Genomic DNA, 101,685 nt, shown 5'->3' on the forward strand with positions numbered 1-101,685 from the left:
ACTTCATTTCATTTTGTCATTTGTTTCTTCGTCAGTTTCATTAGGTGACTTTAATAACACTTAAAAATCAAATATCCCCTACTTTTTTTGAATAGTATATGTGAACGATTTTGAAAATAAGATAAAAATTGCTACCTCTAGAGGATCCACAAGTTAAAAACGTGATTTTTCGTACAATCACGTCAATAATCCAGAAATTTACGACCCGATAAACGCAAATCGTAAATAAATTGTGACCTCCCAGCCACACCATGCGATAGAGCGCGTTCGGGATAGTTCAAGGATGGCTGAAAAGGCTAATGCATGTGTAGATTTGTCTGAATAATATAAAATTGCCGATTGCGCCAATGAGTTATTTACACCATAGACCGTATTTCAGGGTGCAATGTAACACCCGGAAGTTAGAGAATGAGGGTTAGGGTATGGTTTATTAACAACTTTGATTTTTATTCGAGTTTTCTTGGTGAATTTGCGTTCGGGTGCTGGTTTAGACTGTGGTCGCGACCACAGTTTACATCCGATGGTCGCCCTAAGTATTATATTCTTTTACATTATTTGCGTAAAGGGGAGCGACCATTTGAACTTTGAATTTGTACTCGTAATGGTGTAACTGTGATATATTTGAACGGTTTTTACAATCAATAAAAATTGTGAACTCTAGGGTGCCTACAAGCTATGAATTATGATGTGAGTTTTCGTACAATCAGGGCCATAATCAAAGAAGTTACGGTTATAAACATACATTGTAAGTTTCATCAAAATCGGATGAAAACTGTGACATCTAGAGTGTCCACAACCATGGTAATAATATTATGTATAATATATTTGCCCGGTTCAACATCACAGGAAATCACCATGGGCTGCAGTGCTTTCGTGGTAAGGGATTAAAAAAACCCATAAAAACTTCATTGCTGAGTAATTTTACAATCTCCGACGGTAGCCCCCCCCCCCCCCCCCGCCAATCAAGAATTGCTTCCGCCGACCCTCAGAATAGTCCTTAGTTACGAGAGCACATTCATATTTCACAACGTAGCCGTCCATCTTGTATCGCGTCGATCTTAGCACCGACCCGTCAGATAGTTGCATATAATATTTCTATAATAATAATTGTTTATTGATTATGCTTATTGTAAAGACTAGTAATTCATCTTGATTGTTATATTAAATATGTCGGTTTTTATACGCCCATATTGAAATGTGGTCGTATATTGTCGTCGGCCCCGTCCGTCCGTCGGTCCGGCGTCCACAATTGCCTGTGGACGGACGCTCTAGAGACTAAAGTTAATTTCCGATTATGGTCATGAGACCGATTTCCGATAATTAATGCCAGAGTTATGGCCCTTGATCACTTTTAAAAATCTTCTTTTGGACGTTCTAGAGGCTAAAGTTAATATCCGATTGACTTTAAATATATACAGAGTGTTTAAGGTTAACAGGTCATGATTTTATATTTATACACCGTGTTTACGTGTATATATATAATTTTTTCGATTGACTTAAGGACTTGAGACGAACAAATATATTCATTGTCAATGTTTTTTGATAACTTGAACAGCTAAATATTTTGTATACTAAACGTTAGCATTGGCCAAATCCAATGATTTTCTGATAATTACTTAATGAGTTGTTACTCTTTACAGATTTTAATGTATTATAAATGTTTCATTACCGACAAAAGTAAAAATATGCGAAAACTCTTGTTGAGTGCCCGGACGATTTAGTATGTTTCGTTGCCTGGCAACGTATCTTTAATATGTTTTATGGCCGAGGGGGGAAATAGTTCAACTGGATTATATTGTTACCTATTACGTATTGAATAGTTACGCGTGGTATGGTCACATTTAATAGAATTACGCTGTTCAATAGTTATTGACCATTTTGTCTGTTTATAATCAATATTTTTGTTGTACATCTCAAATTATTCCTGGCCAAATTTAAGTAATCTGAAACGATAAGATCCCGACCGCAGTTGCCTTTCTCACGACACACAGTTGGCCACTACCCGGGCCCTATCACATTCCGAAATCTGCCCCCCCCCCCTCTATTATTAGTTGCCTGGGGCTCTGTCTGCTTCAATTCCAGCACAGACAAACATAATTCTGTTCATTGTTTAGATACTTGATGTTTGAAGGTTTAAAGATACATTATTCAAGGGCTAAATTTGCCTATTGCAGGTCTTTCTTTAGGCCTTAAATGTTGTATAAATTATTATTTAGACATGTATGACAAGACCATAACCGAGATTTTAATTAGATTAGAACGGTTCGGCCATTTAATGACTTAATTTAAAAATGGAGAAGCAAGACTAAGCCTCGAATGTACCAGTACCGTGGTTATGATAATGCACACATCTTGTCAAAACTACAAACAGTGATAACTTGGCTCAGAATAAAGTAATTTGAATGAAATTTTCGATATATTCATTTTGCATTATCTATTTTTGAACTGCAGTATTAAAATAAGAACGGCTAGCTCTTTATCTAAATCTTACATAATGTATCTTTAAATTAAGCTCCACGGGATACTGTATGTAATTGCACTATTATTCTGGGTCAAAAAATAACATAACTTATAGTTTTACATAAATCAAAACGAAATACATGGATTTTTTTTTTTCTTTTAATGGCGAAAACGTTAAAGTAATTTAATTAACAGGTCATTTACAGAAGGTGCTTTTCGTGCAATAAATTTTAACTTTGTTCAAATTGCTGTAGTTATCGGGAATTTAGACAGTCAACAAGAAGTCTAGAACATAAATAATTTAAAGAAACGCACCACAGATGAATTTCCCCAGCAGACATAAAAAAGTGAACTGACAGAATGAGAAAGTTGAAAATCGCATCAATGCTACGGCTAGACAACCAAGGTTCACACCTGAACACCAAGAAGTATGGTGGCTGTTAGCGGCCATTCAAATGAATCTAAATCGTCGCCGACGAAATGAAGGCGACGATCGTCGGGTTATTTTGTCGTGTTTGCGGGTTGATTTTGTCTACTTGTCGCCTTCTTCATAAGGCGACGATTTAGATGACATTTGAATGGCCGCTAACAGCCACCATAGCTAACAGCCACAATAAAGAAGGGGTGCGTCTTCTTGCGCGTACCTCCTTGGTGGGTTTTGATTGCGTCTAAGTATATTTACCGTCGTTATATAAAATAAGTTGGAAGGGGGATAACTGGATATGCGACCACAAATATTCATGAATTAAATTTAAACCGACACACGGGACATTTTACCCCGTCAGCAGCGTTACGGCCTACTTTTATTTCTATTTCCAACTGTCAAGAGACCTTTAACGTGATGCCAATGGGACCTCGGGTTTTGCTCCAGCCGAACGACTAGACGTTTTTTCTGCCCAGACTAAACAATCCCCCAAGGTAAATTACTCGGCCAAACCGACCTACCGTGGCTTCCTCAAAAATACTATACATTCACGTAAATATTCCATGCGTTCCTATTGGCCTCGATGATCTCTGTGACCACACAGCTTGATCTGTAGGAGAAATTAGACAAGAGGTTTGTTAGAAATTCGGAAACTATGTGTTCAGGGATGAATCATCATTAATTTCCTATTGAATAAAATAGACGCACAACACCCCCTGTGGCGTTAACCCTCTTTACTTTAAACATGTTGAACCACACCATAATCTACAGACACTATCTCCTTACAATTTTCCTTTCAAATGCTATTTTTTTAAATGATTTTTCCCTTTCAGTTAAATTGATGATTCATGCATGAAGATTTGTGTTTAGTCTGTGATAGAATTTTAACGGTACCAGCCTAATTAGTGACAAACCAGCGCCATATTATATTCAATGCAGGTTGTTATGATGGCGGTAGTTCAAAGAAACTATAATTTAGAAAACAAGTCCTAATGCGTGCCAGTAATTAGGTGTATTAAATGCTGGAAGTCTCGACAGGTTGTTTTAATTTTGGGAGATATTTGTGATAAAAGGAAGTTTACTTTTTCTTAAACCCCTAATAAATACTAGCAGACGCGAACAAGCACCCAATAACCAATGATATAAAGGGTAAATCTAACAAATAAAATTTCGTTTGTTATTGTTTGCTGCTTTGAGAAATTAAAATATCAAAATATAAACCTAAGTTGGTGACTTACTGTAAAAGTTTGAATACTAATATCTATATATGAAAACAAACATTCCAGTTTCAAACGTTTTTCTCCTTTGTAGCATACTGGGTAATTGGGTGGTCCTTGTGCCATGGGTGTATATGGCAAGATTGTTATACAGTAATAATAGTTCGATTGATCCACCCTTTCCACACCGCCATCGGATTAAATCCTTCTTTTGTTCAGACTTGTTCTAAATTCCCATCGATTTCACACTACGAGAAAGGGGTGTGCCGTAAATTTGTCCTTCAGACCAGGATGGACAGCGAGCTTTATCTGCATGTGCGCCTCCAGAAAGTCGATGTCATCCGATCTGTTACTTATTTACCTGTACTCGATTTAAAAAAAAAAGTTTGTCTACGATATCACCCTAGGTGGAAGTGGACGTAAAACTCTAGAAACGAACGAATGAATTTAAAAAAGTTGATGTAAAATATGTTATAATTGTGAAATACCGCATAGGATAAACCGACGTTGTGATGGCTAAGGAGTTATCCGTTGCGTATATAAGTTAATTGGAAAATGACACCACGACCTCATCAGCATGTATCACTCTTAAGTATATTGGTAGCAGATAAAACAGCATTATCAGGGTCGATCCATGATCATTTTATCATGATCAGCCTCAACTGAAAGATATGTCAGATTTAGAATGTTTATAATAATTCACACCTGTTAGATTTACGTCATCTTGATTGTAAAAAGTTGCAAACTTAATTCATAGAAAAACCTGATGGCACGGGGCTATACTTTGGCCATTATAGGTATCATCATGGGGCTTAGTAGAATCATTAGCGATGATAAATAACAAAGATGTCGTTAATTGTTATGGCATCTAGATAAAAAAAAAATCATAATTCTACGGTGGTTGATTTAGGACATGCACGAAAAAAAAATAATATCTCGAGCGCTCGCGATACTATGTCGAGCGCTTGATATACTAAGTCGGGCGCTCAAGATATTACAATCGAACACGTCTCAGTCGATGTTTTAAGCTGTATAATTTTGTGCATTATTTAATGGCAAACTTGCAGATTAAAGATATTCATTTGTTCGTTTTTATACCCATCCAAAGCTGAAGTGACGGAGCGGATACCCACTCCATCCCATGCTCATCACCACCACTAAATATTTCCCATTATATCTACCCCCTTAGTATCTCGAACGCTCGAGATATTATTATTATTTTTGCATGTCATAAATCAGCCACCGTATAATTTACACGATGATCGTGCATGTTGCCTTGGGAAATCCAGTTTAAAGAAAATATGTATTAAATGTAACTTTTTTTCCATGACGCATAAAAACACCCGGGAAAAGGCTTGATTATGTCATGGCCTTTGAGGCTGCTCCACAGGACCCCAAGAGATTAAGTGAAGTTGATGAAGGTCTAATGATTGGTTTTACACCCTTGCTTCAGAATAAACAAATTGTCCACTAAATGTAACCTCTTTTCCCTTGAAGCAAACTTCTGGGATAATGTGAGTTATAACATGGACTTTGAGAGCTGCTTCCCAGGATCTCCAGAGATTAAGTGAAAGGTTGTTTTATTTGTGAATGCTGAATCAAAGTTTACCAGTAAAAATGGGGCGGTCGCAAGATGTAGTTGTAGGACGGTCGCAGCAAGGGGCAAGATTTTGTAACGATTTTTCAGTGTTGACTACTGTAACTCCCATCTGCAGCACCAATCCAAGGGACCGTTGGTCGGAAGGATGCGAGTAAACCAGTTGGTGAAAGGGTGGGGGGCGTTTGAAAGCGGATCAGATCGGGGTTCTGGACATATAAATCAAATCAGATATAACGTCCTACTTTTCTGCTCCAACAGTGCCAGTGAAGACGGGCATACCAATAAAAAAATGATCCCAGACATCGGCATTTCTGCCTATACTCTCCATGGAATTCAACTGTCAAGTATTCTGTTACGTACCCGACACCAATGTCCAAGGAGAAACACGGCTAGAAAAACACCAGGATCAATTTTCTAGGGGTCCCAGTCGATAAATAAAAGCTAACAGGCGCCATGTGACACCACCACTCTGGTTATCACGCCAATGATATGTAATTCAAAGAAAGGGTTCAATTAATATATGTAGCAATATCGTCGTTGCGACATTGTTTGAAATTTATAGACAAGGAATAGAGGAATAAGATGGTTTAAACAACATGTTTATCTTTACAAATTATTCTCTATTGTCAGTATATTAGCTATGGTATGAGTTTATTTAAAACGCAAATTAATTGTTTATGTAATTGTGTGAGAATAATAGGTAAGAGGGTCTGATTTCAAGGATAGATTGTGTCGAAAAACATGTGACGGAAAATTACGATTGCATCATTAATTGGCTTGTTTGACCAATCTCTATACTTATTTACATGATATTTGACCAATTAGATACTTGAACGTCCAAACCCCACAGCTACAAAACTATCATACTTGTGAGAATTCGTTAGACAGCAGCTTGGTTCTAGAAAGGAAAAGATGTAGAAGTTTCTATTCAGCGGACTCGCCCAAATCGAGTCTGGCTGGCTAGGGTTTCAAAATGACTTTATTCTATTATGCTTGTATCCATGTAAGCAGCTATATATCTAAAACGTAAAAGCGAACTGTTGCATTGTTATTCCTGGTAAGACAAACGTCTTCAGAAAACAGTAAGAAGTAAATACACAACGTGAAGCTGAAACAAAGACAGCTAGAGACTAATTCTAGACGATCACAAGGCTACTAAGATATGTAGTAAGAAAAGATGCATGGGTCATACGTAGGATGTGGCGATCGGTTTTTGGTATCCCCGCTTTCAATGTCAGACAGAAAGGCCCGTGGTGCTACATCCATGACACACTAGCGCGCAAATCTCCATTAAAGATAGGTTCCCAGAAAAGTGGTTATTTCCAATAAAAGTATGTCAATTTTGGTATATATGGAAAGTAGAAATGTCCAATCTTACTAGAAAAATAGTGGATGCCCTGAGAACACTCATGGAGCGCATACAGGACAAAACTGTAAGGGTTTCCCTAATCGAAAACCCGACGATTAGGAGTGTCTGCACGTGTGACGTCAAAGGTCGCACGAGGAGATTGAGCGCTTGATGTAGCCTACATATTGATAAACTTTATGAAGAGTTAGGCGTACAACAGTTTCTGAGTTGAAAACCACGGAAAAAAACTTGGGCAGTGGATAATCCGAGAATTTAATTAGGCTTCGATATTGAATAGTCAGCGATTAAAGATAACATCGTCTTGTGTATGCAATGAATTCTCCTCCGACTTCGCCCCCGTTGCTAGGTACCGAGAGAGGTAAGTCACGTGACATAAACATGACCTCTTTTGATCGATTTTTTTATGGTAAGGGTATTTCTTGGAAATTGCAATATTTTAAGAAGGATTTGAAGCAAAGTTATGATAAATTAATTAGTTTGAATATGTTTTTAGTCCAAATATATCATCAATTCACCCAGTTTGTACGCGGGAATGTATCTTTAAAGCATGGCCTTGGAAAGACAATTGTAAGGTCATTATACGAAAAGGTACCAGTTTCTGTGTTGATGTAGAGGACAAATCTTGTAATAAGCCTAATTTGTCATCATATAAGTAAACAGGAGACAGCATGTATTAAGCATGATTTGTCATCATTAAAATAAGTCTACTATGTGTCTTCCTATCTACGTTATCATCAGAGCACAGCGTGATAACAATATGAAGCATCACTTTGTTAAAATCGTAGATGGAAAATTCCATTAAGCTGGTGCTAAGTATTTGGAATATTATTTATCGTATTGCGTTCATATTCATCAGTCAGATAATCAAATTTAGGGACAAATTACTCATTTGGGAAAGCCCACCCAACCACTCTTGCAGCACAGATAGGAGGAAAAGCTTTCAATTGACGGTAAAGGCATAAACCGGGAACCGGGCATGGAGCCGTTACAGCCAGTTTATCAAAGAATCCAAGTCCGTTCATCGGTGCGTGATTGTCCAAGGAACGAACATGCTAATTTTTATGTCGATAGTACTTGAATCGGCGGAGCGTTATTGCCTCGAAGTTGAACAAGAAGATGTGTGCCTGATAGTAGTAAGTGCGGGGGACTGCACCACACATATATACACAAAACAAATCTACGGACAAGACACAATACGCAGAAATCACAAACAAACGTACATATCAAAATACATGTAAGTGAATGGATCCGGGGGCTAGTCGTAACGTCCACTGCGATGTACAATCCCGGGCCTGTATCTCATGAGAATCAGTTCCTGGCCCTGGCCCAAAAATCACATTGTCAGGTATGTTCACTCTATTCAATTCATGGACATATTTGAGCAAACCATTATATAAATCATACGTGATGTAAACAGGGCTAACCGTAACCCTGGATCTAGGCCTAATTTTAACCCTAACTTACAATCTCGCCAACAATTACGTGCCCAAACCTTATTTACATCTCAGTGACCTTGAAGAAAATTGAGCTGGCCTTAACAAATAGATTTAGCCGTGTCATTCCTGCGCAACTCTTATCCGGAGAGTACTTTGATTGGCTGTTGTACACGACGACCCGCCTTCATGACGTCAAAGATGCCAAATTTAAAATGCCGGAGAGCATTGTCTACTCTTATACGTATAGTATACAGTTGAGTAAAAATCTTACCAACAGCAACAATTCGAAAAAATGAACTTGAATATTATATTTGTATAGCTCGTAAGTGACGAATTTGTGCTCGTATTAGCTTACTGTATATAAACACTCAGATAACCCTATAACAATGTTAAATGAAAAAGTCTGAAATAACGAAATTAGAGTATATTCTTATCTCTGTCATAAAACTATTTAAGTTTATTTTTAAAATCTATTATGTTGATGAAGTGTCGTTAATTAACCTTCATGCTTAGACCGAAATATACATTAGGACTTTTTTTTCTTAATTATTATTCTTAGTTATTAATCAGTCTATTACATGTCTGTAGGCCCCTATAACTGATGATATATATAATAATTAGAACGGATCATTAACGAATCCATTACCAGTAATATGATGGAAGGGAAATGTGGTTTATTTCAGCCGAACGACACATTGCCGGTAAACCAATCGGCAGTTCTTCATTTTATTTGTGCGCTTCACAACAGGCTGTTGATCTGATGTTGGACGATCAACATCGATCGATTTTTTGCCAAAATAAATTTCTTCTTCGCCAAAACTTATATTAAAATTATGTTCATAATTTCATATTTATAGATGCATGAGTCGGGGTCAAATTACAGTCGCATCTGTAACGTCGGTAGTGTCTCGCCAAATGCTTCGCCATTATTTTGGAATCCACAGTATTTATACAAGTCTTAGCATTGCAAGGTTTATTTGACGAAATTAAAACGAAACGAAATACTTATGATATCTCTAAGAACTGCACACAGTATAATAGCTGCCAGGCCCACATTAAAAGTTGAGATTTCAAGGTCGTTGTCTTGCTTATCAAATAGGACGGAGTCTAAAAAACCCAATTATTAACACGTCAATAGTGTTCAAAGAAACCTAATTATTAAGACGACCCGTGTTCAATAAAAAAACCCAACTTAATTAAAACGGCCGATGTTAAAAAATCAAGACGACCAGTATTAAAAAAAAAAAAAAAAAAAATTAAGTCAGTAAGTGCTTATCAAATGGGACGGAGTCTAAAAACCCTAATTATTAACACGGCACTAGTATTCAAAGAAACCTATAATTATTAAGACGACCCGTGTTCATAAAAGCCTAAATAAGACGGCATGTGTTAAAATAAAAACCTAATTAAGACGACCGATGTTAAAACAAAAACTCCTTCAGACGGCGAGTATTAAAAAAAATAAATAAATAAATTAAGACGACTTCACATATAAACATACATTATGCAAGAGCTAAATCTGTCTATTGCAGGTCTTTCTTTAGGCCTGAAATATTATCTAAATTATTAATTAGACATTAATTAACTTATCCAGACCATAATCAACTCTAGATGGCATCGCTAGCCTGCGATCTTAAGTGGATTGTGAACCGATTTACTGCATAACTTTCCTTCTCGGTTAGTGTTTCGAACGTAGCACTAGTATAATAGGGGCTAAAGGACAATGTCGTTGTCAACAAGTATGACGTGATAGAATTGGTTAAACACATTCCAAATATAGTTTTGTCACAGAGATCATTGCTACGGTAGATGGGTATCGAAGGTTTGAAGAAACGGCAAGTAACGCAAATAATAGAAATCACGAGTTATCTTTATTTTTTATATACTCTTCAAAAAAAGGTAGGGGATATTGAAATGCAATTACCTATGCAGGTTGCGATATGATAAATAGTCATGGACATTTGACTTGCTTTGAGAGTATGTTCACAGATAAAGAACTTGTCGCCCCAACTGAACCACTGAGCTGCACATGCGACACGCAATAGCGCCATACGCGTTGGAGGGGTTCATTGTCAAATTTGACACTTCAAGGAAGGGTTGATGAAAACCGCCGCGTGCTGGTTTATCTATCCATGTTTGCTTTCTTATCGGTTCTTGCATAAGATTTACTGTTTAGCGTATCTTTGCTTAAGTGTGTTCCGTTTAATTTGATCTGGAGACGTGTTCGTCGACGTCAACGTCAACCGACAACACTGCAAGAATTGGCCATGACACTGCAAGAGGAGTGGGTCAGATTGCACCAAATCGTGATTATACGATTGATTAGGAGCATGCCACGACGAATTGCTGGATGTCTGAATATTGGTGGAGCAATTACTCATTATTAAGACAAAAAAAAAACGTCCATTTTCACCTTTGACGGTGTATCTCTTTGCGTGTGAAATGGGGCCGTCAGATAAGCCTCCCATATGAACTGTTTATGTTCATGTGTAGGCAATTGGCCTGTTATTAACATACACTGGTTACCTCTAATAAAAACAGCAGTGCATTTCTGCAGTTTTGTATTGTTTCTGAATATCCCCTACTTTTTTTGAAGAGTATATAACTGACTGAAGGAACGAGCGATAACAGATACACAATCGAATTTCAGCTCACTAATAATTACGTTGAAGACGAAAAGTTGTTATATGGGACCAGTTCTATCACATATGTGATATCGGTGGACAGCAACATTGTCCTTTAACCTCAGCTTGCACATACATGGCGCGAAGTCGAGGGTAAAAGTATGGTGCTTCTAAAGTTATCATTCATCCCCAATTTTTTGTAACTTGGTGGGTTTTCTCCGGGTCCCCTTGTTTCCTCCCACTGCTAAAGACCCCTACGCGCAAGCGAATTGAAATAAAATTGAACCATATGTTAGTCCCGAAATGACCTAGTTGTGTCGAGTGGACGTTACCCCCCCCCCCCCTATTATTTTTAATAAATGAGCTGTGTGGGAATAAAATTCTTTTGATTGTGTTACAGTATTTCCTCCACTTCAAAATATGCTTATTTACCGTTATGTTGGCATATTTTTTTTTCGCCTCACCGGATGCCAGATGCGACGGTGCTTGAAACGTAGGCCTGTACAACCTATGCCTGCCTAACATACCCCTAGCTAAGCGTATGTCAGCAGGTGATATGTTTTAACGCTAGCATACGCTAGTACGATACGCCATGGGATCATAGAACTGTAGGCTACGATCTATGATGGGATTATCCGATGAGAAGCTTTGCGTAGCTAGTAATTATTAACAATCGTATGTACATATAAAGGGAAGTAAGTCAGAGAAATACTAATGGGGTGTAGACCACAACTAATTTCTCCATTGACGGCCAACATAACCGTGTTCGAAATATCTTACCCTCGCGGGCCCCGACAAGTTCTTCGACATGACTACCATCCGTTGCGCGAGTTTTCGCCAATTTTGAGACAAGACAGGCCGTCTACTACACTTATTTAAAATTTAAATTGTCATTTTGTATTTACTAGCCTGTGGACTGTTTGATTTCCCAAGGTTTGGCCTGAAACGGACAAACTTACAAAAAAATGAATGCACAAAAAAATTGAAGAACTGTTTTGACGTTTACAATAACTAATTAACAATGACATATCAGGTGTCATGGTGAATGAAATAATTAACATTTTAACTGTTAATTAACTAGACGTGTTGATAAGGTTATATTGGGGTAAATAAACAATTTTCTTCTTTTTAAAAATATGATATAAATGTTGATTTATCCGATATAAAAAAATTGTTTGGAAAATGAATTGGCAATTTCCTTGTTCATTAAAGCGTATATATGCTATACTGCAGAAGGGAATTAGATATTTCTTCGTTTATTGTACAAGCAACAGATCAATAGGCCTACTCTTACAGGTGTCTTTATCAAGGCATTATTGATAAAGATACATAAGTGTACTGAAACATTGCATGTATTAAACTAAGAATTAGCCTATTAAATCTATAAAGTAACAGCTTTGTTATTAATTATTAATGCTTACAACACCATGCTATTTATAATTGCAGGGCCGGCGGAAGCTCTGTTTAGCTTTAATGGGATATACTAATCATTGAATTCAGTCAAGACATTCGCCTAATGAACATCTATACCTTAATTAAAAGCAGAGTTGTTATGTTTCAGTCTTGACCAATCCAATTGCTTATCGCTACTTAGCCTAAGCAAAGCAGTTAATTCTCATCATCGAACTTAGTCAATGTATTGATGTAATGAATCTATACTTAGCCTTAGTGGAAAATGCGCATGAACGAACTATGTCAAGGCATTCACCTACCGGCAATAGATACCTACACCAATTTTTAACATTCTACCTCACTTAGAAGGAGCGTTATTGTGTTCCAAAGTCTCGATGAATCAGATTGAAGTCTCTACTTTGCCTAAGCAGAAAATGCTCAGCATCGAACCTTGCTACGGTATTTATTTAAAAACACTATAAACACAGAATCAAAGTTATCAGCCAATCAAATTGCTTATCTTCGAATTCCATCATCGCATTCACCTATAATCAACGCCTACATCGATTTTGATCATCATATTGTGTTCCAAAGTCTCGACCAATCAAAATGCTTATGCTGCTTACCCTGAGCAGAAAATGCTCATTATCGAATTTAGTCAAGGTATTGATGTAATGAAACTACTGTATACACTACATTTCACCACTTTCACTTATTAATTGCAACTAAAGTTATCGTGTCCCAAAGTATCAACCAATCAAATTGAATAGTCCCCCTATATCTCTGCTTACCTAAACAGAAAATGCTCACCTTCGAATTCCCAAAAAGTGTGACGGGCAGGCGGACGGACGGACAGACAGACGGACGAACCCATTTTAAAGGAGCTAAATCGCTAACATTTGGGACCTAGAAATTCACAAAAGTGGGTCGCAACGCATATAATACTGTAATATGAATGTATATAAACTGATTTACATTTAATGGTTTCCGTTTTTACTCCAATTTCAAATCAGTTATGTTCGGCGAAATAAGTCAGCAATCTCAATCGAGTGCAAATTTCTAGCGTCTAGTTATTCTAGTCTACATAACTCCATTTGATTTGGTGCAATGTGTCTAGCCTCGTCCCTCGAGTCTCTCAATACAACTGGGACTGAAGCGCATTATGGTACACGATTCGTGTACCAATGTTAAAAAAAATATTTTATCTTAAATATCGGATATCAGAAGCTCATCTTTTCCCGGTAAGTTTACATCATCAATGTTGATTTAAATTGACCAATACCTCGTGTTTTCGATGTCGAAGATTTTGGAGGATTTTGAGTTACGGACATAGGTCCTTTAATAGTCCCCTGCTTTATTTGAAAGGCGTGGGACAAAAATAGCAATAGGCCTATATATTATTATTATTGTAGGTAGTAGGACTATATATACTGAGTAAATTTTATGCCAACTTAATAATTAGGCAACTAGCAGAAATATAAATAAATTTAATCTGACAAAAACCGGTAACTTTCGCAAAGTTATCTCCCTTAATCTTGGTTTATAGAGTTATATCCCTTCCGCAATATGGTCGAATGATATTGATAAAAAGCAGTGTGAAAGTATTGTGTCTATTTTTGAAGAAAAATACCCTATAATGGCAGATAAAATGGAGGTTGACAATCCTGGTCCTTCTGGGGGCGTAATGGCTTCAGCTGGTGCTTCAGGAAGTGTTTCTGTTGCTCTACATCCTCTTGTCATCATGAATATTTCGGAACATTGGACAAGAGTCAAAGCGCAGGAAGGACAGCCAGTTCAAGGTAGGTCTGGCGTTAATTCAGCTCTGAAGTCTAAACGTATTCACGTATTGGCTCGTTGTCGTAAGTTTTATACTTCCTTTAAAATTTTACTGGAAACTTTTTACTGCTAAAAAAAGGTCACGTGTCACTGTCAGTGTCAGTCCAAGTGAACATTGTACAATGTCAATGGACAGGAATGCCAGTTAACTTGTCCATAATAAACAAACTCAAACTCGTCAGTCGTCCACACAAAAATTCTAGTCAAGTCGTCCACAAATATCAAAACTTGTTGATCAAGTCGTCCACACGGTAAATTTGCTTTATGTCAGTTGGCAGATTATCACCAAGCTAGAGTGGATTCATTTTAACAACCACTTACATTGTAATTGTAGGCCTTGTATTTACTATGAGTTTTGTTTTTATTTTATAGTTCTTGGTGCATTGATTGGTAAACAGAAAGGTCGTAATATTGAGGTTATGAACTCTTTTGAACTGGTTATTGATCATGTTGATGGTGGTATTGTTATAAACATGGAATATTATAATACAAAAGAAGAACAGTGTAAGTTATTATAAATAAAACTTTGAAATATATGCATTTTATTCTTTAAACATGCATTTATTATGTAAGATTTAGATACAGAGCTGGCCGTTCTTGCCATAATCGTTCAAATATAGATAATGCAAAATGAATGTATTGAAAATTTCATTCAAATTAATTTATTCTGGGTGAAGTTATCACTGTTCAGAGGTTTGGTAATATGTGGCATTGATTGTTTATTATCGTAACAACGGTAGGGCCTTGTTGTTATTCGAGACTTAGCCTTGCTTCTCCACTTTTAAATTAAATCATTAAATGGTTGATGCATTCTAATCAACTTAAAATCAGAGCCATCCAGTGTCCTAGAAAGTTAATTATGGGCTTGTCATGTGAATAAATGTATAATCAATAATTTATATAACATTAGAAGCCAAAATAAAGACCTGCAATAGGCATATTTAGCTCTTACATAATGCATCTTGAAACAGTGTAAATTTTCTGTTATAGCTGTTATAATTATTTATTAATCATGGTAGTTTATTACATAATATAAATTTAGTAGTTTGTGTCAATGAATACAATATTTAAATTTCTTTTATCCCTTTTAATTAGTTAAACAAGTGTTTAGTGATATGGATTTTCTGGGTTGGTATACGACTGGTGATACTGTCAATGAGGCAGATATTAAAGTTCACAAACAGGTAAATCAAATCAATCCTTCATTCTGCGTTTCACAACTACATGTATATGTACAACTGTATATGAAGCCTTTTTTATACGCCCACATTTTCATGTGGAGGTATTATGCTGTTGCCCCTGTCCGTCCGGACGTACGTCCATCTACAATTTATTTGTGGACATTCCACCGGTCACAATTTTTTTCCGATTTTGACGAAAATTGAAATATAGGTCTATCTCCCAAAGATCTAGGTTCCTTTTGATATTGGCATGTATCAGACCATAACTTCATGGATTATGGCCCCTGAGTAGGAAGAATCACGTTTTTGGCTTGTGGACACTCTAGTGGGCACAGTTTTCATCTGATTAACCCAAAGATTTTGGTTCCTTTCGATATTCGCACATATCCCATCGTAACTTCCTGAATTATGTCCTCTGATTGTACAAAAAATTGTGTTTTTAGCTTGTGGTCCCTCTAGAGGTCAAAATTATTATCTGATTTAAAAAAAACGTTCGAATATATCACCATTGCACCGTAAAGTCTGTTTGGTTCAAATGTCGTGAAAATCAGACCAAAACTACTAGACCAAATAGCTGCCCCTCTTATGCAAATAGTGAAAAAATGTGGACCATCTAGAAGTCACAATTTTGATCGGATTTTGGTGAAACTTTAAATGCATGTTTATAACCCAAAGATCTTGGTTCCTGTCGATATTCACACATATCGGATCATAACTTCTTGAATTATGACCCCTGAATGTACGAAAAATCATGTTTTTAGCTTGTGGTCCCACTGCAGTCACAATTTTTATCCGATTTAAAAAAACTTTCGAATGTATCACCGTTACACCATAATGTCAGTTGAGTTTGAATTTCGTGAAAATCGGGCCGAAACTGCTGGCCAAAATTTGCCACTCCTTGTACACAAATAGTGTAAAAGTATGTAATATGAAGGTTGCAGACCCTCTAGAGATCACAGTTTATATCTAATTTTGATGAAACTTAAAATATATCTTTTTATCCAAAAGATCTCAGTCACTTTCCATATTTGCACATTTCAGACCATAACTTTCTGAATTATAACCCCTGATTGTATGAAAAATCACTTTTGTTTTTAGATTGTTTTCTATCCATTTCTTGCAAAATGTGGGTGTATCTTGCCTGGCAACCTCTGGTCTATATAATAAATCTTATAATTTTAATCAAATAAATACACTTTATATAGGCCTATTGATCTGTGTTGTAGACCATTTTTACTGCGATCTGTGTATTGTGATCTATGTTGCCTTTAATTGTTGGGGGTTGGATGGCTGAATGGTTGGCATGTGTGCGATGTATCTTGAGGTCTGTCATTGAGTCAACTGGTGTGCTTTCGATTCACTGGTTGTACGTGACATGAGTAGGGTCGCCTGTCCAACCTCGTGGGTTTTCTCCAGGTCCTCTGGTCTCCTCCCACTGCTAAAGACCTATGCTCAAGCAAATAATTGAAATAAAATTGAACCATATGTTAGTTCCGAAATGACCTAGTTTGTGTGAGTTAAACCCCATTCTCTCTCCCTCTCCCTTTAATTGTTATCCAACCTCGTGGGTTTTCTCTGCGTCCTCCAGTTTCCTCCCCCTGCTAAAGATCCCTACTCACAAGTGAAATATTAAAATAAAATTGAACCATGTGTTAGTACCGAAATGACATAGTTTGTGTCAAGTTGACATTAAACCCTCTCTCTCTCTTTAATTGTTATCTCCCTTTAATTTTTCCTGTCAATTTTAATAATCTGAAAGTCTGTTGTTGCGGTGACTTCAAATTAGGAACTGAACCAAGGGGAAAATTTTTAGTCAAAATCTCCACTTTTGTTAATGAGCTGATAAAGCTTGTAAACAATGCTTCAGACATATAAGATTTTATTGTGTGAATTCAAACTAATTACAAATCTTAAATGTACTGGTATACATAATTCATTGCTGTCCATTATTGTACTTCTTCTTGACTTGTTACAATGATTTCGTTGATGCATACATTATGGAAGAGCAAAATTGGCCTATTGTAGGTCTTTCTTTAGGCCTAAAAACTATTAATTAGACATTAATTACATGTAACTTATCCAGACCATAATCAGCTCTCGATGTCAAGGCTTGCCTGCGATATTTGTTGGATTACAGTCCGATTTGCTGCAAAACTTTCCTTCTTGATTAACGATTAAATGGATAATCAAGACTACTAGTTTTGTCTTATCGACTTCAGTAATGATGATCGAGGCTAAGCGGAACTTTCATCCGCTTAGTTCTCGGTTCATAGTGGATCAATTTGACTGAAATTTTCAGCAAGTTGCCTTTACATTATGTAGTTTTTAACTATTATAGTGAGAACTGCCAACTCGTTATCTAATCTCCCATGATGTTTCTTTAAATTATCACAACTTTCTAGGTTTGTAAGTTCAATTTACCAATACTTTATGTCTATTAATGTTTCTTTCAGGTGTGTCAGATAAATGAAAGTCCACTATTTCTAAAGATGAACCCAATAACAAGACATTCAGAATCAGTACCAGTAAGTATATGAAGCATGTGCAGGCTATTGTCAGTGGATAGTCAGAAATAAATATTTGTGATCCTATCCAATTTAAACCTGGCTAGATTTTTGTGACTTCGTCAAATAACCAATTATAATAATAATAATAAAAACTTTATTTAATGAGGCAACTTATTTAGTTTGCAAAAAACTAATCTTCCATAATCAGTTTTCATAGGCATATGTCAATGGCAGATGTTTATTACTAATACATCTCAATTATCTATGTGTTAGGTGGCTAATACATTATGGTTTTTTTATTTTAGTTACCTATATCTATATATGAATCAGTTATTGATTTAGTTAATGGAGAGGTAAGATTCTTTGTATAACATTACATTTATTTGTGCCAGAAGTTAGCGAAAAATTGAAAATGACCTGTTCATATAAATATTCTGATGTATTCAGCTTTGTGTAGCCCATTTACCTGAAAATGTATGTTATGTTACATTCAGCAGTACTTTGGTTATTGCACATTAAATAAACCTATCTTCAGATACAATAAGAGAATGCAATAAAGGCTTTCATATAAACTACTTGTAATTTCATGAAGGATAGGATTTGTTTCATTTGTATGAAAAGTTTTCTAAAGTAAAATGACATAATTACTTTTGTCAGTTTGTGTAGTTATTTGTTTTTAAGGTTTTAATCTTATTAATATTAATGCTACATATTTTTATTGAATTGTTTTTATCAGGCCACTATCTTATTTGTTGAATTGACATATACAGTGGCAACAGAAGAAGCTGAAAGAATAGGTGTAAATCATGTAGCTAGAATGTCTACTAATGAAACTGGTGATAGTTCTTCAGGTATGTGTATGGAAATATTGAGTGCATATTTTGGATGAAATACTCACTGCTCATGCAGTAATTAGCTTTCATTAAATTATATGGCTCACATAAATACAACTAATGATAGGATAGGATATATATTAATATATTGATTCAATGAAATTAACATATATTTCCCAAAAGATTAAACATAAATAATATATGGAGAATATGTTGCTTTAAAAATGTTCACAATTTCTAGAAATCTGAAAATGCTCCCCAAAGAATTTGAACAAAAAACAAAACGGATCAGATTCCTGTAATTGATTATTTGAGAGGCATTTGAATAAAGACGTACAATATTTAAATAGCAAAATCGTCAATCGGTGTGACTGCAGTTTTATTTCATTTCGTCTGGTAGTGGTAGGCTTAAAACTAAGTCTGTAATGGGCGTTCTCGCTGAAGGAATTCCCACCAGGTGTCGCTAGTAAAAACTCGGTTCCATGTGACCTTATTGATGGTAAGAGAACCGTATCGGTATTAAATTCCATATTAACGACAAAAACTAATGTTTGTCAACACACGAGTTCGTAATGAATGTACTGCGGTATAAGTTAAGGTAAACAATGAGGTCACGTGGGACCGCCTCGCCTATAAATTATGTCCCTTTATCTCTAGCGAGGACCCCCTTTGACATCTTTTTACTTTAAAACAAGGATGGAATGCAGTTGGACTTCTTGTCTATACAATTCTGGACTATTTTTATTTGAAGTGGGGTGGGGGTGATGGCTGAATGGTTAGCTTGTGCGCGCTGTATCATAAGGTCTGTCATTGAGTCAACTGACTTGGTTTTAATTCCCCGGTTGTACGTGACAAGGTGTAGAGTTGACTGTCCACCCTTGTGGGTTTTCTCTAAGTCCTCCAGTTTCCTCTCACTGCTAAAGATCCATATACGCAAGCGAATTATTGAAATAAAATTGAACCATATGTTAGTCCCAAAATGACATAGTTTGTGTTGAGTGGAAGTTAAACCCCATTTCACTCTCTCTTTTTTGAAGGGTTACATGTGCAGTGTGAGGGACAAAGAATCTAGCCATATAATTCTTAATGGTTCTTTTATGCTTGTGTGTACGCAGGTGGTCCATCGTTTATTCATCAGATGATTAGGCAGATCTTCCCTGTGACTCCACCCCTGACAAGTAGGAACAAGTAGGAAGGTTTTTTGCTATTGGACAATCAAACTACTTGACTACCACACTACTACAGACCTTGTGAAACACCAACTTTTTGTATCATAATTTTATTGCAGATTGTTATATGTGCTGGACAAAAATATTCCATCAAATTATTTTTGGTGTTGTATTTTATATGATTTATTTGTTTTTTCTTTGTAGTGGCCCAACATTTAATAGCCCAACACAGTTCTATAAAGATGTTACATAGTCGAGTTAAAATTATATTGGAATATATCAAAGCTGTACAAGCCGGTTAGTACTATCTTATATTTATTAATTTATACATACATAACCATAGATAGAAAACTCAGATCGGACCTTACCAAGATAACATCAGCGCTCGAAATAAACCACGGCAAACGGCAAAACCGGGGTAAAAGCCAACGCAACCCCCGTCAGCCACGGCATAATTCATATTTTTTTGCCGTGGTAGATCTTATGATCCTAATAATGACTAAATGTACCGGTTATAGTACAGTACCAGGAGGATGTCGTCTGACCGTGCAATAATGTCATATATTTGTTTATCATTTTGACGAACGTCTGACAAATATATTGTAATTATCGAATACCGGTACACTTTTAACCCATGTGCTGTAGGCATATCCATGCTTTACCGTTACAGTGGTGTTATTTTCAACGATTATAAACTAAAATATACATAGAGTGCACGGACTGTTGCCTAGTTACTCTGGCTAATGCATGGACAATGTTACCATTCTCGTCATTTGTATTTTTAACTGTATATCGTTTGTCACATACGAAGGACCTGGATCGATTCACACCCTTTGTTTATAATTACTACGCCCTATGTAACGGATCGTATAAATTCAAAATATTTATTTTCTTGCTATTCTTTCAAACCAAAATTACATAAAATAGATCTGTTTTAGCGTTGTAACAACAATATGCCAAACAAACAATAAATTTTAAATTCATTTCACGAACTTTTTGCGCGTATGGATACACATAGCTTACTTCCTCCACTCTTTTTGACACTCGTCTGGCATTGATGCCGTCTCACTCTTAATTCTCATCAGTTTTTATTCCATAAATAATGGGGATTAGAAAAAAAAATCGTCGATAACTGGAAACTAGATAGCATTGGTTGTGAGTTAGAATCCAACAACAGTAATGTTGTTAAACGTATTTACTGTAAGGTATGCTGTGAAGTATATGGCAGTCCGGAATCCGTTATGAATGCCAGTGCCACAGATGGGCCTGTACCGGCGTATTTTCCACATCAACGTATTCGTGGAAATGTAATGAGAAGAATCGATAAATGGGTTACAGGTACTACTGTAATAAAGAAATGTAATGCCAAAGACCATGTTAATATATTAAAGTACACCAGGATGCATTACTTAGACACTGTAGTGAAAACCCCCCTGCGTCAAGTTGGCTCTAGTACTAGTACCGGTAGCTGCGATTTGACAGTTGAAGAAAATAATATGTTGAAGTCAAGCCAGATTACTATTACCGAATCACGTAGAAAACTGTATGTTTCACACAAAAAACAATTGGTTAAAAAATTCCAACTTGCCCATTTTGTTGCTGCAAATACCCGGCTATTTACCGACTAGCAAATTTTGAAAAAAATATTCATGGTGTTGATTTGGGAGGTGGGTATCTCTCAGACAAATCTGGGCGTGAAATGGTCTCAGTATTAGCACACTGCATAAGAAAACAGGAAGTTACAGAACCCTTAAATGATAAACAAAGAATTTATTATTCACTTTTCTATGATGGGTCTAGTAGTGCCAAAACAATGGATGAAAAAGAATTGTATGTAAACAAAACTTGCAAAGATGGAAGCCCAAGTTCCAAATACTGTTATTAGAAGAACCAGAAAACTCAGATGCAGAGGGCCTTAAGGTGGCTTTGACAACTTGCATGAACAAACAAGGATTTGTCTTCAATAGAAGTGAACGACAGATAGGCAATGGTAGCGATGGAGCTGCTGTGAACAATAAACTTTTTGAAATGGAAAAAAATGATATAGGTGATCATCTTATACAAGGATGGTGTGCGAATCATAAAAATGAACTAGGAATAAAGGACAGTTTAAGGGATTGCAACTTAATTCTGAATGTCAGGAACTGCTAGACAGCGTTTTTTATTTCTTCAAACGTGCTAATTTGAAGTTCAGGTTACTGAAAAGACAGGCATTGTTCATAAATCAAAAACTATATAAATATAAAAGACCTAATGGAACTAGGTGGGTGTCTCATTAAGTGGATTCCTCCGACAGTTTTATCAAAAACCTTCCTATTTTTTTGCCTTTTGTAATCAACAAATCCATTCGCCACACAAAAAAACTATGAAAGATTCTCGTCTAAAGCTTCAGGGGTTGTTAAAAAATTCATCAAAACTACCTACTTTGATTTTTCTTTGTGCTCGGAAAGATATTCTTTCATATATGACACCGTTTTCAAATATTTTACAAAAGCACGAATTGCTTGTGCCTGAAGGAGTTACATCGATGAAAGCACTCATTCAAACACTAGAAAAGTTAAAGGACTTGGTCCATGAAAAAGGTTCAGATGCATTGTACATGGAAGAGTACTTCCCCACATTAGCCAAGTTATGCTGGCCTTTCTTAAAGGAAGACATTCCAGATCAACTTTTAACTGCACGCAACTCGTGGGAATCCCGGTTTTGCTGTGCACTCAGTTGGGGATTCTAACAAAAAGTCATTCCATGGGTATGCTATGACAACTACCTTGGAGGAAGCTCTGTCGTTGGTCATAAGAAATTTAGAAGCTATTCTTGAAAATTTATGTGTTAACATAAAACAGAGATTTTCCAATTTTACTGATAACCCTATTTATTTGGCTGTAGCCAATCTTTTGGACACGAAGGGGTACCAATTTAAGAATAAAGCAGATATTAAGCAATCGATACAACTATTAACTGAACATTTTTCACCAGTGTTAGCGGCAAATGGCTGTGACACTTTGAAAATACAACAATAATTTGATACGGTGCATCTCAATGTTAAAACATTTAAAAAAAATTCATCAAGTCACAATGTTTGGCCGCAACGTTTTCAGTCAAGACTTGATTTAGTTATTGATAATTTTTTGCATTTAGCAGAAATCGCAATAGTTGTACCGATAAGTAGTGCTGAGGTTGAGAGAGTATTCAGCAAATTTGTAAAAAAATTTAACAAAAGACAGACAATCTTTAAAAAATCAGACAAATGAAGATTTGTTAATAATTAGCAGTTATAGTGTCAGTTTCAATAATTGTGAAGAGCTGTACAATAAAGCCGTTGAACACTTTCTCCAAACAAATCCTGATGGCGGTGTCGCCAAAAGAAAGAAATAGACGTCCCTGGGGGTATAAACTAAAACGTAAATTGACAGTATCTTCAGATAGTGCTACATGTAGAAAGAGGAATTGTTTATTTTTGCCATCAGACTCCAATGACACTGATCCCCCACTGACTGATAGTGAAAGTGGCAATGATTATGCAGATATAAATAATGTGGATGTAGCCGAAATATCTGTTATTTCTACATCAGATTCAGAATCTGATTCATTTTAAGTTTAATCTTGAATGGATGCATCAGTTACGTGTAGGACTATGATAAAAAGACTATGAAAGGCTTTTTGAACAGTTGTTTTCGTTTTTAGTAAATTAATTAGCAGAATTTTCATTATTGTAAAACTACAGTAAATAACTACAATGGTATATGTAATACCACTTATATTAGTTTTGTTATCATGTGTATAATAAATAAATTTTATCCATCTTGAAAAGTTAAGAAAAGTAGTGATTTTGATATACAAAAAATGCTGTGGTGCCGTAGCAGTACCATTCTGCCACGGCATTTTTCATTTTTTTGTGCCGTGGTAGAAAATTCTTAATTTCGAGGACTGTAACATTGTTACTTTGTTTTGCTTTTCAACTTTTGATGGATTTTTGGTTCACTGAAAAAATTCTCACTTCATTGGTTAGAGAAATTGTGTTTTCTTTCAGGAAAAATACCTAAAAATCATGATGTTCTTCGAGAAGCTTACAGTCTGTGTTACCGGTTACCAGTTTTAAATACTCACACATTTAAAGAAGATTTTTATAATGTAAGTTAAAGATGCTGATCGTCATTTGAAGAATTTCGAATCCCTTGTAAACTACAATATTGTAAAAATTGAATCTCTAATATCCAAATTATTCAATTCCATTCAACATTTATAATGATATGATGAATTGAACATAAATATTAGTGAATTAGCAGTATGGGATTTTATTTAGATGTTTGTCATGGTAGAAGGACACCTGACTCTCAACCAGAATCAACCCTGTATAAATCCTAGCATAAATTGTGAAGAACAATAATTATACTGACATCTCCAGGACACTTTTCTGCAACATATTTATCATATGTCAGTCCCAACATGACCTAGTTGTGTAGAGTGAAATTTAAATTAATATGTTTAATAGTTGATATTTAAACATTATGCAAGAGCTAAATCTGCAGGTCTTTCTTTAGGTCTGAAATGTTATCTAAATTATTAATTCGACATTAATTAACTTATCCAGACCATAATCAACTCTCAATGTCTTCGCTAGCCTGCGATGTTTATTGGATTAGGTTCCAATTTGCTGTTAGACTTCCATTCATTATTTAATCATGAAATGGATAATCAAGACTTATGTTTTTTATCGTACTGACTTTAGTAATGATGATCGAGGCTAGTCCGAAAATTCAATCGCTAAAATCTTGGTTCAGAGTAGAACAATTTAACTGAAATTTTCAGCAAATTCCCTTTACATTATCTAATTTTTAACTGTTATTATGAGAACTGCCAGCTATTTATCTAATCTCCCATAATGTATCTTTAATATATTTTTAGCAATGTAATGATGTTGGGTTAATGGCATATCTTGGAGCAATGACAAAAGGATGTAATACAATGAACCAGGTAGGTGAATTTATATTAAACATGACAAATACGTATTTTGAACTGCTGACATATGCTTTTTGCAACGTGAACATTGAAATAATATTGGCAACATGATCCTTCCATAAGCAACCCCGCCTAACTCGTTGGAGGTAGCTCGACCTGTCTATTGCTAGGGACGGTAGAGATTGATTCTTGAATTCAAAATTATTCAGTGGTTTTGAATTATGAAACTTACTGAAACTTGCTGAAAAATTGTCAAGATTTGTAAAAGTATGAATTTGAATGATTGCTTTCTTATCTTTACAGATACATTATAAATGTCATATTAACTACGTTAAACTTTGGATAAGTCGGATTCATAAAAGTCGGATTTTCACTCAACTCAGATAAAATCGTTTGGACCCTTTGATCCTGCACATTTTTCTTATTAAATTTCTAGGTGTAAGTCAGATTTTCTAAGTCGGCTCTTTGCTCAACTCGGATTGAAATGTTCGATCCATTTGATCTAATTCCGGCTTTTTTCCTTCACCTAAGTCGGATCGCCAGTATCTTCAGAATTTGACTTAGTCAGTTTCGTCTCGATGGTCTAAAACACGGTTAGGTATTCCACGAACAGAGCCCCAAAATATTTTCCCCAATCAAATCAGCCTATTTGTCGCAACGCAATAACGGGAAAATTCGAAACTTGCTGTTTGCTGTATGAGACACTTTCCTGGAAAATTTAGGACATTTTTCAAAGATGGCGACAAAACGAAAGTTATCTACTTGCACCAAAATGGAAGTTATCTACTCGCACTTACAAACAAAACCTTTAAATGTGCCTTTGAATCAACTATTTTTCGGCTCTTGCAGTTTATTTCTAATCGAGCTAAGATTGAATTTCGGTCTTCGGCTAACTCGGATCTTCGCTTAACACAGGGGGGTTGGATGGCTGAATGGTTAGCGTGCGCGCGCTGTATCATAAAGTCTGTCATTGAGTCGACTGGCGTGGTTTCGAATCCCCGGTTGTACATGACAAGGAGCAGGGTCGCCTGTCTAACCTCGTGGGTTTTCTCCAGGTCCTCCGGTTTCCTCCCACTGCTAAAGACCCCTATGCGCAAGCGAATTCTTGAAATAAAATTAAACCATATGTTAGTCCCGAAATGACCTAGTTTGTGTCGAGTGGAGTTAAACCCTATTTCTCTCTCTCTCTCTCTCTCTCTCTCTCTCTCTCTCTCGCTTAACACAGATAAAATTGGTTAGTCCACTTAGATTCGACTTATGCAAAGTTTACTGTACAATTAAATGCTGATCTGTGCTATCGAATTATATAGAAATTAATGTGTTCATTTCAATTTCAGTTTATTACCAAATTTAATGTTTTATATGACAGACAAGGTATGGGAAGAAGAATGAGAGGGTTATTCTTTTAGTTTATAAAACCTAAAGACTGTTTTTTGAATGTGATGTATTTTGTTTTGTATGTTCTGTTTCTGATTAATGTGGCCCATAGCATAAAACAAGACCATAGTTAAAGAGACCTGTACAGTGAATCTTACTGAAATAATCTGTAGGTTTACTAACTTCATTCTGCTTTATGCATGGACCTGTCATTTTATAAACAGTCCTAAGTGACAAAGAATATTTCTTTGTTATGTGAAAAGAAAGATGGAAAAATAATAAGATTGTATATTTGTATTATTATTATAAGAGAAATAAAATGAATGTCCACCATATGATGGTCATATGATTGAACACAGAACCTATTTGGTTTCCCAATTTAATATTTAAAGTTTCCTTCTCCATATGGTTGTGAAATACCCAGAAAAGTGAAATACTCTGTTGAATCGAGCTTCACATAAATGCTACAATAACGCTGGGAAATACTGGGAGGAGTAGAGTCAGTTTACTGGATAGCCGATGTCTCCGGAGAATGAATTTAAGTTGACTGTGCTATGATGGAAATATTTGCTCGGACAGTGACATCAGGCCTTCTCTTATTGTCCCCCGCCTTTCAAAGAAAGCAGGAGTCTGTCTGTCCGTCACACTTTTTGGGGGACATAACTATCCTAATTGAAGTAGAATGTTCAAACTTTGTGTAGGTGTTTATTAGGTCAATGCCTTGATAGAGTTCGAAGATGAGCATTTTCTGCTTAGGGTAAGCAGAGATAAGCAGTTTGATTGGTTGATGCTTTGGGACACGATAACTTTAGTTCTAATTAAGTGCCTGTGATGAAACTTGGTGTATAGTTTCATTACATCAATACCTTGACTAAGTTCCATAATGAGCATTTTCTGCTGAGGATTGGGGGACTGGATGGCCAAATGGTTAGCGCGTGCATGTCGTATTATAAGGTCTGTTATGAGTCAACTGGCGTGGTTTCAATTCCCGGGTTGTAGGTGATAAAGAGTAGGGTTGCCTGTCCAACCTCATGGGTTTTCTCCGAGTCCTCTGAGTTCCTCCCACTGCTAAAGACCCCTATGCGCAAGCGAATTATTGAAATAAAATTGAACCATATGTTAGTCCTGAAATGACCTGGTTTGTGTTGAGTTAAACCCCATTTTTCACCTCCCTCCCTCCCTCTCTCTCTCTCTCTCTCTCTGTCTCTGCTGAGGGTAAGCATTCTGATTGGTGAGACTTTGGAACAAAATAACAGAATGTTCACACCTGGTGTAGGTGTTTATTAGTTAAATGCCTTGATGGAGTTAAAAGATGAGAATTTTTTGCTAAAGGTAAGCAGATATATAAGCCATTAGATTGGTTAATGCTTTGGGACGCGATAACTTTAGTTCTGATTAAAGGAGCATTATAGGATATTAGATAAAGAGTTAAAAGTTCTCACTATAATAGTTTTAAAAAACAGATAACGTAAATAGAATATGCTGAAAATTGCAGCACTCTGAACCGAGATATTAGCTTTTGAATTTTAGGATAGTCGACCATCAATAAACAAAGTCTTGATTATCCATTTTTATGTTAAATTTTATTTTACAAAAAATGTATTCCAATCTGCTAAATATCGCAGGTCAGAGATGGCATCGAGAGTTGATTATGGTTTGGATAATTAATGTCTAATTAATGATTTAGATAACATTTCATGCCTAAAGAAAGACCTGCAATAGGCAGATTTAGCTCTTGCATAATGTATGTTTAAGTGAGAGTGATGTAGTTTCATAACATAATACCTTGACTAAGTTCAATAATGAACATTTTCTGCACAGGGCAAGCAGAGCGATAAGCAATTTGATTGGCTGAGACTTTGGAAGGAACACAATAACTCTCCTAATTGAGGTAGAATGTTCAAACTTGGCCCAGATTTAAGTTCATCCACGACCTTTTGTCATTATTGCTGCCCCCGTTGTTGTTCCATATATATTTGCTAGCTGTATATTCGGATATTAGGTCCTCGCGCATTTCGAACTGAAGATGTTACAACAGTTTTCTCGTCCAGGCAAACAGAAAAGGCTTGACATAACTTGCTATAGGTAGATCTTTTATTCGCTGGAGAATTTTGTCATTTTTATACGCCAACATGTTTAACTTTGTTGAATCTTGTGAACGCTTGAATGACAAAAGTTATCACCGAATCTGTATGAAATTATATGCATCATTTAAATTAGTGAAATGAAGAATCCTATTGAATGTTAGCAATTTCCGTCAATTACTTCTAGAGTTATGGCACTTGTTTTACTTTGTTGAACCTTGTGAACGTTCAAACGACAAAAGTTATCATCCGATCTGTATGAAATTTATATGCATTATTTGAATTAGTAAAACGAAAGAGCCTGTCGATCTATTTATTTTGGGATTTCGGCGGGGGACATCAGTCTCACTGTTGGCTTGTTTTAATTTCAAACTGTCATTAGATTTTTAACAAGCTAGCAATGTTATACATTGAACCTCAGTGTTTCGTTCGTACCATCCAAAATGTTAGACGCTTTGCCTTGACATGACCGCGTCCTGGGTCACTAACAAAGAGAATCCAGGCTGGGAGGCAAATCCCAGAGACTTTCTTGGCCAACACCTGGGTTTCCTAGTTAGCGAGCCAGCATCATTCTTATGAAGGCTATCTCTTAATGTAGAACTAATAAGACGTTGGTCGCCAACCTGGTTGTCCTGTGTTCGATCCCCGTGTTGGTCGAGAAAGTTCATCGGATTTATTTTTGCGTCCTTCCCTATTGTTAGTGGTGCATGAAGGAGGGTCTGTCATGGAACAATGTAGGCTATAGTTGTTCAGATGGTACATAAAACTGAGGTCCATTGTGCACATTGGCGTGCAGGTAACCCTTGACAGTTGGAATTGGAAATAACAGTAGGCCGCAGCAGTGTATGCCCGTCTTGACTATGCCCCAGTCGTTGCAGAAAAGTGGGACTTTAAACCCCATTTAATTCCCTTGCTAAATACTTTGTTCCTTATCCTAGGAAATAGTGTTGAATTAATCAATTTGTGTCAGATATGGCGAGAGATGTTCATTTTGACGAACAAAGAAGAATCACGGTGAAAAATAGACAGTGCCAAAGGTAAATCCGCACTGGAAGCGAGAAGTTGGTATATGAATATGTATGTGATTAACCCAACAGATTTGATAATAAATCGGGGGGGGGGGGATGGCCGAATGGTTAGCACATGCGCGCTGCGCTGTATCATACGGTCTGTCATTTAGTCAACTGGCGGGGTTTCGATTCCCCGGTTGTACGTGACAAGGAGTAGGGTCGCCTGTCCAGCCTCGTGGGTTTTCTCCGGGTCCTCCGGTTTCCTCCCACTGCTAAAGAACCCTACGCGCAAGCGAATTATTGAAATAAAATTGAACCATGTGTTAGTCCCGAAATGACCTAATTTGTGTCGAGTGGACGTTAAACCCCGTTTCTCTCTCTCTCGATAATAAATCGGGCTGTCAGCCCAAAATAGCTTTTATGCTATCTCTGAATTACTGACCCCATCCCCCACTTACCGCACCAAGACCACCTTTAATTTATCAACCAGCGGTTTTTGATCAATCGTGAACCACAATCCACTCTATGTAATTAACTAGATAATTAACACTGCAGTATTTAAATCTAGATTTAGATGACCTTTAGTGAACCCGAGGCAGGATCTACTTTAGGATTTAATAGGCCTATAATCAAAGACAGGCTTATTATAGTTATTAATGGACAGAGAAAGCGTCACATTATGACGAAAACAACAGCAAAAGTCAAAATATTGCGAAATGAATTACCTGTCATTATCTACCGAATTCTTAGTTGTAAAATGTTAATGAATACTTTAGAAGTATATTTTAACCAACTTGGTTTCTATGTTCGGTACCTAACGTCAATTATATATCACAAAGATAGACAAACACGTTGTTGTTACAGATTTTTACACTTATTTCAATTTAAGTTGTATTCAGCTTGGCTAGGTGGTTAAGACGCTGGCTCGCTAGCCTGGAGGTCGGGTGTTCGATCCCTGCATTGGTCGAGAAAGTTCATCCAGATTTTCCGGCGTGGTTCCCCCTTGTCAGTGATGCAGGACGGAGGGCCTGACAAGAACAGTTGTCTAGTCCTTCGGATGAGACGAAAAATCGAGGTCCCGTGTATACATTGGAATGCACGTCAAAGATCCCTTGGCAGTTGGTATTCGATATAAGAGTAGGTGATAGTGCCGCTGCCTGGGCAAAATTTCCCTCATAGCACACTGTATGGCGTATGTCCGTCTTCATTAGCCCAGTATAGGAGCAGAACAGTAGGACGTTAAACCCCATTTCATTTCATGTCTTAATATAGCATACTATATATAGCGGTTTTATCTGTTAAGAGTCGTATAAACATTCAGTAGTGGACCGAGAAGTTTGGTTTTCACTTGTATGGGGATGCAAGGAGTTGTATGTACTAAGTTGGCAATGCACATGAAAGATCCATTGGATCAGTTCCTGGACAAGTGTTTAGGAAAGATTAAATTCTTGTAATACATGGCGTAACACGTTCAGGCTGTTGTCCATAGGTCCATCCACTAATAACATTACCCTAACAACAAAATAGAAAAACAAACAAAATTTTTATTTGACCAACGAATATTGTGAGTAATCAGACAGATATTACCAACTTAATTAATCTTGACATCTGTGTTGAATATTGCTGCAAAAACAAGGCGGTAGGGAGTTTTCAGTCCTTGTTGATTTGTTTTGGCGAATGCATTTCTATTGATGCACTTAGCGGACGGTTTACTCCTCGCTTGAATTGTTCCCGACACTCGCTGCTGTATCACGTTTGTAGAAAGATTTCACATTTCCTTTTTGCTGATGGTCAGTAGCCCGTTTGTAGAAACTGTTTAATTTTTCGCCATTTCGTTTGTAAAAACTTTGTTGGTTACCGTCTGACCTTTTATAGAAACTAGCAAGACCATTATTAGTTGATCGTTTGTAAAAGTTGTTCAAGTCATGTTCGCCTACAGTTCTTTTATAGAACGAACTCATGTTCTCGCCAGATCTTTTATAGAAGTTAGATATGTGGTCATTCATTGATCTTTTGTAGAAATTCGATATTCTTCTCTTGTAAAAATTGGAAAGTTCTGAACTTGGGGATCGTTTATAAAAATGAGCCATGTCGTCGTTCCTAGCTTTTTTGTAGAATCTGTGAGGATCACGTTTGTAGAAATTCAATAACTCACCGGAGCCAGGTGTGCGTTTGTAAAAGTTGGATAGATCGTCAGAACGTTTGTAAAAGTTGGATAGATTGTCGGAACGTTTGTAGAAGTTGGATAGATCGTCGGAGCGTTTGTAGAAGTTAGATGAATCGCCCGAACGTTTATAGAAGTTGGACAAATCGTTAGAACGTTTATAGAAACCGGACAGATCACCCGAATGTTTATAGAAGTTTGACAGATCGTCTGAACGTTTGTAGAAGCTAGACAGATCAGCTGAGTTAAGTGCTCGTTTATAAAAGCTAGACTGAGCTCCAGAGCGTTTATAAAAGCTGGACTTGTCACCAGAGCGTTTATAGAAACTGGACAGATCATCGGTGTCGGGTGTACGTTTATAGAAACTAGACAGATCATTGGCGTCGGGTGTACGTTTATAGAAACTGGACAGATCATTGGCATCGGGTGTACGTTTATAGAAACTGGACAGATCATTGGCGTCGGGTGTACGTTTATAGAAACTGGACAGATCCTCCGTGTCGGGTGTACGTTTATAGAAACTGGACATATCATCAGTATCGGGTGTACGTTTATAGAAGTTGGATAAATCATTAGCGCGTTTATAAAAGCTGGACAGATCGCCAGAATTTGGAGCGCGTTTATAAAAACTGGATAGATCGCCAGAGCGTTTATAGAAGCTGGACATATCGTCAGTATCAGGTGTACGTTTATAGAAGTTGGATAAATCATTAGCGCGTTTATAAAAGCTGGACAGATCGCCAGAATTTGGAGCGCGTTTATAAAAACTGGATAGATCGCCAGATCGTTTATAGAAGCTGGACATATCATCAGAAACCGGTGCACGTTTATAGAAGTTGGATAAATCATTAGCGCGTTTATAAAAGTTTGACTGACCTTCAGAGTCTGGTGCGCGTTTATAAAATCTGGATAGATCGCCAGAGCGCTTGTAAAAGCTAGATACCGGTGAACGTTTATAAAAACCGGAGATGGCTGAACCGGGTACTCGTTTATAGAAACTTTCAACTTCAGTATTTAACGGCGATCGTTTGTAAAAGCTTGATGCTGGACCAGCTCGCTTATAGAACGAACTCTGTCCATTGTTTCCAGCTCTTTTGTAAAATCCACTAACACCATTGCTAGATCGCTTATAGAAACTTTGCACTCTTCCCAAATCACGCTTATAGAATGAACTCGTATGCTCGTTTGGCGACCTTTTATAAAATGAATTTACTGGGAATCGCTTGTAAAAAGACATTTTGTTATTGTCCCCTCTTTTATAGAAGGCATCCATTATACCGAAACGGTCTCTCTTATAAAAATGACTCAATCCATTGTCTCTTTTATCCATTATATCTCCAGTACCTGAAATGATAAACAAACTTTCATAAAAGATACAAATTAGTAAGCTACCGGTATCATAAAAACATTTCTAATATTCGAACGGATATGTAGGAGCCTGCACTCTGTAATTATGATTTCTTACATTCAAGAAATTTAAGGGTCACATAATATGTCTGTGAATGTTTCATGGTAATTCACTCGGTCTATTTATATGTTTTTTTATAATTCTGGCGGGTGCCACACACAGAGTAAGCACATGATACTACTTGCACAATTGGATACTACTGTTTCACATTTAGAAAGTAGATACTATTTACAACATTTTTGTCTTTCGTTTTATGGACTCTTTGTCTTTAATTACCCCTCAAGATTGATCACGGACGGTATTATTTCTATTAAACTGGCATTTAAAAAGGTGGAAAATATGTTGTTGGACATACGCACACCCACAACCAGGTTATGTCGTGCGACATTTTATAAAGTAATGAAATAAACTAAAGTTCAGTTTAGAAGTAGATAATGAATTTAATAACATCTAGGAAAGAAAAATTCGTGTATGGTTGAAATCCGGAAATGAATTCGTGATTTTTTAAGGATCTTTATGCAATTTAAAGCGTTGTCAAAGATAATATCAAATATTAGATTTCGTGCTTGATTGTAATTTACTTGTCAAACAATGACGTATGGTGGACATTTAATACAGGACTAGACAATGGGTATTTTTGTTTAACCATTCGATAACATTGGTTTCTTTCTGATCGAGGGGTAGAGGCACGTAAATCTGTACTGGTTGTGCCATGTCAAATTTACAATCTAAAATTGTTTCAAACTGTTTTACAGTCGTAATATGAAAGCCTTATTTAGCTGATCAGTTTGGAGTGGTTTATTGAATCACGAGTAAATCTAATGCCAGGTTCCCACTGGCACGATTCGTGCTACGATTGAAATCGTGATTATAATCGTATCAGGTCTTATTATATTACGATGTCAGTCGTAGCAATCGTGTTGATTGTATCGAAACCACAGGCACTTGAAGGGATTAAAATGAAACTTCTTACTACTGTTTGATTATGGGGGTTGGATGGCCGAATGGTTAGCATGTGCGCGCTGTATCATAAGGCATGTCATTGAGTCAACTGGCGCGGTACGTGACAAGGAGTAGGGTCGCCTGTCCAACCTCGTGGGTTTTCTCCGGGTCCTCCGGTTTCCTCCCACTGCTAAAGACCCCTACGCGCAAGCGAATTATTGAAATAAAATTAAACCATATGTCAGTCCCGAAATGGCCTAGTTTGTGTCGAGTGGACGTTAAACCCCATCTCTCTCTCTCTCTCTCTCTCTCTCTCTCTCTCTCTCAGCTCTGAATGCTAATTTTAGTTTTAGTAACACGTCTCGACCAATCAAAAATAAGGACTTTCCCAACGCGACGTCATTGACCTCATTTCGTGTCCAACGAAGTTGATAATCGCCAAGTGATAGCGCTTTGGGTTTGATTTGTAATTAATAACGCTGCAAAACGACCAATATAATTACATTGTAAGCTGCGTAATAATCAAATAAAGCCATTGGCAATTAAACCAACGGGAAGTGGTAAAACTAGTGAGTATTGTGAGATGATAGCAGACGAAATGTCATCAACAAGTCAAAACAATATGGCGGAAGATATAACTTGTTAATACTGTAATACATAGTCAAGCAGTAGCAAGAAGTTTTATTTTAAAACCTGTGATCGAAACGTATCCGAACGTATTTGCACGTACCAGATCGTCGACTCAATAGAGACTTTTGGCAAGCGGAATTTTCCCATCCGTGTCACGTATCTGTATCGTATACGTGATACGTTGCGTCAATGTAGTTTTAGAGTTTTGGCAAATTTTCGCGCCGCGTACGTGTGCGTCGATCAGCTGAACTTAGTTCTATTACAGCATGATGGCAGATATCTACCAAGATCACCATCAGTACAGTCAAGTGCCTATTAGAGCCGACAATTTCCCGGAGGAAATGAAGTCGCCCGACAGTCGCTGAGCTATTAAAAAAAAATAATGTCGAATCTTATTAAAAATCTTCGACTTCGACTCGACTGCAATTTTTGGTTCACTAATGTATCATTTCAGAAAGTTTATACCCCTTTACCACAGAATAAAATCATTTACAGAATTGCAATTTAGCACGTAGATCAACCATCATGGTTAACATCGCGTCAAATATACACCTTCGTGTTCTAGAATATACAAAGATTCATAAAAACGCTACGATACAACAATTCCGCGTCTAAAAGTAGTAAAAAAGACGGTAAAAGGACACGACAATGTAATACGGACCTTTTCCGTTTGAAAGCTGTTCGATACGTGCTGCCGTATCCGTGTGACGTATCTCGTATGAGAAATGCACACACATTGATGACGTCACACGCAAAATCCATACGGATACGCGATACGGGCCAGAAATTTACGCTTGCCAAAAGTCTCTAATATCTATCGTAATGTAACGCATCGCACGACAGTGTAACCTGACCTAGCATTAGTTACGGTCCATCGTACAGTTATAAATGATATTCTTTCCAAAATTAATATTAAATGTCCCGTCCATGCTCGCTCGACAACGCGTCACAGGCAGGGTTGGTTTATTTTATGCAAATCTACACTTGACCGCGTGCACTTTAAAACCTACAACTAGTTTTGAATGAAAATGAAGTATTATGCGTTGTTATATTCTACCTATAATCTTATAATCTAAAACAAAAACATGTTTCGCTCCGCTCCACTGCAATCGTTAAAAGAGCAAACTTTCACCTGCACATTTTCTGTCTTCTCCTGGTCCCTTAGGATGAGATTTTGGTCTTAGTTCAAATTTCCATGATACCATCGTTTTCTCATCATCTTGAGCTCCACATTTACAGTTAACCTTGAAAATAAGAAAAAAGGAGTAATGTGATAATGTATGCAAAAGTCCCCTTGTAAATACAAGTCAACTCACAACCAAGCGTCGTGAGAGAGAGAGAGAGATAGATAGTGTGTGTGTGTGTGTGTGTTTGTGTCTGTGGGTTGCCTACGGGGCGAAATTCTTAATGGATGGTCTTGAAACTTTGCATACTTATTCCTTATACCCTATGGATGACACCTATTGATTTTGGTGCATGCCCAACCTCCAGGGACAGAGCCACGACAATTTTTTTTGTATTTGTCACCTACAGCACGCATTTCTTAACGGATCATCTTGCTATTTTGGATACTTATTCCTTATACCCTAAGGATCACCCCTATTTTTTGGTGCATGCCCAACCCCCTGGGGCAGAACCATGTCCATTTTCTCTTTGCGTGTCTGTGTGTCGCCTACAGGCCATAATTCTTAATGGATCGTCTTGCAATCTGATTAAAACACAGATCCGATTTCGTTTCGCTTGTTATAGTTTAAAATTTCGTTTTATTTGTCTGTACTACACTAGGATCTGGAAGAGTTGTTAAATAACATGCGTTCTGGATGGCGGGAGGTATTAGCCGATGAAACCATCTGTTACGGCGACTTCTTGGCGTGCCATGCACGGAACTGTGGGTAAGCCACTAGAAACGTCAACGCGGATTGATTAATCAATGTCTGACGTCATAGGGTCAAAAGCCGCCCGTACGACCCCTGACGCGACCTTTCAGTAAAACTAGTCAGATCTTCATGTAGTGTAGGCCATCGAAAGTATAAAAAAACGAAACGAAATATAGATCTGTATTTTAATCAGATTTATCGTCTTCAAAACTTTTCATACTTAATCCTTATAACCTAAGGATGACCTCTATTATTTTTGGTGCGTTTCCCACCCCAGGGGCAGAGCCAGGCCCAAATTTGTGTGTGTCTTTGTGTCATCTATAGGCCACAATTCTTAACAGATCCTTTTGAAACTTTGCATACCTATTCCTTATACCCTAAGGATGATCCTTATTGTTTTTGGTATACTTATTCCTTTTACCCTAAGGTCGGCAACTATTGATTTGGGTCCATTGGGATCTTTCAGCATGGTTTACCCTTGTCATTGATTGTCTGGCAAGGAACAGTGTCAAGTTGTACGGATGGGACAGAACACCGGTATAAACGTTAGTGTGCATGTACATGAACCCTTGACAGTTGGATTTGTAATAAGAGTAGGCCGTAGCACCCATGTCCGGGCATAGACCCGTCTTTATTATCCCGAATGGAGCAGAAAAGTAGGACGTTAAACCCCGTTTCATTTCATTTCTATGAACATACACTGTATTTACTACACTTACCTCAGAGTAATCATAGTCGTGAAAATTGTTTGAGTTGAAGAAAGTTTGCGAAGCTATCGCATTCTTTGAACATTTTGTTAGTTCTGATACAGGTTTGCATAAACCATACCTGGAAAAAAGTAATGTATGAAAAACTAAAATCGGACATCTCTAAAAAAAAATGTACGTAATACTGTAAATCCTTGTTGAAATGCAGCGACAATGATCATAATCAGTTTCAAGATTAAGGATATTTCGTGTGACATTTCTAAAACAACTGCGAAATTTCAACAAGAGTTTAAAAAATGTGGACGATAGTCAATCGCCTAACTAACCATAAAAGAGTAATGGAGGGTGTGGGTGAGGGTGAAGAGGTGAGGGTCATATACTAATGAAATTACCCCAGTGGCATACCTCTAGAGGTCTGTACCCACCGGTGCACAATTCAATACACATCAAACATATACTGTAAAACAAAAAGCTGCATGTCCAAGGGTAAATATAATAGTGTGATCAGGCATCTTGTATCCTTCTAATATTTCAATGCAATAGATCTAAAGTGCTGCCCGCCCCACTCCGTCTTACGTTACTGTTTTCGCGGCACTACCAACAAACTTCACGTATACATAACTAAATTTAGGATCTTTACACCTTCCGGAAAACCAAAAATGATTGCTATTTACTCACAGCAAAAACAGCATTCAAAACATTTATTTATCAGTGTATTTATATTTTAAAGTTGTTAATGACTCTATTATCCATTAACTGCTATATTTCTGGACATAATGGGTTTTTAATATGGTGATTAAATTTTCTGACAAAGAACGGGCATATTACAAGTGACACGCATCAATAACATCCTTTAACAGCATAATATGTTGACTTCAGGTAAAAATCTAGTGTGTCATGTTTACAACATTGACCGGGAAATTAACTGTTCAATTATTAATTTGATTTCTGACTTCTAATAGAGGAAAGAAAGCATAAAAATATTACACTTTGATAGTTAATTACATTTTCATTACTAAAGAGTTGCTCCCATGACGTAGCAAGGTAGTGGTAATCAATAATCAATTTTCCAGATTTATATTTCTGCTAAAAGAAAAGTGACAACATTATACTTGTTAAATTCGGTACAAAATATTGATTGTTTTTTTGTTTTGTTTTTTACATAGCCACACAAAGGGTGGAAATACGCCCACATTAATTAATCATTATTTAGGAACAGAGGCGGTGTCACGGTACTAATATAATTCTGTTCATTGAGGACGTGTTTATGTTATCAATGATAGGTGTTATGTCATTAATATATCGCATGGTACTCTGTATTTAATTTTCAGGATCATGATTTCATGAGGTTTAACGTTCTTCGTTTCTGTACAAATCCGGTCTAATAGACAGTAAGACGTGTATTATGGCGTCGAGATGGTAGAATTAGATTATTATTAGATACATCTGTAATTCTCATTATTGAAGGTGTTTGACCTGGTTCTATATTCTATAATTGTATACTCGACAACGACTCATCAACACAATTAACCACGACACAAACACAACTTAAACAGCTTTTGCAAGTCACCCAGAGGTATCTCCAAACTCCATATTAACATACATGTTATCACTAATTTCAGCGCTTAGCTTTTGATTGAACGTAAATGCCGGAAATACCTCGGTACCATTAAGTTTAATTACAGCCTTTATGCGCCATGCGACGTCTATGTGCACATACCCCCCGCGGCTCATACGATACACGATACGCGTGACAGTTATTTGACCCCTTCTTGAGTAGAAAACAAGCGCCTAGTTGTATGGATAGCCATATATACTTGATATTCTGGGCAGTGGCGGCGCCAAGGGGGGGGGGGCAAGAGGGCATTTGCCCCTCCCCATAAATCTGGTCTGCCCTCTGATTGCCCCCCCCCCCAAAAAAAAATTTTTTAGAAAATAAAAAAAAGTATTTGTGATACCTACTACAGTGATTAAATCCCACATACCCACTCAGTCATAGACTTGCATGTTGTAGAGCCCGCTGAGTGATTTCCTGCTGTAAACATTAGTTGGCGATTTGGCGACGAACAGTATCTCGACGATCAGTATCTGAAATACTGCCAGGCTCACTCACTCCGTCCGTTTGACACTTTCCTCTCGGAAAAACTAGTGATTTGGCGACAGGCAGTATCTGGTAAGCTCTATTTATCTCGACTATCAGTGCCTGAAATACTGCCAGATGGCATTTCGGGCAGTCTACTTTCGAAATTTTCTGGGGCTTTTTTGAGGTTCGCAAGTCCATTCATTTGACACTTTCCTCTCTGCGGTCGGATAGACTAGTGATCGGACAACAGGTGGTATCAGATCAGCTCTATTTATCTCGATAATCGGTTCCAGAATACTGCCAGACCGCATTTCCGACAGTCTATTTTTCAAACTTTTCTTGGGGAGGTCCCCAATACCCCCCACAAGGGCTCGCTACTTTGACGCTCCCAAGAGGACTTCGTTGAGATTCGTTTGACACTTTGTTCTCTGGTCGGATAAACTAGTGATGAGGCGACGGACAGTATCTGATCAGATCTATTTATCTCGACCATCAGTGCCTGAAATACTGCCAGATGGCATTTCAGGCACTCTGTTTTTCAAAATTTTCTGGGGGAGGTCACCCATACCCCCCGTAAGCACTCCCTACTATGACGCTCGTGAGTGGGCTTCGTGGATGTTCGCAAGTCCGTTCGTTTGACACTGTCTTTACCTCAACGATCAGTGCCTGAAATACTGCCAGGCTGCATTTCCGACAGCCTGTTTTTAAAAAATTTCTGAGGGATAATATTAGATTGATTTTAGTGCTTAGCCAATCAAAACCGAAGTATCTACTAAAATTTGGATTTTATCTTTAGTTAAGATTTCGTGAAACAGGGCCCAGATATTCTTATACAACAGAATAAATTGCCGGATATATCACCCCATAATTCCTCAATACACCTAATACTACTTACTCTCACAGCACACCAGAGGTCACAGGCAGAATTAATGGGAGGGCCGAAAATAGTTTTATATCTAGTTCAATCGAATCACGACGTATTCAAAATAATTACCAGTTTATTTAATTCGAACGATTATATATACAACACACATTTCACGCGAAAATTAGACAATTTCTTTTGTGGTGTTGCTGTAAAAATTGGCTGGGGTTTTTGAATACATTGGGATTCAATGGAACTATAATAAAATTATTTACGGTGGTCCCCCCATTGTACCAATACAAATCCAGCAGAAAGGTTGAGTTGGTGTTAGATCAAAGCAGTGTTAACTGATGTTTATGACTCGGGTATATTGGGATAAACCAGTCTGAAGGTGATCCCACACTAGGGTTTTAATCATAATTCAGAATATAAAGTCTTATTCTAGATTTAGGCGTCACACTCAATTCGCTAAAATCCGATCTTAATCTGAAATAACGAGTCCGTATATTTTTCCGAATTCAATCTGGAACAACTATTACGAATCGGGTTATTCGCAGTCAAAATTTGAGTGTGGTGTGTTTGATTCGGATCAACGGGTTTACCGGAACCGAATAACTTTGCGCGCATGTTCACTTCTACTTCCGTTTTGTCGCTTGGAGAGAAACGTGTGTATTCTCCGAGCCAATATTCTCCAAATAAATAAAAATAAATATTGCAAATACAAATCAGATCAGGTATAGCGTACATAGCCGTAGCCCTACCTCAATGAACCATATACTGCGGTAACATAACCAGTTAAAAATCCAAATACAAAGATATGGTGTGTTCAGATCACGAATGATCATTTAAGACCTAGACCCTAGGGGCAGGGCAAGCCAGCTCCAGACGGCTTGACTGTGGTAGAGTTCTAGAATGTAATGTATGTAGTTGGATGAAAATGAAAACTTTGCATTATGCATTTTTTGTGCTAAAAGGATTTTAATCATGAAATGTACCTTCGCTAGTCCAGAGTCGATAGTGAAGTGCATGTACATACGTGTTGATGCCTAGGAAAAGCGACCAGAAGAGTAATCATCCTCGTTCAACTTTGATTCTGGTTCAGACGAAATCGTGCCCGACGCTCAATGGCAAGATACCGAAGATACAAGACCTGGCGTCACTGATGTAGCCTTGATCGCCTCAAAGAAATTAAACATTAGCAACATAAGATCACGATTACGAATGACGGGCGCATACATCTTTGATTTGAATGACCTTTTTTTCTGCTGATTATGCGCATTCACACACCCGTAGCCAGCTGAAAAAAATGATTCCCCCACCCCCACCGTCGAAGAAAAAAGTTGCCGACGACAGTTCTAAAATACCTACTGTTTTAAATAAACAGTTAGGGGTCATCCTGTGGCGTATTGATTTGGGGACGTGGCACCTAGCACCCAGTCTCACCCAGGGACAGGTGTCAGTTGGGGCCTCTTCTAAATTGTTTTTGAAATTTACCATTTTAGGTGATGTAAAAAAAATGCTACTACAGGGAACAGGCCTTCAGCCACACAGTCCATCCGTACCCAGCTCTGAGCTTCTCGTACCTAACGCGTATAGATTGTCCGACCTGGGGATCAATGACGCATCGCCAATGAAACGGTCTGTTGCAGCGAGTTCTCGGCGATGCACGGAACTGTGGGTATCCTACTGATTGGTTAATCAAATGTCTGAAGTCATAGGTCAAAAGCCGCTCGAATAACTCATACTACAATTGGTCAGATCTTCATGTAGTAGAGGCCATCGAAAGTATAAAAAACGAAAAGAAATACAGATCTATATTTTAATCAGATTGTGAAGCGCCGTACGAAATTTCTGGACCTGGAACTTTTTTGACCTTGTTTGGTGGGCAGCACACCTTAAGCTTATATATGGCGATACTGTTTGAGTTATATACAACTTTGTAGGGCTTTATGAAAGTTGTTTCTTTATTATAAAAAAAACAACATAATAAAGATGATATATAAATTACATATTATTGGTTATGTTCTGATATCTATCTGTCCTATACTTTGTACTGACTTGCCCAATGGCATTACAATGGCCCACGACACTTGTCAGTATGATTATTGATCAGTGTTCGTTGGAGAACTATTTTCTGGGCTGGAAAACGCGTTTGCGGCCGTCCAATTTTCAAAATTTTCATGGGGACGCCCCCACCCCCCGCCGAACCCCTCGGTCAGGATGGCGAGACCGCCACCCCCAATAAAAACCAGCGGCTGCCAGGCAGGATACGCCCACATTTTCGAGAGATTGATAGAGAACAAGCTAAAAAGAAAGTGATTTTTCCTACAATCAAGGGCCATAATTCAGGAAATCACAATTCGATATGCCAAATATCGAAATGAACCAAGATCTTTGTGTTATAAACTTACATTTCAAGTTTCAACAAAATCGGATAAAAATTGGGACCTCTATAGGGTCTACAACCTTGATATACCATATTTTTTTACGCTATTTGAGAACGAACTGCAGCCATTTTGTCTGTCAATTTTGGGCCTATTTTCCCGAAATTCGAACTCGGCCATCCTTAGGGTGTAACGGTGATATAATAATACGTTTTTTTTAAATTGGATAAAAATTACGACCTCTATAGGGTCCACAAGCTAAAAACGTGATTTTTCGTACAATCAGGGGCCATAATTCAGTAAGTTATGGTTCGATATGTGCGAATATCGTAAGGAACTGAGATCTTTGGGTTATAAACTTATATTTCAATTCAAAGAACTGTTTTATTATAGAGAATATAAGCTCAAATTAAAGTCGAATTTTAACAAAAGCAACAGTTTGCATATACAAAATATGATTTTTTCCCAGCCCCCAACAGCTAACATATTGACAATCAATACTTGCATATAGCCTATAATACAGGGCTCGTGAGAGGGGTGGGGCAGCTGGGACACCTGCCCAGGAGACCGGCGCCTATAGGAGCCCGGTGGTATATGCCGAGTAATGCTATTATTAGAAACGTTTGTGGGCATAAATTGATAACAAAGATACACTGTTACTTGATCGTAAACAAAACTGATGACTTTTCCGAATGCGGGATGAATTTTCTGAATGTGGGCTCAAAGTGGCGTGGGTAGGGTTAGAATCGGATTCTATCAGTCCACTTTTTTTGAAAATTGAAGTATTATAAACTGTAAGCCACCTGCCCGGGCCTTCGAGCTGTGAGGCCCCGGTGCGTCCTCGTTCCGTTTGAGGCTTAATTAGACATTTATTAACATCAAAAGACCTTAATCAACTCTCAATGCCATCTTATGTGTTCGATTTTCATTGGATTTGAATCTGATCTGCTGCTCAACGCCCATTGATGATTAAATGAAAAAAATGGATAATCGAAACTATGAAGGTATTTTTTTTATCATACCGACTTTGGTAATGATGATCGAGGCTAGGCCTAAAATTCAATCGCTTCCGAGTGGAGCAATTTGACTGAAATTTTCCGCATATACCCTTTACATTATCTAGTTTTTAACTGTTATAGTGAGAATTGCCAGCTCTTTATCGAATCTTCCATTATTCCCAATTAAGTATTGTTTTAAAAACGAAACAAAAAAGATATTCTGACGATATTTAAATAGATGCATGTGTCTAATGTTACTTGAGTATATCGTGAAAGTCTAATATTACCTATATGGTTCGATATGCGCGAATATCGTAAGGAACTGAGATCTTTGGGTTATAAACTTATATTTCAAGTTTCAACAAAATCGGTTAAAAATTGTGACCTCTATAGGGTCCACAACCTTGATATACCATATTTTTACGCTATTTGAGAACGAACGGCGGCCATTTTGTTTGTCAATTTTGGGCCGATTTTCCCGAAATTCAAACTCAGCCATCCTTAGGGTGTAACGGTGATATAATAATACGATTTTTTAAATCGAATAAAAATTATGACCTCTATAGGGTCCACAAGCTAAAAACGCGATTTTTCGTACAATCAGGGGACATAATTCAGGAAATTACGGTCCGATATTTGCGAATATCGAAAGGAACCAAGATCTTTGGGTTATAAACTTACATTTCAAGTTTCAAGAAAATCGGATAAAAATTGGGACCTCTATAGGGTCCACAACCTTGATATACCATATTTTTACGCTATTTGAGAACGAATGGCGGCCATTTTGTCTGTCAATTTTGGGCCGATTTTCACGAAATTCGAACCCAGCCATCCTTAGGGTGTAACGGTGATATAATAATACGTTTTTTTAAATCGGATAAAAATTACGACCTCTATAGGGTCAACAAGCTAAAAACGTGATTTTTCGTACAATCAGGGGCCATAATTCAGGAAGTTACGGTCCGATATGCGCGAATATCAAAAGAAACCGAGATCTTTGGGTTATAAACTAACATTTCAAGTTTCAACAAAATCGGATAAAAACTGTGACCTCTATAGGGTCCACAAGCTAAAACCGTGATTTTTCGTACAAACAGGGGCCATAATCCATGAATTCGATCCGATACATGTCAATATCGACAGCAGCCGAGATCTTTTGGCGATAAACCTATATTTCAAGTTTCGTCAAATTGTGACCTGTAGAGTGTCCACAAAACACGGACGGACGGACGTCAGGACATACGGACGTCCGGACGGACAGGGGCGACGACAATATACGTCCACATGAAAATGTGGGCGTATAAAAATACGTTCACTGCACTTCCGCAGCCAGCAAGTTGGCTATGGGCCTACGCATTCAGTGTGGCGCGTTTCAATTTGAATTCTATCCTAATAAGCTGTAATGTGACGCATCGCTTAGTCCGAGACAAACCAATCCGAATCCGGAGGCCGGACTCCAGAATTCGCATTGAATGTGCATGCAGTGTGAACGCAGCTTTAATGTACTATCAACGATATGGAACTATTTCAATTCAAAGAACTGTTTTATTATAGAGAATATAAGCTCAAATTAAAGTCGAATTTTAACAAAAGCAACAGTTTGCATATACAAAATATGATTTTTTCCCAGCCCCCAACAGCTAACATATTGACAATCAATACTTGCATATAGCCTATAATACAGGGCTCGTGAGAGGGGTGGGGCAGCTGGGACACCTGCCCAGGAGACCGGCGCCTATAGGAGCCCGGTGGTATATGCCGAGTAATGCTATTATTAGAAACGTTTGTGGGCATAAATTGATAACAAAGATACACTGTTACTTGATCGTAAACAAAACTGATGACTTTTCCGAATGCGGGATGAATTTTCTGAATGTGGGCTCAAAGTGGCGTGGGTAGGGTTAGAATCGGATTCTATCAGTCCACTTTTTTTGAAAATTGAAGTATTATAAACTGTAAGCCACCTGCCCGGGCCTTCGAGCTGTGAGGCCCCGGTGCGTCCTCGTTCCGTTTGAGGCTTAATTAGACATTTATTAACATCAAAAGACCTTAATCAACTCTCAATGCCATCTTATGTGTTCGATTTTCATTGGATTTGAATCTGATCTGCTGCTCAACGCCCATTGATGATTAAATGAAAAAAATGGATAATCGAAACTATGAAGGTATTTTTTTTATCATACCGACTTTGGTAATGATGATCGAGGCTAGGCCTAAAATTCAATCGCTTCCGAGTGGAGCAATTTGACTGAAATTTTCCGCATATACCCTTTACATTATCTAGTTTTTAACTGTTATAGTGAGAATTGCCAGCTCTTTGTCGAATCTTCCATTATTCCCAATTAAGTATTGTTTTAAAAACGAAACAAAAAAGATATTCTGACGATATTTAAATAGATGCATGTGTCTAATGTTACTTGAGTATATCGTGAAAGTCTAATATTACCTATATACCATAAACTCAATATCTGCCATTTATCTGAGCCAAGTCTATCAATTACGAGGAGGCGAGCTCTCTAAATGTCTTCTTTCAAACATTTACTTTTTAGAAAGAGAAGGGCAATATATTGTGTCAGAATGTTATTTGTTAAATGTGGTTTGAAATCAATCGAAATTACACACACCTACCTATTGGCAACGATTTTGAACTTAACACCAAATCTGACATTTCACGATGTGGGCCTGCTAATTACTGACCGAGTTTGAAATAACGCAAAGGAAGAAGTGTGAATTTAAGTTTAAGCCCCGAGATCTCATATCCATTTTAACCCACTCCCGGTAGTTTATTCATATATTGTCAAATACATAACCGAATATGTCATAAGTAAGAAAATGACAAGGGTAACTGAAATCAGCAATCTTAACGACAGACTCACCCTACCTGCAGAGAAGTGACTCTGGCACAGTGAATAGCCATGATATCCATATGACGTTATTTAAACGTCACAGGTCATGAGGTCACATCAACAAACAAAATTTAATGTAAACACCATCATTATGATCATTATCAACATTACAAGACACAATGTTACATTGTAAACAATAGCTGCAGCCTTTAGGACTGTATAATCCGTACAGAACGTCTTATCGCTTCTTCCAATGATTTTTCACAAAAATAACATCATCTACAACTCTAGATTTGACGTCGGCATATTGGTACTATTTTGTGCTTCGGTCGTGTCTATTTCAGATATACACAATCAATTATGTTAATGTTTTTAGCGTGGGGATTGACTAAAAGTTAATTTATTTCAGTTCTAAACAAAAATTTAAAACTTTAACGCATATTAAAAAAAAAAATAGCCAAATTCTGGCTGGGATTACTGAGCAAAATGGCCATTCACTGTATACGTGCGAAAAAAAAAAGCCAGCTACCATTTAATTTTCGTACGTTAGTTACGTACGTGAAATCAGTTGATCAAAATAAAGTTTCCAGCTAGATGCCAAAATATTATTTCTTACCTAGCAGATGATTTGTAACTAACTATGACAAATTCAGAATTTCTGGAACATACATATGTGTTTTTTAGAACATTCCTCAAAGTGATGACTATTTCGGGCTATCTTTTATTATAGATGTTGTGACGAAACCGAAAGTGTTATGTCTGTAAATCCCTTTTCAATTATTTGAAGACCTGTGACAGACCGTCACGACAGACGTCTGAATTAACTTGTTTATTTGTATCAATTGGTTGTTTTCTTTACTTGTCAAGGTGTCTGGTAAATCCAATTTCATTGCAAGACTAAATAAACTGACAAGATGCTGTGCGATTGATAAAGCGCTGGCCACCTATCCAGTAGGTCACAGATAGCGCTGCTGTTCGGACAAAATTTACCCCATAGCATACTCGAGGGCGTTTTCCCGGTTGTGAGAGAGAGCGAGAAATGGGGTTTAACGTCCACTCGACACAAACTAAGTCATTTTGGGACTAACATTTGGTTTAATTTTATTTCAATAATTCGCTTGCGCGTTGGGGTCTTTAGCAGTGGGAGGAAACCGGAGGACCCAGAGAAAACCCACGAAGATGGACAGGCGACCCTACTCCTTGTCACATACAACCGGAGATTCGAAACCACGCCAGTTGAATCAATGACAGGCTTTATGATACAGCGCGCACGTGCTAACCATTCGGCCATCCACCCCCCCCCCCCCCAAGCAGGGTGTGCACTGAACATTCTCTGTATATATCTAGAATAAAGTTTCGACTTCTTACAACAGAACATGATAATAATATACAACAATTCCACTGGACGAGTAGTTTAACGCATATAACGCCAAGTTGTTTCATATATTAATATATCATACGTAAATGACTTTACCAAAATGGGGAAGTAACTTCATGAGCTTTTTTGCTGGTAAGATATACGTATTTTGCAGTTCGATATATAATAATTATTGTCGGTCATAAACTAATCCATTTAATTATCACCTATAATTTTTATCGGTGTATATACGACACATTAAGTTCTGTATGTGCCTAACGGATTGTTTATAATACAAAAGCCCATTATTTTTTCTATAGACATTTTGTGTCTGACCATCGTTGCCCAGGGTTCCAATTAAGTGTTCGAGATCTATCTAAATATATTACTGCATTAGCTTGATAACGTTGAGAGAATACTCTTCGAAACGTCGCCCAAATAAATAAGTAGCTGTTTTTCCATAAGTACGTGTTATAGTTTATTGCTCTATCCAGTTACTAAATGCCTCTCAAAGATTAAATATTACGAGTTTTCCAAATGTGGATTTGTTGTCACTATCACTAAAAATATCATACACATAACTGGTGGCTGTTATATAGTCCGAAGTTCCAATAGTCCGAAATAAACATTTTTGATCTTAAGTAAGATCGTTTTCGTCAAAATTACAATTAATCATAATTTGTTCAAATTTTGGATATGATATGAAGAATATGCATATTTATATCATCTTTCCTTGACAGTCACTTTTTGCTATACTTTGGGCGATATTGACAAAAGCTATACGCTGAATGTACTCACGTCTACAGAGTAACGGTCATTATCATAATGGGATGGGGTACAGAAGTTTACCAATGACTAAATCAATCGTAATTTACTTTATCTACATACATACGTTATTATTCTCTTGACTCTGATTTAAACATTTCTCTTAAAATCACTCATTATCTGCCAAATTGATTGAATTGATGACATTACGTCGTAATATGGTAATATCTGCGCCTACTGATTATGTGATGTGTCTGATGGGAAATGCAGCAATTTGCCGTATGTTCCCATCAATAAGAATATTAATAAGTATATTTGATTTCATTTTATTTATATAAATTGTGTCTTAAGCTATAGTACCATTATAATACTCACATGGCACTAGACCCGGGACAACAGTGGAGTTAAAGCCACTATAGAATAATTAACATTACTTATTTGAATAAGGACTGAACATATTATTCCTATTAAAGTAACTTAGTCAATTAAAAAAGAATCAACTTATGATACATGTCATTTAGGTATTGATGTACATGTATAGAAATGCGCTATCCTTTATGCGACAACTGATCAAATTAAAAGCAACAGAAAATAATTTAAATATTAGATGACAATATCTTGTGTTATTTATATATTTTTAGAAAAACCTAAATTCTCTTAATTTTCTTTATTCTCTTGATCGCAAGGTTCTTTGGTAGTCAACCTCAATCGAAATGGTAAACCTACATTCTGTGCATTCATGAACATGTGCGCTGAAAACAATGCGATGGAAAATATCTACAAAGCAAAATACTTACCATAAGTTCTCCTCAACTCTAAGGGTGTGGTTATTGGCACGAGTAGGACAGATTCCACCACCGGGACAGGAACAGATCTGTGTAACAAGGAGATTACTTTCATCCTTTCCTATCTTAGGTGGAAATTGAAATATACCAGAACATACTGTGGATATTGATGGACATTCGGGTAGTGGACTGTGCTGAAATTACAAAAAAAATAATATTGTACAAATTTGTCTAGGGATGTGGCTACTCCTTTGATGTTGGGCCCGGTGGTAATTGCCCACTATTACAACTATACCTTTCCTCTTAATAAAAAAGAAACATGAGAATAATTAAATTGGTGAATCAGGTGTCGCGGTTTGGTTTGTTTCCTGGTGCTTGAGCATTTGTTTTGTTTCCTGGTTTTAAGAAACCTTCTTTTTATGACCACCGAGAATCGATTTATCATGTTGCAGCACACTTTTTATACATATATGTTATATGTAAATGTATTTTCCGAGCTAAACCTGATACCTTGTCAGACACCAGTCCAAGCGTTAACCCCCTCAGGACTGGAATTGAGTTAATTATTAAATTATGGGCGTAACTCTTGATTCACATGTATTTTCCGGCTTTATGGACCTTAGGTAATTTCCTGATGATGTGAATTTGGGTAAAAGTTAAAGGGAGGGACACAAAGCTTTTATATTTTTCAAACCGTTCTTCGGCTATTATTTTATTATCGATTTCGATTTCACTGACCAAAGCCAATCTGAAATGCATTATTGTGGTGTAATCATTTCTTGACGCGAATCAAGCGATTACTTTCAAATCACTCTTTAACAAATATTCCAGTTCAGATTAATTTAATTATATTCCTGGATGCACATGACGACTATAATTACTGTCCTTGTGCTTCAGGTCAGCAAAAGTTTCACAGAAAGAATTTAATAGCGAAACGTTCGAAAAGACTTATTTTACGTTAATGATATTTCACAAACATAAAATTACATTTAAAAAAAAGATGAATAAAAGAATCATGACACATCACAATTCAACAATTCTTTATGATCTGCAATAGCTGAATTGCTCTTTTTCATATTAATCTCATTTCCCTGCAAGGCTTGAAATCTCATTTCCTTCGAAAAAGCCAATACAAGTCCTGCAGTATAACGCTTATGTGGAAAATTAGATCTAGAACTAATCTGGTTCCACCTCATCTAATTGAATTCTTAGGATGCTAATCGGGGGTTATGATTATAGGCAATCCACGATATTTGTATTTTTCATACATTTTTGCTGTAAGTAAACCCCGACGCGTTGATTAGTTTTCTTCAACAATAATTGAGATTCATCAATAAATAACTTGATGGGCAGCATGAATCCACTGTTCTGCAACATGATTGCGTAGACTTATCTGGAGTATCTCTACACCGTATTGTCAGTTTATTCTTTTGTTGCCAGTATAACGTATCAGTTGATAAAAGTCTGACTCCTCATACACCTGGTATCTTCTGAGCTGTCCTTGTTGTTGCCCCTGAAGCAACCCCAAGTGTGTTCACTGTGGTGTTTGATACAGATAATGTCAGTATATTGTTTAGGCCACGGCACCGGACTAGTTGATCAAAAGAACCACATTGTTCCTAACGGTTAGGACCGACTAGTACATCGGTAACCAATTAGCCCGAATGCTGTATGCCAAGTGTTGGGTTTTATGTTCTGAAGCATATTAGCTAATCTTATGTAGATATGAATGAGTGTTTTTCTCCATACATAACGCTTATTGTATCGGTGACCAGTTCGCCTGAATGCTGTATGCCAAGTGCTGGGTTTTATGTTCTCGAGCATAAACAATTATTATGCATATAATATGGATCTATGTTTTCTATATACGAAACGTTTATGTAGTTGTAGAGTTTGACGACATGACATTTGTGACATGCCAGCGTCAATATTTCCTATGGCTTAATTCTAGATGATTAAGCCTTGATAAAAGGAGATGATGCCACTAGCTTTACGTGTTTATATATCTATAATATAAGTCAAACCATGTGGAAAATCATTGATAACACGATACCCCAGTCACCTTCTTGTCATTATAGCTGCTGACTAAATAGCTAATGGTGAACATTACTATTACAATGTAACACTGACCTTCTCCGGATGATTGACAAAAAACTGGGACATTTACAGAGGCGGATTCAATGGGGGGGGGGCGCCCCCCCCCCCCTCTAATTTTCGACAGTGCCCTTTTTTACTGCTGAAAGTGCCTTTTCTCAGACTCAAATATGTCCGTTCCCAACCCGTTGTAGGGATCCCAAATGACTCAAACCATCGACTCAAACACACCAGTCTGGGAAATAGCTCTTGGAATGGCTACAGATGCAAGGAAATGACGGATAATTTTATTGGGACCCCCCCCCCCCCACGGCGGCGTGCCCCGTCTCCGCGGTCAATGCCTTCATTTTGCAGCGCCCCCCCCCCCCCCTTTTCAAAATTCCTAGATCCGCCCCTGATTTATACAGAAGTAAAGAGCTTAAACACAGTATCAGATTTTTTTAAAATATGTCATCATAGTAGGGCTGGTGATTAACACTATTACGACCTATCGTTCATGATAGTTTGGGACATAATAATCTGAATACATGTTTTAATATTTATTTATCCATTAGAAACTTGCGCCAATAGCTATTACATTTAAAACGTTCTTTGTTTAGAAAATCGAATCCCAAATAACCCTAAACTCAGTTTGTCATTAGCGATTTAGGTTACATTATTCTGCCTCGATAATGTTATATTTGGTTTGGCGGGTAACTCAATTTAAAAATTTATTGGAGGATCCAAAAGTATGGGACTCATGTTCTCACTTCCAACATCATCTTATGCTTTCAGATGAATCATCAGTTGGTGTATATTTCCTACCAACTAAAGACTGATAGCAATTTTTACCATTTATATTCTGGGCCCTTATTCACGAAAACTTAAACTAAGATACAATCGAAATTTTAAGAAATACTGCAATTTGATTGGCTGACCAGTAAAATCAATTTGCATATATCCAATGAAGTTGCAGTATTTCTTAAAATTTTCGGTTGTAACTTAGTTTAAGTTTTCGTGAATAAGGGCCCGGGTCTTTTTTAAAGTTACAATTTCATATTTTCTAAGAAAGTCAAAACATAATTATTTCTATGTCTTTTGCTTAATAGGTTGTCAACTCACTATTATACGATCATAGGTGTCATTCTCACACTTAAAACTCATTTACACCAGAAATAATAACACAATTACCTCCCAATTACCTCCCTTGTATTCTATTCTCCACCATGGAGTAGCTAACTTCAAACTTTTGAATTTGTCGATGAAAATGATATTTTTGCCAATTTCTCAATTGGCAATAGTGAATTATAGGATTAATAGGATTATTCTTTAACAAGGTAGGACTGTTTATAGATACCATCTATTTTAAGGCTTTATTTTTATAAATTTTAGAAATATAACTTAAAAATATGAAATTGCAGCTTTAAGCTATCAAACTAGAGGTTTGACTTTAATCAGTAATGTTCCAAAACGCCCAGATGCTGAATAAAACACTTGAAATAGATCTGTATAACTATATCCTGGCTTGAACTATGATTTGTCTCTATCAACAATTCCGTCTAATATACCAATACATATTACGAATGACATTATTGAGTAATATGCTATTTATTATCTATTTATGTTATGGACATTACTAGATTAACATTACTTGCCACAGAAGACTGGTTACCTGATAATAATTCTCTAAAACTTCGGGGCATTAATTGTATTGATCATGTTAACAATTTCAGCCGAGATGTTCGAGATGCCCGAGGAGTCATTCTTTCTGTTTTCATATTTTAAAGCATGATTCTGGGCCGAATCCATAGTCTACATTTTTAGATTTTCAACTCGATTGGGTTGGTTGTCAAACCAAGAACTCTGTGTTCGTCTAGCTCAGCCGTAATTATACGGTTTCCGTTTCTGCTGTTATAATAAGTAAGTATTGAGAACTTATCCAGAAACTGTCTTGAACATCTGTTGTTTACGGTTACTGGGTCATATTTCTCAAGAATGTGTCAATTGTGGCAAATCATAAGCATAATCGTGCTTACAAAAATTAATATCGACATCATGTATCTGTCATCAACTTACAGTGGTATCTTGCCCTCCAGACATTTCGTGTGAGTTCAGCGTAAAAATTCGTTACTGTCCTGTCCATATTCTACCAAATATTATCTTTAATATATTTTGACTTGATGTGGGATGTATATAAATATCACAAAGTAATTTTTGAAAAGTAAGAAAAGTGAAATGAAATGGGGTTTAACGTCCTACTGTTCTGCTCCTAAACTGGGCTAATGAAGACGGGCATACGCCATACAGTGTGCTATGAGTAATCAGTGGTTCGGGAAAATGCAAGCACCTTGTCCAGCACATGATTAACTACATAGAAGTACAATACAACAAAGTTTACTATTTACTAGTTAAAAATCCAAACAAACAAAAATGACCCGAATCTTTGCTTTTCAGATTCAGATTCAAGAAGCATGTTAAGTCTACTAAAATGAGCCAGTTCTATACTTCAGACAATGTCAAACTACAGCTGTTAGAAATGCGAAATTGTCACTTTTGCTTACATTTAGAGCAATCTGACCGATGACTCAATTAATTTTCATTATCATTTCCTACTTCCGCACTTAATAACAAGGGCCGGAAACATTGGGAGCCAGTCACCTTACACAGTATTACAGATGAAATGATTAATGTGCCTATATATTGTTTAAATATAAAGGTTTATATATGAAACCCTATTGTTCAGTAAGCGCGTCATTATAGTGTCATAAAATTTATATTCATGAGAAATTGATTTCCTACCATTTCTAAATCTCTTCTGGAGTGGAAGGCGATCGCATTACCTCGATCATGGTTGAACATGGACAAAACTATATCACCATGAAAAATGACCGAATTAAACAATCCAAAGAAAGAGATGCGTCGTTAAAGAAATGATAAAAACGAAAGGGCAATCTTTATTTAAGTCGTCTATTTCGAAATGAAAGCCCTTTCAGATTAAGACAATCAAGCTATTTATATATACTACTAAAATGTGTACTGTCGAATCTTTTTGTGTTTGAATATTCATGAAATCAAGAAAACAATAACCTTATTTATTTCCACATGAATATTAACAAAATTAAACGACAATAAAATTTACTGACTGGGCTCAAACGTCCTTTACTTTGTAATTGAAAGTCGTTCACTTGGTTGGGAAAACAGCAACACTGCTCTGCATCGGTGTTTCTAATACATTGTTACACTGGCTTGGGTAATCGAATTAATAAAACAATCTTATTTAAAGTGTTAACGTTACACCCCCTAAACTTTCGCTGAAATTTGAATTTCGAAGTTTAAATTATAAAAAAAACTGGCATTTAGGTGTGATACTTAATTTGAACGCATCCGAAGTTAGTTGCCACCGAGAAAGTGAAAACGGACTATTATGTTGGACACCTTTATACCTTTGACGTCGTCTGAGATACCGTTGCACTACATGATCGAGGGGTTTATCAATTTCTTTAACTACCCTAAAAAGCGCATTTTTTGTTTGGCGGACAAAAGAAGGGAAGAAACTAAATAGTCTACTGGTTCAGAGTTTATTTAAATAAACTAAATTCAAGTGCCTCTTAACGACACGAGTGGGAGTGGAGTATTGGACTGGGAGGATAGGAGACAATACTCAACACCCATAATTTAACCATGGCCATTCATTACACGCTTGGTTCTTTTTATGCCCTATCAATATGCCCTTGAGAACTATTTGCAGGGGCAGCGGGTACTAAAAGTGTATAGAGTATTAATATGCAAGCATGAATGACAATTATTAATTGTTTGTATTGCCACTAGTTTCAAACAAATTAAATAGACTCCCTTACAAATAAATTGTCCAAATTAATAGAATTTTATGTTAATTACAAATAGAGTTTCAGATGGACTTTGCATGATCTCGATTAATCTAGCTAGTTCTTGGACGGCTGCAGTATTGAAGAATGTCGATTGACCACCGGAAGTCGCCTTGGTATCAAAAAGAGTCTGAAGAAGTCAGGGATTTAACAAGAGATTCAATGACTCGTATACTTCAGAAAGTCTGACTACTATCTTAAAACAATAATTACCACCGACACTACACTAATGGTTGACTCATCCGAAGAGACACTTTCCATATTAACTTGTCCAATCTTCTTAGCAAAATTCAAACATGGCGGTCCTAGTGGAGTTTACGTCTGAGAAACATAAAAACATTTAAAATGCGTTTCTTGTCTTCATTTAATGTTAAGTTGTCTTTTTTTTTAGTTTATGCAGGTTTTCGTTGTCTATTTGTTTGTCTTTGAATTCAATGTTATAATAAGACAAGATTTGATTTCCATAGATATGAGACTGTCTATTAGACGGAAGAAGATACTTCTTGCCCTGCACAGTACTAAGGGTTTTCTGGTCTTCTTTATTTTTATGTAAAGATTCTGTTAATTTGATTTATTTACATGTTAAAGTGGCGATAAACCCATCCTTTTTTTTTATCTCGATCAGTGATCGGGCTCGTCGTCCTTTAACTGGACCATTAACACAATTCACACTGATTAATTTGAACTTCATTAGCAAGTATTACAGGTTCGGTTCACGACACTAACCTGGTCATAATTCAATTACAAATATATTTGTATATATTATATACAAAGATAAATCAATTAATTTTTTTGGTACAATTGATTATCTATAGTCGGCTAACATAATAAAATCTCACTAAAGTTGTCACCATTGATAACAAAAATAAATTAATATTTAAAGTAGTTATATTTAAATCAGTACAATAAAGGCATACAGAATACAATAGTCTGATTTTAAAGTCACTGTCAGTATAAATGATTCGTTTTAATGTTACATATCAACAATATAACATGTTCTGTCGGTTATATTTCACAACAAATGGAACTAATTGAGGAGGGGGAGGGGGCGTAAATATGCTTAGAAGTAGAGCATGGTATTGTTTACTTATCGGGTTCCTGATTTTAGAGATACAAGAACTGATGTAATGTAAAGTATTATGTTGTTTAATTCATCGGGTGAAGAACGATTCCTGATTTTAGAGATATAAGAAGTGGGGTAATGGAAAATGTATTATTTGGTTCACAGCTTTTACATGTTATTCAAAGATCTGTAAACTGTGATATCAAGCAATGTGATAAAGCAGATTCAACTTGAAAGGTACGATTGATTTTGTAATGTTAATTTTGTTTCAATTACGTTATCAGGTCCGTTATAGAGACAGTTGGGAGTTCATCAAACGAAGTTAGTTAAGTTCATGCTCCATTTGGAATCTCTGTTTTCTTGAATTATACATGTTTTAATTGTATTAAAGCCGATCTAAACGTACAGAAGCACTGTAAGAACTGTGCGTATGGTCTTTAGCAGTAGGTGGGTGGGTGGATGGGGGGTCGGGAAACACGGAGAAAACCCACGAGGTTTGACTGGGGTCACAGGTGATCTTACTACTTGTCGCCACATGACTCAATAACTGAGTCTATGATTTAGAGCGCAACACCTGGGTCAACCCATGCTGGAGTTTCTCACTGACATGAGTCACCATGACTCCTCAGAACAGTAAAAAAAATATACGTGTTCAAGAATAATGGTTAATGAAGATTTGTAATTTGGGTCTTTTAAGGTTACTAGTTGTTATATATTTTAGTATAATACATATAAATAAGACAAAAGGTGGCCATTACAAAATCTTTATGTCGCCTGGACTCTCATTACCTTGTGTGTATGAAGATTAATTATTTCCCACTCTTCATTAAACAATCGTCTGTCATTCTTATGAAAATGAAACGCCATGACTAAAATGGTTCCTGTATCGAGAGAATAATGTAACGAACAATACATAATTTTTGTCAGTAAAACTTATGATCTGTTAGGCGTAACACTATTTGTCCCCTAAAATATTAATGAAACAAAATCTCTTTGATTTATAAAAGGTGAAAATGAACCGTGAATCTGATATGGTGTGCTATCGGGGGCTCTAAATGGCCTATTTCTTTACTGTGAATTGTTTTCTTTTTTATAAAAGTTTAACCAGAAGTTATGATGTGCTTACCGGTTTCAGTTTTGTCGTTATTTTGCAAAAAATGGTAAAATTAAAACTTTACATGTAGAAGGATAATCACCTCGAAAAACAAGAATGTTTCGAGTTCGAAACCCTGTGTGGATTTATAAGACCCTTTGTGATTTCCACCCACGGCTCTCAATCGTCATGGTGTGGATAGCCGGGCCATCAAGAAAAACGTGTTTAGTAGCATGAATGTGACGAAAAAATTTATTGGCCGTTAAAACAGTATGTGGAAGCACAACTGTTCGAAATCCTCCCACCGCCACCCTTTCCTCGCATTGCATACGTAATACGTTAATCTGAAAATGGTCGAAGTTTTGTGGTAATGGGTCAAATCATTTTATTCCAAATGAATAGTTTCATAGCTAGATTAGGAAAGTCGTGTACTTTAAAATTGAAAATGATGATTCACGTTCTTTCTTTCGTCATTTCTTTTTAAAAAAACACTAATGGAATGTGACAAATGACATAAGGTTAATTTTCTGTCAGCTACCAAACATTAGATTTATAATACTGCTCACTTCTCTGTCAGTGATGTCGGTTTTTGTTTAATAAGATCAAATGTGAGTTAATATTGGAGTCGCAGAATAGAAGATTTACTAATGACACTGGTGATCAGTATATATCTATTGGGGAGATTATCCTACATTATATAACAGTAGTATTTTCAAGGATGTGGAATCTCAGAGATTACATAAACTTTAATTTGGAAAAGTTCTTTGTAATAGTAACAACACTCGGCCATTGACAACTGATAATTTATCTTGACAATAATTTTCTTCATCAGTTGTTTTTACACGAACCAGATAGTGTTGTCGTTATGAACAGATTATGTTATTATTATACTCACTCCATGTCAGGCATATTTTGGTTATCTCTGCCTGTCCATCCACAATTTTGTAAATATTCTATACAGGCCGTATTTTTTTTAAAGAGTTAATTATCAAACCTATTGTAAAGCAGACTCACACTGATCATATAAATTATCATCATGCACTTCATACTAGAGCAATTTTTTCTTAATTACTAATTACGACGGACGTTTACCTATAATCATGTTCCAATTTCACCCAGTGTTTCTTTAAAAGAAATTAAAAAAAAAATACTCAATATTTATCCGTTAATTGCTCCTGCAACGAACACCAAAAAATAAGAAGAATTGAATGGCGTTAGCATAGTTATTGTTTGGGGTAAGACAGTTTTCTCCTATTTTTTTTAGAGCAAAAGTACATCGTGGTTGGCTTATTTCATCTAATTAGTAAAATAATATGTACCTGATCAGACATAATAATTGTGTAGCAATAATATTTTCAGTAAACTGACGACAGTGAAAAAACTTCAATCAGTCAGGAAGTAATTGGAGTTGACTAGCTAACCGGATGTGGACACTTTGCTTGACACGGCAAAAACTGGATGTGGGCGTGACCTGCCTGTGTTTTTGTTACCCCTAAGCGATCGCCATGTTTGTTCTACAAATTGAAAACAAGTATGGCGGTTGTTTAGGGAGTTAACTTTTTTATTTAATTATTTCTGTAGTTTTCAATCTGATTAAAATACAGGTCTATGTTTCGTTTCGTTTTTTTATACTTTCGATGGCCTACACTACATGAAGATCTGACAAGTTGTATTCGAAGGTCGTGTCGGGGGTCGTTCGAGCGGCCTTTGACCCTATGACGCCAGACATTGATCAGCGTTGGCGTTTCTAGTGGTTTACTCACAGTTCCGTGCATGACACGCCAAGAAGTCGCCGTAACAGACTGTTTTATTGGCTTATCCCTCACTTCAACTAACACGCCGGTAATATAACAAATCTTCCAGATACTAGTGTAATAAAGACGAGTAAAACGAAATTTTGAACTATAAAAAACGAAACGAAATAGGGTCTGTGTTTTAATCAGATTGTGTAGTTTTGTAAACGGAGTTCAGCTTTAAGTAGGCCTGCGCGGTTAACGTATTCATCTGTATCTAACAGTGTCCAAAATGATATATATACTAAGCACTAAAGTATAAACATTTTTATAGTAGAGCTTTATCACTTACATCGGAAATAATACATTATCGACAGTTTACGATCTCTTTAAACTAATTCATTTAACAGACATGCCATATTCCAGAGCGTGTGCCGACAAAGACGTGTAGAAATAGTTACATACAAATAAGATTAAATTTAAATGATTGTCTCAAGAAAACATTGCTAGACATATAAAAAGAAGCTTTACAATTATGTTAAATCACCCATGAATAAAACAAGATATATATTTATATCATAAATAGATGAAGTGTCAATATAATAATATGTCTTCCTATAAGCTCAAAGGCTTTTGAATAAATCGATTCAAGAATATATAATTTCTTTACAGTACCGCTGTGAAAATGATCTTTGGTGACCTTTCAACGAACCGTTTCCACTGCAACCATTTTTTTTCGTTTAAAACGTGGGGGAAACTGGATAACTTTATATTTCTTTATTAGAAACAGTAAGGGGATTTTATAAGATCTATCCATTAAAACCATCAAGATTTTTGGATGTTTTTCGTGACTTGGTCAAAAAGAACACACGCATGTTAAAGCCTGTGCCCACACAATATGCACAAAGAAACCCTTAAGATTCACATATGCTTGAAGGCTTACTTGGCGTTATTTCCTTATATACTATTCAAAAAAAGTAGGGGATATTTGATTTTGGGGGCATAATACTAAAATATGCAAATGACTACGAAAAAAGTCACTATAGAACCTAACAGAAGAAACATTTCCAGTTACATGTGACGCCCAAACGCACCAATAGCTACCGCATGGAATGCAGGTGATGCTTGGGATCATCATGGGGGTCCAACCCAAGATTTGCACGACTCTGACTTTGAATGTTACAGTCATTGTGGCATTGAATTCCAGGGTGGAAACATCAGTTTAATTGTTTTAGTGACCAGAAAACAAATTTTGATATGCGTCGGCTTACCCAAAATGAAAGGTTACGTGCCCTTGGCATGCTACAGATCGGCACAACACAGGCGGTTGTGGCGCGGACGATGAATGTTTCTCAGTCTGTCATAAGCAGGCTATGGTCCAGATACCGTGATACACAATCTGTACAGGACAGACCACGCTCAGGTCGACCAAGGGCGACAACTCAAGCCCAGGATCGATTTATCCGTACCTTGGCCTTGAGAAATCGTGTCATCACAGCAAATCAGATCAGCGCTCGTCTTCAAACAGACACTGGTGTGAGAGTGAGTGGCCAGACGATTCGGAATCGACTGCATAGGGGTCACCTTCGCGCCCGACGTCCTCGCGTGATCCCTTGTTTGAGAGATCATCACATTCAGGCAAGACGTCGTTGGTGTAGGGATCGTCAACACTGGGATAATCGACGCTGGAGTAATGTGATGTTTTCAGATGAGTCAAGGTTCACTGTTGATTTTTTGGACAGACGTAGGAGGGTGTGGCGTCGTCGAAACGAGCGCTTCCAAGACGTTAACGTCATCAGACATGATCGATTTGGGGGTGGTTCTGTTATGGTGTGGGGAGGCATCACTGTTGCTGGAAGAACGGCTTTACATGTTGTTGCAGGGCGTGTTACAGGCCAGTACTACCGGGACAACATCTTGGCAGTCCATGTTGTGCCGTTCGCACGACGTCATGGCCGCCGTTTCATCTTCCAGGATGACAACGCAAGATGTCACAGGGCCAGGATCGTTACAGGTTACCTCCAACAACAGAACATCACCACATTACCTTGGCCAGCACTGAGTCCCGACCTCTCCCCCATCGAGCATGTCTGGGACATGCTTGGACAGAGGTTACGTCAACGTCAACAACGTCCTGCCAATGTCCAAGAACTTGCTGCTGCGTTGCAACAGGAATGGGACAATCTGGACCAAAATGACCTTAGACGTCTCATTAGGAGTATGCCACGTCGGATCAATGCTTGTTTGGCAAACAGAGGAGGATTTACCCGTTACTGACTTGGTTGTGATGCTGTGGTAACTTTGCTGTTTGACCCCGGGTATCATTTTACCCTTATAATGGTCAGTCTGTGCCATACTTAGTCTAACGATCATTTGGAATAAATCGATGAATGTGAACTTCATTTCATTTTGTCATTTGTTTCTTCGTAAGTTTCATTAGGTGAGTTTAATAACACTTAAAAACCAAATATCCCCTACTTTTTTTGAATAGTATACAATGGTTATAGCCAATAATAATACATTTTATTGTTCAAGGTGATACGTTTCCAAAGAAATACTAATGTAAACTTTCCGCTTATGCTTTCGTTGTAGTGTTGTTTCCCATCAAGTAATAGAATTTGCAACGTAATTGTCTCTACAGTATCGAACAGTGGCGTTTATTAGTGACGAAAACCCTGAAAGAGTTATGTAACTCCTGCAAACTTCAAAAGTTTTATCATGGTAAATGGGCTATTTCTACATTTGAATTTCATATGTCGTTGGCGAGGACCCGTGAATTCTATCAAACAGGCCATAAATCTATAATATACAAATTTGACCGCACTTGTCTTAAGCATTAATTGGTTCATTTGATACAATCTTTGGTGTTTTCTGAAAATTCCGGTCGAGTTTGGAATAAAAAAAAAATGACCGTCAGATGCTAACATTTGACTCAATTTGACGCTACCTGATTGGTAGAAGCAATTAACCAAATAAAATAGGGAACTTGTTGATAGGGGAGCTGAAATCTGGTTAATCGAATGCTTGTATGTCGAACTACCAATGATTGGTGTGTTGTCCTATATACTATTAAAAATATTTTGGTGATATTACCCTAAAATTACGGGCAGCAAACGTTGCCCCTAAATCATAGGTAAAATTACACCATTAGTTATTTAACATTTTACTGTAGAAGGACATATGTTAATTTACATTTCTTGCAAAAGTACATCACAATGTTTATTTTCATTTCTTGTAAAAAAAAAATACACCACAATGTTAATTTACATTTCTTGTAAAAATACATCACAATGTTAATTTACATTTCTTGTAAAAATACATCACAATGTTAATTTACACTTTGGTTAAAATATTAAATATTGGTAATTTTACATGCAGGATTCGGGAAACTTTTGCTGACATTTAGGAACCAGTATCCACGGTGTAAAATTTCGTATTAACATTACTTCAATATATGGAAAATCAAATATCCTGTTTGGTAGACGAGAGCATGGTTCTAGGCTTTCAGATGTAATCTTGAGGTACTATCTATTTACAGGCATTATAACTCTGCTTTAGAGATCGTCCCGTCCAGCTAACACTGGCCAACCGGTTTAATTAACCGTCTTCAAGCGAACTTGATAACGAAATAATACAACCTCCAGATACAAAGTCAAAACATTTTTTGTATACATTTAAGAAAATACTTACAAACTGATTAACTTACGATATATAACAATACATGTTATAGGTCTTATAAATAATGGAAATCAGATATACATGACATGCAATATACCAAATTTTACAAAATGTGATTGTCCATATTATGGTTAACAAATTGAAATGAATACTATAAGAAGATAATTATTAGGAACGTTTCGTTGCTATGGAATAATAAAATAAAATAAGAGATAATAAATTTACCGATTACGATAATGTGAATAAACGTAAATCTGTAAAATGACATGCTGTCTATGTTATTTTCCGTTCAATATTGAAATATTACATATGTAAGCATGTATTTTTACCGAATTTTGAATGTGCCTTTGCTTTCATCAACGCTTGTTGTAAAAACGAATGAAACATGGCAAATATACATCGTTTTGGTAAATATTTCTAAAATTTTAAATTAAAAACAAATACTTTAACTCCTGTAATTTTACTTATATTTGTTTTACCTAAAAGTAAATTACATAATGATGTATATAAACGTAAAATCTGTAAAGTTACATGGTTGATTCGGTATTTTCAGTTCAATTTTATTACATAATATGTAAGAATGTATTTTTACCGGATTTTGAATATATCTTTGATTTCATCGCCGTTTATTGTCAAAAAGACACGAAACTCTAACAGTGTACCCGATGGTTGCCGTAATGTCATTTGCTATTTGGTTGTGGATTTCAATAACCACTGTTAATTGGTTGTGTGTTGGGAATGTTAACAAACATATTTCAATTTTTGATTTCATTACTATTGAATAAAATATTTCTGTGATATCAACTTTTTACGACAACCAATTTGAGCTCCGGTACATCTTACTTTAATTGGAATACACTGTAAATAAATATTTTGACGTTACGTTTGTAAAATGTATTAATTCAGGGAAAAATCAGTTGTATAATATGGTTTTTTTACGACTATTTGTACTATCACTCCTATTTTGGTGTAATGAAGCATACATATGTAAAATAACATACAACTGCGTAAATATCTTACCACATTCTTATGGTAAATTAACATTTATTTCTAACAGTGTACGTCTGTCAGACCAGTATTGAAACTAGGCATTAAATGTTTAGAATCGGTCTTCTGGCTGGAATAAAGGTCTTCTTTTCAACTTTTAATTTTAAATAAATGCCATGAAAAATCATTTTTTAATCTTTAACTTTTTACAGAAAGAGACAGTACATTAATTTATTTACTGTGCCTGGCCATTTATTACAAAGATGCCATGAAAAATGATATAATTATCTGTAACTTTCTAGGGAAAAAAAGACAGCATATTACTTAATTTACTGTGTCTGGCCAGCTGTGTGTCAATAAGGACCATTTAGTTAACGCTTGTCTGGCGTTGTTAGAAGCACAAGACATTTGTTAGTAATCTGAGATCGCACAATATAAACACAAGTCTTGACTAGTATTAAGTTTTTTGTGCATTCCCTTTAATCGGCGATACATTTAATATACGAGGGTTGGCTGAAAATTTCTAAGCATGAAAAGTATAGATCAATTGGGTTGAAACAAACTTTTGCCACCACTACAATCATTGAATGAATCGTAGACAATCTTGTGAACTTATCCATTGAAATCACCAGAAATGGACAAAATTGGCTATAGGGCAGTGATCGTGTACCTACAACTGAAAGGACATGGTATCCACTTCAGGGGATGTTTCCTATTCCTTTTCCACAGTAAAGAAGTGGACTGCGGAATTTAAGCGTGACAGAGAGAGCTTTGCCGATAACCCGCGTCCTGAAAGGTCATCAATAGAAACCATTCAAGAAAACATTACCCGGATGCGTGACATAGTGATGACTGATCGCGATTGACCACTCGACATATTGCCAGTGTTGTGGGAATTTCTCATGAGAGGGTTGGACACATTATCGCCAACGAGTTTGGAATGACAAACATTCTGCAAGTTGGGTACCAAAGCTCTTGACTGCGGATCAGAAAGGTGACAATCTGTGCCGTTTTGAAGCAGATACTAATAATGTTTTGGCCAGAATTGTAATCCGGGATGAGACCTGGATTCATCACTTTCAATCGGAATTCAACATTCAGTCTAAACAATAGAAGTATCCACAGTCGCCCCCCGCCCCCCCCCCCCAAAAAAAGCCAAGTAGCTTCCTTCTCCTGGAGTGATGATGGCTTCTGTCTTTTGGGATCCCAAGGGTATTCTGCTGATTGACTATCTTGAAAAAGGCCAGACTATCAATGGAAGATATTATACTGATCTACTGAGACAGATACGTGAAGCTATCAAAGGTAAGCGACGGGGAATGATCACTAAAGACGGTCCTGTTCCACCAAGACTATGCTCCTGTTCATAAATCGGTGATTTCCATGTCAGGGTTTCGAACTCATTGGCCATCCATCTTACTCACCCGATTTGGCCCCGTCAAACTTCCACCTGTTTCAAAAAATAAAAAAGGGACTAACCGGTCGTCATTGTCCTAGTAATGATGGCGTCATGTCAGCTGTGAACGACCTTTTTTAGATTATCTTAGAAAAGTTCTTCCTGACCGGCATTCAGGCCTTGCAACATCGTTGGCAAAAGTATGTACACCTCGAAGAAAAATAAATGGAAATCGTGAACTTTGTACAGAAGGCTTAGAACTTTTCAGCCAGCCCTCGTATTAGGTTATGACACACCAGGACAGTTCGGAAGTATGTTCACTCAAATTCCCACATAGGCCTGCTAGTGTGTGCGCTAAAAATCTTCGAAAATAAATTGAAAACCGAATAATTAAACTTAATTAAAGCATAATATATAGCTGAAATGATTTGAAAAATGGACAAATGTGACTTAGTCCATATCGGCTGGACTGGTGACCATAAAACTCAGCACCAACAGTAGTGAATATCAATAAAGATGAAAACTTACCAACTGCTCCAGGTACAAATCAGCCAGCGTACAAACGCTCATCGCGCACAAAACCAAGGTCTTTAAGGTGAACATAATGGCACAAAACGTACACGCAAGTCTTAAAACGTCTTAAAGCATACAACTAAGATTTTATAAACGCCACTAGTAAAAAGAACAAGTTTCTGCATACAATAGTAACTGATGGATTTTTCGCTAAAAAAGAAATAAATAAGAGATTTTCGTTTGTTATCTATAGCCTTTTCCGCTCCCAGAACTATCTGCCTAATTGACCTATGGTAACCCTTTATATGATGGCCACGTCGAGAAGTTATTAAAATCACAGAGAAGGCAGGTAAGAGAAAGAAGGTCACTTTATATAAGACATTGTTGTCAGAAGTGGTCCGCCCCTTACATTCCGGATCACACGCCTTCTACCTTAAGATCTCCTTGATTATAGTGAAACAAGACCTATCAATCAATACAAATCACTGACAGCACATCGCGTGGGAGAGACTCTTATCCTATCTATACTGTATAACATCATTGATGGCATTACGGTCATCAATGGAATCAAAGTATTCGACATGGTAGACAAATTCTAAAATATGTCCGTTTTTATTTTTAATGATGTTTTTACATATAAAATATGTGAGACAATAATTCAACAAAGTTTTGATATCAAACAAAGGTGTGTGTAAGTGCGAACTTTCATTCTGAAGTAATTAACTATTTCAACATGCTATAGACTTGTTTTAGCGTGTAATTTTAGCACAGATAAAATGTTCTATGTTGAAAATAGACTGGTCTAGTGTTTTTTGAATTGGTGTTTGTTGTAACCTTTTGTAAAAGAAAGCAAGAAAAAAAAATTATAAAATGCGTTGACTGAATGGCCTAGAACCTTTGAAGTTTGATTTAGCTGTCTATTATATTGGGAGCTATTTTCGTTATTGTCCCCAAAATACATCTAAAGAGTTTCCCACTTATTTTATTACGCTTCGAGGTAAAAATATAAATGCGAAGTAGAAAAATAAAGACCTATCTATAGATGATTTTAAGGGAAAGATTTGAATGATCAACCCAATAAATCGCATATAGATATAGATATTATATAAGTCGTCATCAATAAGCAGCCATGTTTATTCAGAGCGTTTTTAATTGTAATGATCATGAGAATCTGGACATGCTCAGTAGAGTATCAGACCATTGGAACTTGTTGGTTGTTTACTTTCGTTTTCGTATACATTTTAAAAGATGAATCCTTGACCTTTCAACGACATTTTTGTCGAAAGCTGAATCGAAACGAAAATCATATTGATATTCCCAACCTTTTCGATGCATAGATACGATATCGATAGATGGCATTGTGTTTGATGCAACTATCGAGTAAGGAAATCGCAGAAATGTTTGGTTTGTATGCACCTTTGAACATTTCGGGACTACCAGTTTCCTAAGAATGAAACTTTTTTGTAATGGACAACTTTTCACGATGCTATACTCGTTTAACAAAAGAAAAAAAATAAAGCCCAGTGGGATAAAGGGAAAGAGAGAAATGGGGTTTAACGTCCACTCGACACAAACGTAATCATTTCAGACTAATTCGCTTGCGCGTAGGTGCCTTTAGCAATCGGCTGGAAACCGGAGGACCCCCCAAAAAAACAAAAAATCACGACGATGGACAAGCGACTCTACGCCTTGTCACGTATTCTACAAGCTGTGGGATAGATACCAATAGCAAATAAATACATATAGTTTTAATGAAGTTTATCCATGCGTCTATGGAAAAGAATTTTTTTTTCATAAAGGGTGTTCGGTTGCCAGTCCACATCATTCCAAATTGACATTTTTGCATTCCAGTGACACAGATTCGGGCCATGTCACAGAACTGCCAGTCGCCATAACACATAACAGAGTCGTGACGTTTGGGAATGGGTTGTCACCCAAATAATCGAAGGATTGCGAGAATTCAATTCCGGAATGTTCAAAGGGTATCAAATTTTAGGGCGCCAACATTCCGAAGAAATGAAATGAAATGGAGAGTAAGGGTTTACTTTTCTCCAGGCAAATCAAGACGGACGAACGTCATTCCGTGTGCTATGATAAGTTTCCACCTCATCGAACTCCAACGTAAACATCTAAATATTAAGGCCACCTGCAGCTTTCATCAAGGTCACGAGATATAAACAGGGCTAACCCAACCCTAGCTAGACCTAGCCTTAACCCACAATCCTCGATAACAATAACGTAACCTTATTCTGTTTACATCTCGTGACCTAACCGAAATCTGCAGGTGGCCTTAATATTTAGATTTGAAAAAAGGCCCAGGTACAAGAATGATGTCTACAACCTACATTTTCAGTGAACGTCCGTCTAACAATATTTGCTGGACAGATTTCGAAGTCTTTGGTTCATGTAGTCCCCATTTTATACATACCTGGAAACTGGCATAACCGATCTCCTAGTGAAAGAAAAAAAAACTTAGATAGTGTTGAAAGGAAATGTGTTCTCCCGAGACCAGCATTATTATGTTTAGTGTTTAAAAACTTCTTTGTAATCGCTCATGGGACAGATTAAATTCTGTTTCACTCTTTTCTGTAAATGTTTACATTTGTTAACTACAAAAGAGTTGGGGGTAAAATATAATTGACCGACTTGTCTTAGTGATGCGTTGTTTATAATTACGATTTCGAATAAACAGAAAAGTAATAAGCTTTAATACCGTAGTATTTATATTATGATTATGTCTTGGTCTTGTCTAGACTCATTGACAATACAGTGTCTGACTAATATTTTATAATACAAACAAACCGACATCATTTAGTCAATTAATCTCCCAATCTAACGCCACTATCATTTTTGCGACGAGTATGTAATATAACATGAAAACAAAATGAAACAATTGACTTGCTTTTCACATTCATTCATGTCAATTTCTTTAATTCCTGAGTCTCATAAACTAATCAAATTTATATCAATCTCCTAATAAATAAAAAAAATAATGCCCATTAATTGACGCCTATTCTGTGTGCGGGTGTCCAGAAAATTGAGCAGGATGCTTTATTACTTGGTGTTAACTGAAGACTAATAATTTGCTTGTAACCTCCTTACAAGTGCAACTGGTGGAATTAAGAATGCTTGCCCCGAATATGAGGAAGAACTTGGGACAATAGTAAGAAAAACCTAAAAGTATGTTAGATTCTATGATCATGAATATTATCGCGAATCCTCACTAATTCACCTACATAATCAGGAGTCTTGATAGATCTGACGTTAACCATAACCCAGGTACGTCTTTGGTAGACAATCTTGTGTCTCTGTTGTGGGTTGTTGACTTCATTTAACCAACTCCCCATTTTAACTTAGCATGATTCTATAACTGATCTAAAGTATATTATGACTACCGCAGAAAACCGTGATTGTGATTAATGACTTATGTCTCCCATGCGAACATCTATATACGTTACTATTGAGTCGTATTTTTTTTCTTTTAAGTACGAAACTTAGTTTGTTCTTCTGGTGTACTTTTAATTATTTTTCAAAAAATGTATTCCAATCCTCTAAATATCGCAGACTAGCGATGGCATCGAGAGTTGATTAAAGTTAATCAATGTCTAATTAATAATTTAGATAACATTTCAGGCCTAAAGAAAGACCTGCAATGGGAAGATTTAGTTCTTGCATATGGTTAAATAAGCATCCATGTTATATATTCTTTATGGGTGTCGACCATTAATAATTCTTCGTTGATGTTCAACTAAAATAGTCGTTATACATGCTTTATGTAAGAGCTAAATCTTCCTATCAGAGGTCCTTTTTCTGGCGTCGAATTTTATTTAATAATATGAATAATTAATTAGATATTTATTCACACGATAAGCCCAGATCCAACGCTCTAGACAGTCGAATGGCTTTTCTATTGAATGGATTAGACCATATCATTAGTTGACGTCAAAATGGACGTCACTCAATAAAAAAAATTGACGATCGTGATTTCGTTAATATGGCGGCAAGGCTATTTGACAATCTCTATTTCTTGTTAAAACTTCAAACACGCATAACTTCGCTAAGAATAAAGTATTTGATTGAAATTTTACATATCATTACCTATCTAAATCTTACATAACGCGTTTTAATCCTACGGAACATCTTGATAATCGTCGATTGAGCACGTTATACAATTCTGAAATCCGAAGAAATTCATATAATTATATTAATAATGGCCAATTCAAGACACCCAGCATGTATATTTCTGATGTAGACCTATATTTTTAAAATTCTATTTAGGCCTACTTTATTTACATACAAGTATTTTGATAGGCCTAGGTGGGTGCTTTGGCGAAATTTTGTTATCGGACCAGAATAGAGTTATTTTTGTTTCTTTAAAATCAATAAGCCTTTTGAAACAGGAATTCGATGATGTTTTATTTGTTGAAGTTGACAAGATTACAAATGTTACATGTTTATGATTTTATGTCAGTGAACTTTTCTATTATATTGTAAAGTGATTTTTTGTGTACTTTACAGCATAACAATAGTGATTTGATTTATATTGATAATATTTTGCATCAACGCGAACACAAGGACATCAAATAAGGAGATAGTAGTACATGAACGTTTATCGTAGAGAATATGTTTGCTTTAAAATAAAGTACTTGGTTCGACTCGCTTCATTAAAACATAAAACTCCCAACTTTCAGAAGTATCCCCTCGTCCCGCCATTATTATTCTAGAAATTGTAAAAATAAAAACAATGTCGCTAGCTTCACGAGTGGCATGTCAATAAATAAACCCCCACGTATAACCAATTATACTTTAACGAGTTTTGAATAACAATTATTATTGTTCTCCTAACAAGTAATTAGTCCTGCAAATAAGTGGACATTAACTCAAGATACTGTGAAAAGCACTTAAAACTGACCATTGGGACTTAGTGGTACTTTAAAGCCGCCTTCCTAACTTTATATCAATCGAGCAGACAACAACCTGATACGTTGACAGTTCCTTAAAATATTCTTACATTATGCCCTGTGCGAGTCCCATGGGTTTTTTTCTAAAAAGGGAATCTGATATTGGTCTAGTAAGATGTGTGTGCCTCTAGATTACACATAACCAAATGTAAGGTTATTATTCATTGCTTGAGAAAGATACTTGTAAAAGTATTGAAACGTTGCATGTAATAAACCAAAGAGTAGTAAATCCATACTTTGTGTTATTATGAATAGTATATCTCTTCTTCTAAATGTCATTTAAGGATATTTAAGGATAAAATATGCCATACTTTAAGAGGCAATAACTATCCTATAAATAATTTCGCGGAAATTTATCTTTATCATAAAGAGACAGTATCGCCTTAGATTGGGAAATATATCTCTGATTCAACAAGAAATATTATAAGCTTGATTTTTAAATTGTGTTTTATTCGAAATAAATCACCATGAATGTTCATAGAAATATAAAGTAAATAAAATACATGTGCCTGTAGTGTGCCTCTAGCGTAATAAATAGGCCTGGGGATCACGGTGGCTAAGTGGGTAAGACGCTGGCTCGCTAGCCTGGAGGTCGGGTGTTCGATCGCTGCATTGGCCGAGAAAGTTCATCCAGATTTTCCGGCGTGGTTTCCCCTTGTCAGTGATGCAGGACGGAGGGCCTGACAGCTGTCTAGTCGTTCGGATGGGACGAAAAACCGAGGTCCCGTTAACACATTGGCGTGCACGTAAAAGATCCCTTGGCAGTTGGAATTCGATATAAGAGTAGGCCGTAGCGCCGCTGCCCGGGCAAAATTTCCCTAAATAAAAGAAGCCCGTCTTCATTAGCCCAGTTTAGGAGCAGAACAGTAGGACGTTAAACCCCATTTCATTTCATTTCAATAAATAGGCCTACATTTGAAAAAAATTGCAGGTAGATCCTATAAATCTAAGATATTTGGTTTTCACAGTCTGTCGTGTTCTGTGGGCATTATCATTCTTTACTTGCACTTATTCAACTCTTAAATTCAGTAATTTGTAGGTTCTGTTGAAATTCATATTCGAGTATGTTTATTTAATTAGACATACAGAAGAGCACTCTGTATTTTTATAATTCATTTCCTTGCGTTTGGTCACAATACTTGCAATAAAAGCATACAGATGTATAGAAAATACATAATAATTTTTAAAAAAAATACAATATGTGTTGATGTGATTGATTTACTACCCTCGAGGGCAAGAAGTCGATAAGATGTAGGTCGTTGAGATGTTTGTCAGTAGATGTTATTAAATAGTTGAATATTATTTATTTAATGGAAAATGAAGGGTTGATTAACCTACATCGATAGCATCCAATTTTATACTCAACTCCCCCGACTATTCTTTTTCTTTATCAAATAACGCATTCCTGTATTCCTGTAGACTTCGTAGATATTCGTTCTTTTTTTAGCGACGTTATCCCAATATTTGTCATGATATGACTAAACAGCAAACAGCCATAGGTCACCAACTATATATTCGAGGCCATTAGGGTTAATATCATCTCACTGTCATCACATCTATTTTGTCAACCCAGTAAATTTTATTTCTTATTAAGAAATTGCACATAAACGGGTATTATGTAGGAGCTAAATCTGCCTATTGCAGGGTTTCTTTGTGCCTTAAATGTTATATAATTAGACATTAATTAGTTTACCAAGACCATAATCAACTCTCGATGCCATCGGATGGTCTAGATTTAAATACGATTTACGGTTGGTGATTTAACGTAAAAATGAATAATCGAGTCTGTGTTTATTATCGTGAAAACGGTAGCTATGACAATCGAGGCTACACTACTGTAATTGTGTCGGCGATAACTCGAATCAGAGTGAAATTTGAATGAAATTTACAACATATTCCCTTTTCATTATCTATTTCTTAACTAATATAGCGAGAACTGCCAGCTCCTTTATCTAATCTTACATAACACCCCTTTAAATAGATCTACATTAATACACAATATTAAATGTTTATTAATACACGACATTTGCTGTTATGGTACTATAGGTTATCATTGGCTACCACGCATGCCAGACGGTCAGCCAATCAAACATATTAGCTCATGGATGTACGGGTTCATTTGGGGAAATTCAATTTACCCTTGTATTTGGAAGGTGTAGCCTGTGGTTACTAAGAAAAATAGAAGACAGACAAAATTTGTGGAACGTCTGGAGTGGTGATTTTGAAGTTTTCATATTATACTTTTTAAATGTAGTTACAGAGGAGAACGAATTTTCCCGAGGAGAGGAATTTACGTGTACAGCTTTTACTGTTAATAGTAAGTGCAGGGGGACAGCATCACACAAACAAATACCATAAGACAAGCCTGCGGATAAGACACAAAATACACGGCCATTGCAAACAGTAAAGAACAAACGTTTATATCAAATCTAGTGCATGGATCCGGGGGCAAGCCCTAATGTGTGGTATGACATGCCATCCCGTAGGATTTGTATGCTAAAATTGATTTCTTTGTTGTTTTGGATTGATGTTGGACCAAGCTATCTAAAAATGTCGGGATTCAAATTTTCTGATCCCTTGACCCCTCTGGGAGGGGCATTTTTGAAATCAGGATCCCTCTGACCAAGGCCATGGCTATCACCGCCAATAATGGTTGAATTTTCATGATCTGAAGTTCATTCTGGTGTTTTTCATGATGCCGATGCCATCTATGATACACTTAAAGCGAATGAAAGTAGTCTTCATTGACTCCCGGTAGGAAATACCAATTTCCGGCGTCAAATTCGGATCGAATTCAGCCAATGGACCCCATTCTAGGGTTAAAATTTTTCGACCCTTGACCCTTTTGGGAAGGGTCTTTTAGAAATCCGGACCCCTCTGACCGAGTCCATGGCTATCTCTGCCAACAATGGTTGGATTTTCATAATCTTAAGTTCATTCTGGGGTTTTGTCATTATGCCGACCCCATCAATAATACACTTAAAGCAAATGGGAGTAGTTTTCATTGAATTCTGGTGGGGAATACCAGTTTCCGGTGTCTCAGCCTACCACTTTTTGTGGCTTTTGAAGCATGGTAAAATGATTCATGTTGTCACTTTTGGGTGACTGGAATATTCTGTCTTGAATCTCATGACCCAGTTTGTAACAAGTAAACAAGTTTAATATCAAAAAGAAAAGGAAGTCGCCTGAAATGAAACAAAAAGACCCTATCTTGGAAATAAATACAATGCAGTCAGCACCAGAGAAGTCCAATCAGACCTTTAGACTTCCAATGACACGCACTCGCTTGATCACATCTATCTCTAGATCTTTGTATTTTGCGGCCTTCTCAGTTACTAACTTGAGATGACTGCGAATACCGAGACGACCCCGAGAGACAAGGTCCATGAGAATTGTGAGGGCATCGGCGTCACGTGACCAAACACGTGCTTCCCGCCAGTAACTCTCAGCTACAGATACAAGATCCGAGAGTTTCTCAATGATGGGAACCGTGTGTGGCCTAGCCCTTGCTGTATCAAACAGGCTAGCATATGCTGTTGAAGGAGCAATGGCTTAACCAGTGTCATATGCTAGCCTGGTTGATACAGCACAGGCTACACCACCCAAAGTTTACATCATTGATGCTATGGCTGTATTTCAGAGTATGAAGAAAACATCAAACATGCATTTACCAAGCGAATCGACTCCATGCTGGTTGAATACAGTTAAGGACGCACAGTATTTGGTCTTACATGCACAGGATGACACACCCATGCCTCACCAAGTCCTTGCATTTGTAGCTTATAGTGATGTCCTCAAAATTATCCTAGACCTTGTATCCTGGGGTCGTCTCAGGGTTTTAACTGCGATGGCCGCAAAAGACAGAGACATACATGTGATCAGTCGACTACGTGTCATTGGAAGTCACAAGTGGCAAGGCTTGATTGGATTTCACAACCTCCCCGGTGCTGACTAAGGAGGTAAGTTTGTGAGCACTACAAAGAAAATATGGGTTTGTGCATACCTCTTAAGCTTGATGGTGACGACCCTGTAATCAACTGTTTTAAGAACTTTTCGAAGGCGTGATAATTAGTGAATTGGTGAATTACACCTCCGTACGCGACAAGTCATACGTGACCAGATCCCCGAACCTTCCTGCCATTGAACAAACTGGTTGGCAGTTGGATAAAGGCATGTATGTTCATGTGCAGAATCTTACTCTGTCTGACCCTCGTGTTTTAACTAAACTAACAGAACGTGGTTGTAAAACAGGGGCGGTGCATGCAGTTTCCAAATAATGGTCGACCTTGTACATCTAGGTGCAAGGATTTTGATAAGGGGCATACCAGTATGATCAGGGATGTGCAAGGGGATGAGGGTGATGTATCGCTGATGTAGTGGACTACGTTGTATTTATTTCCAAGATAGGAATTTCGTTGTTTTCGTTTCTGGCGACTTCTGGCTTGTTATGATTTCTTTTTTTTTTGATAAACTGGTTTACTTGTCACAAACGTCAAATTTGTGTTAAATCTCATGACAGAACATTCCGATGACCCAAAAGTGACTGCATAAAACATTTACCATGCTTCGGAAGGCACAAAAAATGGTACTGCGTGATAGATTTCTCTAAGCTGAAATCAATCGACGTTTGATACCGGAAATTGGTATTTCCAACCGAAAGTCAATAAAAATTCGCTTTAAGTGTGTCATAAAAATCCAAAGATTATTGACTGAAATCAATCCGAGTTTGACTCAGGAAATTGGTATTTCCCACCAGAAGTCAATAGAAACTACTTCCATTCGCTTTAAGTGTACCATAGATGGGGTCGGCATGATGCCCCCCACCCCACCAGAATAAACTTCAGATCATGAAAATCCAACCATTTTTGGCGGAGATAGCCATGTCCTCGTTCAGAGGGGTCCCGATTTCAAAAATGAGAGAGAGAGAGAAATGGGGTTTAACTCCACTCGACACAAACTAGGTCATTTCGGGACTAACATATGGTTTAATTTTCTTTCAATAATTCGCTTGCGCGTAGGGGTCTTTAGCAGTGGGAGGATGAAAAAATCCAGAATGGACATCAGATCATGAAAATCCAAAGATTATTGGCTGAAATCAATCCGAGTTTCACACTGGAAATTGGTATTCCCCACCGGAAGTCAACGAAAACTACTTCCAATCGCATTAAGTGTATCATAGATGGGGTCGGCATGATGCCCCCCACCCCACCAGAATAAACTTCAGATCATGAAAATCCAACCATTTTTGGCGGAGATAGCCATGTCCTCGTTCAGAGGGGTCCCGATTTCAAAAATGAGAGAGAGAGAGAAATGGGGTTTAACTCCACTCGACACAAACTAGGTCATTTCGGGACTAACATATGGTTTAATTTTCTTTCAATAATTCGCTTGCGCGTAGGGGTCTTTAGCAGTGGGAGGACCCGGAGAAAACACACGATTTTGGACAGGCGACCCTACTCCTTGTCACGTACAACCGGGGATTCGAAACCACGCCAGTTGATTCAATGACAGGTCTTATGATACAGCGCGCACGTGCTAACCATTCGGCCATCCAACCCCCCGATTTCAAAAATGCCCCTCCCAGAGAGGTTAAGGGGTCGGAAAATTTGAACCCGATATTTTTGTATAGCGTGGTCCCTAATAAACTCAAAACAACAAAAAAATCAATTTTAGCATACAAATCCTACGGGAGCTGTTTTGATGACATATCATACCACACTATAACCGACCATTGTACTGTTCGGTCCCGGGTCTGTAATCACACAGGCTTCACACAAAATAAAAACAAACTTAGAAAAACTTAGCAATTGAATACAAGAAAGACGCAAGAGAAATAATGTGATCGGCTTTGACAGTGATCCTCAGTGGAATGACGTTTTCTGACGGCGATAGTCTTCCTAATGACGTCATAAGTTAGAACATCAAAATATGTTGACACTAATAATAGTAATAAGGGTAATAATTCGGATATGATTTCAAAAAACTATAAATTGGTTAAAATAAATAATGTGCAGTGAGTAAACATGTACATATCATAATAGACTCTACTACAACGTGATCTCGAAAATGGATTTCAAACGAATGGAGTCGTAAATGTTTCTGCTTTTGCAACAATACAGAATAATTATGCAATTACCTTGGGATTCATGCTTAAAGATACATTATGGGAGATTCGATAAAGAGTTGGCAGTTCTCACTATAATAGTTAAAAACTACTGATTTAAACCATAAATAATAAACCCATAAAAGCACTAATATTATAAGGACACATCTAATAGCTGTACATACAAATGCACATGTAGATAACCAGGTTCAAAGGGTTCGCAGATGTGGAGTTCAAATTGGTTCAATGTATCTAAATAAATATTTTACATATATAAATTATGGTCTTAATATTGAGCACTTTGTCATATTCAATAACAGATACTGTAACAATATAAGTAGTGATAACACAATATATAAATTAAACAGGGGCATAAATTAAACAGGAACTAAACTACCCCAGGAAACAATAACATAATTATTGAAATAAAATTAAACGTTTCATCACATCAATACCTTGACTAAGTTTGATAATGAGCATTTTCAGCTCTGGGTAAGCAGAGCGATAAACATTTTGATTGTAATTGATTGATAAAGTCTGATTTCTGAAATAGATATTATAGGTAAAATTAATTATATTTATGATATGTTCGTTAAAAAAGTATTAACATTAGTGTTACTTTGCTCTTATTTGATTTCCTTTATTTTGTTAATGTAGAATGGTAATGAACTGCTCTTTTCATTTTCTTTGTTTTATTTGTTTCGTTTTTTGTTTGTTTTTTTTTCTTTAATAATGATATCAAAAAAGACGAGTAGGAGATTTATTTATCACCCAATCCCTTCTTACATGCACAAATAGATAAATATAATTCTTTGCTATAGATTTCACTTTTACTGAACATTACGGCGTAGTGATACATCATTTTTTGACAGCAATTCAACCATTGCAAAGTCCTTTATATTGACCCAGTGTTTCCATCAAGGTCAATTGAATAACAATAGTTCATTTTTAATTAAAAAAAAAGTTATTTGTAATAAGAAATGAGCCGTTCTTTGAAAATAAAAAAAAAGTAGTTCCTATTCAACTGACCAATCAAATTCATGTAAAGCGATATCTCCTAAGGAGATATCTCAGTAGATTATGAAATTTATCACACAAGCGATATCTACTGTAGAATGTATTATTGGGTGATAAAACCTCTTTATCACATAGTACACATAGTATCAATTTTGTGAGAATTATTAAATCTTTTCCATATGTCACTAAAATGTTTCTGGATAACAATTTAATGGGTTTTTTTAGATGTCACATATGAATGCAAAAATGAAATGAAATTGGGTTTAACGTCCTAGTGTTCTGCTCCGACTGGGCAAATGAAGACGGGCATCCACCATACAGCGTGCTATGAGGAAACTTTTGCCCGGGCAGTTTTAATTCATTCATATCATTAATTTGAGTCGTATTGTGCCGTATTTGATATGGTCTCATTATTGGTTATGTCAGTGCCATTATTAAGCTCATTGTAAATATGTTAATTAGGTCGCTATTTTCAGTTACTTCTTATCAATATCCATGTTCTTGCAATAAAACTAATTCCCGTTCCATTGTTTAAATATAATTATTATGTACATGTATATAATAATTATAATTCTCGATATTTACATATTTCTTTGTTTATTTCAGAGTTTATCTTTATCCGCATTATTATCATCATATTGTGTAATTTGATATACCTGTTAATAAAATCTTACTACCTGGTGTTTTCGTCATTTAGAAACTTTGCTACACACAGATAAGACGGTTTCCACCTGCACTCTTTGGGATTAACAATTTGTGCACGGGATGTCGGTTTTTCGATGGCTGGGACATTTTGGGTTGAGAGCCACAGAACTTGTTTTCAGATTTTGATGTGGTGGTGCACCTTTCTAGATTATTTAAACACACCATTTTATGAAAATCGCTTTGACAACACTGACAACAGGTATAAATATTCACACAACACGTATAAAAGATTGGTTAGCCTGGCGCATTCACTTGATAGGAAGGAATGGGCTTATATTTCTCATGTAACGTTTCCTAAGACAGTCGGGGTTCTCCCAGGCTATAGCCACCCTGACACATGCACGCGAGGAGTGTGTGAAGGGTTGGCGTGCGTGCCATGTCGTACAGAAAAATTTCAAAATTTCGGCACGCATCGATGTTCGTGCCATGTGCGTGCCACTTGCTTGAACCATGCGTGAACACTGCGAACTCGACGCGAACACTGCGTATCAATATGTGTGATTGCGTTCATGGTAATCTGCTACCAGCGGCGGACATGAACAATGCGCGAACAATACTTAAACATACATTATGCAAGAGTTAAATCTGCCTGTTGCAGGTCTTTCTTAATAGACCTTTAATTTATTTATTGGACATTAATTAACTTATCCAGACAATAATCAACTCTCGATGCCAACGCTAGCCTGCTATATTTACTGGATTAGGATCCCATATGCTGCTCAACTTTCATTCATGATTTAATCATGAAATGGATAATCGAGACTATGTTGGGGTTTTTTTTGACCGACAATCTCTAAAATCTCGGTTCAGAGTGGATCAATTTGACTGAAATCTTCAGCAAATTCCCTTTACATTATCTAGTTTTTTAACTATTATAATGAATAGTGAAAACTGTCAGCTCTTTATCTAATCTCCCATAATGTATCTTTAACTTATGCGTCAACAAGTAGTGTCATTGCCCCCCACTGCTTACCATGCAATGCGGCCCATTTCTGGCCGCGCATTGCGTACACAGGGCGCAAACACGGCTACCACCAAAATGACACGCCTTGACGCGACGCACAGCATTGCGGTGACAAAAGTCATGCATAAAAGTAGGACGTTAAACCCCATTTCATTTCATTTCTATATCCGCGAGCCCTTTACCGGACAGAACAGACCAAAACTAGCTATTCCACAGACAATTATCTATTTAATACCAGGCTACAGTATACATTTCCGATGACATCTGTATTATTACTGTTATTATTGTAGGTATATATTTATAATAAAGGCTAATGACAATCCGTACTCTCATCTACCGTTAATGTACCGTTAAATGTACCGTTAAATAATGATGGAAAATTTCTAGAGAGGGGTATCAGGTTCAAATACAATCTAGTAAAAAGTAGAAAAATAAAAATAAAAGGGGAAATTTTTTATCTAAAAGGGATATTTCCGCAGAGGAAATCTTTAAATAAGAAGATAAACCCAAAAATAATCAGGAATATTTTAGTTAAGATGAAATTCCTTAGATATTAATTAGGTCATCTGTAGTACAATCTTAAATCTTTGATGATATTTGAAATTGGATATATGTAGAATATGCATATCTATAACCCTTGCAATACTTTGAGCGCTATTAACAAAACAAAAAAAAACCCCAAAAAACAAAAACAAATATCAAACGCTCTGTGTCGGTGATTAGTAAGATCCTGAATATCAGTAAGAAATCACAACTACGCTACCGACATTATCGCGTAAAGATATGGAACGGAAATGAGAATCAACATACTATTTTGGAGAGAGAGAGAGAGAGAGAGAGAGAGAGAGAGAGAGAGATAGAGATGGGGTTTAACGTCCACTCGATACAAACTAGGTCATTTTGGGACTAACATATGGTTTAATTTTATTTCAATCATTCGCTTGCGCGTAGGGGTCTTTAGCAGTGAAAGGAAACCGGAGAAAACCCACGAGGTTGGACAGGCGACCCTACTCCTTGTCACGTACAACCGGGGAATCGAAACCCCGCCAGTTGACTCAATGACAGACCGTATGATACAGCGCGCTCGTGCATTCGGCCATCCAACCCCCATACTATTTTGGTGTAACATGTACGAAAAAATCGCGTTTTTAGCTTGTGGACACTCTAGTCAGAATTTTATCTGATTTTGATGATGCTTAAAAAATGTTTATATCCCAAAGATCTCGGCACCTTTCGATACTGGTGCATATCGGATCGTAACAACCTGGATTATGGCTCCTGATTGCACGAAACATCGTTTTTTGGGTTGGTTTTTTTTGGCTTGTTCCCTGTCCATATCTTCCAAAATGTGGGCGTATCGTGCAATGGCACCCGCTTGTTTGGACAGCTGTCATTGCTGGCAACATTTTTAAGACAGTGTATCCCCATTTGACACAACCTTCGTCGTTTTCCGGTTATTTCCGTTGAATTATAGCGTTTGTAAGGCCTACATGCTAAATCTAATATGGTTTAATAAACTTGACTGGTGGTATTAGAGTGGTCGAGTTTTTATCTAGTATATTATGCATTCAGTCATTCAAAACCCATTATTCCCAAATATTGAGCAGGTACGACATACGGTGGTCGCCAAGACTCAGTCATAACATCCATTCGGTAAACCTCGGCAGACTCCGGTACCTAACATCTAACCTCGGCGTTACGATGGTAAAGTGATATGTAGCTACCAGTTTACTTTTAGTTTTTAGAAAGTTCTCAAATTTCGTCGTTCGAAGAGTGTGTAGAGTTGTCATTGTAAAGTTGTCCTTTGTTTAAAGAAAATCGGATAAACTTGAAAGAAAAACACTTTCAGACAATAAAGGAGCTAATTAAATCGCACTGCATATAATAATGTAATATGAATGTATATAAACTGATTAACATTCAATCGTTTCTGTGTTTACTATAATTGTGTTTAATATAAGGAACAACAACCAATAAATCATTATAAGGAAATTGCATATCGCCTTCTCGATATTTTATTTCACTTGAATTCAGCAACAACTACACACATTTTAATTAGATGACAAATCTGGTGTCGTATTTATTACAGTGTACTAATATCTTCATGCAAATCAAGTAATAAATAAAATAAATTATTTTATATCAAATAGTTCATTTTCACAGGCAAAACCATAATAAACTTTAAAATCATAACAACGAAAAAGCACATATAACAACAAATTTATGTTTTTTTAAATTGTAATCAATGCAAAAAAAGAAAATATTTCTCTATAAAATTTTAGGCAATGGACGAATTTAGAATAATTTAAAACTAATGGAGTATGCTTATTATGTATTCATCATAATGATTATTTAAACGAAGATGTAATAATAAACTGAAAGAAATCAATAGTACACATGGTTAATATATTCTAAAAATATAAATACAATTTTCTATTCTGAACACTTTACATGGTGCAAGGCAAGGAGTGATAAAGTAAATATATGTTCTCTAAAATTGAATACAAATAAAGCACAAATTAATAATTATATATTTGGTAGAAAACTGTTGACTGCATTTCTTACATCTAATACTTATAAAGGTAAACACATAAACTACCAGGAAAAATATATCTGTTACCAAAAACATATCTTTTATTAAAAGATATTTCAATGACATTTTTTTGACAATCTATAAATTTTTACTATAGATGCATCCGCAGGATAGCAACATTAGACTAAATGGCTGACACTCTAGTAATAATCAAATTGTTTAATCAACTGCAGGCTTATTATAAGACAATTTGAGCCCATAATTTGATTTTTCCTGGTCCAATTATCCTCGATTTAACATATCTTTAATATAATAAATTATTCTTTCTAAGAAATAGTTTGTATGCTGAGTAAACCCAATTGAACACATTCTGATAAATACTATATCGTCGGTGAAGTGTCAAAAGGGTGTATCCCTCTGTCTAAGCTGTGCATCTCTGCGCCAATTAGAACTGTTCTGGGTATCATGTGTATCTTGATTTGTGGAAATTTTGAAATGCAAAAGGTTCTATTTCTTAATCTTTAGAAATTCTTAGATACACCCTTTTGACACTTCACCGACGATATATTACAATACTGAACAAAATTTATAAACTTTGGAATGTATACAATCTGATTAAAATACAAATCTACAGATAATTCTGTTTCATTTTTTTCCTACAACCAATTGCCTCAACTCCATGCGGATCTAACCGTTTGCAAGAGTATTCATTCCAGTTAGAGGTCACATATGTGAATTTTAAATAATCTAAATTATTTATATTTAACATTTTGTTTTGCTCTCTAATGCCTTACAGGTGTCTCCCATAATTCAGAGCAAATCTTGCCCAAACAGACCATTTGTGATATCAATGTCTTATATCAAAGAGAGAGAGAGAGAGAAATGGAGTTTAACGTCCACTCGACACAAACTAGGTCATTTCGGGACTAACATATGGTTTAATTTTATTTCAATAATTCGCTTGCGCGTAGGGGTCTTTAGCAGTAGGAGGAAACCGGAGGACCCGGAGAAAACCCACGAGGCTTGAGTCTTATATCAAAGAGAAAACTAATAAAACAAAATTTGATCTAGGATCTGTGTTTTAATTAGATTGGAATGTATGCACTAAGCTAATAATAAAATATATCGATGGAATGCTGATCTAAAATGCTGTTTATATATAATACTATGAAATCTAGAATCACAATGCTCTAAACAAGAAAACATGCATGACAAATAATACTTAATACAATTACATGGTGTTGTAAAGCTTGATTTATTGAAATGATAAAACTGGCCATATCAATCAATTTGATCAAAATACTTCACAAAATCATGTATAAATATATCTGACTGGAAACATTGGTTGCCCTTGTTTATGTTATTAGAATGCAACTTAATAAGGGCAAAGTGCCAGAAAATGGCAATAACAGAACAAATAATGCTGAAAAAATATATATACTGAACTGTGGACGGAATACTTGCACCCCAAAAACGGGGGTTGGTGTCACAAACCATAGACTAACAAGTGGACGGTTATTTATTACTTTCAGCTGAATAAATAAATATAAATAAATGGTCATATGTATTACTAGTATCGTCGCGTTGATGTGGCATTGGAATAAATTCAAACAAGTAAATAACGCTAGTCTTTTTCAATTGTCCCACAAAATTTTGCCATAACAGATATTCATAATATCTTTTCTTTAATTTTTAAACATTAATCCAACCAATCTATGCATAAAGAGAAAATGGTTGAAATAACTTGTTTTTAATAGGTTTTTTTTATATTTTTGTTTTTGTTTATTCAGTTAAAGCATCATATTTTAAACTCTTGAAAACTTTTTTAAACCAAACTTATGCTTTTTAAATTATCCAGAATTTGAGTTTTAGTGGGAAAGATGAAGAAGAATATAGCTTCTACACTAAGAAAAATATGACAGAATATTTTAACAGTATATGTTTTGCAGATCAACACTTGCATGTGGTTTTCATGTTGAATATATGAAAGGCTTGATAGAATATTTATCATTGAATCATATCTGTAGTTTTATGAGACAGTTAAACTACAGTCTATGATAGAATATTTTGACAGTATATTTTCTGTAGATCAACACCATATTGAATATCTGAAATAGATATGAATGTTACATATAGATGACTACCAGTTGATGACAAGATTGCACAAGTTATCTACCCTTGATATCATCTCCATATTCTACATGTATTGTCTTTACTTCCTGAAATAGAATAATACATTTTATGAAAAACTTGAGCACACAATGAGTTTATAAAACTATATTTTATCAAATATCCTATCAGTTACAAAGAAAATGGAATTATTTTTGTAAAAACACAGAAAATCACTAGATGACATGTTTATTTAGCCCAACACAATTCCTGAATATCAGACAAAATCTGTCAATAATACATTTCTGTAGAGTGAGTGCAGATTGGGAAGAATATTCTGCTAAACAGTCATATCAGAAAGGGGCAATAATTGTAGAATATGGACTGCAAAAACATTGGCTATCTTCTTTATACCAATGCAAACTATTCCAGAAAACTTACGATGGCTTAGTACGTAAGGTGCTGACTCAATAAACAGAGGGGAATCACGGTGGCTAAGTGGCTAAGACGCTGGCTCGCTAACCTGGAGGTCGGGTGTTCGATCCCTGCAAAATTTCCCTTCATAGCACACGGCATGATGCCCGTCTTCATTAGCCCAGTTCGGAGCAAAACAGTAGGACGTTAAACTCCATTCCATTTCATTTCCATTTTCAATAAACAGAGGGTATGTGTTCGATCCTGGTGTTGTCTGAGAAAGTTCCTTAGTACTTTTCGGCGTAGTTTGCCCTTGTCAGTGGTGCAAGACGGTGGACCTGGCAAGGTACAGCATCTAGTCATTCGGATGGGATAAAAAACTGAGGTCCTGTGTATATCTTGGTGTGCACATTAAAGAACCTTTGATAATTGAAATTCAATTCCCTCATAGCAAATTGTATGGTGTAAGCCCATCTTCGTTAGGCCGGATGGAGCAGATAAGTAGGACATTAAACCATTTTATTTCTTATTGAAATTCAATTGAGAACTCAACTCTGTACTTTGGAATATATCACGCTAAATTCACAATCCAAAAAGTTTCTACATGACATAAAAGAAATAATGTTATTAATTATCATACCCGTTATTATAGTGTTCCCTTCATAATTAAATGTACAGCTAAATATTTCATCTGAATGACCTTCAAATACTTGTTTACATTCACCGGTTTCAGGATCCCAGATTCTAGCCGTTTTATCAGAACTTGCAGTTAAGACTTTTGTACCTTGTGGGTTAAAACAAATCTGAAAGATACAATAACAATTTCTCAATTTTTTTTACATACCATGTTTTTATAATATTCACAATATTCAAACAATTGATCTGACTTTAAGAAACATATGCCGATAGCAAAAAATCTTCCGAGCAATTATCAAAAGTTGTCGCCTTTATAGCTAACTTGAGCATTTACAAGGGAACTAACTATGAAGTGATTACCGTATAAGAAATGAAATCAATTTGATAGAATTCATTCCAGCTACCACATCAACAAGTGCTTACAATCAATAACTCTCCTTCAAAACTAATAGGCTTATTTGTCTCATGGACATAAACACGGTGCAGAATATCTACAAGTGATTTCAAACTGAACAAGCCCTTAACTTTTTAACTAATTAGTAGAAATTGTTAAAAAGATCTACAGGAGTCTTTGTCTTATGAACATAAATACTGTGAATAAATTCCAAGATTCATTACCTTTGATATTTCTCCTTCATGTCCGACAAATTTTGATATAATATTATGTGTGACTGAATTATAACATCTAGCTGTACCATCAGCTGATGCTGTTAATAAATGTTGTCCAGTATAATCAAATGCTACGTCTAAAACTTCATCTTCATGTCCTCTTAAAGTTCCAATACATCTACCTAGAAAAGAATATATACTAAACAATCCAATTCACATTAACGTTTGCATATTTCTACAATGGGTTGGGGATCACGGTGGCTAAGTGGGTAAGGTGCTGGCTCGCTAGCCTGGAGGTCGGGTGTTCGATCCCTGCATTGGCCAAGAAAGTTCATCCAGATTTTCCAGCGTGGTTCTCCCTTGTCAGTGTTGCAGGACAGAGGGCCTGACAAGGACAGCTGTCTAGTCATTCGGATTGGACGAAAAACTGACTGAGGTCCCGTGTACACATTGGCGTGCACGTAAAAGATCCCTCGACACTTGGAATTCGATTAAGAGTAGGCCGTAGTGCCGCTGTCCGGGCAAAATTTCCCTCATATCCCACTGTATGGCGTATGCCCGTCTTCATTAGCCCAGTTCGGAGCAGAACAGTAGGACGTTAAAACCCCATTTCATTTACAATGGGTTGGGTTGTTTAACAGCACAGCAGACAAACTCATTTTTAACTCAGTGTCAGTGTATCACCCAAGCCAAATTTCTTTCGTCACAAAATATTGTTAATGCACTTGGTTTGTTGGTTAATGTCATTATACTGATTAAAATGAAATGGGGTTTAACTTCCTACTTTTCTACACCAACTAGCTTAATGATATCAGATATTCACATGTAGTGTGCTTTAAGGGTAATTTTACTAAAAATGTTCTACAACCTGCTTTTATTTCTATTTGTAATTGTCAAGGGATCTTTAATGAGCTGCCAATGGCATACACAGGACTTTGGTTTTTCATCCCATCCAAATTATTTTATGCTTTTCTATGCCAGACCTTCCATTCTACATTAGGGGAGACCAGACTGTAAAATCCAGAAGAACTTTCTCTATCAACAATTGATAACGGAGAAATGTACACGACTCGTCAACATACTCTAATAACTTACCAGATTCTGTGTCCCATATTTTACAGGTTTTATCCATAGAACCGGTGGCTATAAGGGAACAATCCCAGTTAAACTGAGCACTGCTTATTTCTGCTTTATGGCCAATTAAAGTGTGAACTTTTCTGTAAAAAGATCAGGAAATATATTACTAACTCACATTTTCTGAAAATCACTGACTAGTTATAAGTTTGGTATGCAATAATTTCTACTCCATAAATGAAGCAGCATCAAATTATTAAACTGCCTTCAATATCAGTAACGGATACTCATATTATTAGTTCTATAATAAACTTCCTTAATTGTATCTTTTCTCTCTTAAGATTCTAAAATAAACAAGTGATGATTCTGGCAAATTAAACAGAGCACCTTTCATAGAACTAAAATAAACCCTATAGTATTACATATTTTTCAGACAACATCTCGTTTTTCGTGGCTTAATGTTAGCTAAACTGTATTTGACTTGATTATTTAGCATTTAATTAAGAAAACAAAACCAAAATATCAACCACAGATAATTTCCTAGATTGGATTCAATTGGATTAAAGTGAGGCTCATTAACCCGTTAACTGTGTAGTTTTTAAAACGTTAACTACCCCCTATTGTGTAATTAATTTGACTTTTTTATTCCTGAAAAAAATGATAGTAGCCTGAAACCATATTAAAACTAATGGTAAATAGAGTTGTTTCCCTTCATTTAGATTTCCTCGACCGTTTTACACATGCTGCGATCATATGTTCGAAGAATAGGTTGGGGGAAATACCCCCAAGGCGTTATATTACGCCCTACACACGGTGAGTGGCAGTTGTCCAGGACGTTATATAACGTCCTACGCAGTTAATGGGTTAACCCTTGTCGGTTCACGTTGTGAGAATCACATAGCAGGTATCAAGGGGTCCATATGGACACCAGTTATAATTCAAAGTTTTTACGTACAGATATATCTGAATTAAAAGGCGGGGGTTTAGTTTACAACTGAAAAACAACTAAATTATTATGCAAAAACATTTTAGTGACATTTGGAAAAGATTTAATAATTCTCACAAAATTGCTACTTTGTGTACTATGTGATAAAGAGGTAAAATGTCAATTCACGCTTGATACAAAAACCATTGAATATTTGGAATTTATCATTTAATTTTTGGTATTTGTAACATGCAGATGTTAAAAGAGAGAATACTCTGGCATACGCAATATGGTATTAGGCAGCAAATACATTAGGAAAATCCCTACTGTGAGTTGTAAGTTAGGGGTCCTTTCGCAATAATGTGATTTGTATGAGACTCAAAATCCCTCCAATGATATTCAGTAGCTTTTTAATGTAAAACAATTAAATCTTTATTTGCCTTCTGTCATTTTGCCCTTTCAATAATAATTAGGTTAAACAAAGAAAATATTCTGGTTCTCAGACAATCCTTACCAGGGAAGTTTTTATCTTTATGTTTTTATATCGCCAAAGGATCACCACTTGGCTAAATGACTTCTTTTCGCATCAAATTGTTGATTATCCAGCATTGTTTATGATTGTCATTAACATATATCAGGGTCGTGTACTTGATAAATGAGACTATGGATTCAATCAAATTTTTTTTTCATAGACTTACTTCCTGTAACCAGGATAAAATATTTACCTGCGGTAATTATTATGCGATTTTGAAATAAAAACAGGCCATGCAGCCGTTTTGAAGTGGCGAGAAATTATTTGAGAACCATAATATTTTTTGACATGGCCTTCATTTTTATTTTAGACTTACTCTCCAGATCTAGTATCCCACACTGCAACAGTATGATCGAATGATCCAGTTATGAGTAAAGCACCAGTTGAATTAAAAGATAACGATATGATTTCTGCAGAATGACCCTGAAATTTAAAATACGACAATGTACATCAATGCATAATTCCACCAATGAAACGGCACTGATAAGCAAATTAATGTAGTGGTCTATTCCATTTCAACATATGTGGGAATGTAGGACTACAACATTTTTAATATGAGACACTGAGAAATGGGGTTTAACATCCACTTAGTTTCGGAATTAACATATGGTATAATTTTATTTAACAAATTTCCTTGAAAATAAGGGTAGCAGTGCAGAAAACCCATGAAATTGGGCAGGCGACCCTACTCCTTGTCACATAATTATAAAGCTTGGGATTGAAACAAGACCACCCAACACAGTGACAGACCTAAAGTGCACCCATTGGACCACTATACCACCACCCCATACCTCATTTTAAAGGTACAGCAATGACAAAGGTTTTAAGTAGGTAAGACTTACACTTAAAGTGTTTAGTTCTGTTCCTGTTTGTACATCCCATAATTTAGCTGTAGTATCCATACTACCTGTAGCTATAACAGAACTCTGGGGATTAAAAGAAAGGCACACCTGAAACAAAATAAAACAACGTGTATACATGTTCATGTATATTTATCTATATTCAAACAGTTCTTATCGTCAGCTTATGGTTCATCATCTATAGATTCAATCATATATAAATCTTATCAAAATTCTTCTCCTTCATATATTGTCAACCTAACCAAAATGAAGAAAAAAATAATGTCATTCTCAAATCAAGCTAGTGTTCAGAATACTTTCTATTCATTCTAATACATGTAGCACTTACTATTTCTGCTGTATGACCACGATATGTGTGGTAACATTTTCCCGTTTCAGCACTCCATAATTTACATGTTTTATCAAATGATCCTGTGGCAATTTTATCACTAAAATAGAAGAAGTTATTAAAACTTTTTTATTACAAATATTTTAGTACAGTTTTACTTGGAAATATTTTATTACACATTACACAAAAAAATATAACCCCTCTTCCATTTTTACTGTCACATATTAACAACATTGATGTCAACATCAGCTGATATTGTCTGTGAAAATCACTTGGAAATCTTGCTTTTATTAAGATATATAGGAATAAAATAAAAATTATTACAGTTTGAGTCCTCAGCCCTAGTTGTCCTGTGGCCCGCTTCATGAAGTGTACAAATATTATTACAGTTTGATTCCTTAACCTTAGTTGTCCAGTGGCCTGCTTCATGAAGTCTACATTACAGTTTGATTCCTTAGCCCTAGTTGTCCAGTGGCCCAATTCTTGAAGTATACAAATATTATTACAGTTTGATTCCTTAACCCTAGTTGTCCAGTGGCCTGCTTTATGAAGTGTACAAATATTATTACAGTTTGATTCCTTAACCCTAGTGGTCCAGTGGCCCACTTCTTGGAGTATACAAATATTATTACAGTTTGATTCCTTAGCCCTAGTTGTCCAGTGGTCCACTTCATGAAGTGTACTTAATGTTACATGTAAGCTTAATAGAGTTGTATAGTAAAATATTCGATTTTTGTAAACATGTACCTATGATTTACACACGCTTTGTTTGTGAGACATGATGACCCAGATGCATAAATTTGTTTGGTGTGTGTCATTAACAAGATACAATCATGTACAACAAACTTGGTTAACTCAGTCAAGGTATCAGAGGTATGTCGTGAAGATGCCCTGCCCCAAAGTGATATAAAATCTGTAGCACCATATAAATCCTGTATATATATTTGACTGGCACAAATTATTGTTTCACTAACAAGAAACATAATGGTTACCAATATTGTTACATGTACTCACCCAAAAGGATTATTAAAAGCAATAGCATAAACAACATTTCTGTGACCTTCAAGGGTATGTAATTCTTCCCCAGATGCTGTATCCCACACCTTACATGTACGATCATAACTTCCAGTAATAAAGCTGCATGAAAAGAACAGATATAATAATAAATGGACATTAGGCTTGTAAAGTCTGAAAAAATTCCTAAACTGCCACACATCTGAATCTGGGGCACCATGATAGACTTTAGGCTGATATGTCCTTTGAAGTTATATATTTGTAAACTATAAATGTGGTTTTCATTTGAATTTAAAGAGAAGTGCTTATCAATGATCACAACCAACACAGATAAAAATGTAATCATGTGAGAAAATTTGTTTAAAATGGAAGATAATTTCATCAAATTATGTTTCATTGTTCCAACTTTTGTCATTTCTCATATACTGTTATAATTCAGTTATTCACCTTGATCCTGATTTGTTGAATGCCACATTTGTTAATGGAAGTATATGGGCTCGCAACACCTAAAAAATATAACAAATAGTCTTAAAGTAACAATGCATGATTTTCATTTTTAAGAAATATCAAATTTCTCACGGCTTATTTAGGCTCTCAGATTGATTATTTAACATTTAATTAAGAAAACAAAACCAAAATATCAATGCTAAATAATCTCCCGGCTTGGATGCAATTGGAAAAAAAAACAGGCCTATCAAATTCTTTTACAGCAAATAACTTTAGATGGCAGCAGACTTGTTATGTTGGGAGCAACAGAGTAACAGACAATGTAGATCAATGGATTTTTTTTCAAATCATTATATTTATTTATATCTTCGTAAATAGTTTAGGAAATTAAACCATTTTTGGGACTGATATTCACAATATTGTAGTTTGCAAATTGCAAGGGATTTATATAATGCTAAAATCAACCTCAGAATCTTTAATTAAAAATATTACCTTACATTTTACAATTTTTAAAAGATCAGGCCAATTAAAATCAATCGTAACATAATATACCATCAACTTTCTCATAAAATCAATTGTTTTATTTTTACACTTACTTTGAATAAATAAAAATATCGATCTTCGACATGACAGAGTTTTTCTTGTAAACCTATTTATTTGGTTAAGGAAAGTATGGAAACATCAGGAGACAAATGAGACACAAAGATTTTAAATACAATAAATTCTGGTTCACATTACTAGATGCACAGAAAATAATGCAAATGAAATGGGGTTTATTAACATCCTACTTTTCTGTACAACGGGGTTAAACATGCATTATGCAAGAGCTAAATCTGCCTATTGCAGGTTTTTCATTAGGTCTGAAATGTTTTCTAAACTATTAATTAGACATTAATTAACTGATCCAGGCCTTAATCAACTCTCAATGGCATCAGATTTCTCTGATATTAAATAGATTAAAATGGTTCAGCGATACTTTGATTTAATCAAATATGGAGGACCAAGACTTAGCTTCGATCAACCAGTACGGTGGTTGAAATTATTACACACGTCTGTCAAAAATTCAAAGGCTAATATCTTCGCTTGCAATAGAGTAATTTGAATGAAATTTTCAAATTATTCATTTTACATCATCTACTTTCGAACTATTATAGCAAGAATGGCTAGTTCTTTATCTAAATCTTACATAATGTATCTTTAATGCATTGTGATATGAATTCCAACTATCAAGGGTTCTTTTATATGCATGCCAACTTGTATACAGGAACTCAGTTTTTTGCACCATCCGAATGACTAGAAACTGTCGTTCACCACTGAAATGGTGTTTAATGCACGTAAGGGTCTTAAGCTGAGGGAGGAAACCAGAGAACTATTTGCATGCACTTTTTGTTTTTTGTTTCGTTGATTGGTTGGACAGCAGTATCTATTATTAGGCATTTTAATACTATCTAATAAAGAATTCCTTTAATTAACAATAGGTTAATTTTAATAGACCACAAATTAAATTTTATATATCTTCTTTGGATGACTAAAGGATACGGACTATTAGTTTTCGAACTTGATCAGTTTTTGAAGTCGTTATCAATGGTTCTTTTCTGGTTATTTCATCTACAACACTATCTACGTCAGTCCTTAAAAAAACATCAAATAAAATTAATTATGTTAATAAATACATGCATACACTTATTTATGCTACTCTGATATCTTGCATGTGTGAAAAGATTAAAGGAGCTAAGAACTCAATATCATCCAAAGTCTTCGACATTGAAAACACAAATTACTTGTCAATTTAAATCAACGTTGATGTTGTGATCTTACTGGGAAAAGATGGGCTATTGATATCCAATATTTAAGACACTGACAAAATAAACATTTTATCATTTGTACACGAATCGTGTATCTTAATATGTTTCAGTGCCAGTTAACAAGGGACTCGGAAGAACGAGGCTAGACATATTCCACAAGTCATGTCAAACGTTGACGCTATATTCTTATCTGGAGAGCAGGCACAATAAATACTGTCGGTGTAGACTGGAATAACCAGACACTAGAGATTGCCATTTGATTGAGATTTATGGCGTATTTCGTGCTAAAATATATTATCATGAATGTATTCTTTTGATTTGACAGTAAGTTTATTAATAGATTGCAATTTATTTTGCTGCGGTACCGGTACATATGCATCTCACTTCAGTCAACAAATGAATTTGCTTATATATATGTTTTTAAACTTACTCTGGTTTCAGGTCTAGTAGATCTATTGATTTAGTTTTCACTGTTCCTCCTTGTTCATATTCAAGTATAATACCTGGGGGAAAAAAATCTAGATTAACAAAGATATTCTCTGTGTATTAAAAAAAATTAAATGTCAAAATGAAAAGTATCTTTTTTTATTTCATGTCTAATTAAATGACAGATGACAGATAAAGAATCTGTAGTTGATCTGCTCTTAAATTTTCACAGAAACGACCATGCCTATTCAGAATAACTTCAATGAATAAGAATAAAAATGATTAGAATTAGTAGATCTAATTTTAATATTAGTATTAGTAATATTAATTATTATATCATTATCAATTACAATGTTTCAGTAGATCCCCGGGTTCTGACCTATTGTTACCGGTACTGCCGGTAGGCTTAGTTAGTTTATTTTGGAAAAAAACATTTTTTAAATTTTTCACAAAAAGAAATTTGATAAAAACATTTAGATGAGTCGTTCGATCAGATGGCAATCAATGTAGCCTAGGACTAGGAGTGGAGGGCTTGCAAACTGATGTCGCATTGCCGACAATTTAACTTACACGTTACACTTACAGTAGAGTACCGTACAGTTAGTTTCTTCATATTGATAAAAGAAAATCTGAAATAAACAAACCTGGTGGATAATACCGCAACAGAAACCGTTTTAATTTCATTTTTCACGTGAGTAGTGTATACGTGTGTGAGTTTGCTCAACACAAAAATACAGCTCTATTTACACAACACAGAAACTCAAACTACAACCATCCAACATGGAGTAGCGTCCTTGGTTAACTGGGATAGAAACGTAAAGGGAAATAACTCTGATGAATGGTCGAGGACAAGCACCTTCATGCCCACGTTCAGAATGCTGCATGCTCAATCGATTTTATCGGATTTTGCGTCTATAACAATCAGTGTCGACGCTTACGGAATTAACAAAGCGATCATTTCATTCATGGACTTTCTTAATCGTATTAATCGTAAACACATCAATTATAAGTTTGTTTGATCAGGGAGTTGTAGTTATAGGCCTATTTAATTAATAATATTAATAGGTTTGATCATATGGGAGAAATGGGGTTTAACATCCACTCAACACAAACTAGGTCATTTCGGGACTAACATAATGGTTCAATTTTACTTCAATAATTCGCTTGCGCGTAGGGGTCTTTAGCAGTGGGAGGAAACCGGAGGACCCGAACAAAACTCACTTGGCTGGACAGGCGACCAGGCTCCTTATCATGAACAACCGGAGAATCGAAACCACCTAATTTTATAATAATATGTTTTATAATAATTGATAGTCATTAAATAGGGGCCTATTTGTGAAAATATGAGCTACAATTTTTATTTTATAAGGAACTATGAGTCACTGTCTTACCCTCTTTTGTTTTTAAATTCATAAAAAGAATAGTCATGTTTGTTGTTATTTTTATTTATTTAATAATTTGTTTCTTTTCACATCAATATTAGATTTTCTGCTTTTGAGTTATTACTTCTGACAATCGATTTTTAAAATTCTGGCAGCCAATTTCAAGCATACTCATGGGATACCTTAAACATTTAACCACATGTTACCTCCATGGTCAATATATCCACATCGACACACAAACACGTCGCACACTACGTCATGAAACATACAAACGAAATATACACTGATGTCAAATTAAAACGTCAGACTAAAGGATTGGCATCTGTTTTGAAAGAATTCTGATAAACTTAATAACAACTCCAGGACTAACTCTCAGTTGGGATATCTGGGATCTTCAAATGACCGAAAAGATAGCAGGCTATGTGTTTGAATCAACTCTGAAAATATCGCTGATCTAATATTGTGTTATTTTGGAATTGTTATTTTGGAATTGTTATCATAAAGAAAACAGTTTTTATTTATCCATTAAATAAATGGATTACAGTTCTTCTCGACGTGATTATTAAAAATATTTGAATAATTTCAACAGAGAGCTATTGCGTCTCAGGAGAAAGAAATGACATTGAATCATTGTGCCTTGTGTTAATAAATAAGCATATAAAAATTAATTAAGTAATTAACTATGAATACTATTAGTTTAAGTAAAACAACTAGAAAACTTTCAGCCAAGAGATTGCTTCAATATGGGGCACTGGTTGCAGTGGCATATTTTGCATTCCAGATATTTGACACAATAATAAAGGTATGGCATAGTTTTAGTTTTCCATCTCAATTCTACAAAAAGAATTCATACTATTACATTTTCCCTCGGCGCAGCATATAGATTAAAGAACTGGAGGTTGCTGATTTTAAATGGTGCTGCTCGGAAAATGTTTAGACATTCTGTTGTTGAATCTGTGAGCTTTGGGATTAAAAAATATACCTGTCACTATGTCACCAACTACATGTATTATCCTGAAACCGTTAGACCGCTTGCAACAGCCTAAGAATGTACCCTTTTGAAGGGTGTATTCATCAATATCTTAGGTTTTTCGAAATGAGGGTGGGTGGCATAACATTTATAATCGACTTGAATTGTAAATAAAGAGTTAAATATCGTAGCCCATCGATAAAAAGCATTATTTTGGTTAGTAACCGGTACCGGTATGTAACAACATTTTGGCAGTCATAATTATGTGGTAGGATGGGGATAATTGATCCGCCCCCACCCCACACCCACTAAATACGCCTCGGATAGATACGAAACTGAAAATGGTTGACAAAAATAGTATTTACTTATAAATAAAGGATACAGTAAGGGCACAGTCATTAAAAAGTCTTAGATTCTCCAGATCGGAAATATTAGGTCATTTACAATGTTCAATATTAGATGTTAAGGTTTCAAATACGATTTTCTAGATTATATCTTATTTTGTGCAATTAAATTATTTTTCAGCATGACAAGTACGTTGGTAACAGATTGTAGTGGTTTTTATTCAAATATCAAATATTGATCTAAAATTGTAAAGTCGTTCACTAGTTTACTTTTATTGCTTCTTGACGAGAAGGATTTAATTCCGTATTGCCAAATAGGCGGAACAGAGTTTTCCGACTGTGGCCGACGAGCCCCTGTACACTTTGTTTTCTGGACCATGTCTGACGCTCCGAGACCCAGTCCATCCCCGACTACATAATTTGACTGGCTCGAAAGCCATGTTCAACACAAATAATTTTGTATTGTAAATCCAATTCAACAAACAAATCAGAATCTGGTAGTCCATCGGTATTTAAAACTCTAAACTTGGTAAAGCTTCCCGTATAATAGCGCGCGTAAAGAATGGTCAGACATGCTGATTTTCACAGTTATCGTATTATGTTTTCCAGAATAGAAAAGCTGGGCAGTTTTACGACGGTTTTAGTGATGAAATTGGTAATGATGACGTTAATCAGAATCAGAAACAGAATCAGAAACAGAATCAGAAAGAAAATAATAATGACTTCGACTTTGGGGGAAATCAATTTGAGGTCAAAGACGCGGGAATTAATAACGATGTTCACAAAATAGCAGCCAAGGAAAGGGAAAGAGCTAAAGAAGAAAAACTACTCAAAGACAAACAAAAGCAGGATCATGCCGAAATGGCTGATAACGTGGATGAACTCAATAAACTTATTGAGGAAGACGCCAAAGAGAAACAAAAACTGAAACAGAAACAGAGAGTAAAAACAGTTGATGAAGAATTAGATGATATCAAGGATGACGATGATGTTGTGGAACAAATGAAGAACGGTAAAAACAAGAAGCCTGTGAAGATGAGTAATGGTCCAAAAGATCGTCGACCAGGTTTTGATTCAGGTGATGATAGTCCCGAAGTTGCTAGAGAGAAACAGCGTCGCAGAAAAGTGTTTTTCGAGAAGATGGAAGAACTAAATGAAGAATTTGATGAAGATGCCGAATCCAACATGCACGAGCATCTAGACATGTTGTATTTCGTCAGTGCTGCATGGAGTAAAACATTTCAAGATGTGGTAAACTTGATAGTATCTATTCAGTATCATTATGGCGCAGCTGATATCATTATATTTGACCTAGGACTGACAAAAGACCAACGAGAATGGGTAAGAGTTTGTTTCACTACTTTCACATTTTCCGAAGTGTCTTTCTGGTCATAGATTCACGAAAGTCGCTAGAGCATCTGCCAATCCACTTTTTTCGTAACAGTGATGGTGAACAGATTATAAAGGGTTCTGTATGTTGAATCAATTCCAATCCACATTTTTTAGTAAGTCAATACAAAGAAAAAGTTAACCAGTTTCTCATGTAATCCGATAGTGAATCACGATTCATGCCTACGAAAATTAAACCATCTTCACCCACCTCAGCCGTATTCATGTAGCTATTCTCATTTATGAGTAAAAGTAAATCGAATGGAACTGACATTCGGATCTAACAGCACATTTTCATTGTAAATATATATATATTTTTTTTCATTTACTGAGGATATAAAATTATTTAAGGAAATGGGGTGCTGGATTTACCCCTCAATATTTCGGTACTTGCGTTGTTAATGTGACTGCCATAAAATTATTACCATAACCGTCTGGTCTTTTGTTATAGTTATCTTCAGTCTGTCAAGTAGAAATTAGACAAAGTTTAATAGAAGTATGGCCACCGCACATTAGAGATTTAGAGAGAGGATTGTGGCGACCAGTTATCCTACAGGTAAAAATACGTTTAATTACAATCCACAGCCCTCTGAAACAACTGTACGTACTTAAAAAGCGGCCGCGGGGGCTCATAGTCAGGGCTGGCTGGCTAACTTGTAGACTTCGGTTCCTTCCAGGTGTTGGCCGAGAAAGTTTCTAGTTTCGGTGCAGTTTCCCCTGGTCAGTGGAGCAGGACGGAGGGACTGGCAAGGACAGTGTCTAGTCGTTCAGATGGGACGAGCTACGGTGGCTCAGTAACATACTGGCTCACTAAACTGGAGGTCACGTGTTCGTTCTTGGTATTGGCCGAGAAATTAATGCATCTGGATTTTCCGGCATGCCCCCCCCCCCTTATCAGGGGTTTTAGGACCGATGTGCCTCACGTATAGTCGTTCGGATGGGACGAAAAACCGAGGCCGGGTGTACACCTTGGCATGCACTTAAAAGAACACCGACAGTTGGAATTCGATATAAGAGTAGGCCGTAGCGTCGCTGTCCGGGCAAAATTTCCCTCATAGCACATTGTATGACGTATGCCCGTCTTCATTCACCCAGTTGGAACAGAACAGTAGGACGTCAAACCCCATTTCATCATTCATTCATTCATTGTATCTGAAAATGTGGATGGATCATTTTCCTGGATTTCCTTGGGAAAAACGGGTTACACCGCATATTTTAATTTTCATTGATTTTCTCCCATTGTTGGTGTGTACTTGTTTCCTGCACCTTTTTATAAAAAATTAATTTATTGTCGAATTTGTATATTTGTAGATGGCTTTGGCAGGATTGAGTCATATGATCTGGATTGAGCCACATTTAGTGATACACAAAAGAAAAATCAATGCTTATATTGATCATTCTCGAAAGCGTGGCGTCGTTATAGCTGGACAACGTCAAAAATATTCCACATACGTTGTTACTCATCCCGATATGTACTATTACTTAAGTTCGGACGTACGAAAGTTAATGCGAGTTCCTCACATAGAGATTACAATGATAATTGTGCACAATACTAGTACAATACGCCAACGTTTGATGAAGTGGTTATTAGCTTGTGCTGTGGAAGAATGGTGCGTGGCTCCAGCGGGTTCTAAGCGGGAATGTGATACTCATCTAAAACCTAACTCAAGATATTACGCTAACTGTCACCGTTACGACGAATCAGCCATAAATATTTTACTCAAATCTTGGATGAAATATGACCTGGATAAATTTTCATTAAGAGACGTGGTGACAGCTAGGAACGATGGGCGAGATTCCAGAGGAAGGGCCAGAATTTGTCACAGTGGCAGACAGGCCGGAGATCTTTAATGACTTTATTCTCAATACGCCATTGGTTTTAAACAAATCTAAGCTTGCAATAGAGAACGCCCTTTAAGATTAATATGAGAAATCAGTTTCTACGGATCGATCTTGAATACTTAATGTTTAATTTGAACAATCGTAAAGGGTGTAGTCTTCAGTATTGATATTACCGAAGATAAACAGTAAGACAATTTCCAATCTTAATTTTAAATTTTTTTTTTAAAAATAGTGAACGATATGTATATAAGAAGACGGGAATACTATAATTAGTTCGGAAAACAATTCTCAAGACGTAAAATAATAGGCACGATCGGGCCAAACTATCACGATAGATTCCAAAGAAATGTACTTTTATATAACCAGAAATTTCTACCAATATACGTCGAAGAGAAGATCCATGATTTCAGATTTTTTTCTTAATAATTTAAAAAGCTGTTTTAGAATAGAATTTGCAGAAGAAAAAAAGTTACTTAACTCACCCCATGTCACCCCTCTCAGTGATAGTAGGGCCAAGCGAATATTTACTGCTGATTATAGATGGTCTCTGATTGGAACCATTATTTCATCTGCTTTGACATAATATTTAAAATAAATTCCATTCTCACATCACCAAAACTCGGCAGGCTACTGGACTGGTGTGAGTTTTCAGTTAAAAATCCATGGACTATACTGTACGGCTAATATATACTTAAAGGCGTGTACTTAATTTATATCTACGGAAATATGATGCACCTATATTCCATTTCTTATATCTATTGTATATATATTTTATTTATATAAAAGATTATGGGGCAACTGACTGTTATTTTTTTTATCTACATTTCATGTCCATCTATCTACATGTCAAAACTTTGGAGAGGTTTAACTAGTTAGGATTGTTCCACTAGTAATAATAAGGATGAACCCTAGTAGGCATATTAAGCTACAAGTAATAGTTTTCGTTTTCAAATTTGGAGGGATTGTTCTGCTAGTCATATGAAATACACATGTAAATTCAGTCAAGCAGTTGGATTTATAAAAGTTATTGCCCCTTCTTTTTTTTCGAATTTTATGTTAACATTGCCCATATAGAGTAGTATAAAATTTGACAACTTAAGATGAGTTGAAACAGGACAGAAACAGATAAGCAAGTAGTATTAATTAGATTGGAATTAAATAGACTAAATTTTCATAAAATATAAAAGTCAAGTATATTCCATCCCAAACAGTAACACAGCAAAGGGGCTTGTCACCTGAGAAAAATCCCAGATTAGATTTGTTTGCAAGCACTAAGACAAATCCCATGCTTCATTGATATGTGATCAAGGGCCACAACTATAGAAGTAATTATATATGCAATAGCTTTTTTTTGCTATATGAATTTGCAGTACATGTATTTGTATGTATGACCCAACCCCAAATGGTGGACAGAGAGAGGCAATATAAATACATAGACTGCATCAAAATGATACTGGCCAGTTTTTTATATTTGATTTTCATAATCATAACCTATAAAGTTACAGCGGCTAAGTGGGTAAGACGCTGACTCACTAGCCAGCATTGGCCGAGGAAGTTCATCCAGATTTTCCAGCGTGGTTAACCCTTGTCAGTGATGCAGGATGGAGGGCTTGACAGGGACAGCTGTCTAGTCGTTCGGATGTTACGAAAAACCGAGGTCCCGAGTACACATTGGCGTGCACATAAAAGATCCCTTGACAGTTGGAATTTGATTTAAGAGTAGGCTGTAGTGCCGCTGTGTAGGCAAAGTTTCCCTCATAGCACACTGTATGGCGTATGCCCATCTTCATTAGCCCAGTTCGAGGAGAACAGTAGGACATTAAACCCCATTTCATTTTATAAAGTTACATAGAAAGCGGTGGTTATGCAAGATACGCACACATTTTCCAAGAAATGGACAAGAGAACAAGCTAAATAAAAGAAGATATTTTTTGTACAATCAGGGGCCATAATCCAGAAGGTTACGGTCCGATATGCATGAATATCTACAGGAACCTAGATCTTCGGGATATAAACATATTTTAAGTTTCAACAAAATAAGATAAAAATTGTGATCTCTAGAGGGTTCACCACCTTGGTAATACATACTTTGACACTATTTGCGTACAAAAAGCGGACATTTTGTCAGGCAGTTTCGATCCGATTTTACGAAATTCGAATTCAACCATCATTATGGTATAACCGTGATATATTTAACCGGTTTTTAAAATCGGATAAAAATTGTGACCTCTAGAGGGACCACAAGCTAAAAACGCTATTTTTTGTACAAACAAAGGCCATAATTCAGAAAGTCACAATCTGATATGCGCGAATAATGACAGGAGCCAAGATCTTTGGGTTATAAACATAAATTTCAAGTTTCATCAAAATTCTGACATCTGGAGGGTCCACAACCTTCATATACCAAATTCTTTACACTATTTGAGTATGAGGGGCGGCCATTTAGTCCGGCAGTTTCGGTCCGATTGTCACGAAATTTGAACTCAGCTGGAATTACGGTGTAGTGGTGATATAATCGTACTTTTTTTTTAAATCGGATAATAATTGTGACCTCTAGAGGGACCACAAGCTAAAAACGCGGTTTTTCGTA

The 101,685-nt window shown here is 36.3% G+C and overlaps 4 protein-coding genes across 4 annotated transcripts; 2 read left to right on the plus strand and 2 right to left on the minus strand.

Annotated features, from left to right (window-relative positions):
• Positions 1-14,065: 14,065 nt before the first annotated feature.
• LOC126808419 (COP9 signalosome complex subunit 6) lies at positions 14,066-26,719 on the plus strand. The gene is made up of 10 exons (XM_050533120.2): positions 14,066-14,321; positions 14,731-14,862; positions 15,454-15,542; positions 17,993-18,064; positions 18,352-18,399; positions 18,783-18,897; positions 20,253-20,345; positions 24,079-24,179; positions 24,954-25,022; positions 26,345-26,719. The coding sequence occupies exons 1-10, from the start codon at positions 14,159-14,161 to the stop codon at positions 26,414-26,416; spliced, it is 954 nt and encodes a 317-aa protein (XP_050389077.1). The 5' UTR covers positions 14,066-14,158; the 3' UTR covers positions 26,417-26,719.
• Positions 26,720-31,002: 4,283 nt separating this feature from the next.
• On the minus strand, positions 31,003-66,024 carry LOC126808411 (uncharacterized). Its single transcript, XM_050533108.2, has 5 exons — positions 65,722-66,024; positions 49,299-49,480; positions 37,219-37,327; positions 35,755-35,866; positions 31,003-32,986 (listed from the first exon to the last, which is right to left on the minus strand). Exons 1-5 carry the CDS (start codon positions 65,794-65,796, stop codon positions 31,188-31,190), a joined length of 2,277 nt encoding a protein of 758 aa, XP_050389065.1. The 5' UTR covers positions 65,797-66,024; the 3' UTR covers positions 31,003-31,187.
• A 15,425-nt stretch (positions 66,025-81,449) lies between these two features.
• On the minus strand, positions 81,450-93,959 carry LOC126808416 (dynein assembly factor with WDR repeat domains 1). Its single transcript, XM_050533114.2, has 13 exons — positions 93,813-93,959; positions 93,173-93,245; positions 92,477-92,568; positions 91,534-91,586; positions 90,938-90,996; positions 90,491-90,613; positions 89,477-89,576; positions 89,131-89,238; positions 88,605-88,711; positions 86,853-86,974; positions 85,767-85,939; positions 85,153-85,315; positions 81,450-84,208 (listed from the first exon to the last, which is right to left on the minus strand). The coding sequence occupies exons 1-13, from the start codon at positions 93,850-93,852 to the stop codon at positions 84,174-84,176; spliced, it is 1,248 nt and encodes a 415-aa protein (XP_050389071.1). The 5' UTR covers positions 93,853-93,959; the 3' UTR covers positions 81,450-84,173.
• An 832-nt stretch (positions 93,960-94,791) lies between these two features.
• LOC126808412 (uncharacterized) lies at positions 94,792-99,893 on the plus strand. Its single transcript, XM_050533109.1, has 4 exons — positions 94,792-95,352; positions 96,474-97,205; positions 97,705-97,809; positions 98,565-99,893. Exons 1-4 carry the CDS (start codon positions 95,233-95,235, stop codon positions 99,102-99,104), a joined length of 1,497 nt encoding a protein of 498 aa, XP_050389066.1. The 5' UTR covers positions 94,792-95,232; the 3' UTR covers positions 99,105-99,893.
• The last annotated feature ends 1,792 nt before the right edge of the window (positions 99,894-101,685 follow it).

Source organism: Patella vulgata, chromosome 1 (assembly GCF_932274485.2).
Source record: "Patella vulgata chromosome 1, xgPatVulg1.2, whole genome shotgun sequence".
Lineage (NCBI taxonomy): Eukaryota > Metazoa > Mollusca > Gastropoda > Patellidae > Patella > Patella vulgata.

Coding starts and splice junctions, on each gene's coding strand:
- LOC126808419 (XM_050533120.2), top strand. CDS start 14,159: ATGGCAGATAAAATGGAGGTTGACAATCCTGGTCCTTCTGGGGGCGTA. Junction 18,065..18,351: donor GACATTCAGAATCAGTACCA/GTAAGTATATGA, acceptor TTTTTATTTTAG/TTACCTATATCTATATATGA. Junction 20,346..24,078: donor TATCAAAGCTGTACAAGCCG/GTTAGTACTATC, acceptor GTTTTCTTTCAG/GAAAAATACCTAAAAATCAT.
- LOC126808411 (XM_050533108.2), bottom strand. CDS start 65,796: ATGTTCACCTTAAAGACCTTGGTTTTGTGCGCGATGAGCGTTTGTACG. Junction 35,867..37,218: donor ACGACTATGATTACTCTGAG/GTAAGTGTAGTA, acceptor CTTATTTTCAAG/GTTAACTGTAAATGTGGAGC. Junction 32,987..35,754: donor AGAAGACAGAAAATGTGCAG/GTGAAAGTTTGC, acceptor TTATCATTTCAG/GTACTGGAGATATAATGGAT.
- LOC126808416 (XM_050533114.2), bottom strand. CDS start 93,852: ATGAAATTAAAACGGTTTCTGTTGCGGTATTATCCACCAG. Junction 89,239..89,476: donor GTGGTCATACAGCAGAAATA/GTAAGTGCTACA, acceptor ATTTTGTTTCAG/GTGTGCCTTTCTTTTAATCC. Junction 84,209..85,152: donor AGGGAACACTATAATAACGG/GTATGATAATTA, acceptor ATTCTATTTCAG/GAAGTAAAGACAATACATGT.
- LOC126808412 (XM_050533109.1), top strand. CDS start 95,233: ATGAATACTATTAGTTTAAGTAAAACAACTAGAAAACTTTCAGCCAAG. Junction 97,206..97,704: donor CAAAAGACCAACGAGAATGG/GTAAGAGTTTGT, acceptor CTTTTGTTATAG/TTATCTTCAGTCTGTCAAGT. Junction 97,810..98,564: donor GGCGACCAGTTATCCTACAG/GTAAAAATACGT, acceptor GTATATTTGTAG/ATGGCTTTGGCAGGATTGAG.